The 126,204-nt window shown below is 39.7% G+C and overlaps 1 protein-coding gene and 1 long non-coding RNA gene across 9 annotated transcripts; both read right to left on the bottom strand.

The window, feature by feature from the left end:
- Positions 1–5,940: 5,940 nt before the first annotated feature.
- On the bottom strand, positions 5,941–124,755 carry Znf197 (zinc finger protein 197). 8 transcript variants are annotated; one of them, XM_071600381.1, is made up of 9 exons: positions 123,411–124,755; positions 89,185–90,274; positions 73,311–74,110; positions 57,348–57,637; positions 55,893–57,263; positions 43,639–43,804; positions 42,949–43,497; positions 18,996–20,071; positions 5,941–7,043 (listed from the first exon to the last, which is right to left on the bottom strand). In XM_071600381.1, exons 1-9 carry the CDS (start codon positions 124,668–124,670, stop codon positions 6,500–6,502), a joined length of 7,146 nt encoding a protein of 2,381 aa, XP_071456482.1. In that variant the 5' UTR covers positions 124,671–124,755; the 3' UTR covers positions 5,941–6,499. The 8 variants fall into 8 exon arrangements, with proteins under 8 accessions (XP_071456482.1, XP_071456478.1, XP_034492191.1 ...); XM_071600377.1 differs by lacking the exons at positions 5,941–7,043; positions 18,996–20,071; positions 42,949–43,497; ... (2 more) ...; positions 89,185–90,274; positions 123,411–124,755 and adding exons at positions 60,499–60,625; positions 60,913–61,004; positions 61,563–61,722; ... (1 more) ...; positions 65,479–65,500; positions 67,784–67,905 and having other exon boundaries at positions 55,081–58,083; XM_034636300.2 differs by lacking the exons at positions 5,941–7,043; positions 18,996–20,071; positions 42,949–43,497; ... (2 more) ...; positions 89,185–90,274; positions 123,411–124,755 and adding exons at positions 60,499–60,625; positions 60,913–61,004; positions 61,563–61,722; positions 62,937–63,415; positions 67,784–67,905 and having other exon boundaries at positions 55,081–58,083.
- On the bottom strand, positions 86,460–87,659 carry LOC114090252 (uncharacterized). The gene is made up of 2 exons (XR_003582313.2): positions 87,438–87,659; positions 86,460–86,900 (listed from the first exon to the last, which is right to left on the bottom strand). It is a non-coding gene; the product is annotated as an uncharacterized lncRNA (long non-coding RNA).
- Positions 124,756–126,204: the final 1,449 nt, after the last annotated feature.

The following is a 126,204-nucleotide window of genomic DNA, read 5'->3' as shown; positions in this document are numbered from 1 at the left end:
TGAACTCAGGGGCACTCAACCACTAAGCCACATCCCCAGCCCTATTTTGTATTTTATTTAGAGAAAAGTCTCACTGAATTGCTTAGCCCCTTACCATGGCTGAGGCTGGCTTTGAACTCACAATCCTCCTATCTCAGCCTCCCAGGTCGCTGGGATTACAGGTGTGTGCCACCATGCCTGGCCCCCAATCAAATTATTACACAATGGGTTGGATGCTGGAACAGAGGTTCTTGCACCCAACATTTGTTCCACCTCTTTTTTTAAAAATTCTTTTTAGATATTGTGCCACATCTTCTGATTTTAGTTGGGAACTTTTGTGAAAAACAAACAAAAACCACCAATATCTGTGAACTTCTCCTGTTAAGGTTGAGTGCAATATTATGAGGGGGGAGGGTTTGTTACATTGGTTGTTTGATTTTGTTTTTATTTATTTATTTATTTATTTATTTATTTAAAAGAGAGAGGTGAGAGAGAGAGAGAGAGAGAATTTTTACTATTTATTTTTTTTTTTAGTTTTCGGCGGACACAACATCTTTGTTTGTATGTGGTGCTGAGGATCGAACCCGGGCCGCACGCATGCCAGGCGAGCGCGCTACCGCTTGAGCCACATCCCCAGCCCTGATTTTGTTTTTAAACTATCAGTACTCATATTTCATCCAAACCTGGCAAGGAACCAGATATAGATAGACAGATAGATAGATAGATACATAGAGATAGAGATATATGTTTTTTTAAAAAATATTTTGTTTATAAATATGGCAGGTATATCTTTAACAATATCTATTTTTATAAAATAATCAATATAGCTGTGCATGGTGGTGCACATTTGTAATCCCAGCAACTCAGGAAGCTAAGGCAGTAGGATCAGAAGTTCAACCTGGGCACCTTAGCAAGACCCTGTCTCAAAACAAAACCAAACACTGTGGTATAGTGCTCCCGAGTTCAATCCCTAACACCACAAAAATAATAATTATTTTTAAAAATAATCATCACTCAATACATAATTCATTCTTTATTAACTATTACCATCTTCCACTAGACCATATTCAAATTTCCCTAATTGTCTCAAAATGTCTACAGTGGATTTGTTCAAATAAGAAACCAAACAAACTCCATTATATTTGGTTAGTTTGTTTCTTAAAATATTTTCAAATATATAATATTTTTAAATGTATAATTACTCCTCTCCTCTTCCTTCCCCCACCCCCATTTTCATTTTGTTGAAGAAACTGGGTTATTTGTTCCATACCGTCTTCCACATTCTCTGGATTTGGTTTATTAAATCTCTTGGCATTAATAATGGTGTTTCTCAAGCTTTAACATGCATAAGAATCACCTAGCAATTTTGTTATACCCTAGGTCCTATTCAGTAAGTCTGTGATGAAGCCTGAGAAACAGCATATCATCTCTAACAAGCTTTCAGATATTGCTGATAACTGCTGGTCCAGGGACTATTCTTCAAGCACTTCTCTATCTTCCAAGTATCCTAAAAACTGGCATTAGATTCTAAGCTTGTTCAGACTCAAGTTTTGGTAGTTCTCATTCAGGGCTACTTGACAAAGAGAGCTATGTACTCCCTACTATATCAGATCAGAAGGCACATGACACCTCATGATGATACTTTGGTGATGGTAAGACGGATCAGTTTGTTATGTTATCAGCTTGATCCATTCATTTTAAAGTTTCCTTTTATCCTTTAACCTAACAGTTGGACATTTAATTTTTAAAAAGCTATGTGATTCTAATATATAACCAGGGGTTGAGAACTAGAATAGCCCATACTCAAGCCACATCCACATGAATTAAATCAGAATCTAATAAAAAGCAGGGTGGGGATGTAGCTCAATGGTGGAGTGTCCCAGGATTCAATCTCCAGTACCTCAAAAGTAAATATAACAAAGCACTTCAGGTGTTGCATTGTGTGATCAAGGCTGTAAGCCACTGCCCTAAAACCTAGAGCACTCTAAATTTTAGGAGAAAAAAGCTCCAAGCAAGAGGCAAGCCAAAGTCTTGGCAGGGAAGCAACTATGCAGTACATTCCATGAGAACTGGGCCATATTAGTGTATAGTATTTCCTTTAATTTTTTAGCCCTGAAACTAGTAAAACCTTGTTAAATGTGACAGTTAAGATTTAGCTGGTCCACAGTAATTAAGGGTCCAAAGTCCTAGCTTGAAGTTGGAATTGGATAGAGGAGAAAAGAGCCTCCTAAAGTTAATAACACTAATGGTGGCTCAGTACTGAAGAAGCTAGAATCCTAGGAGGTGGCAACAGAAATATGAATGCCAACAGGCTGCAAGGCTTGTCTGTGGGCAAAAGTGTCAGTGAAAGATGACAGCTATTCCCCCTCTCCTCAATGAGTCCTTATTACTCTGAGCTTTGCTTATTTGGAGCTAAAATATACTTTAAGAATTTATTAATATAACAGATGGTAGTTTAATTCAATATGTTCACTTGCCAAAAGAAAAGGTTGAAAAATCTCTACTGTCCTCCAAAAATAATAACAGTACTAGGGATCAAACCCAGGGCCTCACACAGGCCAGGCAAATGCTCTATCAATTAGCCTCATCCCCAGCCTTCCAAAAAATAGTTTCAGATTTACTGCCTGGGAAATCCCAACATATTGTTGGTGGGATGATTAAATGATTTATTCTCTAAAGAATGCCATAAAAACACCAAGGATGCATTTCTTTAACCATAAATTTCACTTCTAGGAATTATCCTACAAATATCATGCACATGTGTCTAAAGACAAGTATGTTATATATGCAGCATTGCTTATGACAGAAAAATAAAAGGAAGCTATAAACTGTTCATCAGTAGGGAACTAATTAAACAATAATAGTCTATTCATACCATGACATTGGGCAGAGGTAGGGGAAGGTCTCTATTGATAAAAAACAATCTCTTAAGATGTAAGTGAAAAAGCAAAACAATGGCCATTGTATATCATGCAATAGGTTTTTTGTTTTGTTTTGTTTTTTAAGAAGGAAATCAAGAGAATACAACAAGCTACCAACTGGAAGAAAATATTTGCAAAAGTCCTCTCTGATACTGGATAATTATACAAAATATACAAAGAAGTCTTAAACTCATGATGATAAAACAAACAACCCAATTAACAAATGGGTAAAAAGGTGGGTACAGTGGCACATACCTGTAATCTCAGCTGCTGGGAGGCTGAGGCTAGAGGATTGAAATTTCAAGGCAAGCCTGGGCAATTTAGTGAGATCCTGTCTCAAAATAAAATTTAAAAATATTGGGGATGGGGTTATGGCTCAGCAGTAGAGCACCTGCCTAGCATGTGTGGGGCCCTGGGTTCAAATCTCAGCACCACATAAAAATAAATGAATAAAGGTATTGTGTCCAGCTACAACTAAGAAAATATTTTTTAAAAATTTTAAAGGTTTGGGGATGTAGTTGAGTGGTACAGTGTTTGCCTGGTTCTAACCCCAGTACTGCCAAAAAGACAAGACAAGACAGGGGGAATAGACCTGAATAAACATTTAATCAAAAATAATGTACAGAGGCTAAGATTGTAGATCAGTGGTAAAGCGGTTGCCTAGCACGCATGACACACTAGGTTCAATCCTCAGCACCACCTACAAAAAATAAATAAAGTTATTATGTCTATCTACAACTAAAAATATATTTTTTAAAAAGATGTTCAATGTGTCTCTAGGGAACTGCAAATTAAAACAAGGAATACCAAAACACTGACACCACAATATGCTGACAAGATGTGAAGCAAGAGAAACACTGATTCATTATCAATGCAAATACACAATGTACACTTTGGAAGACAATTTAGCAGTTTGTTTTTATTCTTGTTTTAAACAAAACTAAACACTTAGCTGGATGTGGTGGCGCACACCTGAAATCCCAGCAGCTTGGGAGGCTGAGGCAGGAGGATGGCAGCCTCAGCAACTTACTGAACCCTAAGCAATTTAGTGAGACCCTGTCTCAAAATAAAGTAAAAATAAAATAAAAAGGGCTAGAATGTAGTTCAGGAGAAAAACACCCCTAGATTCAATCCCCAATACCCAAAATTAATTAACTAGAAGTTTTTTAAGTGAAGAAAATTCTTACATGCAAAAATGTTTCATGTTTAAATTTATATTAATGGCCAACAAGAGCACATGCTATGTGATGGACATTGCAATAAATGGATTAACTAGATTATAAGAAAAAATGGTTGAATGTAAATATCAGAGCAGAAAAATAGGTCACCATATTATAAACAAATCAGTGAATTAGAGGGGAGTTATTAAAATGCAATTGATAAAGTCTGTGGTAATACTGTTAAATCCACATGTTAAACCAAATAACAAGATATTTAGTACAATTATCATTGTTATTTTTAAAAGGGAAGAAAAATGGCTAAACAGAGAAGACTGGAATCAGTACTCTAGATTAGACTATATTTCAAGAGTAAAAGCATATAATTTTAATTTTTCCACACTTCTAATTTTATAAATGTATTTCAATGAGTACACATTAAATTGAAAAAAATATTTTTTTAAAAAATGGTTTTCATAATTTGGCTTCCTCACATATTGTTGGAAAGGTTAAACAATGGAAAATTATCTGTATGTCAGTTTGGTACTATAAAAAGCAAGACTGGGGCTGGGGTTGTGGCTCGATGGCAGAGCACTTGCCTGGCATGTGGGAGGCACTGAGTTTAATCCTCAGCACAGCATATAAATAAATAAAAAATAAAGGTACATCAACAACTAAAACATATTTTTAAAAAATCAGGACTGTATGTGGAATACTAAGATCTAGATTTCAGATACAACTCTGATACTACCTGCTTGACTCTAAACAAGTTAAATACTTTGTTTTTTTACCTTGACTCTGGAGAATGGATAATAACTTCATTAGAGCTGCTTATTTATATTAATGAGCTTAGTGTTGTATAAAACACCATCAAAAGTATCCCTCGGGTTGGGATTGTGGCTCAGTGGTAGAGCACTTGCCTAGCACATGTGAAGCATGGGTTCAATCCTCAACATCAGATAAAAATAAACAAAATAAAGGTATTGTGTCCATCTACAACTTAAAAATTTTTTTTAAAGTATCCTTGATCTCTCTACATGTATGCCTATGGGAGGGGATGAACTGGAGATGGAACCCTGGGGCCACCTGCATGCCAAGCAAATGCTCTACCACAGAGCTATACAACAAGCCTGGGTTCTTTGTGATTTTCCAAAATCATTCTTTGTTGTAAGTGAGGCACTCCTGACCCATTTACATCACCAAGACATTGTTCTCCCTTTTCCTTTGACAAGGTCTCCTGCCCTCCTCTTCCCTTAAAAGACCACTTTCAGTCTTGTGCTCCTAGAATTCACTATTACAGCTACATCCTCACCAACAGATTCTCTATATTCCAACCCTCTCTGCGTTCTCCTCATGACTTCCCTACCTCTCCCAAACACAAAAGTCCCATAATGTGAGATTTTATTCAGATACTGTTAGCGAGACTTCCTTCTGCATGAGCAAGAAAAACCTAAGATCTGACATCAAATTAAATTTTATAAGGAGATATCTTTTACAAGGTCCACTAAAATCCCAATTATTTCTTTTATCACTAATTAAATTTGAAGTTTCAGCCACCATACTGTAATCCCAGCAACTGGGGAGGCTGAGGCAAGAGGATACCAAATTTGAGGCCAGCCTAAACAATTTAGCAATGCCCTAAGCAACATAATGAGACTGTGTCTCAAAATAAAAAATAAAAAGGGCAGGGAATGTGGTACAGTGATTAAGTAACCCTAAATTCAATCCTGGTCCCCCCCGCCAAAAAAATCTGAAATTTCTCAAGGACAATTAAATTGTAAATGCATACTTATATCCAGACATTATGGTTTAAATAAACTTCTGTAAAATAAAAGGAAATCACAGACCATTACAAAAATGATCTTAATACACAAGCCAGGTGCTATGGTACATGCTTGTAATTACAGTGACTCAGAGGCAGAGGCAGGATGATCACTAGGTTCATGGCCAACCTCAGGAATTTAGCATGACCCTATCTCATAAATAAAATTAAAAGGGTTACAGATGTAGCTCAGTGGGTACAGTGCCCCTGGGTTCAATTCTCACTACTACAAAAAGAAAAAAATTAAAATACCTTATGAGAACCAAAAAAAAACTAATGCTGATTTGCTAGTTCTTAATAGGCATATTTTTTTTATAGACTTTTAGAACATCTGTAAAACAACTAATGGACATTAATTCTCATCTGCAATTTATTTTATTCTTAAGACAACCCTATGAATTATCTGCATTTTTCTTTTCGGGGTAAGAATGGGGAAGCTAAGGCTTGGAGAGGATCAGATCACAATCCATTAAGTGGCAGAGATGGCATCAAATTCAAGACTTGTTCTGAGGTCTATTTTATTAATTTTTAGGACACAACATCTCTAGTTCAAAATATAAAATATTTATGACAATTACTAAGTCTTAAACTCCCAGGAATTCGTAAAGAAAAAAGGCATTTCATATAAATCTTTTCACATTCATTTCATTCCAAGTTTTAATCTCCAGCATGAAGCCTCTGATGTCGAACAAGCGCTGAACTGTGCCTAAAGGGTTTCCTACATTCAGTGCATTCATAAGGTTTTTCTCCAGTATGAATTCTGTAATGCTCACTGAGGTGTGCTTGTTTGCGAAAAGTTTTATCACACTCACTACACTTATAAAGTTTTTCTCCAGTGTGAGTTCTTTCATGTACATCAAGGAAGGAGTTCTGAGTGAAGGCTTTTCCACACATGGTACATGTGTAGGGCTTCTCCCCTGAATGAACCGTCTGATGCTGCATGAGGCATGTGCTCTGATTGAAAGCTTTCCCACATTCATTACACTTGTAAGGCTTATCTCCAGAATGGCTTCTCTGATGACGAGTGAGGCATATGCTCTGACTGAAAGCTTTGCCACATTCCATGCATTTATATGGTTTCTCTCCAGTATGAATTCGTTGGTGTTTAATAAGGGATGGGCTCTGACAAAAGGTTTTCCCACATTCATTGCATTTATAGGGTCTCTCTCCAGTATGAATTCTCAGATGCTGGACAAGGACTGCTTTTGTTTGAAAAGCTTTCTCACATTCATTACATTTATAAGGTTTCTCTCCCATATGAATTCTCAAATGTTGAGTGAGATTTGACTGTTTAAGGAAACATATTCCACATTCACTACACACATAGGGCTTCTCTCCTGTGTGAATCTTATGATGCTGGAGAAGAGATGATCTCTGAGTAAAGAATTTTCCACACTCACTACATTTTGAAGATTTCTTCTGCATGTTAACACTTCATTGTTTCACTTGGAGTGAAATCTGGCTAGAACTTGTGCTGTCTGTAACACATTGAAAGAGCTTCTGTCTAAATAGGTTTAGAGTTAGATGAAACCTCTTAAAATTCATACTTAGGAGGTATCTTCTTAAAGATGGTTGTCACTAGAGGAATATTGTTCCCAGTGAAAGTGGTGTGATTGTGTGTGTGCACACAAACATGTGCACATGTTGTCCTCTCTGTAGTTCCTATAGGATTTCCCGCTTTCCTGGAGCATGTATTTTCAACTTTTCCAAAGTCAGTCCCTGACAACCAGCTTGTCTGAAGAAAGAAAAGAAGTAGTGACAACATTAGGAATCAAATTTTCTATCATAATTGATAGAGCATAACTGATGGAACATAAATTCTGAAGCAATCGAATGCTAGCAACTAATCCAGGTAATCTGGGATCATCTAGGTTTGCATCTATAATGATAAATAGTACAAAATGTGAAAGAAATAAGTATCTTGGACTTGGGAAAATTAAATGTGGAGGAAATTTGTTGTCCACCTACTTCTCAAAATAGGTGAATAGTTATTATATTTCCTATAAAGAATATTTTGGCAGAATAGTAATAACTAAAGTTTCCTTTCCAAGATTTCAAAGGGCATCCATGCTGTAACTTTCACTAGAACCATCTTACAAATTTTTTCTTATTCACTTGCCTTGTCAGGTATGTCGTTGAACCCCTTTCTGTGCAAAATGTTCAGGTAGTTTTTCCCCTATCTCCAATTGAGAAATCTATAGGTTTGAAAATTAGAGTCCTGCTTACTGAAAGAATATAACATTGTTTTCATTCAGGAAAGTGAGACAAAGGTCATTAGGAAGAAGTCAGGACAGTAACCTGAATATAGCAACGGGGCACAGGGTCTGGCTCTCACCGTTGTAGCCAAAGAAATGCTCTAGAATTTGAGATACACTAATTATATTTACAAGAGGAAATATGTAGAAAACAAAGTCCCTTTGTTAATTTAAACTGAAAACTTTTTATGCTCAATGTCCTACTGGTTAACACAGTCACTTCACTCTAGAAAAAAATCATATGGGAACCAAATCATTGTCATTAGAATGCTCCCAGAGAAGCACCGAATTGGAGGAAAAAAGGAGTACTCAGATGAGTGTAATGGCATCAAATGCCAAAACCATGATGTTGGAATAAGGGCACAGAGAACAAGAGAGTGGATACTCGGCGGGTATACATCACAGCAACTGCTTCTCTGGATGCACTGTAGACACTGGCATATTCTTGTTTTCTGAGGCTCCTTGCTATCTTGGTTTTCTATTCACATGTTATGCATGAATATATCCTTATTTTAATATTTAGGAAGAAATCAAATTATCAATATTTTAAGATGATATAATCCTATACTTATCAAGATCCCAGAACTTCTACCAAAGGACCTCTAGAACTGATAGACAAATTTAGCAAAGTAGCAGGATACAAAAGCAACATACAAAAATCAATGAATCTGCTGACAAAGAAATCAGGAAAGTAATTCCATTTATACTATAGCTTCAAAACAAACATCATATGAATATATTTAATTAAGAAGGTAAAAGACCTTTAACAACAAAAATTAGAGAACACTGAAAAAAGAACTGTAAAACATTAGAAGATGCAAAGTCCACCCAGGTTCCTGGATAGGCAGAATTAATATAGTTCAAATGGTCATTAGCAAAAGTGTTCTACAAATTCAATGCAATTCCCATCAAAATATCAACAACATTCTTCATAAATCTTATAAGAAAACAGTTCTAAAATTCATATGGAAGAACAAAAGAGCCAGTATAGTCAAAGCAATTCTGAGCAAAAAGATCAATGCTGGAGGCATCACAATACCCAATTTCAAATTATAATACACAGCTATTGTAACTTAAATAGCATGGCACCAACATAAAATAGACTCAGAGAAAATTAAAAAAATAGAAGACACAAAGACAAACACACATAGCTACATTCATATGATCCTTGACAAAGTCACCAAAAATATGCTGGAGAAAAGAGAGCTTTTTATCAAATGGTACTGGGACAACTGGATAGCCACATGTACAAGAATGAAACTAGATCCCTGTCTCACACCCTACATAAAAGTCAACTCAAAATGGATTTAAAAACCTAGGAAATATATTAAAAACTTTGCAATTGCTAGAACAAAACATAAGGAAACACTCCAACATATAGGTTCAGAGAACAACAACTTCCTCATTAGGACTTCTAAAGCTAAGGAAATAATGCCAAAAATTAGAAATGGGTCAGCATTATGTTAAAATGTTTCTGTACAGCCAAGGAGACAATTAATAGCATAAAGATAACCAGGTGTGGTAGCACACATATGTAATCCCACTGATTGAAAGTTCAAGGCCAGACTCAGCAATTTATCAAGGCTCTAAGTCACTTAGTGAGACCATTTCAAAATAAAAAATAAAATTTGGCGGGGGGGTTGTGGCTCAATAGTAACGTGCCCCTGGGTTTTTTTGATACAAAAAAAAACATGAAGAAAGCCTACAGATGGAAGAAAATCTTTTCCAGCTTCTCCTCTGACAGATGGTTAATATCCAGATTATATAAATAATTTTTAAAGCTTACCCCAAAAAGAAAAATAATAAACAGGCAAATGAACTAAACATACATTTCTCAAAAGAAGTAGTAAAAATGGCCAACAAATATATGAAAAAATGTTTAGAATCTCTAGCAACAAGGCAAATGCAAATCAAAACTGCAACTGAGGCCTGGAATAGTAACACATGTCTGTAACCCTAGACTCAGGAGGCTAAGGTAGGAAGATTGAAAGTTCGAGGGCATCCTCAACTTTTAGGGAGACCCTGTCTCAACATAAAAATCTACAAAATGGGATGAGGATATAGCTCAGTGGAAAGGTTCCCGGGATCCACTCTCCAGTACCACAAAATAGAAACAAACAAACAAACAAACAAAAAACATATTACATGAGATTTCTTCTCACTCCAATTAGAATGGCAATTATCAAGAATACAAATAATAACAAATACTAGGAAGGATGCAGGGGAAAAAGAAACTCTTACACACTGTTGGAGGGACTTTAAATTAGTATAACCACTATGGATATTGTGCAGAAGTTCTTCAAAAGACTAGGAATGGAACCACCATATAACCCAGCTATACCATTATCCAGTATTTATTGAAGAGTTAAAGTCAGCATACTATACTGATACAAGTATGCCCAAGTTTATAGCAGTTATAGAATCAGCCCAAGTATCTAGTAACAGATGAATGAACACAGAAAATGTAGACTAGGACTGGAACCACCAGATAACCGAGCTATACCATTACCGAATATTTATTGAAGAGTTAAGTCAGCATACTATACTGATACAAGTATGCCCAAGTTTATAGCAGTTATAGAATCAGCCCAGGTATCTAGTAACAGATGAATGAACACAGAAAATGTATGTGTGTGTACACACACACACACACACACACACACACAGAGTTTTAGTCAGCTATCAAGAAGAAAAAAATTGTCATTTTCAGGAAAATGAAACCAAAAAGCATCTTGTTGAACGAAATAAGGCATATTCAGAAAGTCAAGGGTTATACGTATGTTCTCATATGTAAAAACTATGGAATAAAAAGGGGGGAAAGGGGATCCCATAAAATTATAAGGGAGGGCAAAGAAAGGGTATCAGGGAGAGAAAGGAGGTAAGGAAAAGGGAGTAATAATAGGGAATGAAACTGACTAAATTAAGTACATGTATGAATGTCACAATAAATCCCAATATTATGTGTCAATTTAAAAATACATGTGTACCAGATAAAAGAGTCATTTTATAGCTATTACCCCCACCCCACCCTACCCAAACAAACTCATTCCCTTTCTCTGATATTATAAAGTTTTGGAGTATATTCTTCCATTGCTTTTTCTACATATTTTTCTACACACAAATAGCAATTGATGCTTTTTACATAAAAAAAAATTGTTCCCTAAGTCTTTCTCTACAATTTGCTTCATTACTATCTGAGGAGAGTAGCACAATGATAAAAGTTGGGCTAATGAGTAGATTTTTTTTGGGTTTTTTTTTTTTTTTTTTTTGGTGCTGAGGATTGAACTTAGGAGCATTCTACTGAGCCACATACACAGCCCTATTTCACATTTTATTTAGAGACAGGGTCTCACTGAGTTGCTTAGCACCTCACTGTTGCTGAGACTGGTTTTGAACTCGTGGTCCTCCTGCCTCAGATTCCTGAGCCACTGGGAATATAGGCGTGCACCCAACTTAAGTGAACTTTTGAAAGGCAGCAAGAGGAATGCACGAAGGCAGCAGGTGCTACTTAAGGACTTAAGCATCCTTGAATAAAAATTCCTCCACAGAAGAAAAGGCTAGAAAACAAAGGCTAACCAAGCATAATGGAAAAGCAGCTGACTTCAGGTCATACTGTAGGGCTAAAGTAGAGAGCAGTGGGACATGCAACAGACTCAAGAGGTCTGGATTTTAGTCTTAGTTCTGCCCTTGATTTGTTCAATGACTTGCTGCAAGTCACTTAGCCTCATTTGTGATTTTTTTTCTTATCTGTGAAATTAAAAATTGATAATAGCTATAGTAGCTTATAATACCAAAATTCTTTGACTCTAAAACAGAAGGCAAAAATGAAAAAAACCTAAAACCAAGCCCTTCCAATCCATCTTTGATTGAAGTTGCTTGTTCCTTTATTTGAAAACCACTAATCGAGCAAGCAATGATGAGGAAAGTTCTTAGGAGTGGCTGGAATCAGCTGAGTGCTGTGGCACATTCCTATAACCCTAGGAACTTGAGTCCCTAAGGCAAGGGGATCACAAATTGGAGACCAATCTCAGCAACTTTGTGGGGAGCCTCTCTGAATGACCACATGCCACCCAGTCCTGAAGTAGGGGGCTCTGACCAATCACTACATATCATGATGATTTGGGCATTGTCCCAGCTCTGATAGAGAGGCAGGCCTTCAGGTGGAGGTGTTACCCACAAGGGCTGAGTTACACTCACCTGTCCCTTGTAACCCTGCCCCTTCTGGCCTTCTTTGGATACAACTTTCTAAGAACAAGAGACCCCCCAGTAAAAGCTCACTTCCAAACATGCTCACTTTCTCTCACCAGCCTCTGGTGACTTCCTCTTGCTCTTCCTCTTGGGGAGCCTAAGGCTGAGAGTGGAGAAGCTGTCCTGAAGCTTGTGTAAAGGTAAATTGTGTCTGTGTTTTATCTTAAGTTCTACTGCCTGCACAGGTCAGGGGCAGCCCAACTTAGCAAAATAAAAAGCGCTAAGGATGAGGATGTAGTTCGGTGGTAATGTGCCCTGGGGTTCAATCCCTAATACCACTGCCCCAACACACACACACACACACACATACAAGTGGCCCGAGTCAACAGCAGGGAAACTTCCTTTTCCATTATTCTCCCATAATTGCAGGATGCAAAAATTTCTGGAAACAGAAATGTCTCTCTTCCTACACACAAGAGAGTCTGTTGGAACTCCTCCTAAGGGAAAGGATTTTAAAGCCCTACTAGAACACCTATTAAAAGACAGGGACCTCATGGGGGTAGGAAAGAAGATGGAATGACATGAACATCACAAGCCCACTTCAACTTCTCTCGTCCCTATTTAAGAAGCTGGAGACACAAATGGTGTGAATATACCTTGTACAACCAGAGATATGAAAATTTGTACTCTATGTGTAGTGTGAGTTGTAATGCATTCTGCTGCCATATATAACAAATTAGAATAAAAAATTTATTTTAAAAATTTTAAAAAGGTCACAGAAAAAAAACCACCTATGATCACCTTGATCTTGGGTTTCCAGCTTCAATAAAAGTGAAAAAAAAATAATAAAAAAGACAGGGACCTGATTTTCAGTGTAAAATTCGCCCAAATCCACTAGCACCTCTTATCTGACACTGAAAAAAAATTAAGTTTCAAATTTCTGGTCACACTCTAATATCCAGCTTAAATAACCACAATTCTTTCTCGTGGAAAATTTGACTCTTTGAAGGCCCTCCCTTCTCTACATTCTTAAATAATTTAATATGTCTCTACTATAATACTTCCTAATCTAATACGGATCACCTCTTTTCAACTAACCTTGAAGAGAAGAACAATATGTGATCTAGTTTTTTTCAACTATTAAATGAACAATACTTTATAGAATTCTGGTGATGAATAAATGAGTTAATACATGGGAAAGAGAATAATGCCGGTTCGTAAGCATTCAGAAAGCGGTAACTGCTCTTCAGTTACTACTGAATCTGTCTTCGTGGAGTACCTATTCCGCTGCTCCAAATATTCGACACGCACATCGCTGTGAACTGGCAGAGCAAATCATGTTTTTACTTAGGGAATTAAGTGTATACTTAGGGAATTTTTTTTTTTTTTTAATATAAGAGCTCGGAAGTTGCCTCTAGGCAGCCTTAAGTACGTACAGATGAAAGCCAGGATCCGACTTCCGGCCAGGAGCTCTGAAGGCCTCCTCCCGCCTTCCTCACCGCGAGCGGACTTGGTCATGGTGGGGGAAGCTTACGGTTAGCGGCCCGGGACTGACCCCGCTGCAGCGGACAGCCGAAACTGCTCGCCGCCACGCTGGTCACCCGAACTCCCCAGCTGCCGGAAGTCATCCCACGACCCTCCCCCGGAGCGACGTCACCATCCCGCGCCATTTCCGCTCTGGAAGAACGCGGCGAGTTCCGGCCTATGGTTCTTCCCGACCGAGCCTCGGGTGCCGTGCTCTGCCCTTGAGTCACGGCTCCGAGAACAGCCCAGAAGCCCACTTCAACTTCTCGCGTCCCTGTTTAAGAAGCTGAACGGAGGAGAACACGGAGATGGACCACAAGAGGCTCTTACTGCATCATTTCACCCTGCAGTCCTGTCACATGTCTGCCTACATCACCGTCGTCTAGGGATTCTCATGGCTTTCTCCTAGCTGTCTTCAGTTTTCCTCACATGTAGTCTCACCTGCCAGAAAGTAGGAACCCCAAGCATCTTACTGCTTAGTTTATTTAATAAGGGCTCTGCTTTGCTTTGGGCTTAAATCCCAGGTTTTCGGTGTGTAAACAGGAGGCAAGTTAGTTTGTATTTCTTTGCCTGCTTTCTCATTTATAAAACAACAATGGCAGCAAATTCAGAGTTGTCGCGAGAAATAACCGATTAATACATGTAAATTACAAGAACATCTGGCACTTAACTACCACCTTTCTCAAGTCCCTTCTCCATTCCGTTGTACTGCCTTGGCGTCAGTGACCTTTCCAACCCCCCAAAATAGCATTCCCATTTTCTTCAGCAAACCTTCAGATCTTGATGGTGCTCATTCAGAAAATATTTGCACACATGGGCTCATCCTCACATGTATCCCAGTGATGGAATTTATGGGTCGCAGAACAACTGATTCACTTCCATGCAAATGCACAGAACAGTGTTGTATCATATCCATAGTGTGCAGAATATGGTATTGAACTTAATAAACACCAAAATAAATGAATGTGATGCAGCAAAGAAGATATGTTGAAATTCCAGACGCCCAAACAGAGCCCTTTTAGAAGACTGAAATTAAGAGTGGAGGCCGGGCCGGGCGCATGCCTGTAATCCCAGCAGCTCGGGACACTGAGACAGAAGGATTGTGTCTTAGCAATGGCAAGGCACTTAACAACTCAGTGAGACCCTGTCTCTAAATAAAATAAAAAATAGGGCTGGGGATGTGGCTCAGTGGTTGAGTGCCCCTGAGTTCAATCCCCAGCACCAAAAAGAAAAAAATCGTGGAGGTGCTACAGACTGAGGCCACCACTAATTCTCTCAGGTAAAAGGAGACCCTCTGTAGAACTGTCAAGCACTCCTAGTATTTTATCAAGTGTCAACATTCTCAGCACTTTGGTATGGCAGAGCAAGTTCTTCCCCACAGTCCTAATATGCCATAGGCAAGAAAGCCCGGGTCTGGTCACTTTTCACTTATCTTTTGGGCTTCAAAGAATCTAAATCAGCAGGCTCCTCTGTATGGAAATTAAGCCTGTAGTGGGGCACACTCAATTGAGCAGTACATTAGAATCAGTATTCTAGGGCTTAAAAGCATTTGGGGCTGAACTTCTTTTAATGAGGTGAGAAAAGGATGGTAAAGATGGATGCCAAAAATATTCCACCCAATTAAAAAAATCCCTGGCCCTGATGTGGCCATAGGATGCAGGGAAATGAAACTGTGTCATCTAGTCAAGGCTAGGAGTTTTGCCTTATGTGGCAAGTAGGGAGGGGTTAAATGCAAAATCAAATTTGGAGGGCAAAAACTGCTGATCTTATAGAGTGAGTTTCTCCTATCCTCCAGATGAGGGGATAGGATGGAGCCCTCAGTGGCCAGTTACCTAATGGATAAAATAAAGAGGTATATGGAACAGAGGTAAGACAAAGAGAAATGTGAATGAAAAAAGGACACTGCAATTTTACATTTACATGACACTGCTTATGTAGCTTTGGGAAAGGCCAATTGCATATTTTATCTTCTGTTGTTCAAAGGATTTGATGTAGCCCCATCCTTCTGAAGTCATTAAATTTTAAAGAACTAAGAATAAGCAAGAAAATCTATCTATCATCCTAAAGACCTAGACAAGCCATGAGCTCCAGAAACACTTCTACTCTGGGATTTCTCAATTACAAGTGTTATCATACCAGACCAGCATTACTCTTCAGTTCCTGTTTACCTTTTTAGTTCATGGATATTACAGATGATGTACGTGTCTCTCCATCTACATACATTCTTTTTTCTTGTGATAGAACTTTATTTAATTTGTAATAAACTTCCTTGGCTGCAAACTATTCTTATTATGGAGTCCTCTACATAATTCAAAATTCAAATTATATATATATTATATTATAATATTATATATATATATATGAGAGAGGTCAGAATTCTTGCTCATGGCAAACACTTAAAAGACACATACACTCACATTATCTCCTTTCTGCTGATATATAGGGACTTAAGTTACAATGGGCAGACTGGCTGGAGAAATGTCTAACTCAGTATTTTGGTTGAGCTCAACAAGTATTTACTGAGTAATTTTCAAGTGCCAGATACTGTGGATACAAAGATGAATATCACATTGCCTGAGCCCTGGTGGACTGTACAGTTCAGTGGGAAAAGAAAGGTTTGTAAACAACCCATTATCATGTAAGATGACAAAACGATAAAAAGTATAGAATACAGAATAAAAATTGTGAGGTTAGAGGCAGTTTTATGCTGTCACTTGAGCACATTGATGAATAATGCATACAAACTCTCCAGGAAAGCCAAAGCAAGAAAGGGAGGCAACAGAAATATTATATGCAAGAATGTACCAGATTACAGTGGCAATGCTGCAGAACTAAAGAAATCTGCACCATCAAGCAGAATGTACTGGACAACAAATGGCAGCTGAGGATGGAGACGTAGTCATGAGATGAATGAGCAGCCTCAGATGTTTCTTTAGAGGGCTAGGACTTTATTCTAAGAGAAATTAATAAGGCATACAATTAGGATTAGAAAAATCATCTAGAAGAAAAATGAAAGATGGCTTTGTGGTGGTAGAAATTGAAAGACTATTTAGAAAAACTGAAAATAGTCTCAAAAATAACCTGGAGAACTAGACTAAAGGGAGATGGCTTCTAGATTTAGGACATAATGTCAACAGGAGTTGGACTAATATGAAAACTGAATAAAAGAAAAGGTTGAAGGGGATGGCAATTTTTAGGTTTAGGGACACACTGAAAAGACAAGGCACATTTAAGGGCCAACAACTGAAAATAAAATTAGGAGCAGTTATGTGTAAATGTGAGAATATGGGCTGAGGGCAGTGGAAAGATGATGAAATCTTTTTCTATTTCCCCATGAAATAAAAATGTGCAGACTATAATTGTCCAAAGACTAAATATTCAAGGTCATATCCATTCCATTTTAGAAAATCTTTTTCACCAGAATTTAAAATATAAGAATATATATAATTAATGTAATAATTTACCAAATATTTAATAAACTATGTACCAGCATTACTTCTATACTGTTATTTTTCATTTAGGAAGTATAAACACATTGATATTTACTTTCAGTAAAATATATATTTTCATGAGCATAAAATATTCAGAAATATTTCATAGGGTTATTTTTTTGTAAACAAGGTATTAATTTCCTCAATTATGATTTCATCTGTTGTAGGTCTTCAGAACATAAACTTCACAGCTAGAGAGGAAAAAGCAAATATGTTACTTGTATCACATTCCTATTAACAGTTATGAATGGTTACACTGATGCTTGCAAGACAGAAGTTCTGGATATATCTGCAGTTACAAATAACTAAGCATTCCAGAATCAACTTACTTTAGGTGATTTTTATATTCATATTTTAAAAATTATATAAGCTTCAGAACTTAGGAAATTATTTCAAATACTGCTCAAAGTCCTTAATCTTATGGAGCTCAATTTCTGGGTGGCAGTTAAGTACATGAAAGGGACTGAGGAAATAATGGGTAAACTGTAATTTCAGCAATAAACTGTTATTTTGATTTACAGGGATTTAGAATTCTTTCCAAATTCATTGACAAATTCCAACACTCTATTAAGGACTAGCCCAGGAGTCTGAAACTCCAGCCAGCATAAAAGGCTGTCTTCTTTCATCACTAAAGCTTTCTCCTAAAGGCCAATACCCAAGTCCCTTTTGTTAGTCATAGTGGGTCCCTCTACACTAGTTCCTGTGAACCAGTGGCCTAGCCAAACTTTTAACACAGAGATGTACTCCTTAGGACAAGCAAGGTTATATATATATGGCTTCCTCAGACACATTCAGGCTTTCTATTCTGAAGCCTCTTATCACTATTAGTCCACAACAGACCACTTCTCTCATAAACTAGTATTCTTCTGTGACAGAAGTTGGATTTTCCTTTCCCTTCCCCTGAGCAGACCTGTCTTTCAATAAAATGGCAAACTCTCTTTGTCTTCTATTTTCTTCTTAGCTTCATGTCACCCACAGGCTTAAAAGCATCAGAAAGATCTTTCTCACCCCAATGAATGTCATCTTCAACAGAACATCTGTACAGATCAGCCCAGTTTTGGCCACATCCTGTTATTTGGTTGAATGAATGAATATAGGTTCTTTTTTTTCCCCCACTTGTTTCTGTATCCCACTCACAGGACTACTTCTACAGATCAGGGAGCCTCCCTATCATGGAATGGTCACAGCTGCCTCAAACATCTGGAAGTTAAACCTCAGAACGATATCAGATTGCTGTCACTTCCACATCAGCCACTGTACTTGGGTGACAAAGTCAGAAGGCTGGGTGGAGTATGGTAAAGGAAACACAAGTGCTAACTTAACAAATGTCTGCCCTTTTGGTGTAGTCATATGGAGAGAGGAGTGGTAATCTGCCAGCTTTATCTGAAAAACTGTTTTTTCTTTTTTACCCAGTATTCCAAGATGTCCACCTGGAGTAAGTTCTGCATCCTCCAGGTTCCCACTTCCACGTGAGAAGAGCAGCCAAGTCTCATCTTCCCTATGTGCCCCTCTCCTCCCAGCCAGATTCTTAGGTACTCTTTCTAGAGAAACCATCATAAGCTAAATGCCAGGATTAATCACCACTGTGAAGTTTCTGATGTCTGAAAAGGACTGAACTATGTCTGAAGAATTTTCCACATTTGATGCATTCATACGGCTTCTCACCAGTGTGAATTCTGTAGTGTTCACTAAGGTGTGCATATTTGCGAAAGGTTTTTTCACATTCGCTACATTTATAGAGCTTCTCACCAGTGTGAGTCCTATGATGTTCCGTAAGAGATGAGCTATGAGCAAAGGCCTTCCCACATTCTTTACATTTATAGGGCTTCTCCCCAGTATGAATTCTCATATGCTGAGTGAGGCAGGTATTCTGATTAAAGCCCTTGCCACATTCCTTACATTTATAGGGTTTTTCTCCAGTGTGACTTCTCTGATGCCGAATAAGGCAAATGCTCTGGATGAAGGCTTTGCCACATTCGCTGCATTTGTAGGGTCTTTCCCCTGTATGAATTCTCTGATGCTTAGTGAGAGGGGTGCTCTGAGTAAAAGCTTTGCCACATTCCTTACATTTATAGGGTTTTTCTCCTGTATGAATTCGCTGGTGTTTAATAAGAGATGGACTCTGGCAAAAGGTTTTACCACACTCCTTACATTTATAGGGTTTTTCTCCAGTATGAATTCTCTGGTGCTGAGAGAGGTTTGCCTTTGTTTGAAAGGTTTTCCCACATTCATCACACTTATGTGGCTTTTCCCCAGTGTGAATTCGCTGATGTTGCATAAGATTTGAGTGTTTACGAAAAGAAGAGCCACATTCATTACATAAATAAGGTTTCTCACCTGTGTGAATTCTCTGATGATGTATAAGGTGTGTATTCTGACTGAATGCCTTTCCACATCTATTACACTTATAGGGTTTTTCTCCGGTGTGAATTCTCTGATGTTCAGTAAGATGTGAATGATTGCGGAAAGAATTCCCACATTGATTACATTTGTAAGGTTTCTCTCCAGTGTGGATTCTCTGATGCTGAGTAAGAAATGATCGACATCGAAAGGCCTTCCCACATTGCTCACATCCATATGGTTTCACTCCAGTGTGAATTCTTTGATGTTGAACAAGGAATGAGCTACGACTAAAAGCTTTCCCACACTCTTTGCATGCATAGGGTCTCTCTCCAGTATGAGTTCTCTGATGTTGGGTAAGGGATGAGCTCTGAGTGAAGTTTTTTCCACATTCCTGACATAGCCAAGATTTTTTCTGTGTGGAGAGAGTTGAACACTTACTATGGTCTGAAATCTCACTTGTATGTATATTACATGTTTCCCACTGCTGCAGACTGTCTTCTGTAGAAACCCTGAGATGTGTAACAAGGCTTGAGGTCAAAAGCAAGCTTTTCTCAAAATTATATTCTTGACTAAACATTTCAGGGGATGCTTCTCCGTGGATAAAGTTTATTCCCCCAAAACCTCCTGGCCCAGGAGCCTCTTCCCAAGAATTTTCCTTTATGTCCTCACTGGCATATTTTTCTTCCAACATAGAACCCTGCTGTTCATCCTCTTGGAATCTCTTTGCTATTCTCCCTGGTGGATCAATTTGAACAACACCCTGCTTTGCAACAGGTTTGTTCTTCCAACCTAAAAGAAATCACCACAGTAAATATCTCTTGTGTCTGACAGAGCTGGTCGCTGAAACTGTGGGACCCCAACTTTCACAGGTCTCAGTAATGGCCTATGAGTATAGAATAATAAAAGCAAGCATGGCAAATAAGTCAGAGTTGGTAGAGATCGACATTAGGGTAATGTGATCACCACTGATGAGGAACCTCATGGAATGGGCAGCAAGGCACCTGTGGAGTGAGTCAATCACAGGCAAGAGTAAAAATGGAAAATAACAGACACTGCAGAGGCTGAGATTAAACCAAAATGGGTAATGTAGATGGGTTTTATTCAAAAAGTGGATAATGGGAGAATTTTAAAAGGCAAATGCTGGAAATGATAAAGATTTATTGAGTACCAGGAAAAAGGTGGCCCTGGAGATGCTCATCCATACCTGTTCCCAACATTCCTGTGAGAGAGAGTAATTTTATCTCCTGAGCATTAATCTGTTTCTCTTCTAAAATTTTCAAACCCTTCCTACTGGGTGGCTATGTCTCATACATTGTCCTATACTCACTCACCTGAACAAGTGTCTCTTTCAGTAGCTTTCTCTTCAGCTCCTTGCATATTCAACAACCACAAATCTTCTCCTTGCTTTGATTAGAAAAGACTTCAGGCTTGGAAAACCACCAACCCTGCTCATGGGGGGAAAATGGTTCAGTTGGCAGATATCATTTTCCCAGCAAACAGAAAAATGAATAACAATTGTTGTTTGGGGAAACTAATAACACACACAATACCTCTCAGGATAGTAGTGTGACTATTTCAGAAAAATTGGGGTTGGCATGCAGCCATCTAGGTTCACAAACACCATTTTTCAGCTGTTCAGGAAGTGGTAGACTCAGACAGACTGTCCAATGCTCAAGCACTTGATGAATAAATCCAAATGTTATTTTTTACCTTAAATTATAAAGACAAAGATTAGACAGATATGAATATTCATGTCACTTAGTGCTCTCTGTTCATTATACAATAATCTTTACTAAAAGTCAGTTAATATAATCATAAGCTGCACAGGAAAATGGCTTCATGCAAAGCCTAATGCATTAGATCTGTTTCATTAATTTCCACCATATGTCAATTAACCTGGATCATGCCTAGGGAACTCTAATGCAAACTAAAAATATACTGATTGTCCTTTCTTCTAGATGTTATATCAATGAAACAATTTTTTATTCAAGCAGGCAGCTCAATATGAGCACATAACGATCTTTATTTTATTTTTATGTGGTGCTGTGGATCGAAAACCAGTGCCCCGCGCATGCCAGGCGACAGCCTTACCACTTGAGCCACATCCCCAGCCCCCTCAATATGAGCACATAAGTTGCTCTTTAAAAGAAAAAAAAAAAACTTTAATTGTGAAATTCCTGTTTTGAGTTTTGAATGTTTTTTTTTTTAAAGAGAGAGAGAGAGGGAGAGGGAGAGAGAGAATTTTAATATTTTTTTTTTTTTTTTTTAGTTATTGGCAGACACAACATCTTTGTTTTGTATGTGGTGCTGAGGATAGAACCCGGGCCGCACGCATGCCAAGCGAGTGCACAACCACTTGAGCCACATCCCTAGCCCGAGTTTTGAATGTTCTTAAGAAGATCATGTGTAGGCTTTCCTGGGTCTCTTTCAGAGGAGGAACATAACAGGGCACACAATCCTAAAGAGGTATCACACAATCCTAAAGAAACTCAAACAGCAGAGTAGAATTTGAGAGTAATCAGTGCTAGACACTGAGGGGTTTGGGGGAATAGTCAAATAATGCCCTTGCCAGTCTTGAACTTGTTATCATATCTAAACAAAGAAAATTAAATCAATAATTTCAAAAAAGGGAATTAACAAAAGTGAAAGTATAGGGTACTATGGAATATAGAAAATATAGGAATATAGGAAACCAAGCCTCTGTTAAGGAGACAAATAGGAACTAGACAGGAGTATACTATATTTACTAATATAGTAAATAAACTATATCTGAAACTAAACATAAGATTCCTAAGGAATCAAGCACAAAACTTTGAAAGAATGAAAAATACTCAGTACAGCTAAACTGTTATGCACTAGAAATCAGATAGAAAGCCTTAGGGCAAGGAAAGCCCAGATCAAACAGAATCCTGCAAACCATTTAAGGATTTAACCCTAAAGTGAACAGAAAGTCACAAAAGATTTGATAAAATATATGATTCAATCTACTATTGTATAAAAACATTCCTCTGCCCACAGCATGGAAAGAGTGCATGCAAAGGGTAGAGGGTGGGAGTGCATGGCTGCGAGTCTCTGTGAGGCTGTTTGAATATGCAGAAAGGGCACTGGACAAACTATAAGACAGAATCATCAGGACTGGATGAGTATTGTGGGAAGGAGGTGAGAAAGATAAGTCAAGAATAATTGGCAAGTTTATGGCTTCAATGATGATAGTGACATACAGTGAAGTGGGAACACTGAACTGGGGAAGAAAAAGATACATTTAGTTTTGAAATTTCTGAAGGAAAAGTAAAACATATCTGGAATAGAGGAGAGAGGTATGAGCTAAACACTTAACACTGAGAGTGTTCTTTGTTTTGTTTGGTGGTGCTGGGGATCAAACTCAGGGCCTTACACACACTAGGCATATACTTCAACACTGAACACCCCCAGCCCCCTAGAGTTTTTGACATAGAGTAATTGAAATCATGAAAGTAAAGCACAAAATGCCTGCATTCTCTCACCTAGTAATTCTATTACTAGAACTTTCTCATAGAGAAGTTCTCAGAGGGAAACAAAAACTGGAATTTTGTTTCATGTAAAAAAATATCCCCTGCAATGTTGTTGGAGATAATTTTTCTGTTGGTAGACATTGAAGCTTAGCAAATTATGGTACTTCCACTTAGTGGAAATTATAGAAACATAGCAGTAATTAAAACGAAAATATGGACAATTTGGAAAACTACTTATGCAAATATATAAATTAAAATGCAGAATATTAAAATTTCTTCTTGATCTTATTCACACTGATCTTTTTAACAAACATATATGAAGCAAACATATGAAATATGTTTGTTTGGTGAATGTGAATAAGATCAAGAAGGAAAAATAATTACTGTAGTGATACTGAATTATAAATAATTTTCCCTAAATTCCTCTACTGTCTATATTTTACTTTACTCTTTTAAAAAAAATTCTAACTTAAATATGAGAATTGATATCAAATTGCTATCTGTGATCATCCTTGAGGTATAAAATTGCAATACACTTTTGCTTTAGAGCTGATCTTTTTGTAATATTTGAACATTTTCCCATAGAAATAAATAACATCTATAATCAGATGAAAAAAAAAAGCAAAAAAAATACAATCAGATGGTTCCCAAGATTTTTGTGCATAGATCACATTGTTACTATAATTTTAAAAAACAGGCAAAATACATTGATAGAATATATATATAAGTTACTAAACTGTAAAGATCATAGTTTTAAAGAATATTCATGAGAAAATACTTTTATGTTGAAGCAAATGGATATAAGACACCAATCCAAAAAAAATATATATGCATATACTAAGTAAGCTCTGAGTAAACAAATTATTTTTTTTAATATTTATTTTTTAGTTTTCGGCAGACACAACATCTTTGTATGTGGTGCTGAGGATCGAACCTGGGCCGCACGCATGCCAGGCGAGTGCGCTACCGCTTGAGCCACATCCCCAGCCCAAGAAGTTATTAATACACCAACTTAGCAGAATACACACATTTAAAATAGAAAAGAAAATTCACCAAAATTAATATAGTTATCTCCAGATCAGTAAACAAGTCACTTTACTTTGTAACTTTATACTCTTGTATATACTCAATTTTTGCTTTAGTAAACATAAATTTGTTACTTTTATATTAGTCAGAAAAGTTATTTTTTAAAATTTTTTAGTTGTTGTTGGACCTTTATTTTATTCACTTATTTATATGTAGTGCTAAAAATCAAACCCAGTGCCTCACACATGCTAGTCAAGCTCTCTACCACTGAGCCACTGCCCCAGCCCCAGAAAAGTTATTTTTAAAACATGGGTTTCAGCACCAAAGGAAAAAAAAAAAAAGAAAAACCCTGAAACAAAATTAAAAAAAATCAGATTCAATGGATATGGTAGTGGTCTTCCATTCAGAATGAGATGGAAGTGGACTGGACAGGGAGTCAGAACTTTATCCTGCCATATGAGTGGGTCTACCTGACAGACAGGCTTCTTAAATGAAAAGATAATTGGATAATTTCCATTAAGACATTCCAACTCCAAAATTCTCTGAATCATGGACTAAATGAATTAGTTCTTGTAAAGAATTCATAGAAATATCTGTGACATGGTATGCACACAAGATGTGTTGGATGTTATTTTGATCAAAAAACCTATATAGAAGGAAAGATGACTTGGTGATGACCCCTCTTCTCTAACCATGGATCATCTGAGCTGTTACTATATTGTCTAATTGAGGGGGCAGGGAACTTTTTCTGTAAAGGGCCAGAAAGCATATTAGGCTTCATCAACTAAACTCTCTTTCTGTTGCAATTTCAAAGTTGCCTTTGTTCGAGCTGGGGATGTGGCTCAAGAGGTAGCGCACTCACTTGGCATGGGTGCGGCCCAGGTTCGATCCTCAGCACCACATACAAAGATGTTGTGTCCGCCAAAAACTAAAATAAATAAATATATATATATATATATATATATATATTCTCTCTCTCTTTAAAAAAAAGAGTGAGAAGAACATTATTTTTTTAAAAAGTTGCCTTTGTAATTTTAAGACAGCAATAGACTATATGTAAATAAATGAGCTTGGCGGTATTTCAATAAAATTTTACCAAAAAATATGTAGGCCAAATTTGGCCCATGTCCCTCGGTTGGCTGACCCACAGTCTTATATACTACCTATAAAGGAAAGTACATATGCTTCCCTAAGTGTCTATTGTGGAGTAATCGGATTGTTAGTGAAATTTTTAAAATATTTTTATTTTTTAGTTATAGTTGGACACAATACCTTTATTTTATTTATTTTTATGGGGTGCTGAAGATTGAATCCAATGCCTTGCATGTGCTAGGCGAGTGCTCTACCGCTGAGCCACAACCTCACCCCCAGATTGTTAGTGATTTTAAGATGCTAAAATGATCTATCTGCAGATCTAGGGGAAGACGGATATTATAATAAAGGGCAAAAGGAAAAAGGATCTTTTGGGGAGGGGTAGCAGGGAATGAACTCAGGGGCATTCATTGACTAAGCCACATCCCCAGCCCTATTTTGTATTTTATTTAGAGACAGGGTCTCACTGAGTTGCTTAGCATCTCGCTTTTGCTGAGGCTGGTTTGAACTCGTGGTCCTCCTGCCTCAACCTTGGAGCTGCTGGGGTTACAGGCATGCGCCACCACTCCCATCATGAGAAAGGATCTTTAATACATCATCTTGCTAATCTAATAGGGAGCTGGCTTCCTTCTCATCTCTTAAACTACTTCTTCACTGCTACTTCCTTACCCTTCAATAATTACCTAAAGTGGTCTAAGTCAGGTGCAGGGTTTTTTTTTAATACACTTATTTATTTATTTTTATGTGGTGCTGAGGATCGAACCCAGGGCTTCGCACATGCAAGGCGAGCGCTCTACCGCTGAGACACAACCCCAGCCCCCAGGTGCAGTTTTTCAAGAATTTAAAACTGCAATTTCTTCAGTAAGACTATAGTGAAATGTACTAGTCTCTGAAACCCTCCTTAGTTTGCCTGTTGGCACTAAATAACACACAGCTGTAGCAGCAATTTGCATGTACCTTTTCTACAACCTTGGGTCACTTAGTAGCAATATGTTCTTGGGCAAATAACCTATTGTCTCTGTTTCTGTTTTCTTTGCTTAAAAAATTACAGATAATATGCAGTTGCGAAGATCAAATAAATTAGAACTGGCTTTTATACAGTGCTAAATAAATGTGGTTTAAAAATATTATCCAAGTGTAATTATAATGCTTCAATTTTAAAAAGAACCAAAAAATAAAATATCACTCAAACCCACTCATATACATATCTTCCGGCACTAGATTAGAAGCATTTTTCCTTTGGGGAAGCTACAATTCCACTTACGGAGTAATCTGATTGATTATTCCTTGTTCCTGAATTCCATGAATGTTTGGTGATAATGGATTGTAACATTTTGTTGGAAAACAAACGTTGCACACAAGCTGTCACATAACTCCCTGTCAACTCTGAGCCTGGTGAAGAAAACAGAGCACCGACTGACTACTTGACAGTGCAACGTTAGAGATCACGAGGCAGCCTCTGTACTCTCCAGGATTAGAACTTAGGTCCTGACACTTCCCACTTAAGTGCGGTTTACACTACGAAGACGGTCCCTAAACAAGATTCTTGGTTGTAGAATAGGCTGGGGTTAGAGACTGGTATTGGGACCGAGAATTCTGAGCCCCAGGCCTTCGTTTTCCGACATGGTTATGAGCTCTCCATCATTCACATCCCATTCATTCATCATTTATTCATACAATCACTGTCATCTTCTTAGGTTTATCATCTGTATTGGACACTTAGCTGGGCTCTGGGCTTTGTGGTGCTAGTGGTCAGACTGTAGGCTGGACCCGGCCAAGAAGCCCGGGGTGCCCCGGGTTCCAGGCTGCACGCGCAGACAGCAATCCCGGGAGGAAGCTCCGGCCGGCCGCCCCCAGCCACTGCGCGCCGAGACCTCTCCGTTCCCCTCTCCGGACCCGTGCCGCTCACCGTGAGATCCCGGGGCTCCCGCTGGGCGGTGTCTACGGTCTCAGGGGCTTGTGCAGACCCGGGAAACTGGGTTCCAGTCTCGGACCAGAAAAATGGTGGCGCGGTCGGTAGTGCGTTAGCGAGTTCTTGCACATCTTCGACTGCCTTTCTAGGAATTGGGAGGATCATCTCTATGGTATCCTGGAGAAGGCGCGCTCTCAGAGCCTAGCCTGCAAGCTCAGCTTGTTTCCCTTCAAGCCCAGCCACGTTCCTGATGTCTCCCTAAAGATTAAGTCCGGCTGGAACATATACTGCAAAAAAATTATAAAGGGCGGTGTTAGGGGGCTGGGGATGTAGCTCAGTGGTAAAGTGCTTGCTTTGCATGCAGAGGTCCTGGGTTTGATCCTCAGCACCACCAAGTAAATAAATAAATATATATATATATTTTTAAATCAAAGGGCGGTGGGAAGGATGAAAAGGTTCCTGGATAGAAGTTGGAAGGGGCACTCTCAGCATTGAGCTATTTTAAGGAGCATATTATTTTATCTGCTTAAAATAGCGCCTCCAGAGGGCTGGCCTAGCATGCACAAGGCGCTAGGTTCAATCACCAGCATCACAGTACATACACACACACACACACACACACACACACACACACACACACACCAATTAAGAACTGCGAATGCTCCTGGTATGTTAGAATAAAGGACAAACTCCGAAATTGGGACTACAAAAAAAAGACCTCAGATCAACATCTCTTATACATGTATTCGGCTCTAACATTGAATTCCCCTTGGCACCCTGAAATCCCTATCCTGTTCCTGATCCTCAATTGTTTTTTCCAGGGGTTGCCTTCTGGAATATTCTCCCTCTCTTCTATCTAATCTCCTCCACCTCAGCCATCTAACTCATATTGCTTCTTTAAAACCCAATGCTAATCTTGACATGACCACCTTGGCTGTTGCCTTCACTGGTATTCACAGTCCAGTCTAGTTTGTATGGAATTAGTGGGTGATAACTGTAGGCAGGTGGGGTGTAACTGAAGGAGATTGGTCACAAGGCATGTGCTCTGAAAGGATGAATTTAAAAATATAAAAATTTTCATATTCTTTATAGTATAAAATGTATTGTACTTCCTATGAGAGGGATTTCTAATGGTAATTTAGTTTTCCTTCTTATATAAAGAAGCAACATACAGCTTTATATACAGCATATTTAGATGTTGTTACCAAACTGAGCATACACTTCCTCCCCTTTTACTTCCTGTTGAAACCTCATTTGGTTTAGGTATTTGCATCTCTTCCATTCAGCCATGAACACCATAGAAATCTCAACTTCGTTGGTCTCTTGATTTATGTAAGAACAGTAGAATTCCTCTTGCCTATGACTGTCTCAAGAATGGGCAAATGACAATTAGATTTTGCATTTTGATAAAACGCCCCAAGATTTAGTGGACTAAACAATGAACACTTTTGCTTCTACTAATTCAGTGAGTCAACTAAGGGGTGGGTTTTTCTAGTCTGGAGTGTTTTAGGATGGGTTGTTTAGGATGAAATGGCCTGGATTACATGTCTTGTCACTGACAATCTGGTTGGTTGGGGGGGTTCATCAGTTGGGAACGCTTGTCAGTGCTCCATTCTGGGCTTTGTAATATGGTAGGTAGCCTCAAGAGTTCCTAGAGTGGCAGAAGAGAGCAAGCCCCACTGGCACTTTGTCAGCCTCTACTTGCAACAGTTTTCCCTGGACAAAACAGTTCACATGCTGAGCCTATGTTCAGGGGATAGAGAGGAGAGTCTGGTATTATGCTAGCTTTTTGTTACTCTGACCAAAAAACCAACTGGGCCAAAAGCAACTTAGAGGAGTTTTATTTTGGCTCATAGTTTCAGAGATTTATTCCTTAGTCAGTTGAGTCCATTACTCTAGGCCCAAGGTGAGGCAGAAGAGCAGGGTGGAAGGACATGGGGGAGAAGTGCTGTTCACCTCATGGTGGCCAGGAAGCAAAGAGACAGGAAGGGGTGCAGGAAAGATGCATCATTCCGGGTGCATGTCCCCAGTGATCCACTTCCTTCAGCTACATACCACCTGCCTACAGTTATCATCCAGTGAGTTCATTCAAACAAGGATGGTCCTTGGGACAATTCTGCATTAACACAGAAGCTTTTGGAGGACACCTTGTATCCAAATCCAACTACTTATTGTGAAGAACTACAAGTCTGTGAACATTAGTACACAGAGGTGTGAAGAATGTGTAGCCATTTTTAAAATCTTTCCAGGACATAACATATATTGCATTTTGTACTTAGGAAAGGGAAAGGAGATAAGGAGATTTCTTCCTTTTTTTCTTTTTCTTTTTTTTGGGGGGTAGCAGGCATTGAACTCAGGGGCACTCAATCACTGACCCACATCCCCAGCCCTATTTTGTACTTATTTAAAGATAGGGTCTCACTGAGTTGCTTAGTGCCTCACCGTTGCTGAGGCTGGCTTTAAACCTGTGATCCACCTATATAGGCCTCCAAAGCCTTTGAGATTACAGGCATGCACTACCAAGCATAGCTGAGAAAGGAGACTTCTGGCAACGATGTTCAGCATTCTGAAATAACATTCCAAAAGCAATTGTCTCTTGCAGCAAAGTTATTATTGGCTGTAAGAACCAGAACACTGTCACCATGTGAAAAAGTGTATACACTGAAAAAGTACATACAAACAAGGATTTTGAGACCATCATGCATCTCTCCCTCTTGAGGACACCCACAGTCTATTTTTGAGTTTGTACCCTTTTGCTGTCCTTAAAATCTTTGTTTGTTCCTTGATTACTGACAACTCCTGAAATTATTTTCTGTGGCAAACATGGAGAACTTTCCTTGGGCCAGACACAGTACCTCATATCTATAATTCGAGAAGCTCAGGAGGCTGAGGCAGGAGGATCTCAGCAACTTATCAAGGCCCTAAGCAACTCAGCAAAACCATTCAAAATAAAAAATATAACAAGGGCTGGGAATGTGGCTCAATGGTTGAGTGCCTCAGTTCAATCCCTGGTGCCAAAAAAAGAAAGAAAAAAAAAGAACTGCCTGGGGGCTGAGGACATAACTCATCATTGATAGAGTGCTTGCCTACCAAGTACAAGGCCCTGGGTTCAAAACAAAACAAACCTGCCTGGGGCCCAGTTGAGATCCCCTTCTCTTTGGAGGAATCTCAGAGCCCTGTCTGGTGACAAATTGGTAATTTTGGTGATCTTCAGGAACTCAGAAATCTAGCCCACTTTCTTAGTTAACCTGGGATGTCACAAAAAAATAGACTGGGATGCTTACTGCTCAACCCCAGGACTGCAAAGGCCCCAAAGTGTTTTCCAATCCCAAAGAAAGGACATGGAGCACTCAATGGAGAGGTTTTAGACATTTTATTACTCACTCCTCGGTGGTGGCAGGCCACAATGCCATGGAGGGCCATTCTGTGCCTACAAGCTGAGGGAATACATATATGATAGGTGGCATGCCCATCTTGAGGGTAGACTTCCTTCAGACGTTTTATGAGTTCATTCCTAGGTCACTCTCTTTCCTAATGATTGGAAGTAAGGGAAGTGGCCCCCTCCCGACTTCCCTTGTTACCACATTCTTTTAGAGACTTAACTCGTTGCAAGCTTTCCAGACACTGATTAGTGTTTAACCCAACACTTAGGATATTGGAAATGTCTTTTCTCATAATTCTGGATGCTGGAAAGTCCAAGATTAAGGTGCTGGCCGATTTTGTTTCCTGGGTTGTAAATGGCCACCTGTGTCTGGCAGGGAAAGAGAAGCAGAAAAGAAAGGAGGAAATACAAGCTCTCTGGTATCTCTTCTCATGAGAACACTATTTCCATCATCAGCCCCCTGCCCTGATAACCTCAACTAACCTAAATTTCATTCCAAAGGACTTGTCTCCAAGTAACCTCACACTGGGGGTTTGGGCTTCAACTCATGAATTGAGGGAAGAGACACAATTCAGTCCCCAGCACCATCTAAAATGATGTGAAGTGTCATATCTAAGGTTTGGCAGGGTGGTGAGCTTGAATAAGCCTGTTTCCTTGAGGAATCTGTGGAGCAGAGCTACTGTGCCAACCCTGGGTTGCCTTTACATTTTTCAGAATGAAGAGACATAAATTTCCACCTTCATGTGCCATGGTTATTTCTTATTCTCAAACTAACTTAATCTTAAACTGATACCACTACATGAGAAAACAAATTGCCTGGTGAGCCTGGAACTGTAGAGCACAGGTAGCTCATGTTCATGATGAAGGTCTCCAAGCCATGAACGTTGATGCACTATTTCCTACTACACCAGCCAGGAGGACCAGTTATTTATATCATTTGGTTAGGGGACAAGATGCTCTGGCCTGGATGAAAGACCTTCTGACAAATGTTGGCTATTTAAGCTACATTGTTCCAGGACTCTCTCCAAACCAGGGACACCCAAAGGTTTTTACTGTTGCCCCACCTGATACTTACCCACTGAGGGCTGACCCCCTCCTCAGTAACCCTCTTGAAAGTACTGCCAAGTCCATCCGTGTTGTGGACTGTGATACCCAGAGGCCAGACTCTGCAGTCCCTCATTTTGCCTGTGTTCCAACCCCTTTTCCACCATTTAATGCCCACCTGTGGGCCATCTTCCTAACCTCTGCCTTATTGACCCTGTCTGTAAAACTGAAAATCTTCCTTAGGGGCATTGTGTGGGTTAAGTGAGTAAAATATATAAAACAGTCACATAGAGTAAGTGTGCCCTGTAACTGCCATGTGACATAAACAGCTATAGCTTGGTGTGGTAGCATGTACCCGTAGTCCCAGCTTGCTGGGAAGCTGAAGTAAGAATGCTTGAACCCAGGAATCTGAGACCAGCCTGGGCAACCTAAAACCCTTTCTTAAAATAAATAAATAAAATCGCTTTAATTATTAATTTGCTTTCCTGCTGAGACATGGCCCAATAGCATTTCTGCCAGAAACTCCAGGGATAACCTATAAGGCCAGAGAAACTACTGCTTTCCTTTATAGAAGGCTGTGGGAACTGTGCCATTTCAAGCCATAACAGCCTCCAGTTTCAGGCCTGTCAGGGGAGGCTCAGTAAGCACTACAGCCCCTCTCAGCTCTGGAAGGCTGGTGCAGGGCAGGGCTGGGCCAAGTGGAGAAGCCACACAACATCCAACCTGCTCTTTAGAAAGGTCATGGCAGTGTTATCAAGAGGGGTCCACCTTCTCCTAGAATTACATTTCCTGAGACATCCTCTCATGGCCCTGGACCAAGAGGTCACAGATTCATTTGTCTCCTTCCTCAGCACCATGACCCTTTAGACCATACTCTAAAACAGATCCTACCCCTTGGGACCCGAACTATGCCTTCACCTTCCCCTCCATGACCTCTTTCTTATCCCCTCATCAGCCAAGGCCTCTGCTTAGGCTCTAGAAGGAGCAGCAGCTCAGTAGCCCTCTCAAGGACATGGAGGCCCAAATGTAAGGCAATTGGCAGGAACTGCACTCACATTACACTTTGGAAGTAAAAAATGTTCTCCCCGTCAGGTAAGGCTTGGGTTTCTTTTACCCATGCTTACCCTGACTCCAGCAGGCAAATGGCAGGCCAGTGCAACAGGGAGCCTTATAAGGGCTGTGAAAGTTTGCAGCCCTTATTGCATCCCAGTCAGACAGGTTAGGGATTTTTCCTGATTGGAGGTAAGGAGCAGGGCTATCCCACACTGCCCTAGTTCCTACCACGAGGTTTGAAAGAACAATCTTGCCCTCAGCAGGATGGCCTGGTTCATGCCCTGCTGACCCAAGGCCAGAGAAAGCAGCTGGACAGGACCCAGGTCCCAGAGGAAGCTGCCCTTTTCCCTTCTTCCTCTTCCCATCACCTAGCCACTCCTCCAAGCTGTTACATCTTATCCCAAGTCTCTATTCTTCCCCTACATGGCCCCATCCCCAACACTCCTCCCCACTCTATCCCCAACCTCTGCAAGGTGCAGCCTCCTCCCTCCCCTTCCCTCCCCTCCGCACCTCAGGCTCACCTGTGCTGCACATGGCCTGCAAGTGTATCCATGGCTCCATGAGCCCGTGTGGGAGGGCAACTGTAAGCTTCTGGCTGGCAGCTCTAGGGAGCCAGCTTCATCTTTGTGGTCCTACTCTTTCTCCTGCTGCATCCCTGAGAGGTGGGAGGAGGCTGAGAATACCCTAGTTCTTACTCCACTGATTTCCTGGTGGACTTATTGAAGGATCAGACAAAGTCACGGTGGAATGTATCACTCTGAGAAGGTAACTCTTTGATTTGACATTAAACCTTTTTTGTGTGCAGTGCTGGGATGCAACCCAGGGCTTTGATGTGTGAGGCAAGTCCCCTAACATTGAGCTACACCATCTGCCCAATAAACCAGAGAAAAATATCAGTGACACATACACCAGGTAAGAGTAATTTCTTTACTATATAGAGAACTTGTACAAAGCAGTCTTTAAAAGGACAAACAACAAGAAAAACTGCTAAAGAGCAGAAGTAAGCAATTCATAGAAAAAGAAATACACATATGGGTTTCAAACATGGGATATGATAACTAACTTCACTTGTAACTAAATGCAAATTAAAACACAAGAGCATCTTTCATTTATGAGATAAGACAATTCTCTCATAGAGGACTCAGAAACTGGGGATTTTCATATACTTAATTAGGAACTGCATTCCCAATTTCTATTGAAATACCAAATGCACCTGCCCTTCTATCAATTTATCCTGCAGATAAATCCCACACATACCAATGACAGTATGCAGGGATATTCAGCACAGTATTGTTTGTAAGAGCAAAAGTCAGAAAAGAACCTACCAACAACAGAGCACTCTATATGAATAATGGGATATCCAAACCATAATTGGAGATCACATAACAATGAAAATAAGAATGAGGTAGATTATATAGGCCAATAACAAACCATCTCCAAGACATGTTAAATGTAAAAAGCAAATTATAGACATTATGCAACCTAAGCTCCCGTTTGCGATCTTTAAAGAAGGGAATACTAAACACAGTAAACACATGGTCATGGCCAATCTCTGGAGGGATGCTCAAGAAATTTAACAATGGTTATCTCTGGGATAGGAGACCAATTGTCTGGACTGGGAAGGAATCTTACTTTTCTTTTATTCTTTTGTACCATTGATCTTTTTACCATAGGCAAACATTACACTTTCACTTGTTTTAATTTTTTTGGTGCTGGGGATTGAAGCCAGAACACTTTACCACCAAGTTATGTCCCCAGAACTTTTCATTTTTTTAAAATATTTATTTTTAGTTTTAGGTAGACACAATATCTTTATTTTTATGGGTGCTGAGGATTGAACCCAGTGCCTCATGCATGCTAGGTGAGCGCTCTACCACTGAGCTACAACTCTACACTCCACTTTTCACTTTTAAGTCAGGGTTTCACTAGGACACTGACCTTGAACTTGTGATCCTCCTGCCTCAGTCACTGGAGTTGCTGGGATTACAGGTGAGTGCCACCATGCCCAGCTGTACTTATGACAGAGGACTACTAGTTGAGGACTGGAGACCTTGGCGAACTTCTAAGTCAGTGTGGGAAAGGGGCACAGGCTTCGGTGTCAGAGTCGTTCTAATTCTGACTCTGACTAATGGCTCTGAAATGAGGATGGTAAGACAACTTCCCTCCTCAGGTGAGGATTAGATGAAATAAAGCACATTTAACATTGAGAATGGTGTCTGGCACACAGGAACCTCCCTCACCTAATTGATGCTTACAAACTTCTTTTGGCTCAGCAGGCTGACTTACCTCAAGGGTGCCCAAGTTCCTGGAGGGAAAATACCAATGAGATCAAAGGCAATCAAGAAGACAGGACATTTGAGGTGGGTTGGGGTAGCCAGGTGGCTGCCAGGACTTGGGTTACCTCTTCCTTTACTCCTAGTCCTTCTCTGTATACACAGGGCAGCTCCAGAGAGACCAACCATGGCTTCTCAGACCTGGGCATGGCCCCATTTTTGTTATGTACTAGGTCTGCACCCAGATTCTAATTTGGAAATTGGATGCTGGATCTTCTATGCCTCCTAAGTTCTGCTCATTCTATCTTTAAAACATCAATCTGTCCCTTTCCCTTTTGTCTCCTAGGACAAAAGTAGCTAGGTCAGAATTCTATGGTTTTTCTTGAAATGTGAGGGCCCGGGGAGAAATAAAAAATCCTGCCAATACAATTTAGAGGAATCCCTTCCCCTTTCCCAGACCAGTCTCCATGCCCAAGCCAGAATGTCACAAACATATTCCTTGCTAAGCTTCCCCAGGCATTAGGTACTTGGTAATTGGGGACCTTATGAATCCAGACTCTTTATTATTCTGTTGTTCTTCACACTCCAGCCCATGCTCAAGAAAATCTCACCACTCTGAAGAAGCCATGTTCTTTACCTTTTATTAAACCTTTTCCTTCCCAATAATGAAAGTCATTCAGGCTCACTATAGGAAAGACCATGCAGGAAAAAAATCTAACCATCTAACCAATCTATCCTTTCAGTCTTTTCTATGCATGTACATTTTAGAAAACAGCTCTGTAGAATTTTTATAACTTGTATTATTCTTTTACTGTTACTGTGACCATCTTCTTGTTATCATTATTCTTGCTGAGGGTGATAAAATGAAGGAGATAGGAGATCAAGCCTGCCAAACCCCAGAGAAGGAAGGCCACAAGGAAGAAGTGGGATTACCTGGAAGTTTGTTATAATAACACAACTCCCTTTTCTCCCATTTCAAGAGGAGCACTTAGTAAATAACATTTGAATCGCACACAAAAAATATCAGAGGATTTTTTGCCAAGGAAATGTAAGTACTCCAAGCAAAAGATTCTGCATTCTGGTATTTAGAGGTCTCCAGGGAAATAGTTTGCTCTTTATCAGTCACTCTAAAAGAAAGCCTTTATTTAGTGGGTAAATCCTACTACAGAGGTCTCAATTGGCCTTTTTTTTTTTTTTTTTTTTAATGTTTAGATGGGGTCTTGCACAGGCTGGCTTTGAATTTCTGGACTCAAGCAATTTTCTTGTCTCAGCCTTCTGGGTAGCTGATTACAGATGTGTGTCACCATGCCTAGCTTTCAACTTTTTTTTTTTTTTTTGGTTATAGATAGACACAATATCTTTATATCATGCTTAAGATCATGCCTCACAGGTGCAAGGCAGGCACTCTACCACTGAGCCCCAGCCCCAACTCTTCAATTGAACTTCTGACATGTGCACGTGAAAGAATATGGGTATATCAGTAAGTTTCAGAACATACATAATGAAAATCCCCAATGAGAGTAAACTAAACAAAAAAAGGACTCAGGGGAAGATACATAAAGTGGGTACAAGTGACAGAAAAGACTTTTAAAAAAACCCTTCTAATTAGAATACTCAAAGGGGGACTAGGGGGTATATCTTAGTGGTAGGGCACTTGCCTGGCATGACCAAGACATGGGTTTAATCCCTAATGCTGCCAAAGAAAACAAAAAAAACTTAAGAGAAATTTGAAAGGTTCTCTAGAATGAGATCAGTATGTTACCAAAAAACAAAGGAAAGAAAGAGAAAAGGCTCTTAGGAATTTAACTTATTGACATAAACATTTTTAAAAAAATCTTAAATGCTGGGGCTGGGGTTGTGGCTCAGCAGTAGAGCACTCGTCTAGCACGTACGAGGCACTGGGTTCAATCCCAGCACCACATAAAAATAAATACAATAAAGGCATTGTGTCCAACTACAACTAAAAAAAAAAAAATCTTAAATGCTGAAAAATACTCAAGATATGCCCCCAGAAAGTGGCACAAGACAAGGATGTGGAAACAAAGAAGCAGTGAGGATCAATCCAAAAGGTCCAACATTTTATTGACAGGAATCCACAAGGAGTAAAAATAGGAAAAAAAAAATGTGAAGAGGGAATTATCATGTAAATAACAAGAAGTCTTCTAAGAGAAGTACCCAAGTTACTATATTAAAAATTCTCAATGCATTAGGGAACTGAATACACCAAGGAAAAGACTAAAATTTTGAGGCATGGGAGTGTTGGAACAGATCACTATACTATAAATACCATTGATTCTCCAGGGAATGAGAATCAGGCTGGACTCAGACCTCTCATTAGCAATAGTGGATGCTCTAAGTCAGTGATGTTATGACCACTGCTGAGGAATTTTTGTACCTAAAATCCAAGATTCAAACTACCAATCAAGCATGAGGTCTTAGAAGTCTGATATGGACAAGGACTCAACAGCTTTGCCTTCCATATACTCTTTGCCAAATTACTTGAAGATGTGCTGCAATGAAATGAGGGAGTAAAGACAGGATGATAAGGAATTCAAGAAACAATGGAGCCTAGTAGAAGATGGTAAGCAAAGAGGGCATCCATGCTAAACTACAGCAGGAGGCATGAGGTACCTAGAAGGGAAATAAACAGGAGGAAAGTCGGGGGGGGTGGGTACTTAAGAGATATATCTAATTGATTGGAAAATTTGTAAATGACTGAAGATGTGCTAAAAGCAAACAGTACAAAGTAAAAAGAAAGTCAACTAGAAATTTCAGTGAAAACAAAAAGTTGCCCCAAAAGGAAATACAAAGGTCTAGATTGAATAATATTCACATGATCATTCATACTGCTTATTTTTAACTTTTAGACAAATCAAAGCATAAAAGAATATGGTTACAGAACAGTACTTTAGAATTATCAGACTTGACAATGTCAGAGGCGAGGAAAGAAGGGAAGAGTACATCCAACATTGAATGCAATGGGGAACTGAGATAGTTCATAATTAATGCAATAAAATTAAATATGTAAATATAATAATTTATTTTTCTTGACTATAAAGTTGTTTCTTATAGAAAATATGGAAATTGCTTTTTTAAACTGTTTAATTACTCATACTTCTGTTATCCAGGGACCTATGTTTGAGTCTACCCTCTAAAATTTACCATCTGTATGGCTGTGAAAAAAGTCATTGAACCACTTATGTTTTCTTGTATTTCATTCAGGTAATGTGTCTCAATACTTTTAATAGTATTTAGTCAGTATAAGTAATAACAGAAGTTGAGAAGTGTACTATACATACAATTTTAAATCCAAAAAAAAAATTTTTTTTTTTAAACCAGGGATTGAACCCAGGGACACTTAACCCTTAACCACTGAGCCACATCCCCAGCCCTTTTTAATTTTTATTTTGAGACAGGGTCTTGCCAAAATGCTTAGGGCCTTTCTAAATTTTTGAAACTGACTGAGATTGCAATCCTACTGCCTCACACTCTTTTTAAAATATTTTTTGGTTGTTGATAGATCTTTTATTTTATTTATTTGTATGTGGTGCTGAGGATCGAACCCAGTGCCTCCCACATGCTAGGCAAGCGGGCTACCACTGAGCCACAGCCCCAGCCCCTGCCTCAGACTCTTGATCAGCTGAGCAGAGGTTTTTTTCTCTTTAAAACTTAAAATCTGGGCTAGGGTTGTGGCTCAGTGGTGGAGCGCTCAACTCACACGTTTGGGACCCTGGGTTTGATCCTCAGCACCACATAAAACAATAAATAAGTGAAATAAAGGTATGAAAAAAAACCGTAAAATCTGGATACATACCATGTTTTTTTTGTACTTCTAAATATATTTCACATGCCCTTGTCCACAGACAGTCAAAGGTTTCCCAGTGATGGGGAACTGAACCAAATCTTAGGGAAGCAGGAGGAATTGGATAAGAAGAAGAGGTGGTAGGGTGTTAGAGGCACTGTGGAAGGTGTGAGCAAAGGCACAGAGAAGAGCAAGCAAATGACTCTAGGCTTTAATAAAAGGTATGAGGGACATACAGAGATAAGGTTGGAAAGAGATTATGAGGGGCTCAATAAATGATGTCACAGTAACCTGACATTTTTCACATGAGACACACCAGGGTTAGTAGACCTTATTTGCTTTGGCACTCCAGGATCTTCTGAAGGTATGTCAAAGGACACACACTATTTTCTTAATGAACAAGTGATACATAGGAAACCAGAATGTCTCCTGAGAATTTCATCTGGGTGCTCCAAGTAGCGGATGTAATGCCACAGGGAGGAAACTGGGAGAAGCAAGATTTAAAGGCTGTATTTGGCAACAGTCTTAAGAGATAACCATAATCTGACCTCCGTTTTAAAAAGCCGCACAGATGATTATGCAGTGCAACTTCAGGTGATATGTTAAGCCCTACAGATCCATGGATTTCCTTCAGGGAGCCTGCATGACACTACAAAAGAACATGAAGTTCAACGAGCATTTCTTAAGGGAAAGTATTCACAACCTTCATGAGATTCTCAAAGGAGCTGCAACTGCAGGAAGGTTAGGCACACTGGATGAGGGAGCAAGTGAACTGTCAGATGTACGAGAGGGATAACTGTCTAGGCAGGGAAGGAGACTCAGAACAAAGACCTCTTCTGGAGCCTGGAAGAATCCATGGTTAACGATCCTGAGAGTAAATGTACGTGCATATGCATATGCATGTTAGGGGCTGTCAAAGTCTTTCTCCTGGGCTCTCAAACTACCTTTAGTGATTTCATTATCAGTCTTTCATCACTGTCTATTGGTCTCCTTTGTGACAGATTTCCTGGTTTTTTGTTTGTTTTTGCAGTACTGGGATTGAACCCAGGAGTGCTCCAGCACTAACTTACAGCCCCAGCTCTTTTTATTTCTTATTTTGAGACAAGGTCTCATTAAATTGCCTGGGCTAGCTATGAACTTGCAATCCTCTTGCCTCTAGGTTTCCAAGTAGTGGGATTACATGTGTGTGCCTCCATGAAAAGCCTCTTGCTCAATCTTCATGCCAATCACCAGACAAGGCACAGAGTTTTTAACAATTATGATAACTAATATGATAACTCTTAGCAACTTTGGGAAATGGAACTTTGGAATTCTCAACCACTTCTAACAAGACCAGATAATGGAGAAGGGAACAGAAAAACCTAAGCCAACTTCAACAACAAAGGGTGATCATTCTTCCCCTATTAGAAACTGTAAGGAAAATTGCAGGTTATAATTTATTTTGAAAGTTATAAGTAAATTGGGAAGAGTTGTTGTTAGTAATCTACTTGGCTCACGCCATTTGGGTAGGATTGAAGGTCTTGAATCTGGATGTGGGATTGTGGAAAGCCAGATGCAAACATGAAATTTAAGCAGAAGCATAAGAAGTCATAATATATACATAAAAATGTATTATGCAACGCTTGGTTTTCACATATAAATAAAAAAGTTTGGTATATTCTCTTAAATACAAATAAGGTCACATAATCCAAGCAACTGAAGTTTGGCAGGGGCACTGAAGGACACCTAATCGAGCTAATGCAGAGTAAGTGTTCTGTTTTGCTATCACTGTACATGCAGATCCTTACACTGGAGCCTCTTGCCCACCTTTGATCATACATTATATGCCTGTAGTAGCTCCTAACTTTGGCAGCCCACTACATTCCCCTCCAGGGTTTTAAAAAATAATGAGGCATGGACATGGCAAGTTTTTAAAGTATGCTGGGTGATTCTAACATGCGACCAAGGTTGAAAACCATTGCTTTATTTCAAGCTGAGTCAGTGATTCCCAAACCTTCCTTTGCATCAGAATCACTTGGGTGACTTTCCATCTAAGAATGGAAATCTTTAGCCAGGATATTACAATCATCCATGAATAGAGGATTTGAACTTGTCTTAATGGTCATAAAGTACCCTTTGGTCTCTTGGGTCAAGTTCACAAAGCCATCTCAAACCCACAGACTGGCTTTCTTGACATTCTGAGCTTCCTGATCAGGCAGGGGGAAAAAAACTAACTTGTTCCTAATCTCAGCAGAGAAACTTGGTTTATCCTTGAGGGTCTGCTCCTAGACAGAGAGCAGGAACAGTCACCGTTAGGGTCAGTGAGGACATGAGTATTTTTTATTCCTACTTTTGAATTCTTTTGATTTCTTGTATTTGTATCTCTAGAGTGAAAGTGAGAAACAATGGTGCATGTACTTTCAAAAAAGATTTCTTGAAGGAGGAAAACAATAAGCTTTCTTCTGTATATGAAAATGCTCTGTAAATTAGAAAACACTATGTGATTTATATTATTTAGTCTTGTAGAAAAAAGACAATAAAAGCATGGAACTTCTTCAAAGAGTTGCACCAGACTGCTTATCACCAGGCTCAGTGTTTATAATAATACACGCTACTGGAATGTCACTGGAATGGGGTCAGGAGATAGACCCAGAAATCAAGAGACCAAAATTCTAGTACTATATTTGCTACTCCTGGTCACATTACCAAAAACATACCCCAAAATCTATCACTTCAGTTTCTTCACCCAAAAATGAGACTACATACCCTTTCTCAGGCTCCCTCACAGGTCTGGATGAAGGTTACAGATGGTTAGGAGAGCAGCAGGTCCCAAGATTGGTTACAGGTGGTCACTTCTTACTTGGCCTCATGTTATATGACCACTTTCAAGTAAATGAGAAAACACTTCTGCAGTGTTCTAAGGATGATAATGGTCTATGGAAAAACATGAAATCACTGACAGGTATCATCACTATACATGAAGGCAAACAACAATGAAGTTTTATATAAATACAAGGCAATGATATTACAAAACTCTATTGCATAGTTTTATAAATCATTTTTCCAGGAATCAAGGCTGAACAGCAACAAAGATATCTTACCTGAGCCAGTTTCTTCAACCTTCTAGAAGTTTTCACATTCTAACACTTCTGAACTTCTTAAGAACCAAATTAACATTTTAGGAATCCCATTCTGCCTCCTCCCTCTCCCTTCACTCCCCTCTTTGGTCTTGTCAGAATTAGAAGAGTTTACCATTTCTTCTAAATACCATCCAGAATGTGAGAATGAAACCCATACTCAGATCATGGCTGGGCTTGAGCAGAATAAAAGCAGAAGCAACTGGGACATAACTCTAGGCAAGCTTTATTCTTTGACTCCTCTATCAGAGAAAGGGCATGCTAGTTGCATCTCACCTAAAAGGAATACAATGGGAATTAGGGGGCTGGTGGAGCTGTTTGAAAGGAGTTGTCATCCTTAGCAAATGAATGTAGCTGTGTGTTGTCTCCATCATTCCTTGAGCACCTGGCCTTGCAGACTGGGGAATGGTCAGAACAGACTCATAGGAAGTCCCCAGAGCTTTACTATACCAAGGTTCAGGAGGAGGAGGCATAGACAACAAATGTTTTATATTTCTGTTCATTTTAGGAGCTGTAGATTGTTTTTTTTTAAATTACCTAGGGAGCGTAAAGCTTATATTCATAGATGAGTTGTTGTTGAATGCCTACCCCAAATGGTTTCCTTAACTAGTTATCACTTAACCCAGAATACTATAATACAAAGATCAAAGCTCCAGAATTCAAAAAAGGAAAACCACCTTCCTGTTGCTCAAGCAAATACCAGAGTTTTAAAAAACAAAATTAAGCAAAAAAGACCTTTCCCCAAATAGGCTTGTTATCAACTAGCTTTGTACGACCCATTCCTAAAAAAGCCACATTCCATTTCAGAAAACATGACTGCTTAGGATAGAGCCCTTGCCTTTAGGTGCTTAGTTTTCTTTTGCTTAGTTTCTGTAAAGTAACCTCCGAAATGCTTATTTGTGCTGCCTTCCTGAAAACTGTGATTTGTTTTTACAAAGGAGAAAGAAAATCGCAGAGGTGTCTAATTTGGCAGGTAGCATGTTATGACCAGCCGCTAAATGTCTTCCTCACCCTTTCTTATTCAACAAGATGGGTTCTGTGGTGTCGCATGAGGTGTGAGTTCGAAATGAAAGCCGCACCGCACTTCTCACATTCGTAGGGCTTCTCCCCAGTGTGGGTTCTCTGATGCACAGTAAGGCTCGACCTCTGCCTGAAGGCCTTGCCACACTCGTTACATGTGTAAGGTTTTTCCCCATTATGGATTCTCTGATGAATAAGTAGATAGGAACTACACGTGAAGGCCTTCCCACACTCATTACACACATAAGGAAGATCTCCACTGTGAATTCTCTGGTGGACAATAAGGCAAGAGAGCTGACTGAAGGCTTTCCCACATTCACTGCAGTCATAAGGTTTCTCTGCAGTGTGAATTCTCTGGTGCACAATAAGGTGTGAAAAACAACTGAAGGCTTTCCCACACTCTTTACACTCATATGGCTTCTCACCAGTATGGCTTCGCTGATGGACGATAAGATTTGCACTCTGGGTGAAGGCTTTGCCACAGTCATTACAAGCAAAGGGCTTCTCCCCAGTGTGGATCCTCTGGTGAACAATGAGGTTTGAGCTCCGAGTAAATGTCTTTCCACATTCATTGCATTCATAGCATTTTTCCGTAATGTGGACTTTCTGGTGCCGGGCAAGCTGCGAGCTGTAACTGAAGGCTTTCTCACATTCACTACACTTAAAGGTTTTTTCTAAAGAGTGAATTTTTTGGTGGACAGTCAGATTTGAACTCTGAGTGAAAGCTTTCCCACATTTTGCACAAACGTAAGGTTTCTGTCCAGTGTGGATTCTCTGATGTACAACAAGGTTTGCACTCTGGATGAAGGCCTTCCCACACTCATGGCACTCAAAGGGCTTCTCCCCAGTGTGGATTCGCTGATGCACGACAAGGTTTGCACTTTGACTAAAGCCTTTCCCACATACGCTACATGTAAAAGGCTTCTGCCCAGGCTGGATTTTCTGATTTTTCATACAGCCAGAACTAAGGCTGTATTTACCCCCAGATTTCTTACATTTTTGGTCTTTCTCTTCTTTGAAGTTTTCAGGTAAGTGACAATCCTCCACTGTCACTTGTCTGAAATCTTTCTTTTCCTTCTTTATTTTCTGCCTCTTTTCCATGTTTCCTGTTTCACATGATTCTCTTAATTCAGGTCCTTGAGTGTCAACTTTCTGGATTCTTCCTGACATTACAAGGGGTTTTTCAGTTTCATCACATATCTCAGATTTTGGAACAAATAACTGTAGATTCTTGGTTTCAGCATCTGAAATGAAAAAAGAAAAATACAAATGTTAGCTTAGTCTGGCCTAGATAAAAAAAATATCAAGTCAAAAAGGCCAGGAAGCATATGACTTCAGAACCTTTACAAATTTGCTTCATTAAAGGAAGGAATCCCTTCATGTTACTCCTCCGCTGTAGATTCTTCTGCAGGGACCATGTCTTGCCCCATACCTGAATGTGCTCACTCATGCTCTTTTTGGCTTTTCCACTTACCTCCATGAGATATTAACCCACTGCCTCATAACAGAGAAGCCCATGCACTCCAGACTCCTTTATACACCAGCATGAAGGTAATTTTGTATGGATCTCACACTAAGACTAGTTATGAAGGACACCAGCCTCTCCCTAAGCTTGCCTTTTACCTGAGCTACTGGTGTGGATTTGCTCCCAATTCACCATTTGATTAGACACAATCTCCCTCTGTGAACAAAGACCTACCAAGTTGAACCTTACCGTGTGAGGATGGTGAATATCATAGACAGAGTAAACATGGACAGAAAGGTCACGCTGGATGTCAAGAAGTCCAAAGAAGTCAATAGCATCTGAAACATGAAGAGGCTGTATAGCTCAGAGGTTAAAAACATGGACTCTGGAGCCAGACTGCCTGGTTTCAAATCCCTACTCTACTATTAACTAGCTATGACTTTGGGCTAGTTAACTTCTTTATGCCTCAGTGTCCTAATATCTAAAACAGGGATAATAATACTATCTACCTCAAAAGGCTATGAATGGATTAATGCAATTACTCTGTCAACTGCTCAGAACAGTGCATGGGACACATCAAGTATTCTGATGTCTGCAGTGACTTTCAGTCTGATGGATGGTGCTGTTAGGGACCAGGAGGAAAGATGAACCCTTAAGAGATGGGAGTTGCTATGATGACAAGCAGCTACAGTAGGAGGGATTAAAGAAGAATAGTAAACCTTTACTATGTTCCTTGTGTCAAGGAACAGCTTAGTATTTCATCAAGGAAAGCTGACATTCAGGTGGAGTTAACTGTTTAAAAATATATAATCTATAAAACTTGAAGCTTAACTGAACATGAATTAAGGAAAATGTATAAGTGTTCTCACTTTTATAAAAGTAATTTAAATGTGCAGATGAAAGTACAGTAAGTTATGTTTAAAGATGTGAAAAAAGGTTTTTAAGTGAATAAACTTTAATTCAACATTAATTAAAACTGAGACATTTAAAACCCAGTGATCACTTCCAAAATATTTTCATGTATATCATAGGTTGAACATTCCTTATCCAAAATGCTTATGACCCAAAGTGATTTGGTTTTTCAGATTTTAGATTAGAGACATGCACGTGTGTGCGCGCACACACACACACACACACACACACACACAAAATGAGATCTTAGATGGGACCAACGTATAAACTTGGAATTCACTTATGGCTCATATACACCTTATACACATGGTATGAAGGTAATTTTGTACATTTTTTACCATACCTGTGTTCTGACTAGAACCAGTCATAGGAGGAAAATGTAAATTTTCTGCTTGTGGTGTCATGCTAGTACTCAAAAAGTTTTGGATTTTGGAGCATTTTGGAATTTTGGATCAGGGAAGCTCAACTTTATCATTGAGATGAAAATGTTCTTCTTCAATTGTGTGGGAACTAAAAAGGGATAAGATTGTGTCTTATTTAATTCTGTTTCCCCAGCCCTTATTTTACTGCCCATCACCCAGGAAGTAGGCCTTTAACAAACCCTGTACCTTATTCAGTCAATGTACCCTAGTTTGTAGAATAGGAAACACAGGTCCCAAGGGGACTTAATCAAGATCAGAATTACTAGAGGCAGGGCAACAACTACATTCAGGTCTCTTTCACAATTCCTAGAGCTTGGTGTTCCTGCTATTACCTGCAGCTCTGGAAATGGTCTGTAGCACAAAACGGTAAGTCTTGGGTGGGAATAGTCTTGGGGTAAAGAGGCAGAGAAGGAAAACTGGCTGTTCCTGATGAATGAGTGCAGCTCTTGGAGCCCACTATGAACAGATAATAAAGCAAGAAGACAGAAGAGACATATGGGGGAATACACCAGAAAGAATGGAACAGAAAGCAGGAAGTATGGATAATGCTGAGAGTGTAGGGAATAATTGAAGACAAGAAAAAGAAAGGTGGAAATTTTAACTGTTTCCACAGCCTTGGTTTAAGAAAACAACTTGGTCTGCAAATGCCTGAGGAATTGTCTAGGGAGGAGAATGGGTTTGAAATGTTCAGATATTGGTCTCTATCAGGCAGACACATAAAACATGAATACCTAGGGACCTGAAAGCCATCCAGGTGATTGCTTATGCAACTCAGGGCTCATGGCTACCACAGTTTTGACCCATAGTTACACATCACTCCTCCACAGGCTAGCTTCTGTCACAATCATGACATTTATTTGATAAATGAAGGCAATGTCTCATTGTTTTAATTAGTCTTTTCTTTTTACAATCAGCAAAGTTAAATGTTTTCATCTACTTCTTAGATATTTTTGGTTTTTTTTTTTATTTTGGAAGAATAATATCCATATGCATTATAACTATTTTTAATTAATTATTTTTCCTTTTGGGGAGGACAGGGTACTGGTACTGAACCCAGAGGCACTTTACCACTGACCTATAGCCTCAGGCCTTTTCCAATTTTTATTTTGAGATCGGTTTGCAATAAATTACCCAGAATGGCCTCAAACTTGCCATCTTCCTGAATCAGCTTACCAAATTGCTGGGATTAGAAGCATGTGCCATTGTGCCCAGCACAGCTATTTTTAAATAGGGCAGTTTTTTTCATTTATTTTTGGGGACGGAGGGGAGGGCACCAGGGATTGAACTCAGGGGCACTTAACCACTGAGCCACATCTACAGCCCTATTTTGTATTTTATTTAGAGACAGGGTCTCACTGAGTTGCTTAGTGCCTTGCTTTTGCTGAGAGTGGCTTTGAATTCGCAATCCTCCTGCTTCAGCCTCCCTAGATGCTGGGATTACAGGTGTGTACCACTGTGCCCAGCAGTTTTTTTTTTTTTTTTCCATACTAATGGTTTATAATAGCTCTTCATATGTTAAAGGTATTTGTTTTTAGCGTGCGCGCACACACACACATACACACACACAAAGACATATAGAAAATACTACCCTTTGCTGAGTCCAGCTTGGAGAGAACCAGGTGATAAGCCATCAGTATCCTCCACAAAGACCTAGTTTTGACCATAATTATGGTTGACACAGCTGTTCAAAATCCTCCAGAATTTGCACAAAGATCTATGAAAACAGAACATCTCCAGGACATTTTCTCAAAATCAGCACAAAAGTTGACCTTTTCTACCTTTGCTAGCTTCTTCTGCAGGCTCACCAACCTATAATAACCATAAAAAATATGAAGAAAACAAGTGTCTATGCATATGCATAGATATGAAACTCACTGAGCAATAAATATAATTAAAAGGAGAATTCAAAATTTATGTCTGTCTGGTATCTTCAGATTGTGTGCAAATAAGACATTTCCTAAGATAACTGCACAGTCATCTCTCAGCTATCCTCTCCAGCTCTCCTTAGCACTTTCAACACCTCAATACTCTTGTTGTTCACACGAAGAAACCAGATACCCACCCACACTCTTGAAAAGATTCTAAACCCCAATGGTCAGAATCTGAATAAGGGAGTTAAACCTTACCCAGAGAGTTCAGGTTCTCATGAGTCTCCAGTATCTCCCTCTTGGCCAGAGTCCTTGGTAATGAGTAGCTGCCAAGTGGTGCAGCAGCAGGGGCCTCTTGTGTTGCTTTTAGGACTACTGCCATGTCCCAGAACATATTCGGATCCTATAGACAAGCAGGCATTTATGAAGGGATTGATGGTAGGAATACTGTGATTGTAGCTTTGAGGATGCATACACAATCATCTATTTCTGGAGGTCAAAAAACACTTTAAAAAAAAAAAAAACGGAAAAGGAAGCCAGAATCTTCCTCTTCCCCAAGGTGAGAGATAAAGAAACAAATCTGCTACTTTGATTTCATCCCATCACTCACTCCAGCAGCCAAACCTAACTTACCAATGAGTATGTGACAAGAGAGCACATGAGGCTGTTTTTCAAAGGAGACTTTTCTGGGTCCTAAAGATCAAAGAAGCAAGGTTCTAATCACAATCTTTTTTTTTTTCTTTTCTTTTTTTTGCAGTACTGGGGATGGAATCCAGGGCCTCATACATGCTAGGAAAGTGCTCCATCACTGAGCTATTTCCTCAGCCGGCCCCCTTTTTTTTGAAACAAGGTCTCACTGACTTACTCTAGCTGGCCTCAAACTTGCAATCCTACTGCATCAACCTCCTAAGAAACCAGAATTACAGGTGTATGCCACTGTGTCCAGCCTGATTGTGTTCTCATATAACTTTTCTGGGACCAGCCCTGCCCTGCTTTGCCTAGTGCTGGTAAGGGGTGTGTTTAAAAACATTAAGAACATAGTGTCATTTATAGCCTCATTACTGAAAATGTGGTCTATGGGAGCTTGTGAGAAATACAGAATCTCAGATCATACCCCAGACCTCCTGAATCAGAATTAGCATTTTAGAAAGACCCCAAGTGATTCCTATGCTTACTAAAGTTTAAGAAGCACTGAGAGCTTTCAAAATACAACTGGAATTACCTGAGGAGTGTTCTTAAATACACAGAAACTCAGATCTTATCCCCAGATTCTGATTTCCTTAGAATAGTCTACAACATGGCCAGAAAGATTTTATAAAAGTTCCCCATGTTCTTTATAGGAAAGTTTGAGAACTACATGGTTATAAAAAATACTGAATAATGCATCAATCAGAAGGGAACATCTCAATTATATTCCAAAGGACTTAAGGTCAGAGACCTAGCTAGGAAATAAGATGCTGGGTTTTAAAGCAGAGAAGCAGTTTTTCTGAAACTACTTGAGGTTTTCAGGTCTCTCCTTCTTTCCTCCCAGGTCATCATTTACCTTCTCCTCCTCTTCGGATATATCAAGGCCTGTCTGAGGCCCCTCATGTGGGGCCCAGACTTTGAAGTTCTCAGAATGTGCTTGTTGGCTGGATTCCTGATTTAGGAAATTGTCCTCCTCTTCCTCCTCCTTTTTCACCTTCACTGGGCCCCAAGGGTCTGGAATCATGGCCTCTCTCAGTTCCGTAGTCATCTTCTCTGCACAGCAGAACAACTCCTATAACTAGGGTTGCCCAGCAGAGGTCAAGCCCCATCTAATCTCTTAAGTTTCAAAAGCTTCTTCTTGATTTTATTCTCAGGGCCAAGATGAGTACTGTCAACTGAGAAATGAAAAACATTGTTAGCAATGAGCACAGATTTGTCAGGATGCCACTCAGTCTCCAAGCCAATTTCACCAATGACTGGCCAGTGATCACTATAGTGCAAAGAATATTCTACTTCTATAGATGGAAAGAGTTAAAATATAAATATGTTGGGGCTCGGGATGTGGCTCAAGTGGTGGCACATTGGCCTGGCATGCATGAGGCACTGGGTTCGATCCTCAGCACCACATAAAAATAAAATAAAGATATTGTGTCCACCTAAAACTAAAAAATAAACATTTTTTAAAAAAATATATATATGTAAATGCAAATTGCTGAATACATCAATCATTGATTTTTTTTAAACTAAAGGTTAACTTTTTAATTATAAAAACTTTTAAACTATAGAATGATTAGGAAAACTCACCCGACTACCTCCAAAGGAATAATCACCATGTGTTGTAAACTGAAATTTTTTTTAAGGGAAAATCTTCAAACATACTAACAATAATTATGACTTTATAAACATTTTGTTTTTGACAGGTATGTTCACAATTATTATCAGTGGTCTTAAAAATAGGAATATTATAACACAAATGTTTCTATATTGTCAAGGATAAAAAAATTAGCATGAGAAAGAAGTGCCAAGCAAAAGACTGGAAGTGTATAGACATCATGTTAGGAATAAGTGGGTGGATAGCTCCAGGTGGTGGAATTACAAATTGTTTCAAGGTTCTTTTTGTTTTTTTACATTTTCCAAATGTCAGTAAGACCAAGTATTAGTCTTAAGATTTAAAAAAAGAAATCATTTTCCATTGTCATTGTTCATGCTTATTTTGATTTGCTACACAATATCCTACAGTATTAAGATTGGGGACTTAGTTCAGTGGCCAGAGCACTTGCCTAGCACACACAAGGGGTGGGGTTGAATCCCCTGCACTTCGGGACAAAAAGTGAGCAACAACTCCCCCCCCCCAAAAAAAAAAGACAAGGCAAAAATAATCTATGGTATTGACAAATTTTCACTCTCATTGAAAAGGACCTATTCACAAACATAAAACATTAAATGTATTTCTTTTTTTTTTTTTTTATACTGGGGATTAAACCCACAGGGGCTTAATCACTGAACTCCCTATCCTCCAGCCCTTTTTTATATTTTATTTAGAGACAGGGTCTCCCTGAGTTCTTAGGGCCCCCATCTTTTTTTTTTAATTCTTTTAGTTGTAGATAGACACAATATCTTTATTTATTTATTTTTCTGTGGTGCTGAGGATCAAATCCAGTACCTCACCCATATGACGCAAGTGCTCCATCACTGAGCCACAACCCCAGCCCTAAATATATTCCTTATACATACATACACACAGAAATTAGTCATTAGTTGAATGGACATCCTAGTCCTTTTTCTGTTATTTACATTCATATGTGCATTCATTGCTTATTTTTCTAAATCATACTTTAAAACTCACTGTACACTGTTCAGCAAGTTGCACTATTTGTCTTTTGAACTAATCTCCTTATTTCACAAGTATTGGTGATCCTTCAATACATAGTACATACATGCCTCATTCTGGAAGAATATTCTGAATCAGTGCTATACTATAATTTATCCCATTAATGAACCATTCCTTTAGTAAAAGGAGTCTTAACTGTTTTCAGTGTATTCTCTTACTAAAACGTTCGAAATGTTTACGGCAAAGTTTTTTCTTCTGCTCCATTATTCCTTTAGAATAAAGAGAGGGATCACTATCTTGAGGACTGTGTAGTTGGAACATTTTTTCAATGCTTTCCAGAAGCACCACATCAACTCAAGTCACACCGAGACTAATTAGCAGGACCCCTTGACCACAGATGAGCCAGCAGGGTTTTTGTTTCTGCGAGTCAAATAACGAACTATTTTAGATAAATATGAGAATGATATTTTTCTATTTCTCTTTGGAAGTTTTACTAAAAAAAAAAATTGCTGAATTTTACTAAATCCCCTTTTGCAGCTGAAATGATCACATTCGTTTTTCTGTTAATTACTGGCAATTTTTTGCACAATTGAATTCCTAGAGTAATGAAATATACTTACATTCCTACGACAATTCTTAATTGTGAAGCTTAAGGTATCCATGACTAGTAGATTTGGAGGTTTCCATGACTAGCTTAATTCTACCTCATAATTTTCCCCAAAACATTCAAGGACAGCTTTGAAAACCCGTTCCATCTTTTGTAGACAGAATTGTCTACTTCGCTTACTGTCATCAGACTTCTGGTAAGATTCAAATGGATCCCCCAACCCCAGGCGACAGAGAGCCCTCTATCAAAGGCTTCCTTTTTAATGTCCTTTTTCCAATTCCAAACGTGGCAATCCGTTCCCTTCACCTGTATGCCCTGGCTCCGGGTCTCCGGGATCCTCCTGGCCCCTGGGCGGTGCGCCTCGGTCCTCTGCCTGCCCAGGCGCCCGTCAGATGGCCACCCGGACGGCGAAGCAAAGGGGCGCGGAGCCGCTCTGGGACTGCCGGGGCTAAGTCCCGAGGCAAAGACTCCTGGGCCGCTTCGGGACCGCCGTTCCGGGCACCGCCCTGCTCCCCGTGGTCCCTGGCCACCCCGTAAATCCGCTCACCGTACGCAGTGAAGAGGCCTGGTCCGGCGAACCGACTCAGAGTAAGAAGCTGGCACTGCAGGACCCCTGCCCTTACTGGCGCTAGAACAATGACCGGACAGGAAGTGCCTCGGAATGGGCTTCCGGCTCCCAGATCGCCAGGCCGGCCTCTCTAGGAATCTCGGAGGAGCCTTCTTCTCGATGGGCGTCCAACTCAGTCCTGGACCAGGGAAAGGGCGCTCTAAAGCCCTTTGTTTTGGGACGAAACGATGGGACCTTCCCAGGATGGGCAAGTGGCTCGTGCAAGGATGGCACCCGGGAGTCTGATGCTTAAAGATTAATCTAGAAATACCGGATAATTTTCCCCAAAACATTTTATTTTGAAAATATCAAACGGTACAGAAAAGTTGAGAATGATATAAAGAATACCCGTATCCTCCATCTGGGCTCAACAATTAACATTATGCTATGTTTGCCTTATCTCTATTTAAGGTTATCTTTTCAGAAAGCTGTAAACATCAAAGCGCTTCATTCCAAATAGCATGCATCCCTTAAGAATATTCCCCAAACTAACACCACCATCATCACACGTAAGAAAACAGTAATATTCTAAAACCACTTAATATACAGTCAGGATTCAAATTTCTCCTAATGTACTGAAACATATTTCAAAGTTTTTTTTTTTTTTTCCAATTCAGTTTCACAACACTGTATTTTAGTTATGGCTCTTTTGTGTATTCATATTTTATGTTAAAATGACAATTCCACAGGAAGTTGCAAAGAGTTCCCCCCAATGGTTACATCTTATGTAACTAGAATGTCAAAATCGGCAAGCATATATTGGTAGTGTGTGCCTATGTGTTTGTCATTGTATTGCATGAGATTTGTGTAATTGCCACTATTACACAACTATTCCATCACCAACCTCCCTGGTGCTACCCTTTTTATAGTTACATCCCAATCCTCTCCCTCACACCATCCCTAATATATGGGATTCCCTAGAAATCCATTCTAGTTGTGACAAGCTGTAGGTAATCTGTCTTATTGCCAAGTACTAAGTACTCCATGGTATAGACATACCATAGTTTATTTTAACCACCTGATACCTAAAGGTTTTGAATATTAATACAGATTGTATGAACATTATGTACAAGTCTTTGTGAACATAAGCTTTTATTTCCTGGGACAAATGCTAGGGAATGGAATTACTGAGGCATATAGTTAAGTGCATGTTTGGTTTTATAAGAAACTGCCAAACTGTTTTCCAAAGTGATTGTGCCATTTTGCATTTCCAGCAATGCATGAAATCCAGTTTCTCAGCATCCTTGTCAGAACTGGTGTAATCACTTTATTTTAAAAAGTTAGCTAATTCTGATAGGTGCATAGAAGTATCTCAAGATTTTAATTTACATTTCCCTAATGGATAATGTCGAATATCTTTTCATTTACTTATCTGCCATCTACAGTGAAATGTCTGTTGGTATCTTGTGCATTTCTAATTTTTTTTTTATCAATAAGTTTTCAGAGTTCTTTATGTAGTCTAGATACAAATCCTTTGATGGATATGTGATTTGCAAATGGTTCTCTCCAAGTCTGTAGTGTCTTTTCATCCTCTTAAAAGTATCTTTGTAGAGAAAAGTTATCTTAATTTTGATGAGGTCCGATTGATCATTTTCCCCTTTAACAAAACATGCTTTTGATGACATCTGCAAGTTCTTTCCTTAATCCTAGTCCTCAAAGTTGTGAGGGGTTTTCCCTTTATGGACAGCTTCATTAATGATCACTCTTCTTTCCTTTATATCATGACTTTTTGAAGAATCCAGGGCAATTTTCTAATATCCCATGTTCTGAAATTTTCTGTTTCTTATGGCATCTTTTATATCATCCCTATGCTTTCTGTATTTCCTACAAACTGCCAATTAGGTTTAAGAAACTTGAGTAAAATCAGGCTAAAGATCTTTTGGCTTATTACACTACAAGAGGAGGCACATCATATGGGCTCAGTTTGCTATATTGTATTTTTACTTGGTTACAAGGTAAATGCTAGCTCTCTCCTTTGTTAAAATATGTCCTTTTGCAATTATTATATAAGCTATGGTGATTCTTCTATAGCATTAATAGGAAGAATTTTCATACTCATTACCTCATAACAACTTTGTGAGGTAGACATTTTTCCTCCTGTTTGACAGATGAGGAAATCATGTCTCCAAGAAGTGATTTGTCCAAGGCAAGTGGCAGAACCTGACTCATCCAGATCTTAAAGAGTTCAAATTATGGGTGCCCTTCCAGTTTTCAGTATACATTTCAGTATAATGAGGAACCAGCCCTCAAAGGAGCTTTGGGGTTGAATTAATAACATGTCATAATCAACATACCACTTTGATATTGCTTGTATTAGAAAACACCATCCTGATATACATTTACATTCTACCTGCAAAACTGGAATTTGGAGAATTAGAAGATAAAATATAGGAATACAGAATGAATTAACCCAAATAAATGTACAATAGGGCACGAGCTGAATGAACAACTGGTTCACAGGGAGTAAAGGGCAGTGGCTGCCTAGAAGTGGATTCTGCATTGGCTTAATCAGAACTTGAAGGCTTGGCTGTGTAAAAATTTAGATAGTAAATTAAGTGCTGGGACAGAAAGTCTTTTTGTAAGTGACAATCTATCACATGACAGCAATAATTAAATATTGACTACAATGGAAAATGGCTGTGGCAGGGATCATCAGCTCAGCTAATGGGGTTATGTATTTCTCCCAATAAAAAGAAAAAGCAACATAGGACTGTCCTTCAATTTTGATGTTCTATTAAGTTCCATATTCAAAGATCAAAAAACAAATAGCTTTCCTCGGCATCACTGTTAATGGCTGGCCATAATATATTTTCCATAAAAACAAAGTAGACATTTTAAAACTGTATTTTTCAAAAGTCTTTAGAGTACTAAATCCCAAAGTTAGCTATCCGTCATACTTCCCCTCATAAAAATGACTATCTTTGAGGTTCATGGAATCCTCTTCATTCTAATATTGACTTAATGAACAAACTTAGATTATGCCATGTCCTAGACTCTGGCCATACCTCTCTCTCTCTCATCTAACTTTATTGTAAAATGGTTTCACAAACATCCTTTCACTTACTCCTCACAACAACCCTGTGAGGTAGGCATTCTGATGCTTAGAGGTGGGCTTAACATTAACATAGTAAGGGAAAGAGAATCCAAACCTAGCTCTTCTAATTTTACATCTAGTCTTAAGGATGAGCCAGATATCTCTTGCCCACTGAATTCCACATCTCAGTGTCTGGATTTTACTGTCTATACAGACATTCTGCAGCAGAGATGCTATCTTTAAACTGTATAATATACATATTTTCAGAAACAATGTGCACTTTAATAAAGACACTTTTGCTAACACTTACAACTGCACCATTATCTCTTATAAGACCCAAATCCAGTTTCTTCTGTCTTCAATTGCTCCAAGATCTATTTCCAAGGTCATAATAAATGATCTGGAATACAGTATCCTTGAACTAGAATTTGGATTATGTTTTTCTACACTTGAAGGTCTAGATTAACTTTCTTTCACTTGTCCATAAGAAATGGTCATGATTTTTTTCTTATAGAAACTATGTATCATTCATCTAAGGGTTAAATAGGATTCTATTCCATTTTACGAATGACACTAATTTTTTTTTTCTTTTTTGCAGTGCTGGGGGTTGTACATGCAAGGCAGTACTCTACCACTTAGCCACAATGCCAGATCTCCACTATATTTTTTGAATCTCTATCTTAGACTCACTGGCATTTTTTAGCCAAGAGAATTCCTCCACAGTATGGACTTTTTGTTGAAAATGAAGTTTTGAAGTCTGAGAAAATTCCTTTTCAGCCTCACCACATTCACAGGGTTTTTCCTCTGTATGAACTTTCTGATGTACAGTGAGGTTTTTTCTTTGTCTAAAAACTTTGCTACAATCATTACACCCATAGGGTTTCTCCCCTGTGTGGATTCTCTGGTGACCAACTAAATTCCTCTTGGAGGTAAAAGATTTCCTACATTTCTCACACTCATAAGGCTTCTCTCCAGTATGCATTCTCTGATGTACAACAAGGTTTTTATTCTGACTAAAGTCTTTTCCACACTCATTACATTTATAAGGTTTCTCTCCAGTGTGTATTCTTTGATGTACCATAAGATTTCTACTAGAGGTAAGAACTTTTCTACAGATATGACATTCATATGTTTTTTCCCCACTGTGAATTCTTTGATGTTCAATAAGATTTCTGTTGTAGGTGAAGCCTTTCCCACACTCATTACATGCATAGGGCTTCTCACCAGTGTGGATTCTCTGATGGGCTATCAGGTTTGAGCGGTAACTAAAGACTTTCCCACAGTCATTGCATTTATAAGACTTTTCCCTTGTGTGAATCCTCTGATGTCCAATGAGGCTTTTTTTCAAGATGAAGCACTTGCCACACTCATTACACTCATAGGGTTTTTCACCACTGTGGATTCTCTTATGTTCAATGAGGTTTCTGTTGGAACTGAAAGCTCTTCCACACTCACTACATTCAAAAGGCTTTTCTCCAGTGTGGATTCTTCGATGTACGAGCAGGCTTGAATTGTAACTGAAAGCCTTCCCACAATCCTCACATTTGTAGGCTTTCTCCTGTGTATGAAGTTTCTGGTGGACCATGAAACTCTTGCTCATAATAAAGGTTTTCCCACACTCTCGACATTCATATGGCTTCTCCCCATTGTGGAGTCTCTCATGGTCAATGAGATTCCTGTTAGAACCAAAGACCTTACCACAGTCTTTACATTCATAGAGATTCTCTCCAGTGTGGAACCTTTGATGTAATATGAGGCTCTTCTTCAGAATAAAAACTTTTCCACATTCATTACATTCATAGGGCTTCTCTCCATTGTGGAGTCTCTGATGATCAAAAAGGTAAGCACTCTGAGTGAAGGCTTTCCCACATTCAGTGCATTTGTAAGGTTTCTCTCTGCTGTGCATCCGCTTGTGGTCAATGAGGTTTGACTTAGAACTAAAAATTTTCCCACACTTTTTACAACCAAAGGTTTTCTTTTCTGTGTGGACTCGCTGATGTAAAAGGAGGCTTTTACTTCGAATGAAAACTTTCCCACATTCTTTACACTTGTAAGGGTTCTCTGCACTGTGGAGTCGCTGATGGTCGACAAGGTAGGTGGTCTGAGCAAAGGTTTTTCCACATTCATCACATTTATAGGGTTTTTCCCCAGAGTGAATTCTCTGGTGCAGAATGAGGCTCTTCTTCAGAATGAAAGCTTTCTGGCATTTATTACATTTATAAGGTTCTTCTCCTTTATGGAGCCTCTGGTGGTCAATGAGGTAAGCGTTTTGAGAGAAAACTTTCCCACACTCATTACATTTGTAAGGTCTCTCCCCTGAATGGCGTCTTAGATGTATAATGAGGCCTGAATGCCTATAGAAGCCCTTTCCACATTCCTTACATTTATAAGGTTTCTCCCCAGTGTGGATCCTCTGATGGTTTAAAAGGTAAGCACTTTGAGAGAATGCTTTCCCACATTCATTACATTTATATGGTTTCTCCCCAGAATGGTTTCGAAGGTGCATTAGAAGGCTTGAGCGCTGAATAAAGCCCTTTCCACACTCCTTACATTTATGAGGTTTCTCACCAGTATGGATTCTCCGATGGTTTATGAGATGTGAAATTTTATTTAAATGTTTACAACATATGTCACACTTATAGTACTTCTTTCCCTCAGTACCTATTAAACTTTCAGAAACAGCTGAACCTAAAGTCAAGCTTTCTCCAAATTCCTTCCACTTCTGGCCCCGTTTTTCTGGTAAAGTCCTTTTCTTCTTGTCTTGTTCACACAGGGAACCTTTTTTCATTGCATCTACCCTTTCTCCTGTTTCATTTCCCCACTGACTTTCCAAAACTTGCCATTCACATTCTTCCTCAAAACCAGGGACCTGGGAAACACTGCCTTGAAGTCTTTTTGATATTCCTTTCTGAGCATCTGCTCTTTGAGAAATATTTGGCTTTGATGTCACCTCCTCATTTTCAGTCATGGTCTCCCATTCTGGTAAAAGAAATTAAAACACAAATGTTAAGGTTCCTAAATTTGTGAGAATAGGATCTTCAAGTTTCTTAAAACCATGTTTCTAGTGATAGAGTGAGTGTCTAGAAAGTGTGAGACCCTGGCCTTGATTCCCAATACTGGAGCGAAGAAAGTATCCATCTAGGAGTTAGGGGTGTAGCTCTGTGGTAGGCATGTCACCCATGGGGTTGAGCTACACTCACCTATTCTTTTGTAATACTACCCCTTTGCCCTGTTTAGGATAGAATGTTCCATGGAAGCTCCCTTTGTGTGTCCCCTTCTCTTGCTCTGCCTTTGGGTGTGGCCTTTCTAGATGTTCAATCAGCTTGCTGACAGCAGACATCAAGATGCTAGACTCAACCCCCTGAAACCTGACCCATTGCCTCATTTGAATGGCTTCTCCCCTTGGAGCCATCATAGGACCCAAAGAAAAAGGTATCTCTGTCTCTTGTGTGATTATTTCATGCAGCCTAGTTCACTTGGAGTGACCTTGACTGTTTTAGTTGTTAGAAATGCAACACCTCTGAGTTCAATCTCCGGTACCACCACCCAAAAAAGAATGTTTTCAGGGCTGGAGTTGTAGCTCAGCGATAGCACACTTGTCTAGCATATGTGAGGTACTGGGTTTGATCCTCAGCACCACATAAAGATAAATAAATAAAGATATTGTGCCCATCTAAAACTCAAAAATATTTTTTTTAAAAAAATATGTTTTCATAAGTGTAAAAGTACACAGTATAAGTTACTATGGACAATAAAATAATAAGGCTGCTAGATACAAAATTAATATACAAAACATGAGTACTTTCTATATGCAAATGAAGTCAATTAGAAAATTAGAGAAGACTAATTCTAAAGAATAAATATCACTAGAAGTATATAATATCTAGACAAATGTGATTTTAAAATATGCCTGAAACACAGAGAAAAATGCAGTACAGAAAAAATGAAAGGGTATGTAAGGTTCCTGAATGGAAATACTCAGAATAAAACCGTCAATGTAAAGCATGATGACAGATAATGAAATATTATGCAGCCATTTAAACTAGTACTACAGATAATGTATATTCCAGTCAAAATTCAATTATGTGGCTGATTCTCAGTTCTCAATGTCTACTTCTCTGTACAGTCCTACTTTTCCAGTAACACCTCAAATGCCACCTCCTTTATGGCCTTTCCTGGTCTCCAGGAATGAGTTTGGTTGCTCTATCTTCTGTATTTCCACATATCAGATTTATGTCACTATTGCACCAATTATTTTATTCTGCCTTGTATTGTTTATTCTTTCTATAATCATCTCCCAAACCATGATAAATTATTTGTGGGCAGAATCATATCATTTTCACAGGAACACCACAAGATACATGTTTTTAAAGTTTGTTGGAAGCACAAATGGCTGAATTTTTTTTCTTTCAAGTCAGGATTTCTCTGTTACCTAGGCTGATCTCAAACAATCCTCTTGGCTCTGTCTCCCAAGTAGTTAGCACTATAGATATGTATCACTGCACCCAGCAAAAAAGTTTTTAAATATTTTTATTTTATTACTAATTAAAGAAATCTACTTTATATTTTTTAACCTTAAAAAAATAGCAACAGTTTAAAACAATTGGATTACTAAGTACAAATGAGAGCAGAATAAAAGGAGTATTTGTAAGAACTGTGGAGAAGAGTAGAGAGGGTATGGGTCACTATGGAAAGCAATTTGGTAGTATGAAGCAAAAGCCTTAAAGCAAACCAATCACATAGGCCCAACAGTTGTACTTATAAAAAAAATAAGGAGGAATAAAGAAAGGTTTTAGCCACAGAGAAGAGGATTATGACAGCAATTATCCAAAATATGAAAAAAAATAAGAAAATGGCTAAATTTAAATTATGGTACAAATTATGTAGCCAATATAGTGACTGCAAAGAAAGAAAGCTATAAATGTATGTACGTGTGTGTGTGTGTATGTGTGTGTATTTTTTTTCAATATACACTGAACAACATATTTAAAAACCCTCTAAACACATAGGAAAAAACACATGGGATATATCAAAATGTTGACAGCAGTTGTCTGCAAATAATGAGGTTGAAGTGAATATTCTTTCTAATAGTCTGTTTTCTTTTTGTTTTTTTTTACAGGGGTACCAGAGATTGAACTTAGGGCACTTGGCCACTGAGTCACATCCCCAGCCCTATTTTATATTTTATTGAGAGACAAGGTCTCACTGAGTAGTTTAGTGTCTCGCTTTTGCTGATCCTGCTGTCTCAGCTTCCCCAGCTGCTGAACTTGTGATCCTGCTGTCTCAGCTTCCCCAGCTGCTGGACTAATAGTCTGTTTTCTTAAATAAGCATTAACTACTTTTATAATCAAAACAGATAAGATAAAGGTAAGAATTACGGGAAGATGTCCTTACCTAGAGAGGTCACATTTCCATAATTCTCCAGCATAACATCCCAGTACAAGGCTCTCTGAATTGGGCCCAGACATGCCCATTCCTCTGAAGTGAAGCATACAGACACCTCCTCAAACATTACCAACTCCTGAAATAACAGGTTTGTGTTATGGGTATGAGTAGATTCCAATGTTTAGGAGCTCCCCTATCAAAAGGTTCCTTTCACTTCTGGGGAAGAAATACATTGTCAGGTCATGAGGAGAGCCATGGATATCAGGGAGACATAAAGCGACCCCTCAAGGTCGGTTTTCCAAAAGCATGGACCTTGATTTGGATATGGGAAATGATGGGACACTCCAGCACCAGGATGAGAGAGGACCCTTCAGCAACAATTAACGCAGTTCAGACAAGAAGGAAAGAGGATGCAAACCTTACCTGGGGCTGGGCAGTTAGGAGCATAAGTGCCATTAATTGATTTCTTGGGTTCTCTTCCTGGGATAGGGCAGAAGCCTCAGGGGCAGGAGAATCTGAGAAAGAACAAACTGCATGTAAGAATATTGCTGTTTTGGCTTACTACCCCGTCTACTATCTTCTACAAATTAGGAATTCAGAATGATCCAGAGGGGTGGGGATACAGCCCCAGTGGTAAAGTGCTTGCCTGGCATGCATGAGGCCCTGGGTTCAATCCCCAGCACCACAAAAGAAACAAACAAAAAAAATAAAATAAATAAATAAAAACCAGAATGATCTAGAACTCCAAGTCTAAGCAATGATGTCTACAAAATGACCTACAACCCTTTTCTGAGTGACTCTCATGTCCAGGGCTGGAAAAACAGAATTATAGCAATAAGAATGGATACAAGTCAGAAGAACCTAGGAAGGGACAAGAGAGAGAACCATCAGAACAGCAGAAAGAGACTGTCACTATAAGGAATTCCCTTACAGGGTAGGAATTCTGTTTAGGAAACACTTAAAAATATTCTCCTCTTTACAGTGTTCAACCAAACTCAGCATTAGCATCATCCAGAGAGACATTCTGGAAGTAGGGAGATGAGCCACACAAAAGGTTCTAGAAAAATGAGTACCATGTGGAGGATCCTGGAGGTTGAACACCACTCTGTCAGAAAGAGGATTCAGATGAATTTCAGCTGATAAGTGGCTGCTGGGAGATGCAGGAACAAATGCTGTTCCTGGAGCACTCAAACCCTCCTGGAGAATGTCCTGGTCCTGGACAAGGAATGGACCCTGAAAAAAGCAAAATAAAATAAGCCGGCTCTTCTTGTATCTCTAGAAAAGGGACTCACCTAACCATTATGGACCTCTTTCTGCCCTCAATCTAGAACTGTGAGATCACAAAGACCCACCTCAAATATGGAGCATCAAACCAGCAGTAAAGCTTTGCATTGAGAACAATGGAGCTGCCCTCTAGCCCCCTCACGGCACTGGTGACCTCTCCCACAGGAGACTGTACAGAACGGTGGCAACAGAAGCCAGACCTGGGTGTGGGTTAAGGAGGGAATGGAAGTAACAAGCAGTAATTAAGAGCATGGATTTAGCTTCAGACCTAATTTTTTATCAGAATTGGATTCAATCACATCTCTTCTATTTATTTACCCCTTTACTTATCCCTTCCTGCTCCAACACAAGTAACATTGGAGTAGGCAGCTAGATACTTAGCTTTGCTGCTAGCTCAATGTCTGACCTAAGGCAATCCACAGAATCTTTTTCTGTTTCACTTTTCTTGTCTCTCAAATGAAAAAGGATGGGTTAATAATTTGTAAAGATATAAGCTCTAAACTTCTTCATTTTTATGATTAAAACAAATAAGCCTATCCTTGTGGCCAATGCCAAGTTTGAGTTATGGTTCAGACTTCTTCACAAAAATATTTTTAGTGGGCTACAGATTTATAGAAAAAAAAAACTTATACACACGAGAGGCTATCTTAAAAGTCCCAATCTAAAGGTCAAGAATGTAAAATCTTATCAGAAACAAATATCTCAACCCAACCCCTTGTCTTGCAGAATTCCCAGTAAGGGGGACACAAGGGGAGGTTTGGTTAGATCTGGAAAGCTTCGTTCTGCCTATGCCTTTTATGCTCCAAGCTTTTACACCATTTCAATCAGAATTACAGAAATAGCACACATGCTCATATACTTCTGTTTAGGGGAATACTTATAACTATCATCTTCTTCAAGGTGTTCAACTAGACTCAGCATGAGCAGGTTTCATCTAGGGTGGCAAAGTGGAAACAATGCTTTTGTTTTGATTGAATTGGGCCCAAAAACCTCAATCATAAATCCACTTCTCTGCAAATATGTTCTGTAATCTGAATAGCATATGAACCTGCTTTTATTTGCATTAAGTTGCTAATTATTAATGAAAATTACAGGGTCACCCACCAGCCCCACCTCAATTCTTTTCTTCCCTCCATTCACTCCCTACTCCCAGCCTTTCTCACTTTTAGTGCTGGTCCATCAAGGTCTTTCTGCAGCTCCTCTACCAGGGCCACAGCCTCCTCGCCACTGCCAGGACGATGGAGCTGCACCCAGGTCCGAATCTCCCCAGGCAGGATGCTCAGAAACTGCTCCAGCACCAGCAGCTCTAGGATCTGAGCCTTGGTGCGTGCTTCTGGCCTCAGCCATCGGCGACAGAGCTCTCGGAGCCGGCTCAGAGCCTCCTGGGGTCCAGATGTCTCATGGTAACGTAACTGTCTAAAGTGCATGTGAGAGGTCTCCCAAACAGAGGAGCTGCTCCCTTGGAAGCTGGTTCCCCATTTCCAGGTATCATCCTTCCCTTTCACAAGACCCTCTTGTCTCAGAGCATTGTGGGCCCAATTTTCTCTCGTCATTGTTGCCTTTTTAGAAAGGTTCCTCTCCACGTCCCCTTAATTCTTGCTTGATTTCTTCCTTAGAGCTTGGAGAACATCATCTATAAGACCTCAAAAAATCATTGTTAAAGTTAGCCCGCAGAAACAAGCAAGTTTTCCAGACCCCGTCAATTCCCAGTAATAAACAGAATCCTGTAAGCAAGTGTCTAGGCTCCAGAGAGTGCTTCTTCTAATAGAAACCCTCTGCCTAAGGCCAGAGGACACAATACTCCTGAAACCAAACACATGGAATTCCTTTGGTTTTTATTCATAAGAGCTCTTCCATTTAATTACAATAAACTATTTACCATTTTAGATTTTTAGATATTTCTGTAATATCTTTTTAGATACTTCTGTAATCTGATATGGGCTTTTTAGATATTTCTGTAATCTGAACACATTACCTTACTCCTAAACCTTAGTTTCTTTTAAAAAATTTAAAAATATTTTTTAGTAGTAGATGAACACAATACCTTTATTTGTCTTTATTCAGTGCTGAGGATGGAACCCAGTGCCTCACATGTGCTAGGCAAGTGCTCTACCACTGAGCTACAACCCCAGCCCAAGCCTTAGTTTCTTGACTTGTAACACAGGGATAATAGCCGTTCTTACTTTACAGCAGGGTTGTTGTGAGAATATGATGTCTAAATACATTTGAAGTTGTTTTTTGGTGCATAATTGGACAGAATAGTAGGTTTCACTGTGGCATACTCATACATGCAGATAACATAATTTGATCAATTTCATTCCCTAATATTACGCTCTTTCTCACGAGCTCTCTCTCTCTCTCCACTTCCTTCCCTCCCTTTCTCCCTCCCTTTCTCCCTCCCTCCCTGTCTCTCTCTCTGGTGATACTGGAGACAGAAGCCAGAGAAATACTTTATCACTGAGACATACCCAGCCCTCATTTCAAGTTTTGAATAATACCTGATACATAGATTCAAATGTTAGCTATCTTTCTATAATGAGCACTCCTTCCTATGTTATACAGTCAACAAGTAATCATGATTTTAACTCTTATAATGGAAAAAAAATTATAAAATTCAATTAACAAAAAAGGCTGAATTGATTTCTGTGTAGTTTGCTGTATGTACTAACTAATTAATTATCTGATAATCATTTATTCTGTTAAAATATTTGGATAACTTTGAATAAAGTTTCATTATATAGAACTTAGGCTTACTGCTCTCTAGAAGTCACCTGATCTTTAAAACTATTATTTATTTTTCTGATTATAAAACAGAAAGTTTGTAAAACTGGGAAACATGCAAAAAAAGAAACCCGAAAATAATAATTGCTATTGTTCTGGAGTATATCCTTTTTCAATGCACCAATTTGTATCACAAGACTGGATCTGACTATATTACTCTATAACTTGCTTTTCTTGCACAGTATGTTGTGAAAAGACATTAAGTATTGCTGGTTGCTTTGAGAGCTGTATGAGCACAATCATATTTAAGTAGTTCCCTGATCACTAGATATTTAAGATTATTTGTAATTCTCCCCTATTACAAATAAAGCTACAAAGAGTATCCTTGCTGATGAATTTTGGGTTTCATAGCTGATTATTTCTTCAGGAAAAATTTCTAGATACAAATGTTTTTAATCTTTTAAGGTGATAACAGTTCACCATCAGTGACATATGAATCATTTTCATTGATTTCATTTAACAGAGACATTTAAAAATAACTAAACAAGGGAGGCAGAAATATAAACACAATTTTAATTAAATATGTAAATACAACTAATAGAATAAAGACAGAAAGTATTTGTGAAAGGTAATTTTAGATTGGACTTTAATGAAAAAAAAAATCAGGGAAGCCATTCCAGGAAGAAAGATACTGCATTTTCAAAATCAAGGAGTAACAGCACATATCCCTCTATTAAAAATGGGTTTTCCAGAGCTGAGCATTGTACCACATGCCTGTAATCCCAGCTACTGGGGAAGCTGGTGCAGGAGGATTGCCTAGTTCAAGGCCAACCTGGCAAATGTGTCAAAATAAAAATTTTTAAAGGGCTTAGGAATAGCTTAGTGGTAGAGCACTTGCCTAGCATGTGTGAGGCCATGGATTCAATCATTAGTACCAGCAAAAAAAAAAAAAAAAAAGGAAGAAATGGACTTTGCAGTGCTTACCTAGCATATATTTGATGAAGCTCTGGATTTGATCCCCAGAACCACACACAAACACACAAAAAAGAGAGAGGTGGGAAAAAAAAAAAGAAAGAAGAGGAAAAAAGATAGAAAAAAATTTTAGAAAGAAAGAAATGGGCTTTGCAAACCAGAAGAGTAAAGTAAACTTCAGAGGCAAGATTACAGATATAGACTGGGGTTGAGCTCAGCTGTAGAGCACTCGCCTAGCATATGCGAGGCCCTGGGTTCGATCCTCAGCACCACATAAAAAAAATAAAATAAAGGTATTGTGTCCAACTACAACTAAAAAATAAACTTAAAAAAAAAGATTATAGGTATAGAGCAGGAAAAAAAGATTACAGGTATTGAGAGGCAGAGTAAGGAGAGATCATGTCCTATGAGCAATGGGCAACTATTAGAATTTATCCCGCATTTTCCCCTTTTATTCTTAAAAACATAACAAATTTACTTGGTTAAACATTTACTTGGTTTAAAATTACAAAACACATGCTGTGTTATTTCCCTCTCCCTGTTAGTTTTTTATGTAGTTTTTCTAGTTATTTGTGTATACACATATACACATAAGGTTTTGTATTTCCCTGTTTTCACAATGGTAGAATACTATGAATAATGTGCTGTTTTCCTTTTCTCAATTTTCCTGTCCATACATATCCCCTCCCCCTTGTTTTTGTAGATGCACTATAATTTATTTATCCACTTATGGGACATTTAGGCAGTTTTTAATTTTTTCCTAATACCAATAATATTATCATTAATAACCCTGGGCATACATGAATTTGCACGTGTGAAGGCACACATAGAAAAATTACTTGAAGCAGAATTACTGTGTCCAAAGTTGTGTGCATTTTAAATTCTGATCTTATCATTAGCCCTCATAAGGATTGTACCAAATCACAATTTACAATTCACAGCATGAACTGTGAGGGAATGCCTGCTTCCTCACTCTCTCACCAATGTGACTGTCAAAGATTGGGATCTCTGCCAAATTTTTAACTGGCACCTTGAGTGAAGAGTCATTTTGTTAATTTGTGTACTCTTTGTATCATAGGAAAATCATTTATTTGCTTACTATGGGAATTGCAAATTGTGTCTTTGCAACTTTGTCACAGATCATGTGACTTTACTTATCATGTTTTTGCCATGCAACTAATCTTTTCTTTTTATTGCTTCTGGGTTTTATGCCATGGTTACACAGACTTTTCCCACTCTGGGCCCTGAAGGGAGTCTTGAATTGATAAGGGAGGAATGATGGGGGAGGGAGGTTCATATATCAGGAAGGCCAATTAGGTTTTTGCAACAGTCTAAACAAATGATTAAATTCTAAAAGCAACAGCAGCAGGGATAAAACAATTGAGAAAACTTAGCAGTGTTTGGTGATCAATCTAAGAGTGATGGAATGGAGTCTTTTAAAAGAATGTTAAATAATTTCCTACAGTAAGTTATCAGTACTCTATCCACATGTACTTTACCAATAAAAATAATATATTTTAAACACAGATTTCCATTGCTTCTCACAAAAGGTTTATGAAGCAGAAATTACAAATAAAAGATACAGAGGATTCACACAAGTCCTCTCAGTTAAGTTTGGGAGCAAATTGTGAATCCAGGAACCTAACTCCAAAGTCCAAAATAATTCCATCTACTTATGAAACCCAAACAACAGCTGTTCTAAAACAATGGTTTCCAAACATGAATCCATGATAAAACTTTAATCTGGCAAGCTGCAAAAAGAGAAAAGCAATGGCCATATATAGTCACTGACAGGTTGGCAGTGACTTTTTGTTTTTCTCTGCAGTCAGCATGTATTCTGAGTTTACAGTCTTAGTATGTGTGTTCTCTGAAAGAACAGCAGTATACATGGTTCCGCTCTTCCAATACCGATATATTAAAAAAGTAAAAGATGGCAACTGGTACAGCCTTAAAATCAAAACAAAAGCGTCTCCAGCAGTGGCCGGCCACTGCTCTAGGGAAGTTTCAAATTGTTAATGAGCAGCAGCCTCAGAGAAGACTGAGCAAGAGCAGAAAGGCCTGAGCTGGGGAACCTGGCTATTGAGGCAGCTGTCCTGTTTGACTCCACCACGTACAGACCCAGGTCCGGTCGTCAACACCTCTCCCGCGCCGGCCGTGTGCCCAAGCCAGGCCACGGCGCTGACTCCGGCGCTGACCCGGCATCCAGCTGAGGAGCGTCAGCGATGAGGGTCAGCGCCCCGGAGGGCCGGCAAGGGCGCGAACCTCCCTCCGCGCATGCCCACCCGCCCCGACCCCACCCCGACCCCACCCCGCTCACCAGGGTTCCTCTCGCAGTCTAGCCCTGGGTACTGTCGCCTCGGTGGCCGGCCGCTAGGAGATGACACTAGAAAACAACGCGGCACCGAACCAGTCCCAAAATAATGGCCGAGCCCGGGACATCCCGACTTCCGGTTGCTCACCACCCCAATCGCCGACTCTCTATGAAGCCACGTCTCTATGGTCCCTGGTTTTCCCCAGAGGAGGCGAGGAGGGGCGGAGCTCCTAGGCCTATGGGTCTTCAGATTGTTGGTCTGTGGGCCAATTTTCTGTTACGAGGCTGGGGATACCTCAAGGAATCACAAGATGTTTGACCCTTGAAAGATGTCTATTGCTGGTCCCAAAAATTAGCCTACTGCACGTCCTGCATCTCCACCCTGAGACAGACACACACACACACACACACACACACACACACACACACACACTTTTCAGTTGTATATGGCCAGCAAATGCAGAACATTTAAATTGAATGAAGCTAAAGTTCAAACCAGAACTGGGATATCACTAAAAGAATATAAACATAACTTGTGGGTCACCCTCTTTCACATTTCATTTACTTCCTACATGAGTCCTTTGAAATAGATAATATTGTCACAGCTTTAATGACACTGAAAGTGTTTCATAATTTTCTGCCTAATAACTAGCAAGTTATTGAAATTCAAGGAAAGTGCTCTTTCCACCAACATATGTAGGCTTTTGTCCACACTGAGGCAAGCAAACCACTCAGGATTGGAAGGCAAGACGCAGATGGGGAGAAAAGTCAGGAAAACCAGTGTGAAGAGTGTCCTCAACCTCCTGAATGTTTTAGCCATGGTTGGGTTTTAGAGAACTCATGTCAATGTGAATGGAAACCTTCATTAATATGCCCTGTTCACAAGGAATCCATCTAAATGTTTGACAATCTGATGTGGGGTAGAAAGCAGGGAGGTTGCTACTGGAGTTCACACCAACTGGATTTTTCATATAAGTTATAACTATTGAATACACTCTGCTCTGGAGAGGCCCAAAAGTGGTGGGTTAAAAAATTTTTTTTCTTAAAAGGTATAGTAAAGAAAATGTTAACTGAGGCCCTTTCTTGCTTTAGGGTTTTGGAAAAACAATGGATCAAGTTACAACACAGAAAGGGAATATTTTCAAACACTAGAATTCTTTGACAGATATTAAAAGTAGATTTTGCTTGCTATTTAAAGAATATGCCCTTTTTGCTCTATTACATGGACAGCTCTTCTACCCTTTAATTTTTTGTACAGCTGTGAATAAATGTCTGATACCCATCTTGGGTCAGGAATGGATCCTTGTTCCCCAGTGTTGAAGATGAAAAACCTGAGAAATGCTGAAGCAAGCATAGAAAGCAAGTTGTATTTAAGAAAGTGATAGCGACTGACTTCTCTGAAGAGAAGGGGGCTTCAGAGCTGGAAAACCCACGTGTGTGTGTGTGTGTAGGGATCAGCACAGTGGGCTCATTTTATAGGATTGTTCTCTTAGCCTCGTGTTCCCTCCATCCTCATCTATCTGTCCCTTCACCACTCTACCCATCAAATGGCTATAGAGCTCTGATTTATATGAATATGAAAATAACAAGCTTCATATAGAAGGAAGTCAGAATCACTTTATTCTAAAAAGTCAGCTCCTTGAAGAAAAGCAGATTGAATTGTTTTCTTCCTACTCTGAAAGAAGATAGAAAAGAAAAGGCCAGTAATATAAGAATAGCAGAAGTTTATTGGAAGAATTATCATTATTTCCTGCAAAAACAGTTTTATGACTCCAGTTTAATGATATTAGAAGTGACTAAAACCAGTCTGGTAACTAAAAACTATTTAATAATATGAGCATCCTTTTATTTACACTGGATGGAAAAATTAAAAAAGGAAGTCTGTCACTGAAGCTATAGACCTGCAATAAAATTCAGTCTTATGGAATTTACATACAATACAATTACTCAACTAAATCAAGTTTTGGTTTCAATTTTCTACCAAGTAAGACATAACATAGTATACACCATCTATGAAAGAAACCTCTAAATCCAGGGAAATAACATTTTTCTAAGCAGGTTTCTTTATGTGTTTCCCTATAATTGTATTAAATGAGATTTCACATCTTCCTCTCATCTAAGAAAGCACACATTTTTATTCCACAGAGAGCAGTTCTACATAATCAGGATATAGTGGCTAAAAATAGTACCTCTTCATATGCCTCAGGAAAATTCAGGGAACTAAAACCATGAGATAAGGTGACAACACAGGAAGCCAGCAGATGACAAAAACAAGGACCGATAATACACAGTACTGTCATGATGTACATTTCAAGAGGGCAGTGTTTCTGATGGAGAATGGGAAAGAAATGGCAGTACAGAGAGGTACACGGCTTGAGGGAGACAAAAACTAGTAATTGAGGGACTTCAGAGGAAGCATTGCCCTAGGGAATAGCCAGGTTCCACTGGAACAATGTGAAGAAAACACACTCAGAAATAGCCCCTGAATTCAGAGGATATTATGAGAGGAGTTTAAGAATGGTCCTAGCTGCAGGTTTAAACTCCAAGGCAAGAGCTGACAGTAAGGGTTTCAAGGGACTATGTTCCTAACATTCCTGGGCCAAGAAAGTGATCTTTTGTATTCAGATCCTGGATATTGGATAACATGATATCCATCCTAGAAGGATACTCTATTTAATCTTAAAGATCACAGAGTCTTTCTTGATGTAAAAGAAAGCTTATCTGAATTCTAGATAATACGACATAGCAATGGGAAAATGATGACATCATGATCAAAGAATAGCTGCTCAGCAATGAATGCTCCTGAATGCAGCAAATCTGTTCCATGCTGCACAAACCTGCTTTGACTATGCAAAGAGGACTATTATGTCACAAAATTGTGTAAAAACCACTATCCAAAAATCAGGACAAAGCCAAACAATCCTGTTTTACACAAATATACACCTTTCACACTCTTCACTTCTTTCTTTCCAGTAACTGCAAGGAAGATATATATATGAGTGTGTATACATATATATATCCCTTTAAAACTAAATTATGAGGTAGAGATGGGCCATACATCTCAGAAAAAAATAGCATCTTCCTTATGAAATCAATGTCAAATAATTGTCCAGATACAACCACCTTTCATAGAGGTGGATGCCCCGGAGAACCCCACTCATACACAGAATCACCATGGCAGAGGCACTTTGGTATAATGAAGAAATTATGGACTTCAAAGTCAGATCTCGGCTTAAATCCTGGCTCCAAGCACTAATTAGCTTGTCACCTAACCTCACAAATTTTCTTGTACAAAATGTTGGATTGAATAAGATAACAAATCATTAATAATTCCTAAAACAATGAATCACTATGTATAAGACAAATGACAATGGGCTTCGGAACTTACTATATACAAAGAAAAGGAATGTGGAGATTCAGGGCATGATGGTGGTGCATGCCAGAATCTCAGTGACTCAGAAAGCGGAGGCAGGAGGATCACAAGTTTAATGTCAGTCTCAGCAATTTAACAAGACTCTCAGCAACTTTGCAATACCTGCCTCCAAATAAAAAGGAGTAGGGATGGAGCTCAGTGGGAAAGCATCCCTGGGTTCAATCCCCAGGGCTGCTCCCCCACTATGGCAGGAAAAAAAAAAAAAAGAATGGAGAGATCTAACTGTTGCCGGATGCATTTTGAATAGGACTTAAAAACATTTTGAATACTGGTTGAAAATGGGTATAGGCCTTCTTAAAGCGTTGGCCATAAAGAAGGCAGAGAAAGCTGGTGAGCATGCGTCTGTAGTACTGACTACTCAGCATTCTTCCCTCCCTGCTTCTGAGGAAGATTTTTCTCAATGATAAAAGAAAGAAACCCCAATTCCTAGCTTTATAAGAGTTGTATGAAGAAAAGAAACTTGCAGCAACCAAGATTATGAAAAATGAGCCAATATGGCTAAAAATCATGGTGTTAAATTGAAAGTTTGTTGAGTTGCCAAACCAAACTCAGAACTGCTTACTACTAGACTTCCTCTTAAGTTTTTACACTTGGTATTCTGTTCATTACCTGAAAACCTACTGTTACCTTTGGCAAAAGTTCTGTCAAGTGTTTCAAAACATTGCTATAATACTTGTATACCACTACAATAGCCTACTCTTGGGCTATTATTATTTACCATGTATCAGGCTTGTCATCCATCACATGCACCATTTTATTTAATCTTCACAGCAATCCTGTGAGGCAGAGAATTATTCCCTTTTTACAGAAAAGTCTGAGCGTTTAAATTTACTTGTCTAAAATTGACAAGTGAATACTTGGCAGACTTGATATTAGAACACAGATCACCTACTAAGCTCTATATAAGATGTGAATGCAGTCTTTCACTACTTTTATTATGTAATGATTCCTGGAACTCTTTATAGTTTTTGAGCCTAGGATTGATTCAATTTCATAAAGGAACATGTTTTTCTATTTGCCCAGACACATATTGGAAAGATGGAACCTATATAGTTCTTCATCATCTGCAGATCCTTCCACTACTGAGGGAAAGTAAGACGCCCTAAATATTTTCCTGTTCTTTTCACCTAACAGCGATCACACACTTTGCCGACAACTCTATAGTCAATTTATCTTAAAACTGCAAAAGACAAAGTATAATTTTACTACCAGGAAATCACCTGTAGAAGGAATTGACTCACTTATGGTTCCACTACAGCTAAATGCCAGTATTAAGACGTAATTCTGAGACTTTAGACTGTATACTATGCGCCTTTCCCAGAACAGTTGAGTGAAAATGAGCATGGATTTACTGCATTTAAAAAATACTATACTTTTTTCCCTAAATATAAAAGTAGAGCATTTTCATTGTAGAAAATCTAGAAAACATAGAAAAGTATACAAAAGAAAATAGAAATAATCTACAATTCTATCACATAGAGATAACATTTTAGTTTGCTTTAAGGTTTTAAAATTTTTGATATTTCATTGAAATTTTTCTTTTTCCTTACTAGAGGTTAAACCCAGGGGTGCTTAACTACTGAGCAACATCCTTAGCCCTTTTTATTTTGAGACAGTCTCTTTAAGTTGCTTAGGCTTTGCCTCATTGCTAAGGCTGGCCTCAAACTTGTGATCCTCCTGCCTCAGCCCCTGAGTCACTGGGATTACAGGCATGTGCCACCATGTCCAGCTTTATCTTCTATTTTATCCAAATCATTTCCCCATGACATCACATATTCTAGGGCTATTATGTTTACAGTGGCTGCAGAACCATCATATAGATAGAGCAGCATTCATTTAACCCCATCCTATTGAAAACTGAGGTCTCTCTCCCTCTCATACATTTATGTATGATGCTAGCATGAATATCCCTTTTGTTAACCTTTGTCTATTATTATTTTCCCTATATGGATTCTTAGAAATAGAGTTAAAATTAACACTGAAAATTGTTTTTTAGAAGCATTTAGCTATATTACTGCCAATGTTTGTTATTTACAAGGTTTCTTTCTCTTCATTATGTTTTCTCTGATGTTGAATAAGTTGTGAGCTGTAACGATAGGCTTTCCCACACTCACTACACTTATAGGGTTTCTCTTTAGTGTGGGTTCTCAAATGTAGAATAACTTGAGAAGTCTGCCTGAAGGTTTTCCCACACTCATTACATTTATAGGGTTTCTCTCCAGTGTGGACTCTCTGATGATCAATAAGGTTTCGATTAGAAGTAAATGCTTTCCCACACTCATTACATTTGTAAGGCTTCTCTCTTCGATGAAGTCTCTGATGTTCATTAAGGGTCTTCCTTAAGATGAAAGCTTTTCCACATTCATCACATTCATAGGGTTTCTCCCCCGTGTGAATTCTCTGATGGTCCATAATCTTTGTATTAGAACCACAAGTTTTCCCGCACTCCTTGCACTTGTAAATTTTTTTTCCTTTGTGCATTCTCTGATGTTGTGTAAGGTTTGAACTGCGGCTAAAGGCTTTCCCACACTCAATACAAGTGTAGGGCTTCTCCCCAGTGTGAACTCTGTGGTGTGAAATAAGCCCTGAACTCCGACTAAAAGCTTTCCCACACTCCTTACATTCAAACGTCTTTTCCCCACTGTGGATTCCCTGGTGCCGAATGAGGTGTGACTTACCACTGAAAGATTTCCCACATTCACTACAAGTATAAGGCTTTAGTCCAGTGTGGATTCTCCGATGAACCACAAGGTTGGAGCTATGACTGAAGGCTTTCCCACACTCCTTACACTTATAGGGTTTCTCCCCTGTATGGATCCGCTCATGCACTGTAAGGTTGGCACTCTGACTAAAGGCTTTCCCACACTCAGTACATACATATTGTCTCTTTTCAGCCTGAACTCTGTCATGTGTTGCCGAGTCATAGCATTGACTAACATCTTTTTCAGATTCTTGATCACTCACTTCTATGAATGTTTTACTGTCTTTAACTGCCTTATGTTTGAAGTTTCTTGTCTTTCTCTTCATTTTCTATTGCTTGGAACATTCCAACAGCCTTGCTAGTCTTCTCTTTTCCTTCAGAGGAGCTTTTGAAATTTTGAATTTATTGGCAACACCTATGTGAAATTCTCTTGAGAGTACAATTCAGTTCTAATTTTCCTGGATTGATGCTTTGGAATCAACACCTCCTCAGTCCCAATTTCAGCATCTGATGGGAAAAACAGAAATCGTACATGTCACCTGTTCTCTGTGCTAAGGACAGTAAGATGTGGTAGATCGCAGATCACAGGGTCTTACCTGGAAGGGTAAGTATTCAAAGGCAGAGGAACTAATCAAAAAGATGAGAAAACTTAGACATAAAGACCAAGTTAAAGGGTTCTGGAAAATCATGAGCTCCTCTTGGCAATAACTAGTACAAAATGAATCCTGTTTTCCTCTTGCTTCACTTTCAGAACTGTAGCCATTTAACTCCTAATGACAGGCTCAAATATAATCTGGTACCCAGAAAAAGTAAAATGAAAGATCCTTAGTTCAGTAACTGAAATGATTAATTGTCAGATCACTTTGATTTTTAGTCCTTGCTGACATATTTCCTAAGTACTAGTGATATACTGGTGGGCATATAATAGGCACTCAAAATTTATTTTATAGGATAGTGACTGGGACTCTTTTGTGTGTGTGAGTGTGTGTGTGTGGCACTGGGGATCAAACCCAAGGCCTTGTATATGTTAGGCAAGTGTTCCAACACTGAGCCACATCCCCAGCTCTTAGCAACTGAAATTCTGTCTTAGGATATAACTAAGATTTCATCTTTTGCTCTAGGTCCAGGTACTAGGCTCCAGTCTAGGTCTCTGGATTTAATTTAATAAATGTTAATACATTCTTTCAATACTGAATCCTAGTCACATCACAGCCTACTTTATAGGGGCTGATCTGTAGCTAGAGCCAGAAAAATATGCTAGTTTTATGTGTCTGCTTTTCACCATTTACCACACTGGCAGATTGGTCTACTGGATGAATCTGAGAGGCTAAACTGGGAAAGAAGATTAGTTACAATATGACAGAGGAACTCTAATAGGACCTTGCATGTTAAGAATGTAAGTATGGCAAAAGGGAGAGAGTAAGAGACACGACAACCAAGAGGGCCCAAGACAAGGGTTTTTTTTGTTTGTTTTTTGTTTTTTAATTCCCTTGCAGTACTGGGGATGGAACCCAGGGGCATTCTTACTACTGAACTAAAAGCCCAGCACACCCCGCTTTTTTTGAGATAGGGTCTTGCTAAGTGGCTGACGCTAGCCTCGAATCTGCCATCCCCCACCTCAGCCTCTCGAGTTCCTGAATTACAGGCATACGCCATCATACCCAGCTTCTTTTCCATTTCTAAGCTTCTCTGAAATTTACCTTTTCTTCATACATTTCTTAAATTAATAATTATTTAGCACCCTATTCTGTACCCATCACTGTTCTGAGTCTAATCCAAAGAAAATGTAAAGAAACATTGTTATGAACTGAATGTTTGTGTTTTTAAAATTCCTAAGTTGGAGCCCTGATCCCTGCAATGTTACCATATTTGGAGATTGGGCCTCTAAGGAGATAATTATGGTTAAATGAGGTCATAAGGATGGTCACTTATCCAAAAGAATCAGTGTCATAAATTATAAGAAGAAACACCAAAGTGAGCTCTCGCTCTCCTGTATTCGGATGAGCAAAGGCCATGTGAACAACACAGAAAGTGACCATTCACAAACCAGGATGTGACCCCTCAACAGAAACCAAATTGACTGATTTCAGACTTCTAGCCTCCAGAATTTTAACAAAATAATGGTGGTGGCTGGAGTAAGGTAATATAAGCATAAAATATATTTACCTCTAAGAAGCTCTCAATGGAGTAGTATAATAAAACAATAAGAAAGTAAATTACAAATTTACAGATTACCCAAGTGGGAGATGAAGGGGAAGGGAGGAGCAATTACTGGGACTTAGAATGCTAGGAGAAAGGTCTTCAAAAGGCAGAACTTTAGTTGAGCTTCAGAAGAGAAACAGGAATTATTTTTTCTCAAAAGGAAGGTGGCACAGGGTTGGTGTACTCACAAATAAGTGGGAAATTACACTATAGCATACACTTCATGCTGGCAGGGATTTTGTTTTGGAAGCTTTTTAAAAATATATATATACTGGAATTGAATTCAGGGGCATTCAACCACTGAGGCACATCCCCAGCCTTTTTTTGTGTTTTATTTAGAGGCAGGGTCTCACTGAGTTGTTTAGGGCCTTGCTAAATTGCTGAGGCTGGCTTTGAACACAGGATCCTTCTGTCTCAGCCTTCTGAGTTGCTAGGATTACAGGTGTGTGCCACCAAATCTGGCAGGGATTTTGTTTTGTTTACAAGTATATTTCCTAGGGTCTAGAACAAATATAAGAACTTAGTCTGCACTCAAAATTCTTTTGTTGCTCAATCAACAAAATGAATATATGAAAGAATCAAGTTGCCTGAAGTGAATCCAGTCACAACACTAAAACTGCAAGACAAAAAAAAAAAAAAAAAAAAAAATATATATATATATCCATATATATAGATATAGATATAATTTGATGGTCAATGAGAAACAAGTTCTAAAACAAAGAATGAAATCTACTCTTAATTTTCTTCCCCCATTTTATATTCTGTTTTTCTATCTTGTTTTTCTCCTCTCCTGTTACTCTCGTCTTTCTTACTTATAATTCAGTTTTTTAAGTTTTACCATTCATTTCCCCTAAGGCTCATATTTCCTTCCTCTCTGCCACCTCTGAAAACATTCATGTTTCTCTCAGCTTTATTAAGCAGAAAGCAGAGGAGACAGGCAGCTGAGGTATTCCACAGGAAGTAAACTGAGAGAAATAAAAAGGAAAGAGTCCAAGACATGTAGCCTAAGAGTAGAGTGATCATATATTTTGGTTTTCCCAGAACGGTGCTGGTTTATAACTGCTATCCCAATATCATATTTAATAGTGCCTCTCTTTAACTCACTAAAGCATCCCAGTTTGGATAATAAACTTTGTATCACTCTCTAGAAAAGTGAAAATAGGAAAAGAATATTCTAGGAAGATTAGCCTAGATGGCTTAAAGGGGGGAAAGAAGAATGGAGGAAGAGAAATGAATTAGGAAAAATGTTTAGAAATGTGATATGGATGACCACTGTATCATCTAGCAGGATCTAGCACTTTGTAGGTGCTCAATAAATGTTTGTTGAATGAATGAACTATGAATGAGACAACAAGGAAGACTGTGACAGGGCAGAGGACAATGAAATCCAGCTATTCCAAGAAAGCATCCACATACATCAGATTGGATACAGAGGATGACTGATGGAAACAATCTAAGGTCATCTGATGCGTATCTGATGTATCAAGAATGGTAGTACTGGGGGCTGGGGTTGTGGCTCAGTGGTAGAGCACTTGCGTTGCATGTGTGAGACATTGGGTTCGATTCTCAGCACTGCATAAAAATAAATGAATAAAAATAAAGGTCCATCAACATCTAAAAAAAGAATGGTAGTGTTGCCAAGCAAGATTGGGAAACGGGAAAACACTTTAGACAAAAGGAGAAGAAATGGAAAAATGTCAAGGATGCAAATTTGAGAATAAGACAGAAAACAGAGAAAGTCATGGAAATGTATAATCTTACAAGCTAGGGATTGGGTTAGAAGGGGCAGGTAGGGGAAAAACAATACACAGGGATACACTATGAGAAGGTCCAGGGTGTTTCTGCAGGACCCCAGTAAGAAGCAGGACTAGACAGGAGATCAAGGAGGGTCACTCTAAAGAGAGTTTGATCAAAAGGAAACCTAACTACAAGCTGCCCTTTGCCCAGCTGAATGGAAAACTCCTTCAGAAGTCCTGGAAGAACCTCCAGGCATGAGAGAGGTGCGGGCTTTACTGGAGAAGCAGTAAGAGGAGAAGATGAGGCCATTGGGCTAGTAGGACACTATGGGTATTTAGGTAACTGTGCACATAAACTCAGTTTGGGGCAGCCAGCAAACGAATAAAGCCCAAGAAGACAGAACAGATTTTCTACTTATTAATCTCTGAGACTGGTAGGTAAGTTTTCTGATCCCAAGAAAACCATCCATTTCAGGCTGTGAGGAACTTGCAAAGGGCAGAGTCCTTTTCCCACAAAGAGCAAGGGCAAAAGTGTCTTTACCCAGAGAAGCTGTATTCCTTTAATTCACTCGTGTCATCTGTCCCTCTGAGTACTGGTCACATGGTCCTTGGTCATTAACTGCAATGTAGGGAAGGAATGAGAGGAAATACATGAAAATATATTCAAAAGACAGATGGGTAAAATATGAAAATTGGAAGGAAAAAAAACACAAAATAACAACAATAACAAGAAAATATCAAGGGAGTACTTGACCTTAGGTAAAGACAAGCCTTTAGGATTCAAGCATAAAATAAAGGCTGTATCCACAATGCAAAAGCTGATATATTTGACTATATAAAAATTTCTACACTTAAAAAAACCCTGACCATAACAGATATACAATATAAACTGGGCTTTATGCTAGAATTGCTCATGTGTATGTCTGTGCCCCTCATATTCACATGTACACATTAAACACTAAGTCACAAGAGAGCAGGGCTCATGATATTTGTCTGTGGATACCATACATCACCTGACATGAAGAAAGCTCAGTAAACATTGCTTAATTTGCAATGTTCAACAATTTCAAAATTCTATCCAATATTTGGAGTACATACCAGGAGGGTGAGAAGTGAGTCCACTGAACATTACCTCCTGTGCCTGTTCATCCTTTTGTGCTTCAGATTGTCTAATAAACACCATGATAGTATATTTGTATCCTGTCAATTCTATCTCAATATGGCCATCCAAGGGCCTAAATTCCCTAAGAAACTGACCAGTCCCACTAGTCACAGCTTCTCAGAATGTAAGAGCTAGGAGGGACCTCCCAGGCTACTTGGCCTCATAACCAAATATGCCAATGGGGAAACTGGAACTTAGAGGAGAGCTGGAACTGAAATCTAAATTTCATGACAACCAAATTTGAGTCCCACTTCATCACTCTTTGATATCATCCCAAAATTCTGCTCCTCAGGGTCCAGAGCTCCTCCTTGCATTTCTGTATTTTTATCCCCATTTGAAAAATAACCCATCCAGTAATACTCCGTTTCATCCCATGTCCCCACATCCTTTAGCAGGCCGGATTCCTGTCCCCAGACTAATTTCACAGTCTTGCTCTCACCTGCTTAGCAGAGAAGGGAAGGGCTCCCCTTACTCCTTGTGCACAGCAGCTTCACTCCAAAGGGCCTACCCAGCATAGATCTGGACAGATCATCTCCTGGGGTTCAGTGAGGAAGTTCCCAATGGGTTCCTGAATCACCGTAAACAGATATAAATGATGGAGTTCTCTGAGACTTCAACTTTCTAAGGCTACTCAGGGCAGTATCCTATCCTTGGGTAATTTCCTTTCCTATAGAACTATGAGCAAGATGATCACTCCCATTTTAAAGAGGAAATGAGGTTCTCAGGGATTAAATGACTTGCCCAAGATTGTATGACTAGTGACAAGCCTTGTGTGTCTGAAGGATGTTCTAATTCTAACCTATCAAAGCCCTGCTTCTCACCCGTACATCACCCTTTGCTATCTAAAAACCTCTATATAGTCTAACTACAAAATGCATTCCAATTGGGAATTTCTTTGCAGTGTAATGATGGGGCAGTGGATGAAAGGGGACCTTAGCTGAATTAAATGTTTTTAATGAGACAGAAAAAAAAATGAAGGCCAAAGGGACACTAGAAGACATCCTCCCCCATTACCCATTTTTTAAATTATTAGGCCTCAAAATGTTTTGTGTCTCCCCCTCCAGATGCTCAGGTTCCGCTTCTAACCCTTCGTTTCATTTCTTCCCTCCCAGAACACAAATCTGCCTTATACACAAATGTATCCCCAGGATCTACCTAGCACGCTCATGGGCAGGTGGTCAATAAATATTTGTTGAGAGAATAAATGAATGAATGACCTTGTGCAAAACCCTGACCTCCTCCCCAGGTCCCAGTGAACTCATTGGTAATTGCCGAGATTCCACTGGTGATCGAGGTCAAAGACTCAGAGGCTGTGGAGTCTTCAGAGAGCCCCAGCAGCCAACAGGATGGGAGGATATGGGATGACACAGTTCTGTCACCAGCCCCCTGCTCCGAGGGAGCAGCTGTGCGGAATTAGAGACTAGACCCAAGACAAAGGGGCATCGCGGAACAAGAGAAGAAGACGGCCCACCACGAGCCCTCCGTTGCGGCGCACAGCCGAGCGGCAGCCGCGAACTATGCCTTGTTCCCGGTCTGTGCGCCCCACACACTCCCAGAACCCGGTTCGCCCCTAGTCAGGCGCGCCGCACCCCTCACCGAAAGCGCCAGAAGCACACCTCGGAACACCGTAGCGAAGGAACTGCGTCAAGGACTCTCCACTAACTACCCTCCGACCCTCTGGCCCTTCTAGGCTCTGGGAGGCTTCCGCGTCTCAGTGCCCCCAGGCCGGAGTCCTCCCGGGCCGCGAAGCCCAGCGGAGCCCACCCGCACTACGACTCCGCCTCCAGGCTAGGCTTTGCGCCACTATTGGTTGCGAGGACGGGAGGACAGCCAATGAGAGGAGAGCCTGGAAAGGGTGGAACCCTGGGAGCAGCTCCGCTAGCGCGGGAAGAATAACCTGTCAATTGCTCCGCTGGCTAGTTCCTGGGACTGCCCCCTCCCTGAAGTCGCACCGACCGTGGGCTCTGGCTGCTGAGCTGAGTTTAAATTTTCGTCCACAGAGTACGTCTTTCAACCTCAAATCCAGGGTTAGCTATCGTTTGTCAACAGTATATAAAATATGTACTGGGAGCCTACCATGCCCCATTGGAGAGCCATTCATGACATGGTGCTGAAAAATTCACCTAAGACATTTCCTATTAGGTGAAAGTTTCAATTGAGAGTAAAATATATAGACTTAATATGTTGGCTAGCCATTTGGAATACAACTCAGTAGCCAGAGGCCACAGTGTTCCACCTGAAAGAGAGTTATGGATAGTTTGTATTTGGGACAGAGGCAAAAGGTGCTCTACCTAACATTCCCCCAAGAAGTTGTCTGAATTTGATAGCAAGGGCAAAGCCATGCTCCGACATGCCACTTTCTCTGCATCTCCAAGTTCTGGACCAACTTTTATCCTCTCATTGGGAGAATCATAAAGTAGTCACCACCAAATATAGTTCCTCAATGGAAATCAGGCGTTATTTGCTAGGGTTGCCATAACAAAGCACCACCAACTTTTGTGGTTTGCACAGAAATTCATTTTTAAGTCTTTCAAAAGAGAGTCGCTTGAGAAACACCAATTTATATTACTGCTAGATACGGAGAAATTTTTTTTCTGATTACCCATTTCTTATAATTATTAGGCCTCAAAATATATTTTGTTTCCCCCTCCAGATGCCCAAGCTCTGCTTCTAACCCTTCAAGCATGTTTCATCTCTTCCCTCCCAGAACACAGTTCTGCCTTGTACATAACTGAACTCCAGGCTCTGGCACACTCCTGGGTAGGTGTTCAATAAATATTTGTTGAGTGAGCAAATGAACAAATGACCTTGTGCCTCTAACCTCTTCTTTAGGTCCCAGTGAAGTCATTGATAATAGCTGGGATCCCACTGGTGATTAGAGCCAAACACTCAGAGGCTGTGGAGTCCTCGAAGAGACTCTGTGACCCACAGTTCTGTCAAGAGAGACAAGACCCAATGTGGCTGTCTTTGGAAAGACTTTCTAAAAGTAACTTTAACGACCTCATTGTTCTGAGTCACTTTGTAAGGATAGATGCTGACAATGGATAGCCATTATTAAATGCAGAGCTTAAACTGGAATGAATACAATTACTGGTGGTTTTAAGCTTACTTAGCACGGTAGCAACTGCCATGAATACCTTCTCCAAAAGTGGCCCCTATAATAGGATACTTACATCTCAAACTTAAGGACACTAGTGGTTCCCTTTTGACAGCTTAAGCAATGTCAGTTTCTCCTCATTATCAAGGCAGCCTGAATGCTGACTGGAGAGGTTTCAGTGATGGTCTCTTCCTGACATCAGGACTTACCAGGGCTGCTATGGGTGTAGTATCCTTGCAATTGTTCTGACCTCTCCTCCTTTGGTGAGCTTTATATAGTCTTAGAGGAGGGATATAGCATTTTTCAATCTCTCAAAATGGGAATTAAAGCATATATTGAATGTATTCCACGTAGTGTTTAGATATGTTCAAATGGCCTAAAACATGAAGTCGTAGCTGTCATTCCTTATTCAGTCTAAGGGAAGTATATATTGTCCTGGGATTACTCTTCAGTGATTTCATTTAATCCAAACCACGAGAAATGATTGGCCTCTTTGCAATTTTATCTACAATCCACATAGTGTTATGCTCGAATTCGGGACCCCCAAAAGACCACCAGAGACCAAGATCGATGTAAACAGCAAAGAGGTGTTTATTGAGAGCTAGCTTGGTCCTCCGCGTGCACACACAGCAACTGGTGACGCTGAGAGGCCCCGAGCCCAGGGTTTGCAGCAGTTTTATACATTCTTTGGAGAAGGCAGGGAACCCCACATACATCATAGCATCTCTTAGCAAATCATCACACACCGTGGGAAAATCAAATAACAACTCTAAAACATGATTAGCACATTCACTGGCGGGAACATGTTGGGTAGGGGTGATTGGTTACTACAAAAGGGGGATTCATTTGAACTGATTGGTTAAGCCAACAGGGGTGTTCATGCTGAATTACATGGTTTCCCAACACGTTATCAACCACCATAAACTACTGGGAGGGTCATTTGGCATCCCAGGTATTTCCCTGTCTCATGCTGATTGGTGGCTGCTAGGGGGTTACTATGGGTCTCCACCTAGCCTGAGTCAGGGACACCTGGCGCTGCAGATCTCTCCTGTTATTCGTAGATAAACAACTTAACAGGGTGGGAATGTGCCTAGGAGTGCTCTGTGGGTCTTTCCAAGGACAAAGGTCATGTCCCTTCCTTGGACAGGCTTTGCTCTGAGGTAGAGGCTGATTTTTCAATAGTACCATTTGGGAAACCAAATATTCTGCCTCTGTAACTGTAAGTCAAAATAAACCTTTCTTCCTTGAAGCTGTGTCAAATATTTTTGCCACAGTGGCAAAGAGCTGACTAACACAGGAAATTAGTACCAGGAAATGGGGTTGTTGCTGTGATTATACCTGACAATGTGGTTCAGAAGCATATGGAACTAGTGTGTGGGAGGAGTTTGGAAAAGATTTGAGGTGCAGGATAGGGAAGACTTAACATGTTGTAAACAGAGCTTACTGGACAATTCTGATGTAATTTCAGAAGACCATAGTGCCAAAAGGAATAAAGACAGTAAAGACCATGCTTATAAGGTTTTAGATGGGAATGAGCATTCTATTGGGAATTGCTATAGAGGCCATATATGCCACTTTCTGGCAAAGAACTTTTTTACATTTTATCCATGCCCTGAGACTTTGTGTGAGACTGAATTGAAAGGTGACAGAATAATTATTCTAGTGGAGAAAATTTCAAGGCACCACAGCATTTGGGCAGTGGCATGATTATTGCTGGCAGCTTTTAGTCAGGATTTCTATGATAACCACAAGCAAAAAGCAGAGCAGAAAAAAAAGCAAATGTGAAACAGGCCAATAAAGATGTGGCCCTGAGAAGATTAGCACCATTAAAGTACTCTGCAAAGAAGAAATGCCTTGAGGGCATCTCAGGAATCAGCAAGACTCCACCCATCACAATCTTAAAGAAGTAAAAGTGAAAGTTCACTTTAAAGACATCCCTTTGAGAAGAGAGCACTAGGAAACCCTGCTCACACAGGACAGACTAGAAAGCTGCTTCTGCAGAATTTGTTTCACAATGCTAAGCCCTGCAGGTATTCAGAGGCTGCTGGGGCCTGGCTACTTCATGAGTTGGTGGGATACCTTGGCATTGTTCACATGGTGCTGGGTTTTTTTATTTCTTTTTTAAAATTTTTAATTAGTTACACATGACAGTACAATGATCTTGATATATCATACATTTGAATCAGATGGGATATAATTTCTCATTTTTCTGAGTGTACAGTCTGCAGAATTACATTGGTCATGCAGTCACGTATATACCCACAGCAATAATAATGTCTATTTTATTCCGGTGCTGGTTTTGTAGGAATGCAAATTATTGAGATTTGGGAGTCATGGTGTCTTCCACCAAGATTTCAAAGGAGGGTCTGAGAGGCCAAGCAATGTGTTTCAGGGTCAGAAATCCCTGCAGCCCTTGAGAGAGCAATGTGTGAAGCTTTGAAAGTGCTGACAATAAAAATAAAATAAAATAAAATTAAAAAAAAGAAAGTGCTGACAATGATGCAATGAAGACTCCAAGAAGTTAGGGATGCCAGGAATATGGAATGCCTGCAGAGGAAAGTTACAGGCAGAAAGTGGAGCTAGCCCAAGAGAGAAGTCATGTGGGATAGCCAACATGGCCATAGGGGTGGGCTGCTATAGTCCTTTGGAGCCACCTCATGCCATCTTGTGGCATGGATCTAAACATGGATCTACGGATTTGCTGGATTACATTTGTGTTGGAAAAAAATCCCTTCTTTTCATACCCCTATTCCTCACTTTTAGAATGGGAATGTTTAGTCTGTGCCATTGTATATTAGAAGATGGAATTTTATTTAAAAAAAATTTTATTTTAGTTGTAGATGGACACAATACCTTTATTTTATTTTTATGTAGTGCAGAGGATTGAACCCAGGATCTCGCAGGTGCTAGGTGAGTGCTTTACCGCTGAGCCACAACCCTAGCCCCGTGATGAGTGGTTTCTTAAAATCAAAAAGGCCCATAGATATTCCCATGTCAAGTAAGAAATGACCTACAACCAAAGGCTTTGCTAGACACAAATGAGAAGACTTTCTTGTAGGTGTAGTCTTTGGTGGATGATATCTGCTATAATCAAATGCCCCCCCCCCACACACACACTAAGAATAGGTTATTTTCCCAATGTACAGCCACAAAAGCAAAATAAAGTCTAACTGAAGGCTTTTGCATATTGAGCTCTTTCACAATAAAGCTATTTATTCCCACTGAGGCAGAGAACTTGGAAACAGGCTCCACTGGATAGCCAGTGTAGAGGCTGAGCCAAAAACATGCTAGATATAAAAGCTGGTCCTAGACGGTTTTTAGCCAACTCACTAAATGGGAAACCATTTCATTGCTGAAGCATATAATTATGCAAATTCACCACTAAATCTTCTAGCTTCAAATCTAAACATCCAATTAGACTATGAAGGGATTCAAAGAAAATCTATTTTCCCTGTTTTATGGCCAATCTCAGGATGGGAAAGCTCTCATCTTTCACTAATGAGGAAACAACAAATGTAATGCAAGGCCAATAAAAATGTTCTTCAACTTGAGGCAAAAAGAGAACATATTAAAAAATACATTCAAGAAAAAATACAATTTAATATAAGAAAGGAGTGGCACTTGGAAATCCCGACAGAGAAGAAACCAAAAGGAAACAAAGATGAAAAACACCATATACGAAAAAGGAATTTTAACCACATATATGGAAATAAAGGATTTTACAGTTTACTAGGTGCAAATTTATGCCTATGTTTCACATGACAGTAAACATGATGATTCCTTGCTATATATTAGCAAAATTTAGATAGAGCACCACTAGAAAAAATCCAAAGTATAATAATTGCTATATTGTATACTGTGTGCTGAGTACTGTTTTAAGTATCTTACACGTATTAACTAATTTAAACTTTACAATCCTATGAAGTAGCTCCATTTTATAGATGGAGGAACTGAGAAACATGAAAGCAAAGTGATCTGTCCAGGATCACACACCTAAAAAAGCAATGAAGCCAGGATTTGAATGCATGATGCCAGGAACCAAACCTATGCTCTTAACCACTACACTGCTTCTTCTAAAAATAGAAACAGAAGGAAACTTACTAAATTCAATTAAAAGAAAAAAATCAACCCAAAATGAACGCTTTGATACTGCAAAGTGCTAAAAACATTACCTCTAACAGGAAGACATGGAATACCTGTTATGCACTATTCAACATTTTGAAGTTCTTACTGATGCAAAAGCAATGGGTTGGAAAACGAGATAAATGAATATTTAACAAATTGTATACCTACAAAACTAAGAAATAAAACTATGAGAAAAGATAATATAGTCAAATAACTGGATCCAAACAATTTATAACAGTAATTTTATTTAATTAGCAATAACTAATAGGGAGAGGAATGACTTTCAAATGTAGCCACTTTTCATCCCCTCCCCTCCCAAAAGCCTGAGGCTTTCCCAGGAAGTTAGGACATTCATTTCTATTTAACACTGACACCAGGATGGTGGTAGTGGGCAAATAACATTATGACTAGAACTGTTCCTCACCCCCAAGAGACTTAGTGTGATAGAGGATGAATAGATAAGAACCAGATGATAAAATTGCAGTATTCAATAAGCAGGGAAGTTCTACAGATGATAGAACCAATAAGGCCAACTCGAGGTGGAAGGTTGCCCATGTGCAGCCCACGTGGCTATGTAGTGGTACAGGGTCAGCTCTTCTTTGGATCTGGAAGCTCCCAAAGTAACTCTCTTGACACACACATTCCTATGTGCAGAACTCTTTCATAACTTTCAAAGGAAAATGGAAACAAATACCAAAAATTTAGTTGAGGCACTCTTGCCCCTCCCCGGCACTGCACTGGGAGCTGTGATTGTTTCGTTCACTTTGCTTTTTAATAAAATTACTGCTTGCAAAAAAAAAAGTTGAAAACAAATATAATTCACAATGGGCTGGGGATGTGGCTCAAGCGGTAACGCGCTCGCCTGGTATGCGCAGGGCGCTGGGTTCGATCCTCAGCACCACATAAAAAAAATAAAATAAAGATGTTGTGTCCACCGAAAACTAAAAAATAAATATTAAAAAAACAAATATAATTCACAAATGATATATTTCAAGTTGTATCCTGAATTCAGTAATCTTTTTAAGTCCCCCCCCTAAAAAAATTTATACTTCCAAGAATCTTTTTTAAGTTTGTCTGAGATGTCTCCCCTAGAATCACATCTGATTATTTTCTTAAACATCAACTCTTCCCTTTTTTTTCCAGTATTAGACATAAACCACAGTTCACAAAATCTCCCCTTCAGGCTATATATCTGACACTGTACCTGTAGCCTCTTCAGCCATTTCTGCTATATTGCCAGTACTCTCTTTCTGTTAAGAAGAAATTTGGAAGATGGAAATTGAAAGAGGTAGACACTGGAGGTGAAGTCTTCTGGCACTAGGGCCCCATGGTAACAGTGGAAAGGAAAAGACAATAAAGTTTATGATTGGTGAATGACTACAGAAAAAAGTTCTGAGACTTTCTGTTTCTTACGTCTTTGAGGAATGAAAGATGGACCTAAAATTGTCTGAATGTATAGCTTTCATCTTGTAATTAGGATGGCAATTGAATTTAAACAGGTTGATAAGGAAAAAATTTATCCATTTGACTCTACTATATAATCTTACCACAAAACTCATCACTGTGAATTCCAATCATCTAGGAATGCATCTCACTGAATTCTCAAATCTCCGTATTGTTCTTAACCTGTTTATTGAGGAAGTAGGATGCATCAACAAGTTTGGAACTGCAGTCAGTATGCAGAGCAATATATATCTCACTGGGACATGACTGCCCTAGACAACACCTAGACACTCTGTCATACACACACACACACACACACACACACACACACACACACAATTTTGAGTCAGAAATACCAGTAATAATAAGATTTCTAGGAACATATACAGAGATATCAGTGAGACTTTTGTATATGATAGTCCATGATAGGATGCACTTTCACCTTTAGAAGCTTGAAGGAGAGAAGAAACTGCATAACTCAATTCAGAGTTGAGGTTTAAAACTTATTTATTTAACAGCTAGTATAAACAAACTATTATCTATATGCTGAAAGATATAGATATATACTTGACCTCAATGAGCCAAAAGTAAGGGGGTATGAAAGTAAACACTGTGCATTGAAAACATTTACAAAGCAATTTAACACAGTTACACCTGATAGCACCAGTCATTTAAAGCACTGAGGTCAAATCAATAGATGTTTAAGAGGAATAAAGAAGCAGGTGAAGAAAATCCTTAAGACATGAGATAGATTTTTGAAGGTTATGAAAGAATTTTAGATTATCAAAAAGGAAGAAAAAAGCTTTCTAGGCAGAAAACACAGATGATAAGCTACAGGTGGCAGAAAGCTTAAACAGTACATGGAGACCACAGCCAAGAGGAAGAGAAGGAATCATAGCTTGAAGAATGCCTTTGGGAAATGATGAAATGGGGGACCTAAAATACACAGATATTACCTTTGTCCTTGAGAAGCACACAGTCTGATTGTGGGATAGATAAATAAAAAATGAGATAGACATTAAAACAGCTTAAAAAAATAAAGGAATAGGGAAACCAACAAGTAAATGAAATGCATAGTCCTTACTTTCCCAATAATGGAGAAGGACTGCAGTAAGTTATTCCCAATTTGGTGACTCAATGAAAATTGACAATGGTCCACGTAGATGAAAGGTTCCAGGGGAGATCAGGATGAACATGATTCTTATAAAGAAAGCTTCAAGTTGGGCACAGTGGTACATACCTGTAATTCCAGCTAATCCGAAGGCTGAGGAAGGAGGATTGAAAGTTCAAAGCCAGCGGGAGAAACTTAATGAGACTCTGTCTCAAAAATAAAAATTTTGAAAAAGGGCTAGGACACAGCACAGTAGCAGAATGCTTGACTAGCATGTGAAAGGCCTATTACCATTATCAATACCCAGTATCACCAAGGGAAAAAAAAAAAACTTCACTGAAGTTCCTTATTCTCTTTTTCAAGAAAACCATGCCTTACGATGCTGAGTGAGGCAGACCTGAGGGTTTCTCTCCAGTGTGAGTTCGCTGGTGGTGATTAAAAGTGGAACGCTGACTAAAAGCTTTCCCACATTCAATACATTCATAAGGTTTCTCTCCAGTGTGAACTCTCTGGTGCACAATAAGCTGTGAACTGTCACTAAAGGCTTTCCCACAATCATTGCATTTGTAGGGCTTTTCCCCAGTATGGGTTCTCTGATGTACCATAAGGCTAGAGCTGTAACTGAATACCTTCCCACACTCATAACATTCATAGGGCTTCTCACCAGTGTGGATTCTCTGGTGTATAATGAGGTGAGAGTTTTGATTGAAGGATTTTCCACACTCATTGCATTTATAGGGTTTTTCACCTGTGTGAAGCCTCTGGTGCCGAATAAGGCACTTACTTAGACTGAAAGCCTTACCACACTCACTACATTCAAAGGGCTTTTCTCCAGTATGAATTCGCTCATGGTCAACGAGTTGAGAATTCTGACTGAAGGCTTTCCCACATTCACTGCATTTGTGTGGTTTCTCCCCAGTGTGGAGGCTCTGATGTCGAATAAGACATTTACTCCGACTAAAGGCCTTGCCACATTCATTACATTCATAAGGCTTCTCTCCAGTGTGGATCCTCTGATGATCAATAAGATTTCTGTTAGAACAGAAGACTTTCCCACACTCAGTACACTTGTAAGGTTTCTTACCAGTGTGAAGGACCTGATGTTGGACAAGATTTTTACTCCGACTAAAAGCTGACCCACATTCCTTGCATTCATAAGGTTTCTCCCCAGTATGGGTTCTTTGGTGATCAATGAGTTGAGAACTCTGAGTGAAAGCTTTTGCACATTCATTACATTTATAGGGTTTCTCCCCATTATGAAGTCTCTGGTGTTGAAGGAGATGGGAGCTGTGCCGATAGGTCTTCCCACACTCACTGCATTCATAGGGTTTTTCCCCAGTGTGAGTTCTGAGGTGAACAATTAGCTGGGAGGTCTGCCTGAAGGTCTTACCACACTCATTACACTCATAGGGTTTCTCTCCAGTGTGGATTCTCTGGTGGCCAATGAGGTGTGAACTCCGATAGAACACTTTGCCACATTCATCACACTGAAAGAATTTCTGTCCCTTTGGGACTCCTTGATATTCCTCAGGACTGGGGGATAGATTTGGATGTTTCCCTACTTCCTTATAATCCTCACATCTGTCTTTTGTGGAGTTCTTCTTATCCTCATCTGTTATTTCAAAAAAATTGATTTCCAAACTGTTCCCCTCTTCATCTGAGGGCTGCCCTTCCACCTTCCTCAAAGTATCTTCACAGACATCTTCAACTTCTGGTCCCAGAGAAGTGACCCCAAAGAGTCCCCCTGGTGACCTATCAGATGACTCTGATCCTTTAGAAATGGTCTGCTTTGGAGTGAATTCAGAACTCTCCATCGTATTCTCACCTGCTGCCAAAAGAAAGAAGAAAATAACCTTTACTCTCTTTATGCCCTGTTCTGGAAACAGAACCAAGAGCTTAGTGTCAAAAAAAAAAAAAAAAGTCACCTTTATGGTTAAGGAATAAAAGAACATCTTGAGAAGGGAAGAGGAAATAGGAAATATCTCAATTTGTTAATTTTTTTTAAATTCAGGATAGAAAAACAAAAATGGAAGAGGGTAGAAAAAGAGATACCAGGACAGACAAGATGTTGAGCCAGAACAGATAGATAGACAATCAAAAAGCAAGGGCTGAGGTGGCAAAGCATAGTACACTCTTCCAGAAGTTACTATGATGCTGTCTCCTGGGTAAAATGACAAACTCTACATTCCTTTCCAACCATGGCTACCAGAAAAGATGTTGGGAGAGAGAAAGCTAACAAACACTTCAAGTTAAATACAAGAGAGAGGGCAAAGATAAGAGTGAGTTGGTGAGAGATTATGTTGTGAGAATATGACTAGGAAAGTTTATAAAAAGGAGAGATTCTGTATGACAGGACAGTGACAAGATGTGGGTATGGGTTCAGAAATACTGTGGAACAGTGTTGAAGGAGATGGCAGAACTCAAAAGTGGATAGGCTGGGTCCCCAAGCAGTGAATGCTAGGAGAAAGTTCTGTACTCCCATGAAACCAAAAATTATCAATAATTTCAAATATGAATTAAATGCCTTAAAGATCTTGATTTTTTAGAATAAGGAAACTGAAGAGTTGAGCATTTGCCTTGAAATCTTGGGAAAGGCACAGTAGTATAGGTTATCATTAAAAACTAGGTGAGTTCCCTTCAATCCTCTTTTAGCTATGGTTAGGCTATAACACCATTTAGCATATAGAAAATCACAAGATGATTCTCATGTTCACCCTCGGACAAGTTGGCTAGTGTCATAAGTTTGTAAATCACAGGATCTAACCTTCCCTGGTTTTTGCAGAGAGAGAAATTCATGCAACCATACTTGGCAGCAAGTGACCCTGGGCATTCCACCCCAGATGACTGGACCAAGGCCAGGCACAAGGCCCAAGTACAATTTGTCTGTAGGTTAGTCATTAGATTCTGCTGCGGCTGGGCCAGACACTACCAAAGTACAGATGATATTTAGTGGCTGTAGCAATTAGAACCCTCTCTAAGTAAATTTTGTCCTGGAAACTGAGCAAAATTATAGCAACTAGAAGTAAGACCTAAGGCTGAAATGATGCATGGGCCAAGTCAAATCATTAGAAGCCACAATAAGAATGTATGAGGAAATCAAAAACAGAATTGAGGAACTATGATGGGGATAAAAGTTTTAGAGTAAATAAATGGGTCATAGTGGGAGAAGCAGAGAGGAACCAGACACAGGGAGTAGCTATGTTACATTCATATTGGACCACTCATGTAAAATTTATTTGCCTGTGATGCTGAGGCTTCTGGGCTGTCCTGGGATGTAGCTCATTCTTCTTGAGGCTGTTTCCTACATTCTAGTCTAGCTGATCAATTTGTTCTAGGTTCCCATTACTGTAAGCCTTAAAACACATAGCTCTTTACTGACCATAGACTGAGTGACTCTCTATTCCTTACAACTTAGAAAATCCAAACTAGCCACCATTTAGACATCAAACATGATATAACGGAAATATTGATCATTGTTAAAGCTAGGTGGTAAGTGCAGCAAGGTTCACTATACTTTGTTTGGAAATGTAAATGTTTGTAATAAAAGTCAAAATAAAAGAAAAAGAACATAGCCAAGAAAATGTATAAAATGCAGACTCTTAAGTTAATAGGAAAGAAAATCATTACCCAGTGAGTTCATGATGCTGTAGTTTTCCAGTATTGTGTTCCGGTACAGGGCTCTCTGCCTGACAGCAGGGCCTTTCCACTTCTTCTGTGTACAGTCCACTGACAGGTCCTCATTTGTGGCAGTCTCCTGGAATAACAAGCTTCTACTGCTCAGGTAGAGTCCCAGGCTGAAGGGCAGAATCATCAGGGTGTAGATGTCACAGGGTACTGGTTCTTGGTGGGGAAAGGGGCAGGGGAAAGGAGTTTGGATGACTCATTGGAAAGGCCAAGTCCAGGGCAAGACAAAAATTCCTTAACTACAAGTAGGAACCCAGCTCCAATGTAACAAGTTAGGCAAGAGTTATAGTAGCTGGCTCTTATGTGGCAGTCTCACAGATAAGCTCTAGACATTCTTGGGCCAAAGGCACAGGAACTTGGAAAAAAGAGAAAGAGCCACACTCACCTGGGCCTTGACCATCTGAAGCACAGTGGCCATTACTTGGTCTCCTGAGTTCCCCATCTGGGAATGAGCCGGAACTATAGATGCAAGTTGAGCTGAGGGAGGAAAGAAAGCACTGAGTGGGCTGATTCCAGCCCCCAGCTCCCATAAGAACTATATTCCCAAGGAGAGGATTCAAGAGAACCCAAGCAGCTCCATGCACACTGACTCTTTTTTTTTTTAAATTTTAATATTTATTTTTTAGTTTTCGGCAGACACAACATCTTTATTTTTTGTATGTGGTGCTGAGGATCGAACCCGGGCCGCATGCATGCCAGGCAAGCGCGCTACCGCTTGAGCCACATCCCCAGCCCCGACACTGACTCTTGGCTCTCCTCCTAAAGGCTTTATCCCAAGTGTGCTGTGGCTGTTCCCTGGAGGGCACAGTGAGAACTCCCTAGTCAAACTAAGAACTGGGTTTGCTCCTAGACTGCACTCTCCTCAATTTCTCTGAAGGAAGCCGTGTCTGACCATGTTCTCTCTGCAATGGCTTCCCTATCACTGGCCAAACCTGATTTCCCCTCAGGTCTCTGGTTCCTCACGTCCAGCTGTCTCTTCCTGTTCCTGCCATGTCATTATGGACACCCTTGGAAGCCCAGCCCAGTGTTCTTTTTTTGTCCACAAGCTCACTGGCTCTCATACTTCTCACTTCTCCTTTCAGACCCCTATCACAGCTATGTATTGGGCATTTCACTTTGATCTCTGAAGATACCTTAAATTGATTTTCTAAAATGCAGTTTCTTACCACCTTCCTTTCCTGATTTCCCACATTTTGTCCATAAGTCCTTCATTGAGAAAAAGCCTACTATTCCCCCATCTATGAATTTGTCCATTCCTGTATTTCTCAGACCTATCCTTTTCCATGTTACCCACCATGTTCAGGTAGTTATTTGCATATTTTACTGCACTAGTCCTCTATTGAGGCTCCATATAATTCAATACACAATATTCCCCTGCAGCTGTGTAATCCTCCTGAGAAACTATTTCTTCAACCACCCCTCAATTTTGGTAGCCTCGATGTCAAAATTCCAATACAAGCAGGGCTTTGAATTCCAAATACAGCTCTCCTTGACTCCACCTCAATGACTGCTGAAGGGTCTTTGCCTAAATCCTCTACTAATAGTCTACCACTTTCCTCTTGCCTTCACTGTTCATTTGTGAGAGGATCAAATGCCAGAGATATCACTCATATATATCACTCATATATGTCTTATAAGGTTGACTTTTTTTACACATTCGATTAACTCCTTGCTACATACATAATAACTTAATTTTGAGGGGAGGGGTAGTGGGGATTGAACTCATAGGCACTCGGCCACTGAGCCACATCCCCAGCCCTATTTTGTATTTTATTTAGAGACAGGGTCTCAATGAGTTGCTTAGCACCTTGTTTTCTGCTGAGGCTGGCTTTGAACTCTCGATCCTCTGTCTCAGCCTCCTAAACTGCTGGGATTACAGGCGTGCACCACCACGCCCGGCTACATAATAACTCTTTTTTTAAAAATTTGTTTTAATTAGTTACACATGACAGTATACATAATAATTCTTTAAAGATAGAGTACTATATCTCTTTGGTCCCCAGCAGTGTGTTTCCTATGTGCTTGAAAAAACTTGCTAAATGCACACATGATTGGAGAATAAGTACAAGGAACAGATGAGGTCATTAAAGGAAGGAGGCCAGATAGCAGGGCAATGCAGGATTCCAGTAGGTGTGAGACGTAAAGATGAAGGAAAGGAGACCCCAGCGGACAGATGAGAAGTGCAGCTTGAGGTATGAGTTGGGGATATGAGTACCGAAATGCCCATTGGGGAGGTGGTGTGCCCCTGGGTCATGAGGAGGTTCCAGGTGGGCTCCAGGGGCTGAACCCCCACTGAGAGGTGAGGTAGGAGATTCCTCTGTTGTACCCAGAACTGTTGTCTCCTCCATATGTACTTCCTGTTCCTGTGCTGAGGCTGAAACCTAGAGATAAGGAAATATAATTTGGGTTCAAAAAGAGCATCCTTGAAGGTACAGAACCCAAAACCTCTATGAAGCCCCCTCTAGGAAGAAACCCAGGGAAAGAAAAGCCACAGTGTTCTTCTGACAAAATCTGAAGCTTGCACTCCTACTTGCTTGCCATCCCTCTGTTGAGCCTCTTGGTAAGAGCTTGAGGAACAGATTCTATAACCATTTCCACTCGGTATTAGGTCTTCAGACACAAATTTGCTTACAAAAAACCATCTAGAAATGTGAGCAAGAATAGCAATTCAGTACATTCTCTAGGGCCTTAGACTACATAAGAGAACAATAAGAAGTACAGAAGAAGTAAGAAATAACAGGCATGTGACACCTGATTACACAAAATAGCTACTGAAGCTGACAGATGAAACAATTCCCCAGAACACTGGACAACAAACCTTAAGAAAGCTTTTCCAACTTCTTTCAAAGTGTCTCCTCTTCAGAGAAGTCTTCCCTGAACACATTAACAAAGCAGGGATAGTCATTCTCTTAAATTACCTAGTTATAATTTCCAGATATATGTAATACTCTTTATCTTATTTACATTCCTACTGTCATTTTTACCCACTGGAATATTAAGTTTTGTGAGTATAAGAACTTTGTCTTGATCACTAGCTCCTAAAGAAATGCTTGGCCCAACACTAGTGTTCAATTAATATTTGTTGACTGACTTCCCCTTGAAATGTTGCTAAGGGTCTTTATGGTTACCTGCAAATTCAGTTTTCAATATATTCTACCTCTCACCAAAAATTGATATTAAAAAGTCAAATAAGGTCAGATAACATCCATCTTTAGAGATCTTGAAGACACCTTAGAACATAGCCATTTTATTTCTAACCTGCGCTAGTCACCAAACCAGCTCCCCACAATCTCATGGTTACTATTTTTAGCAGTACTTGGAGCAGAAAACACAAATCATTATCTATAAAAAAAAAGTACATTTATGCTGAGTGTGGTTGTGTATGCCTATAATCCTACTGACTTGGGAGTAGACACAGGAGGATCACACATTCAAGGCCTGCCTCTGCAACTTAGTGAAGCCCTGTCTCAAAATAAAAAGTAAAAAGGAATGGAGAGGTAGCTTAGTGGTTAACTGCCCTGGTTTGATACCCAGTAATGAAAAGTGAAATTTTTAAAAAGTGAAATTCCCTTGATCTGGATGTATGAGACAGCATGAAATGAAAATAACTTTTTTAATAAACCATGCCAGATTAGCTTCTTGGCAACATCTGCTGAGATGTCAAGGGACTCGTCCTTTAATACATCTCAACAGTGTGGTTCCCAAGTTCTTCACTGGAAGGTTCTTACAAATAGGATTCACAGCTTTTCAGTACAGTAGCTATGGGTCTGGGCAGATGATAGAACTTAACTGCACTGTGTTAACACAACCTTGTGATTTGCTGACAATTAAATTCTAGTACACGTCCAATTCCTTATCAGGGATGTATTGGTTTTCTTTCCTTGAAAGCATGAAAATCTCATTTCAATTTCCATTCTAAATTGGTATTCTACAGCAAGAGACTAGAGAAAGATGTAGTGGCTTAGAATGTAGGGAGGCAGAAAATCTTGGTCCTGACACTTGGTGGTAATCAGCAATAACAATACTTTGGCTAAAATCAATGCTTACTAGATGCTTAATCTGGATAAGCCAATCAACCTCCCTGGGCTTACTTCACTTTTCAAATGGAGATAATGACTGCTACAACACCAATTTTGTAAGCCTCGTAGGAGCTGAAATAAGATACAAGACACAAAAACATTTTGTTAATTGTATGATTCTGCTGCTCCACAGGAATTACTCTATAACTCTCTCCAGCTCCCAAGGACATTCATGTCCATGCTCTTCCTCCAGCAATAAAGTGACTTGCTCCTGATGGGAAGAATGGCTCTGATTTGCCCTAAACTTCCCTAATCTCCTCCTGGCAAACTACCCTAGAAAAGTGTATTTATTCCTTTAGTCATTCTACAAACATTTTATGAAAGCCTGCTAGGAAAGACAGTCTTGCCCTCATGTGTTCACGTCAGAAAATATAACACTGACCAGGGACCCCAGGCTTAGGCTGGAGCCATGAGTGTTTTGCTCCTTACCTGTTAACCTGAGCTGTGATGATTGATTTATTCACGTATGCTTACTTGTTTACACAAAGGAAATGACAGCTGACAACAAATTCAAACAATTATGCATTGACTGGACAACATTAGTCCCAGGACTCCAATCACCTGGGATGATTAGGTAGACATATTTATAGATATGCAATTATTTTTTAAAAAGCACTGAATAAAATGGCCTGCTGGGTATTTGGGAAATTTTTTGTACTAGTTTTCCCTGGTAAAGTACAAAGAGGTAATGTTGAAGGGATGAAGGGGAGCAGCTAGAAGCTCAATAGGAGGAACTAACTTAATGGTGTCATGTGTCATCTTGGCATTCACCAAACACTAATCCAGGTGTTGCTGCAAAGTACTTTGTAGATCTGATTAAAGTCCACACTCAGTTTACTTTAAATAAGGGAGATTACCCTAGATGATGGATGAATGGGCTTGACTTTATCAGTTCCAATGCCTTAAAAGCAGAGCTGAAGGTTTCATGAAGAAAATCTCTGCCTGTGCACTGCAGCTTTATTCAGCCTATACCGGAGAGTTCCAGCTTGCCCTTGTTGATGGTTTCCCTGTGAATTTCAGACTTATCTAGCCAGCCACAATCACATTAGCGACTTTTCCGCAATAAATCTCTTCACAGACACACAAACATCTTCTACTTGTTCTGCTGTTCTGGCTGAACACTAACTAATACACACGGTTACAGATGTTTTTAGCTCTGTGGTCCTACAAGTCAGATTTTCTAATGTACCATACTTCTGACTCTTTCCAACTATTGCTCTGGTTCAAGCTACCTTGGCCTTAAATTTGAGAGAACCCCAGGAAATAAAGAAAACTGAAATTAGAATTAAAGAGGTAAAAAGATGCCAGTTAGGCCAGGTACACTGGTACACACTTATAATTCCAGTTAATGCAGAAGAATAATAAGTTTGAGGCCAGCCTAGACAACTTAGTGAGACCCTGTTTCAAATATTTTTAAAAGGGCTGGTGATGTAGCTTAGTGGTAGAGTGCTTGCCTAACATGCATGAGGCTCTGGATTTAATCCCTAGTACTGAAGAAAAAAGTCCCCAGTTGGGCTTGGAAAAGCTAGCAAAAGGAAGAACTAATCAAGAGGCCCTGAAACATCATTTCTCATAAAGGACCTAAGAGGCAGGAAGAGAAAGAACTGACTTTGAGAAGTTTACAAAACTAATGAGAACTTCTCAAATGAAGGCCCCTTCTCATCTATCCCCATATTCTAACCACTGTGCAGATCCCCTGCCTGCCAGGAGTCCTGTGTGATCTCCAGGCTATAGCCCGGCTCACAGCATAGTATTTCACAAAGTCATTCAGGGCTTAGCTGGGATTTGCATTTTTGTTTATGGACTGGAGCACAAAATTATTTATCCTTTCTCCATGGAATAGGTTTGGAAATCCTAAAGGCAAATCAGCCTAGAACCTAAGGAACAGAGGATGCCTATTCCCCAAGCTAACTCAAGCACTAGAGAATGTTTTCCAGATGCTATTCTAGACTCCACTGTTTACCTCTTCCTGTACACTGAGGTGTCTCTGGAAATCCTCCACCACAGCCACAGCCTCCTCACCACTCTCAGGGTGATGAAGCTGCACCCAGGTTCGGAGCTCCATAGGAAGGATGCTCAAGAACTGTTCCAGCACCAGTAGCTCCAGGATCTGCTCCTTGGTGTGAACTTCTGGCATTAGCCACCAGCGACAAAGCTCCCTGAGCCGGCTTAGTGCCTCCTGAGGCCCAGACATCTCATGGTAACATAACTGCCTAAAGTGCAGCCTGAAGATTTCACAGACAGGAGGGTGGTTCTTCGGGAGACTGCAGCCCGGTCCCCTGGTCTGGTTCCCTGGCTGCTGCTTCACAATCAGACACCCAGCCTGCTTCTGGAAAACAGAGCTCCTGGGGATGAGGCCTAAAGTTCCCCTGCCTTCTGTGGTCATTATGATTCCAAAGAGAGGCTTGTTCCAGTTGCAGGTAGTCCAATTAAAATGACAGACTACAGTTCAGATCTCAGGAGATATTTCTTCAGGGTTGGGGAAGAAAGTGGAGTGTCACCTACAGAAACATCAAGAAAGAAATCAGAGTCTCAGAGTATTTAATTCCAGGATGATGACAGATCCTCCACATAGTTAAAAAACAAAGTTCCAGGAAAAAGAGCACAATGAGAACCATCTCTCTATGCATCTCTTGGGACCTACTTACCTTATTAAACTTTTAATCCCATCATCTACAGGATAAAACCTCAATGTCTATGCCTGGCATTCACAACTCTTGGCATCCCAGCCAACCCCCTGCCTTTTCCCCATGTATGCAGACTAGAAAAACTGCAATGGTCTCCAATGTGGGATATGCAAGATATCCCAAAGGATGGGAGGGGGAGCTAAGATGTAATTTAAGTCCTCTATTTATTTATGCTTTATAGTATGTATTGAAATTTGTATAGTAGTACATATCTTTAAATTATGAATAAGCCTGCTGGGAGTGCATGTTAAAACTTACTGATAGAGGTGCACACTAAAATTTGGGGCTAACACTGTGGAGAAACAAGTTGAAGCCACATACACTTTCCCTGTTTTCCTTTTCTCAATTTCTAACAAACTGTTACTAATGCTTCCAGACCCAAAACAAATACCATTTTCTCATTAAGGCTTTCCTGATTGCCCCCTTAGGAAAAGAGCTTTTCTTGCTGTACCTCTCATTATGATACTGTATTTTAACTGTTCTATGCGCAATTCACCACTCATGCTCTCCAAAACTGCTGAATGGCCACCAAAATAAAGGAACCAGAAAATTCCAGTCCTTTTCTAGTCTTCCCTACAAAGCTTTCCTCTCCAGCTTCAGACTGGTTATTGCCTCAGTGAACCCACAGGGTGTTTTTCACTCAAACCTCTGACAGATCGCTTCTTTACACTATAATCATAGTTTACACGGGTCTCCCTCAACCACCACAACCACTCCTGGGAAGATTCACTGGGAGGACTCAAGGGCAGGGCTGGCTTCCAGGCATCTTGGTACGTGTGTGTACATGGCACATAGGAGCGCATATCTGGTAAACCAAAGAATGAGGTTCATTTAGCTGATATTGAAGTTTGGGGAAAACGTTTGTCCAGTTCATACACTGTAAAATGGCTATTTGAAAACCAGCACCCAGGTGATATCTAGGGTGTAAATGTTATGCTGCCCAATCACCATGCTCCCGAATCCCTGGGTAAGCTATTTTTCTCTGGACTTCAATTTCCTCAAAAAGACAAAGATGGACTTATCTGTGAAGTCTACTGAGATTCCACACAGGTAGAAAGTGCAGGCCATTTTCCTGCTTCCCTGACTGTTCGAATGTTCAGCAGCGCATCTCAAATTGGGCTTTTAGCGTTTCCAAGTCACAATTCACGTTTGAAATGCCAAGGCTGGGTCGGACCCATTTCTGACGCTCCTTATCGTCTCGCGGTGCAGGGCTGGGCACACAGTACCTACATCTCCTGTTAGACCAGGCTTCTGCAGCGCCGCTCACCTGGCCACGTCTGCCCTGCTCATCGTTCCGCCGGCTCCAAGCCAGACGCGGCTGGTCAGATGACCGCGACAAAGAGGCAAAGAAGCGCCTCCGGAGCGCCGCAGGGATCGCGCCGCCCCAGGCTCTGGCCACAGCAGCGCGGGTCCGGCGACCCCGGCGGCCGACCCTCCGTCTCCGCACCGGTCCACATACGCGACCACTAAGCGCGGACACGGTACACTTTCCCCGGCCCAAACAAGTGAAAATAATGGCCGAGTCGGAAGTGAGAGAGCCCCGCTTCCGGCCTCTACGGGATCCCGGAAGTCTAGTTGGGAGGTGTGCGCGCCCTCCCAGGCGAGAGTTGGGGGAGTCCTGGGCGGGGTGGTGTGGGGCGGGGCCGCCAGCGACTGGAGCCAGAACCTGGCGCTCCTGAGGCCTCCGGCTGCCCACATCCGGTTCTCAGGCAATTCAGTGTAGGGGAGAGCTTTGCTCACCCCAGTTGTGGCCCTTCCCCTCCTGGTGACCTTGGTGAAAGAGTCGCTGGGTCTGTTCACCCTATCTGAAAAGTGCAAAACATAACTCATGCCTTACGGGGCAGGTAGTAGTGCACGAGTACACTCGCGACAAAACAGAAAGGCTGGCATAGTCTCAGCATGACCAGTTAGACTGTGTGTTATAAGTAAAGACATAGGCCCAGAAATGTGGTTAATGTTTTCCTGAGGCAGTGCCAGAGAAGGACAAAGAGCAGATAAAAAGTAGGAAGGTATGAGGACAATTTATAATCTGAGATGCAATTGTCTTGTTTTGGGGGACAAATGTTAACCCAGATGTATTCTTCACCTTGAAGAATAGTTGACATGTAAAACTAGGAATGTAAACACATCCCTAGTTTAACATGATGGAGCAGGCCTTGGAGGCACAATCGCTGGGTGCAATGGCATAGAGAGAAGGACAGAAGATAAGATGGACCACTTCCAGATGGAATTGACTATATATTTTTATGTATCTCCTCATAGCCCAGTAAGTAGGTTCTTTATGGGATCCAAAGTAAATAGTCTCCTGGGCTGTCCAGGGATCAGCAACATCAGGAGGAGTCCTGGGCCTACCTCAGGCTCTGACATCTGTCCCTCATATATATGTGAAGGCAATAATAGAGACAAAGGCAGGGGAAGTCCTACCTCAGAGTTTTCACAGGAAGAGACCTTTGAGAACAGTCTTTGTCCTCTGAGCCTAACTGTGATCTTCTGACATCAAAGTCACCCCTATATTTGGAAATTTCACAGGCAGTGTCTTGGAAGAAGAGATATCTTTGAAGAAGTGTCTGAGAAATTCCTGGAGAAAAGGGGGAACTCAACTCAGGACCAGAGGATTCTTGGCATTAGATAGAAAAAAATTTTCATTACTCACTAAAGGCGTAGATAGACAGATGTTTATTTAGGAAAATAGATACATATTCAAGGGAGAATGGGGACAATCTCAAAAAAGACAGCAACCCATTGATGTGGGATGTTAACATTTATTAAGGACATAGGTCAAAGGCCTGAGCCAAGGGCATGTCCCTCAGGAGTTGCAATTATTTGTTTGTGTGCTTTCTGCATTTCCATGGTTTATGGGAATTTCCTTTGAAATTCAGTATCTTTCTCTTTATTCCCCCAATTCCTATCTAAGGAGGTCAAGGCAGTCTGGGTCTATATGCATGGCATTGCGGCTGGATATAGCCTATTGGTCCATCAAAGCCTTAGAGGTCCATGGATTTGCTTTTTTTTTTTTTTTTTTTTCTTTTTTTGCCAGTTTTGTGTTTTATTGCAGCATGGCACTCAGGCATTTATTGCCTAGTTTTGTAGAGGATACAGCTGTTCTTTCTGCTGCTGCTTCTTGGTCCTCAAATCTTCCTTGTGCTTGTTGATTCAGTGGCATGTAGCTCACATCTTCTTGGGCCACAGGTCCAGCGGCTTGTACTGCATGCCCTTGTAGAATTTTCTGAGGTTTTTCTTTCTGAGTCTGGCTAATAATGGGAAGAACACCAGGGATGGATTTGCAGACAACTTGAGTCTTGGAGAGCTTGGATGCTCGTTGAAAAAGAACAAGGCCCAGGGTTCTTGAGCAGGAATTATTTTTGGTACTGGAGATTGAACCCAGTGGTGCTTAACCACTGAGCCACATACCCAGCCCTTTTTATTATTTTATTTAGAGACTGGGTCTTGCTGAATTACTCAGGGTCTCACTAAGTTGCTGAGGTTGGCTTTGAACTTTTGATCTTTTAGCCTGCAAGCTGCCAGGATTACAGCATGTGCCACCATGCCTGGCAGGAATTCTCTTAAGGACAGGTCAAAAGCTGTCAGTTCTTTTTTTTTTAATTTTTTTTTTAGTTATAGATGAACACAATGACTTTATTTATTTTTATGTGAGGCTAAGGATCCAACCCAGTGCCTCACCCATGCTAAGTGAGTGCCCTACCACTAAGCCACAACCCCAGCCCCAAAAGCTATCAGTTCTTATCTCCAAGTTTCTTTGACCAAGTGCTGTCCTGCAGTTCTGGCTGCCTAATGTAGGAGATTCCTACATTAGGCAATGCACAGGCAATAATAGAGGGTTGTTTTTTTGTTTGTTTGTTTTGTTTTGTTTTTAATTCCTCAGAGGTATTTCATGCTCAGCTAGTTGGCTTTCATTGTCTGTGATGGCTGGAGTCATCTAAGCAGCGTTTCTGGACTTCAGAAAAAGCTCATCTACGTTTGGCATTGTGGGCCTTATCTACCACAGATGAGGTGGGTCAAAATAGGCAAGACATGCCTCACTATGCTTCCCATATAACACTTTGGGAGACCTACATTTTGGCCAAAAATGACCTTGAGAAGGCTTGTAGTAATTCTGTAACCTATCCTGATTTTTATTGGAAACCATCACAAAAAGTTTGGAATGAGAGCTACCACACAAGGAACCCAAGTTCTACTTTTCTAATGCAAAATACACTATCTAACCCAAACCTTGAAGCTCTACCCATGATGCCGTCTATTTTGGAAAAACACAGTCTTGGTGTATTCTTTTGAGATACCTATACCACTCACTATGCTGCTCTACATCACTATTATCTCCTCTTCTGTGTTAAGTCCTACCTGGGTAGGGGAAGCTTTGAAAAGTGTCCCCTTAGGGACCATTTAGATTTAAGAAGACCACAAAGAAAGGAGCACAGTCAGGTCAGTGGATTTGCTGCCTGCAAACTACTCAGACCTCTGACATCATCTTGGTGGACATCCCTTTTCAACAGTCAGAACATTCATGTACACCCTAAAAAAAGTTGGGGTCTTAGACACCCCAAAGGAGGTTTGCTGATATAGGAAGAAAATCTCAGCTACCTTGCTTCAATGGGAGTGGATGGGGCCCAAGCTCAGCAAGGAGAGCACAAAGACTCTCCTTTCATCTCAAAAACTCTTACTCATCCTTTAAGACTTAACTGAGAAGCCCCTTCTCTGGGAAAATCTTCTTTGTACACCTTCCCAACCTAAATTAGGTACCTCTTCTTTTGTGCCTCTGCAGTAATCTCCCATATTCTTGTCATGGACCTTTCTTGCCATACTGTATTTACACCGACTTATTACTACAACTCCCTTACTGTAAGCCCCATGTGAGCAAGTCTCTTTAATTCACAATCAAGTCCCTAGGTGAAAGGACACTCGCAGAGTCCACGCAAAGTCCAAAGATCACACCACACACCAGAATTCCACTCGAGAGATTTATTGTCAGAGCAAACTGACAAGGCTTTCCCTCCAAGAAGAACAGCAGCAGGTGGGCACTCACAGGGCAGCTTTATAGCCCGCAAGAGGAATTTCACAAGCATACTTTGGGGGTCATGGGCTGGGATGGCATTGACCCTTTAGCAGGCGCAGGCTAAGCAACATTGCCTTAAGATCTCTAGATAAAATGGCTCCTAAATTGAAACTTAGGAGTCACTAGATAAAAATGGCTCCTGAACTAAAATGGCAGGTCTGATGCCAATACCAGCTGCTAACTCCACGCTTTGTTGGATGTCTTGCTTTGTTTTGTTTAGGAGGAGAACTCCTTAGGAGGAGAACTCTATACAGCCAGGCCACCTTTGTTTCCCTGATATCCAGCAAAGAGCCTAATTTGGCCACCAAGAAATGTGTCCTTGATTAAAGCTTCAAGGCTGAGAAGGAAACTGATAAGTCTCAGTCATGGCAAGTTGCCTGTGATATCCAGCTACCTTGAGGGATTTGGAGAGAAAGAGACAGGAACAACTCTCATATCTGTATGTCTGCTGTGCACTCCCAGAGCCTGTGTAAGACAGCATCATTAGTTTGCAGGCGAGGATCTGGAGGCTTGGCAATATTTTGCTGGCTGAAAATGTTAAGGAAGCCCTTGAATTGAGGTCTTTAGACCTGCCCTCTTCTCCCATTGCTCTGACTTTTTCATTCCTGTTTTTTAATTCCTTCCAGATTTCTTCCGCAGGGAGGATTAACGATGTCACAAAACGGGGGTGGGGGGGGTGGGGGTGGGAGTGTGTTTTCTTTATCCACTGGCCTCTAGGAACCCCGCAGAGACCCAAGCCCAGGTCTAAAGACCAACGAGATGCGCAGACCTCCGACTTCCTAGACGAAATCGGAAGTTTCTCAAAGCAAGCGAAAACCGCGGAAGGATTCACTTCCGGTGATCTTATGTTCAGGACTTCCCTGGCCACTGCGGTTGGGGGCCTGGGGATCAGGGTGGGGAGTTTGTGGATGTACTGCTAGAGTCCCCGGCCTGGGGATACCTCCTCCTCCCCGTATCCACTGCTGGTGCTGGTATCGACTCCCTCTTGATACAGATGGGGCGATGCAGCGAGAGGTGGAGACCAGCGAGGGCGTTTGGCGCGGGAACTTAGGCTTCTTCCTTCCAAATGAGTACCGCAAGCATTCTGTGTTTCCCTGTGGGTTCAGTCCCAGTGATCTTCTGGGGTTGGGGACAGATCTGAAGCATCCTACATCCAGTACCCTGTTCTGGCCAAATCACCCTCTGGGGCCTGTCGTCCAGTCCCCCACGCTCTCCACCGGTCTTGGAGATGCAAATCTGTGAGGGGGAAGGAACATTTTCTGGCCGCCCTAACCATAGCTCTCCACCAGCTGAGTTGTTACCCCTTCCTTTCTTGCCAGTGGAGAAACAGACCCACAGAGAAAAAGGAACCAGGTCTCCTGCCTCCCACTATTAGCAACCTTGTCTCTTTGTGAGCCTGTTTTCAGTGAGCTTGATTTTCCTAAAGCATAGCTTTGGTGTTGGAAATAATAAACTTGACGTAATTAGTTGTAATCTATCAGTTTCTGGGTACTCTTGGACCTCATATTTGAAAACCAAATTCTTCCTGAAGTGTCTCAAAACGGGCTGGAAATACTTTCCAGCATATAGATCTGGCAAAACCCAGCTATGCCCATCACCCCCTAAAATTTAAATTCCTTAATTGAGGAATGGAACAACAAATAGCGATCCATGCTTGCTTTCCCACTCATAGTCTGGAGGATTAAGTAAGGTAAAAGGTGAACTTTGACATATCCTATCAAGCTCTATACATCATAATTTACAGACAACATCTATAGAAGAAAATAGGTGGGAAACAAGGAAGATTTGCACCTCAGAAATAGTAAGAACCAGGAGTGGATGGATACTGATGACTTTAACAAAAGGCAACATAAGAGAAGAGAGCCAAAGGAAGTATTGATCCTGAAAGGGATTAGATGAGATTCAAAAGGAATAGCATTGAGTTGGATCTTGGATAGGGATCTGGAGAGAGGGAGGAGCATTCTTGATAAGAGGGAACAACTTGATCAAATGTCAAGAGATAGTCATTGCTTGGGAAGGTTCATTATTTCAGTTCAGGTTATTTCCTATTGTAGTCTATAGGGAATTTTAAACAACAGCAAAGGTGTTTGGATGTATAAAAATTGTGCCTTTAAGCAACCATAATGTCACCTGATGATTCTTTCTACCAGTCTAGAGATAGAAGATGATAGTTTTCTTTTTTCCCCTCTCATTTCTTTCCCCCATCTCTTTTACCCTCTTCCTCTCTTCCCTCTTTTTTTTTTTTAAACAGGGTCTTTCTATGTTGCCCAGGCTGGACTTGGGACTACAGGCGTGTGCTACCATGCCAGGTTACAATCCTTATTTCTTAATTGAAAAACAGGCAGAGATCCAATGAGAATAAGACTTGACACTCCAGGGAATTTCTAAATTTCCTTTACATACAAGACCTCCAGTATACTTCCATCTGCTATTGGAACTCTGCCAGAAAAAGCTCATATCTTCTATGAGTATCTGGAAGAGTATTCTGTGCCCTGATAACACCAATGTCCTACACACTAATATTTCTTCAGATTAAATGTGCCTAACTCCCAAAGTCAACCTAACTCTCCTCTCTCAATGTGTTCTGGAGGGTCAAGCTGGTTCTCAGTTTGCAGATTGTCAGGAGTATTATTTCCTCTCTCCCTCTTTCCTAAGTAATGTCTGAGAAAAGTGTCTCCAGGAATTACACACTTGGAAAAAAATGAGCCTGTTCCCTTTTCTATCCAAGTTCCCTGTTGTTTCTGCTTTCCACTGCTCAGAAGTTGATGAAACCTGGGAAGAGAATGATCATGTGATACCTCCTGAAGTAGTTCATAGGATTAGAAGAAACATACTTTTCAATCATGCATAAATTTGGAGAGTAAAGCTATAGTAGGAGTTACTATATGTGAAAGGGCCAATTGTTTAGCAATTTGGTTTATTTCCTCTTTATTTTTTGGACTAGGATAAATGCTACAACTCTTCTCTAAAAGAAACACTCTTGATCATTTCATGTATCTTTTTTCATGAAACTTTTCTAGGCCTCTTGCTAGAATTTTGTTTCATCTTATTAATCCTAATCACTTACCCCTGTTCTGAACAATTCTCTGCTCCTACAGTTTCAAAATCCATAGCAAAAGCCAACCTCTAAAAATTTCTGGAAATATCACTTGGGAAAACTTGTTATAGCTAGCTTCCATTTATGTGTTTAGACTTCTTCCTCTAATTTACATTATACCAAGCAATTTCTGAACTGTCACCTTCATTTGGTTTAGCCTATCATTGTGTACAAACACACACACACACACACACACACACACACAGTCACACACACGTATTAGTGTTCTCCAGATATCATGGATATATCCTGCAACTCCTATTTGTAAGCTAGAGCCAAATTGAAATACACAATTGACCATTTAAATTTTTTTTAGTTTTAGATACATTTATTTTATTTTTGTGTGGTGCTGAGGATCAAACTCAGTGCCTCACAATGCTAGCAAGTGCTCTGCCACTGAGCTGTAACAACACCCCCACAACTGATCTTGTCACATACAGTCATTTATATTAAATTTCATATGGTTTCTAAATATATTTTATTTATAACATGTTTATATATAATTTATCTATATAGTGAATTTATTATAGTAAATTGGGTTCCTATAATGGCTGAGAAGTCCCACAATCTACTCTCTGTGAGCTAGATACCCAATACCCCAATCCTGTGGGGAGGAAATCAGAATTATTCAAGCACTGTTTCTGAAAAGGTGGAGTGGGCTATCATCCTCAAAATACCAACTTAGGGAACTCAGGTACAGAAAAGGACTTTAATGGAGAAGAAAGAAGGTGCAGGGACAATGGGCAGAAAGGCTAGGTGCTGAGCAGGGTCTTCATCATTCAGGGCCTCTGTTTTCTTTCCTATTCTATTGGGATATCCTTGAGATAACAATCTGCTTTAATTTCTTAGGCCAGTCCCTGTAATTCTTTAGAATTATTGGTGTGTTACCCCATGATGGTGAGGGCATGCATACCTTCAACACAGAACAACACAGTTCTGATGATTCTAGGTGAAAGAAGGGGGCTGGCAGTTTGTCTCTGCTGCAGAAGGGGTTGTTAGTTATATATTAAACTTTTCAAAAAAAAAAAAAAACTCAAGCAGTAATATATCTTGAAATAACCCTAAATCCTAAAGGTGCTAAGCTATGCACCTTCCTGTCACCTTCCATCTTGGTATGAACTTTGCACCCTTGAGTGGGTTTGTTCACCTCTTTAGGTGTGTGTGTGTTAAAAAGTGACATTTGATCCCATTTATAAAACTAATGCATGGCAATTCCGAAAAAATAATCCAGAAAGGTATAATAACAGTACTTATTTATCTACCTTTGATTACATAGTATCTTTGTTTTTATTGTTTGCTTAGGATGTTTCTAAGGGAAATAGATTGGTATCCCACTTTGATTGTTTATTTTTGTATCTTAATTAATATTTACCTTATATAATTTAAAGGTCTACTGATAAATGCAGAAGTACATGTGAGTTCACTACAACTCTTCAATACATAGCTACGGAGCATTTACTTTGTAACAGGCACTGTCCACGGTCCTGAGAACACAGTCACAGATAGGATAGAGGCGCCTCCTAGTGGAGAAAAACAAACAAATCATAGAAAATAAATGCTGTGCCGAGAAATAATAGAACTATTTGAAGGAGAATCCTCAAGTATCTGTTTTCATCATAGTTCAATATTTAACAGACTAATAGTAGCCCACACATTTGTAAGTTTGTTTATAAAGGTAATAAATTGAAAGAAAATTACAGTATTCTTATGCTTTTATATCTACAGATATCATTTTTTAAAAATTCATCCTCTTGCTGGTCATGATGGCACACATCCATAATCCCAGCAGCTTGGGAGGCTGACACAGGAGGATTGCAAATTTGAGGCCAGCCTCAGAAACTTAGAACTTGTCTCAATAAAATATGTGTGTATGTATGTATATATGAATATATGTATACATATATAGGTATATATGTGTGTGGTGTGTGTGTGTGTGTACACACACACCACACACATAGACACGCATTCTAGGGGATGTTGCTCATATATTCAATTCCCAGTCAATCCCCAGTACTGAAAAAAAATCATATTCTTGTCTTAGGAGGTGCCATTTAAATTGAACATGGAATGAAAACATGTTTCTGTGCCCTTGAAAACGTGGGAGAGAAGCACATCAGGCAGAGTGACCAACTGGAGGTATTGCTCAGGGTAGAGTGTTTGCATAGCATGCATGAGGCTCTGGGTTTAATCTCCAGAACCACAAAACAAAGCAACCACACAAAAATGTCAGGAGAGGGAACGGTTGTTGCAAACACCTTGGGGAATGACCTGTTAGCTGACAGGTAATGGAAGAGAGACGACTGTGCCTGGGTGGGAGTGACAGCATCAGAGATGCTATTGAGTAGGTAGGGGCCTGCTTTCCCAGGCCATGTGGACCAGGTTAATGAATTTGAGGTTGCATGGAGGAAACTGATTATGGGTCCAACTAGGTCAGTATTACAAGATTGCCTTTGAGAGAGGATGGTGGCCAGATTTGGACACTGTGGAGAATGGAAAGACATGAGTGGATTTACAAGGTATATTGGAAAAAGAGTGAACTGGGATTGCTGATGTTTTAGAAGTGGGAGGATGGAGAATAAGGGCGACTTATAGGTTTCCTGATGACTTGGAGATTGTTCATTTTTAAAATCAATACAAAATGTTCTGTTTTTAAGCATTTTAAATGCTTATTCCTGGAGTCTGTGTCATCTCACTTTACTATTTCTACCCAGTTTTGTTGTTCTTAGAATTTGTTTGGCATATTTTTCTCCCTCCCTTTTCAACCTTTTCTATTGTTTAGTTTTAGGTGAGTTACTTGCAAAACATCTCTCTCTTTCTGTGCCTCTTAATAAGGAAACATAATGTATTTACATACATTGTGATTAACTAGTGAACATGGATTTTGTGGCATTATATTAGTGTCTCTTATACCCCTTTCATTCCCTCCTGTGTGCCTCCTTTCCTGCTTGTTGATGCAGTGAAAAATCAAATGGGCAAAGCAGAAACAGGGAGGTGTGTGGGCTAGATATACTGGGCCTTTCTAGCATTTCCTTTCCCTGTCCTGTGTCAACCCTATTCTACTGAGGGCCCTGGTTTAGGATTCAGTGAGATAGCACCCTCTTCATGGCCTTTACCACCCATTCCTTGGGTGATTGTTTCTCATCCTCTGCAAGACTCTTGTTTTTTTGTGAGCATCCCTTATTTGCCAAATCTTTTGGCTAGAATTTCAGATCTTAGGCAACATCAGCAACCACATACTGTAAAAGGAAAGTTCTACATATGTAACATTTTACCTCGAGCCCAGCCATCGTTGCCCACCAGAATCCACAACATGAAGAAGTTCTCCAAGGTAATTGTGGAAAAGCAGGGCCACTTTGGAGAAGAACCTTGAGTGTGGTAAGAGTGAAAAACTGCAGTGAGGGCCAAAGGCTGTGCCTGCACAAGCGAGCTGCGGTGGGGAGAAGTACTGAGGACAAAAGGTATATGGGAAGGCCTCAGCCAGAGCAGAAACCTGACAAAGCACCAGAGAACCCATGCTGGGAGAAGACCTAAGAAATCAGTGAGTCACTGCTTGGCCATCATCCCTGTGTGCTCCTTCCTGTTGTGGCTTCTGTGACATGATATGTGAAACATGACCCAGAGGAAGTCTTTCCCATGCCCACTGCTTTGGTGGCTTCTGTCTAAGAGGATATTCTGGTAGGCAACAAGAGCAGAACTCAGGGTGAATACTCCCTCATCTTCAGTACTGTTTTAGTCAGCTTTTTTTTTCTATTGTGACAAAAAGAACTAACAAGAACAATTTTAGAGGAAGAAAAGTTTCTTTGGGGGCTCAGTTTCAGAGGTCTTAGTCCATAAATGGCTGACTCCATTGCTCTGGGCCCAAGGTGTGGCAGAACATCACAGTGGAAGGAGGAAAGTGGTTCAGACATAGCCACCAGGAATCAGAAAGTGAGTTCTCAAACACCAGGGACAACTTATAAACCCCAAAGACACTTCCCCAATGACCCACCTCCTCCAGCCACACCCTAACTGTCTATAATTACCACCCAGTTAATCTATAAGAGGGGATTAATTTTCATAACCCAACCATTTCCCCTCTAAACTTCCTTCCATTGTCTCACACATGAGCTTGGGCACACCTAATATCTAAACCATAACAAGTACACACATAGAATTTCACTCCTGTGCATAGTTTCTAGTGTTTCCCAAGGCCTGAAATCTGCCCACAGGATTTCCTATTGATGGAACCAACACATCCCTTCTCCCCTGAGTGACAGGTTGGTGGGTTGTAAGCATGGAACTGAGAGAAGCTTTCTCACACTTCTCAGATATATGGGGCTTCTGTGTGGTATGGATTTCCCTATGCCTCAGGAGAGATAAGCCATGGCCAAAGTTCATGAAGTATCAGCAAGCACCAGAACTTCTCTGCTGCAAGAGAAATTTCTAGGAGGGTCTGCCTGAAATCTGACCAGAAAGGCCTTCACAGGAACTTGCCAAAACTGTGCTTTTAAGGGTTTTCCTTCTTTTTTGCTGAAAGGGTATGTGGTATCTTCCCTTTAAAAATTGGTAGTTATTTTTTTTCAAAGAGAGAGAGAGAATTTTTAATATTTATTTTTTAGCTTTCGGCGGACACAACATCTTTGTTTGTATGTGGTGCTGAGGATCGAACCTGGGCCGCACGCATGCCAGGCGAGCACACTACTGCTTGAGCCACATCCCCAGCCCCGAAAAATTGGTAGTTATTTTAGTTGGAGGAAAATCACATAAAGATCACATAAAGATTGAGTAGCTTGTTATGGTTTAGATGTGGTGCCCCCCAAAAGCTCACATGTGAGGCAATTCAAGAAGGTTCTGTAGAGAATCAGATGTGACTGCGTTACTATTACTGTCCTTGATGGAGTCTGCCTGCAAAAGGGATATTCTGTCAAGGTATAGATAGGTAACAGCAGACATGCTTGAAAACGAGGTGTCTGCTGTCCTTGGGAGGGTCTGCTCGCAAACGAGGGGCTACTTCAAGGTTTAGATAAGGTAACAGCAGACATGCTTGAAAACGAGATGTCTGCTGTCCTTGGGAGGACTTGCCTGCAAACGGGATGTTCTGCCAAGTGGGCTAGGAGGGCGCTAAGAAAAAATTTTATTATCTGTTCTTAACAAGAGCAGAGCTTGGCATGCTCCAGGCCGAGACTAGATTAGCTATGAAAAGTGGGTCACTTCTGATTAGAAAGTAAAACTTCTATGTGCTATGTTTAATTAGCTGAAGGACTTGATTTATTGATGTTGGAAGGCTGCCTTCTTTGTTCACAATACTATAAAAAGATTGCTTGTATACAATAAAGCACTTTTTTCTGCTGCTGCTTTGCTTGCTCTGCTTCTTCTTTCTTTCTCATGATGACCTGCAAGTGAATTACTGCAACATTTGGCGTAGTCTGCAGGATCCAGCACCGAAAGGGTAAGCATCCCAGGTTAAGAAAACGAAAGGGGGACTTTCGGAACTAACAAAATATTGAAAGGGTATCGCCCCGGGTTGAAAGAGACTTTAGGGGGACTTTCAGAACTAACAAAATATCGAAAGGTATCGCCCCAGGTTAAAAGAGACTTTAGGGGGACTTTCAGAACTAACATGGGAAACTCCCAGTCCTTAAAGGAACAATATGTGGAGTTACTACAAGGATTATTGTATTCCATAGGTGTGAAAACATCTCATAAGAGACTCAAGGAGTTATTTAAAATTATAGAATGTCATTGTCACTGGTTCCAGCATCAAACTAAGGTCCAGTTAAATTTAGGGGAATGGAAATTGGTTCAAAAAGAGCTCCGTAAGCAGCATCAGGCTGGGAATGTTATTTCTTTGAAGATTTGGACATTGTGTAGCGCTATTACTCAAGCATTACAATTATTAGAAAGCAATAATTAAAAGGGTTCTCTTTGTGAAAGCCAGGTTGATACATCAAATCTGATAATAAGGTTAACAAAATGGAGCCCAAGGAAGTTATCTGTGATACTATAGATGATTCTCCTAAATCAGATCTGGGTGATGAGGAAGATTCAGAAAGTTCAGATAGTGACTCCAGTATGAAAGAAATTATGGAGGCCTTTGTGGATAAAATGAAATTAAAAAAGCAAAGGTCCTCTCTTAAACCTACTACTCTGTCCAATGCTTCTATCTTTCTAATGACAGAGTATAGAGCTGATGTGGGTAGAGAACAACAACGTTTTTAATTTCCTCTTACTATGATACATGATGATGATGATCTTGCAGCTCCTCCTGGTTGTTTTGTTGATCCACCACATTTGTTTCCTATAACTAGACAACAAAACCTTCAAAATCCCCCAATGATTGATGTTCACTATACTGCAGTGGAATACAAGTTTATAAGGGATTTAAAAGCTGCAGTCTCTCAATATGGCCCTCAGTCTCCTTTTGTGTTAGGTATGTTAGAAAATTTGGGAACTTCTAAATTACTTATTCCTTTGGATTGGGAGGCATTAGCCAAAACAGTTTTGGAGGGATCTCAGTGGTTACTATTGAGAAGTTGGTGGGAAGATGAGGCATGAAAACAAGCTCGAGAGAATGAGGCTCAAAATCCCCCCCCCACCTATGGAAGATAAGTTAATGGGGGAGGGTAATTACCGTGCCTTTAGAGAGCAGGCTCAATATACAGATCCAGATCTTCAACAAGTTCGACAGGTTTTCTTAAGAGCTTGGAGACCTGTGATACCCACTGGTCAAGCACAACCTTCCTTTACTAAAACTGTATAAGGGGCTACTGAACCTTATACTGATTTTCTTGCAAGACTGCGTACTGTTGTAATGAGAGCAGTGGGTCAAGATCAAATAGCAAAGGTATTATTGGAAACATTAGCATTTGAAAATGCAAATCCTGAATGTAAGCATATTTTGGGGCCATTAAAAGGGCAAAATGCCTCATTGAGTGAATATGTGAGAGCTTGTGCTGGAGTGGGAGGAATTGAACATCAAGCTTCTGTTTTTGCTGCAGCCATGGCTGGAGCCCTTAAACCCAATAAATCAGGAACTTGTTTCAATTGTGGAAAAGCAGGTCATTTTAAAAGGGATTGTAAAAAAAAAAAAAAAAAGGGTAAATTTTATGGTACTTTCTAATTATCGGCCGGTCATTTTTTCTAGGACTCTTGCTTTTTCTTAGATTCTGTATTTTTTGAGCTCATAATTTTGATCCTACAGACCTAAGTTAATGTTTTTCTGATCAGTTCTATTTTTTATCAACTGTGGAGTATTTAAACATTACAATGGAAATTTCACCTAAAATAGCTACAAGTCCTTTATTGTGTTATGTGTGCACACTTGTATTATGTGTTGTATGTCTGTTTGTGCGTATGTCCATATATCATGTACATGATATAAAGATTAATATATATGTAAAGAGGGCTTGTAAAAATTAAAAAAAAATAGATCCAAATATTTTTAATTCACTGATTTAAAAGGTTCAATTTAAATTGGGTAGACAGATAAAAAATAAGATGTCTTTAACATGTTAATGTCTGATGTGCTTTGGTTCTAGGACTTTTCTTCAACAACAACAACAAAAAATGGCTAACACTGTTCATTATACTTGTCTAATGTTTTGATAAAATAAGTAAATTAATTAGACATAAGATTACTCGTTTATGAGTACTTTTGTTGAATATCTGATTGATTTACAAGGTTAATCTGCTAAATGTTAAATATACCATTAAATGTTTTTAACTCCTTAAATTACATTAGATAACATATTGATAATTTTTAAGTTGGTAAATAATAAAAATAAATAAATAAATAGTTGCTTTGTCATCCCTAATATTTAGACACTATATTTTCATAATATGGTAATCAGATGTGTACTATAAATAACAAAATATCTCTTATTAAAATGGGATAATTTGCCTAAATTCAAAAATTTACAAGAATTATTTCAAAGTGTAAATAAAGAAGGGGTTAACAACAACAACAAAAAAATTAGAAGGCTCTAGGTATGGATTTAATAGAAAAAAATGTGTTTCTGAAAGTGAGTAAATAAAAGGATTTAAGCAAGTGATAAAGAAGGTCTATGTATGTTGGCTATATAGGTTTAAGTAAGTGATAAAAAAGGTCTGTGTACATTGGCTATAATGTAAGTTTTTTGAGCAAACAATCTTGAAAAAATTAAGGATTATACAACAATGGTTAAACAACAACTGTTATTTTGAAATATTCTAATATGTTAATTCTTTAAGAGCTAAATTTAATTAATATAAAAACATCAATAGTAATTATGGTACTATTACTCTTCTTTGTATATTAAATGTGTTCATATTTTCCAGGTATATAAGTCATTAAGATAAAAGCTTTAAAAAAATTATATCAGGCTGGTGTTCTCCAAAATGTTGCATGGTAATTTTAGGCTTATAAAAATAACATATTGGAGATTTATTTATATCATTTAATGTTCTATAACTGGGCCTATTATCAATAAGATATATAAAGTTTTATGTTACTTTTTACACTGAGGTACAATTTAAATGTATTTTTTAAGTTAATGAGAGCCTAATCTACATAAAGGTTAATATTATAAAACACAAAAACATTTTTCTATTTTTCTACAAAAAGCTAAAAGCTTTCAGCCTTTCTTTATTTCATGTTTTAGATGTGTTATCATATTGTGTTAGTTAATACTTGAATAAACTTAAACAATTATTTATATAAAATTTATAATATAATATTTAAAAAACAATAATAAACTTTAAAACTATAGCACTTTACTTAAGATTTATAAAGAGCCCTGCTTATCTAAGATAAGACTCTATGTCCTCACTACATGTAAAAATAACTACAAAAATAGTAGGCCAAATTTCAATATATTTTACTTATATTAGAGCACATTCTACACTACCAGGACCATTAACTAAAAAAAAAATCAAAATATTGATCAACTATTATTTCCCTTACAAAAGACTCATCTAAAACATGCTTTACATCATACAAACACTAAAGGACTTTATGAAAAATACAAAATAACCAAAACAAACACATGAAATTATTGCTAACTGTTCATCATGTTCTCCTTTTAATATTCCTTACTATCCTCCTAGTGTTAATCCAAGGGGACTCCATCCTAATGCCCTTTAACAAATGGATGTTATTATAATTCAGTCATTTGGACGACTAAGATATGTACATCATAGTATTGACACTCATACTCATTTTCAATGGGCCACAACATTATCTTCAGAAAAAGCTGATGCAGTCATTTCTTTTATTATCTTGTTTTGCTATCATGGGAATTCCTAGAGAACTTAAAACTGACAATGCACCTGCATATACCTCACAAAAATTACATTCATTTTTACAAAAATATGACATTACACATACATTTGGCATACCTTATAATAGTCAGGGTCAAGCTATTATAAAAAGGAAAAATTGTACGTTAAGAAAATATATACTAAAAATAAAAAGGGGGATATGGCTATGGCTTATACACCTCAAAATATACTTCATAACACTTTACTAACTTTAAATTTTTTAAATGTCTGGTCAGCTTCCAAGGTTCCTGCAGCCCAGCAACATTTCTCTACATTTAAATCTCAGCCATTATTTCTAAAATCGGAAATACCTATATGGTACAGAGATGAAAATAAAGAATGGATTTCTGGGTTGTTGCACCACATGGGAAGGGGGTTTACTCTTATTTCTACATGTAAAACACCTTTCTGGGTACCTTCAAGACTTATCAAATTGCAGAATGAGCGACCCATTTGTCAGGCAATTTCAGGAGCTGGTAATGCAGAGAACTTCTACAATGGCAACGAGAACAACAGACCCCCCAACAGGGGGACAGATGAAAAAGTTGACTCAAGAAGCTGAAAAAAAACCTTTCAAAAGGCAAATCAGCCTTTAAATCCTGTTAATCTTTTATTAGCCATGTTTGCAGTTATTAATTGCCAGGTAAGTATAGTTTCTCCCCATTCTTTTGCTTATTGGGCCTATGTTCCTAACCCTCCTTTGGTGCACAGTGCTTCCTGGGGAGAACATGAAGTTCGTGTATGTACTAATAATACTAATTTTTCCCCCTCCTGTGTTTGGGGGAATTGAAGATATTCCATTCCATAAAAATCTGTATAATATTTCTAATATAACTGTAGCTGTTGAAGGAGTCCCATTGTGTATAGGGGCTCGTTCTTTCTGTTTGCCTCTTATAGCACATAAGGACTCTCATTCCTATAATACTTGGGGAATTAATTATTGTAGTTATTCTACTGCTGTTTTTACTGTCATGATATCTTCCCAAGGATTTAATACCTCTAGTATGTATGTTAATCAATCATCGCTATCATCTGAAGAATGTTTTGTCAGAACTCATCTTCCTTTATGTTCAGCTAAATATTTTGAAACCTTTTTAACTCATTTAGAGTGGGAAAAATGTCATAATCATCACCCTAAATCAGTAGTCAAATATCAAAATATCACTACAGTTGATTGGAGTCCTGATCATTCTAAATTCATAGAAAGTTGGTCAAATCATACTTTAAGATGGCATCAACATAATGGGACAATAAATGCTTGGGGTAATGAGACAATTAAAATGCAACATTATGCTTTGGTCCCTCCAATGTTACAGCATATAAAGTGCCGCGTCCGGCTAACGGAGCCTAGTCCGGCGAGGGACGGCGGGGTTAAAAATACACAGGACACCAAGGTTCTTCATCCAGGAGGGAGCATGTGCGCGCTTTATTGCCAAATTTGTTCCCCTTATATATCTTTTTAACAGCTGCGGGAAATCACTCAAAAGTGAGGAGGGAGGAGTAATAACTGCGTCCTTGGGTTACCGTCACGTCACCGTCCCCTATCAGGAGGCTCGAACAGGTCAAGATGTTCCCGAGAGACACATATGCTCTAGGCAGATAAACAGGGAACCGCAAGCCCGCGTCACGGCCTTGTGAGCTGGCCACATTGACATGCATAACAAAGAACTGGGGGTTGAGTCCCCAGGGTCCAGGGCGGGCCTGCTACCAGCAATAAAGTTTTCCTATATTCAAGGGGATATATGGAAATTATGGGCAGTATCTGGGAAACTCACTGTATGGAATGGAAATTTCACGTTAGATGTATCCCATTCCTCTCCTTTTGAAGTACATCTACATAATAATCTGACTTATTTTGCTTCTGTGTGTGTTAAATTCCCTTATTCTCTTATGATTGGAAACTGGGAATGGAATGAAACTTGGGGAACAATATCATGTATAGACTGTTATCTTACTCAATGTGTAAATAGAACTAATTGGGAATTAATAGAAATTAATAATTATTCTTTAGTTATTGTTAAAGCTCACACAGAATTGTGGGTGCCTGTTAATTTGACTCGTCCTTGGTCTGATTCATTGTCTGTTACTCATTTGTACAATGCTGTTCAAGTTTTGTTACATCGCTCTCGATGATTAATAGGAATAGTTATAGCTTCATTCCTTACAGTTGCTTCTGTAACTGCCACTGCTGCAGTAGCTGGTGTTACTTTACATCACGGCATTCAAACTGCGGATTTCGTGAGAACATGGCATCAAGATGCTCATTTATTATGGCAACAATAAAAGGATTTAGACTCTCAATTGGCTACAGGTGTGATCAATGTACAACATACTGTTTCCTGGCTTGGCAATCAAGTGACTATCTTGGCTACCAGAAGTGTTCTGAAGTGTGACTGGAATTCTTCTCATATTTGTGTGACTCCTGTGCCATATAATACCAGTGATTCCTGGGAAACTGTTAAAAGACGGTTAAATGAACATCAAAATTTAACTTTAGAAATTATGAATTTGAAAAAAACTATTATGGACACCTTTAGTAAGACATTACCTGAACTAACAGGATCTGACATTTTACAAAAATTGTCTTCAAGTATTGCTAATTTAAATCCTTTAAGTCATTTCTCTACCTTGTTGTCAACTTCTTTAGGTAACACTGTAATAATTTTTGTTTTGTGTTTTGTTTTGTATATAGTCTTCCAACGCTGAAGAAAGCGAAGGCAACTGAAACATGAAACCTCTCTTATCGCTTCTGCTATGGCTCATTTACAAAAACAAAAGGAGGGAGATGTAGAGAATCAGATGTGACTGCGTTACTATTACTGTCCTTGATGGAGTCTGCCTGCAAATGGGATATTCTGTCAAGGTTTAGATAGGTAACAGCGGACATGCTTGAAAACGAGGTGTCTGCTGTCCTTGGGAGGACTTGCCTGCAAACAGGATGTTCTGCCAAGTAGGCTAGGAGGGCGCTAAGAAAAAATTTTATTATCTGTTTTTAACAAGAGCAGAGCTCGGCATGCTCCAGGCCGAGAGTAGATTAGCCATGAGAATCGGGTCACTTCTGATTAGAAAGTAAAACTTCTATGTGCTATGTTTAATTAGCTGAAGGACTTGATTTATTGATGTTGGAAGGCTGCCTTCTTTGTTCACAATACTATAAAAAGATTGCTTGTATACAATAAAGCACTTTTTTTCTGCTGCTGCTTTGCTTGCTCTGCTTCTTCTTTCTTTCTCATGCTGACCTGCAAGTGAATTACTGCAACAAGTTCAGAGGAGAAATGATTGGGTTATAAGAGTTTTAACCCAATCAGTGAATTAATCCCCCAATAGGGACTAACTGAGTGGTAATTAAAGTGGTAGGGTGTGGCTGGAGGAGGTGGGAATTGGGGCGTGGCTTTGGGGTGTATATTTGTATCTGGTAAGTGGACTCTCTCTCTCTGCTTTCTGATCATTATGTGAGCTGCTTCCCTTGGCAACACTCTTCCACCATGATGTTCGGCCTCACCTTGAGCCCCGAGGAATGAATCTGGCCTTGTATGGACTAAAACCTTGTAAACCTCGAGCCCCTAAATAAACCTTTCCTCCTTTACAATTGTTCTGGTCGGGTTCTTTAATCACAGCAGGGAAAAAGCTGACTGAAACATAGGTTTATCCTTTGCCCAGACATTGCTTAAAAGCTACCTATTAAAAAGCTTCAAGATCCAAAGACAGCACACAGAGAGATGACCATGGATATGATAATATTATATTATATATTATATCAATATTGTATATTGGGGATCAACCCAGTGTCTCAGGTATACTAGGCAAACAGTACCACTAAGCTACCTTGAATCCTAAAATAATTAAAAAAAATAGTTTGCCCACTCCAAGCATTAAACTCATTCACATTTCTCTGTCATAGACAGGAATTTCAGAACTCTCAAATATAACACCAAAGTCTCTCTCTACTCTGCTCCACACTCTATTTTCTGCCTCCCATCCACATTCTCTCAGGGCAAACTTGTTCTCAGGGCAAGCTCATGCAAATGAAGTGAGATCTTTTCAGCGTGTTCCTATTGGAACCATTAATCATGCCTCTTGGTCATCCCTGCTCAATTAAGGCACTCACTTAGTGGAAAGCAGTGATCACTTTCTCTACCTTGGGCCCCCTTTATAGGGCCTGAACTTTTTATGGATCTCCTGGTTCCTAATAATTCTTAATGTTGGTGGGAAAAGAAGGGATTGGTCTTTGTTTCTCCAAGTATAACACTTAGACCAGCAGCTCTCCATCACCTGGGAGCTTATTAGAAATGTGGCTCTTGGCCCATCCTTGTCCTATGGAACCATAATACTCTTTTTAGTAAGGTCTCCAGGTGATCTGTGTGTGCCTTAGAGTCTGAGAAGTCTTTTATTTACAATTCCTGCTCCATCTCTAGGAGCTCTGACAGTTCCAAGGAAGATAATAATAATAATAATAATAATAATATAAAAGGGTTTCCATACTGACTTTTAGTCATGTATCACTTCCTCCCTGATGTGAGACCAGATTAGACCAACAACCAGGACATACCCAGATTGTTCCCCCTCTCATGTCCAGACAAGTGCTAAATGGTTTCATTTCTTTAACCAGATTTATAAACTAATTCAGCAGGAAATAGCCAAATCAATCATTACCCCAATCTCTCAAGTTGAGGAAAGAACAAGGGGGTAATTATAACAGGGCCCCTTTTTTAAACTGTCCTTTGCTCCCCACTCCCTTACCCCTCTCTAATACATTTTACTGAAGAGAAGCCCTTCCTTAGGTTTTGTTTAACTAGCTGTAACTAGCTGCAGAAGGTCCAAGTCCATTGCAAAGTCTGGCCAGAGACAAGAAAGGAGACACAACCCTGGAAGATGAAGATTCCACCCAGCACACAACCTTCCTATGCACTATATTTCCTTTTTTGTCCCCCATAAAAGCCTGATCCCTCTAAAAATAGAGCTCTGAGGTTAAACTCACTCCATCCTATTCAGGGCTGACTTTGAATAAACCTGATTTTTCTTTATTTCTTTCTTCCATTCATTCATTTATTTATTGTCACTGGGAATTGAACTCAGGGGCATTTATTACTGAGCTACATCTCCAGCCCTTTTAAAATTTTGAGACAGGGTTTTGCTAAGTTACTTAGGGTCTGTCTCCTTAGGTTGCTGAGGCTGGCCTTGAACTTCCAATCTTCCTGCCTCAGGTTCCTGAGTCACTGGGATTATAGGCATGTGCCACCATGCCCAGTAATAAACCTGATTTATTCCATCAGCCTCCATATCCTGAATTTAGATCACTCTGAGTGGTGGCTAGCATGAACATTAGAATCTGGAAACACTAACACCAAGACCTAAGCAAATCCCTTGACTTAACTCTTAAAAACGTAACTTGAGGTAATTGGATTTTAACCCATCTCCTTTTTCTGTTGTTCTGTTTCCTTGTTCCCACCTTACAAAACGCATTGTTTTGTCATGTCCAGTGGGAGCTGTTTATCTGTTTTATAGTACAGTACCCCGTCCTGATTCATCAATTCCAAGCAAAGCCAATTAGATTTTTTAACTACATTTGTAATAATATTAGCTTTTGACAGCTGTTGGAACATGAGAATGGTTAAAGCAGCTTGGAGTACAGGGGAGCCCTGTACTCCAAGAGTACAGTAATTTTGAGTACAGTAATTTTTTTAGATCCTGAAATGGATACTTTTTTGTTATTGTATTCTGGGGAGTGTACTCAGGGCCTCATGCATGAGCACTTCCATTTTTAAATATCTCAGTCCAGTGTATGTAAGGAAGGGAGAGACTGCACCCACATTAAGGAAGGTTAGATTTGGGAGTTGGGTTTTAAAATATTTTTAAGAACTAGTGCTCAACATAGTATGTTTTTGCAGAAAGCAATAGATACCATAACCAATCTCAAAAACCTGCAAAGTTGGTAAGGAGTATACTCATATATTTTGAGAGCAATTTGCAAGGTAACTTAACAACAGTTGTACATTGCAGCATCAGTTAATTTAAAAGAATTGTGATCTAATCATAAGTTTAAAAGAAATCCAGAAGTATTTGAAGAAAAAAGTCTTTCAGAGATGAGATGGACTTTGAACAATAAATACAAGGAAACCAGATTACCAAATAGGAAGAAAAGGATTCTACATAGAAAACACAAGAGATGAGTGAATATATATTATAATATAAAACATGGATGTGGAGGGCCATAGCAAGAACTAGGAAAGAACAAACTGATAGAATGACTTATAAATGACTATAAAAATGCTCTGTGTAACAATATTGTGGAATAACTTTATGTAGTGAAATTGAGTAGCTGCAATAACATACAGAAGATATAATCATTCCTGTTGATACAAAATTTGATTATGAGATACATATTAACAAATGAGATAAATTTTAAAATAGGAAAAAGAAAGGAAGAAAAAAGCCAATCTATAAGTAAATTAAATGCCTAGACCTTACTTTCCTAATGTAGGGAAGAATCACACTAAGTTTCTTCCACCTTAGTGACCAACTGGAAAACAATAGATGATGGTCTGCTTTGCTTAATGGTTCTAACAGGAGATCAGGGTGAACATCCTTCTTAAAGAAACCTTCATGCAAAGTCCCTTGTTCTCTTTCTCAGAAAAACATGCCTTATGATGCTGAGTGAGACAGACCTGAGGGTTTCTCACCAGTGTGAATTCGCTGGTGGTGATTAAAAGTGGAACGCTGACTAAAAGCTTTCCCACATTCAATACATTCATAAGGTTTCTCTCCAGTGTGAACTCTCTGGTGCACAATAAGCTGTGAACTGTCACTAAAGGCTTTCCCACAATCATTGCATTTGTAGGGCTTTTCCCCAGTATGGGCTCTCTGATGTACCATAAGGCTGGAGCTGTAACTGAATACCTTCCCACACTCATGACATTCATAGGGCTTTTCACCAGTGTGGATTCTCTGGTGTATAATGAGGTGAGAGTTTTGATTGAAGGATTTTCCACACTCATTGCATTTATAGGGTTTTTCACCTGTGTGAAGCCTCTGGTGCCGAATAAGGCACTTACTCAGACTGAAAGCCTTACCACACTCACTACATTCAAAGGGCTTTTCTCCAGTATGAATTCGCTCATGGTCAACAAGCTGACAAATCTGACTGAAGGCTTTCCCACATTCACTGCATTTGTATGGTTTCTCCCCAGTGTGGAGGCTCTGATGTTGAATAAGACATTTACTCCGACTAAAGGCCTTGCCACATTCATTACATTCATAAGGCTTCTCTCCAGTGTGGATCCTCTGATGGTCAATAAGACTTCTGTTGGAACAGAAAGCTTTCCCACACTCAGTACATTTGTAAGGTTTCTTACCAGTGTGAAGGACCTGATGTCGGACAAGATTTTTACTCTGACTAAAAGCTGACCCACATTCCTTGCATTCATAAGGTTTCTCCCCAGTATGGGTTCTCTGGTGATCAAATAGTTTGGAACTCTGAGTGAAAGTTTTTGCACATTCATTACATTTATAGGGTTTCTCCCCATTATGAAGTCTCTGGTGTTGAAGGAGATGGGAGCTGTGCTGATAGGTCTTCCCACACTCACTGCATTCATAGGGTTTTTCCCCAGTGTGAGTTCTGAGGTGAACAATTAGCTGGGAGGTCTGCCTGAAGGTCTTACCACACTCATTACACTCATAGGGTTTCTCTCCAGTGTGGATTCTCTGGTGACCAATGAGGTGTGAACTCCAATTGAACACTTTGCCACATTCATCACACTGAAAGAATTTCTGTCCCTTTGGGACTCCTTGATATTCCTCAGGACTGGGGGACAGATTTGGATGTTCCCCTACTTCCTTACAATCCTCACATCTGTCTTTTGTGGAGTTCTTCTTATCCTCATCTGTTATTTCAAAAAAATTGATTTCCAAACTGTTCCCCTCTTCATCTGAGGGCTGCCCTTCCAGCTTCCTCAAAGTATCTTCACAGACATCTTCAACTTCTGGTCCCATAGAAGTGACCCCAAAGAGTCCCCCTGGTGACCTATCAGATGACTCTGATCCTTTAGAAATGGTCTGCTTTGGAGTGAATTCAGAACTCTCCATCCTGTTCTCACCTGCTGCCAAAAGAAAGAAGAAAATAACCTTTACTCACTTCATGTCCTGTTCTGGAAACAGAACCAAAAGCCTAATATATCATAAGGTTAAGGAATAAAAGAACACATTGAGAAGGGGAGAGAAAATAGGAAATATATCAGGTTTTTTTCTTCAGGATAGAAAAACAAAGAGGAGGAAGATGGTCAGTGGAGGAGGTAGAAAAGGAGATACCAGGACAGAAAGATGTTGAGCCAGAACAGATAATTACACAATCAGAAAGTAGGGGCCCAGGTGGCAAAGCATGATGAAATCTTCTAGAAGTCACACCATCTCAATATTAAAATGATGAACTCTATGTTCCTTTCTAAACATGACATTGTATGGTTCCATGCTTCTCAGAAAAGATGTTGGGAGAAAGAAAGCTGGCAAACACCTCATTTTAAATACAAGAAAGAGAAAGAGCAAAGATGGGAGTGTGTTGATGAGAGATTATATTGTAAGGATATGACTAGGAAAATGTTTTAAAAGGAGAGATCTTGTATGACAGAAAAGTGACAAGATGTGAACATACTTTCAGAAATTCTGGGGAACAGTGTTGAAAAGAATAGCAGAGCTAAAAAAGTGGGAATACCATAGGTAACCAGGGCATTGCACTAGTAGGAGTCAGTTATGTACTCCTCTAAAAACCTAGGGATATAGCTCAGTGGAAGCTCACCTGCCTTGCATGTGTGAGAAGGCCCTGAGTTCAATCCCTGGCATTAGAAAAAGAAATAAAGAGAGCATCAATTATTTGAAATTTGAATTAAATATGTTTGGGGATTTTTTTTTTGTACCAGGGATTGAACACAGGAACACTGAACCACTGAGCCACATCCCCAGCCCTAATTTGTATTTTATACAGAGACAGGGTGTCACTGAGTTGCTTAATGCCTCATTGTTGCTGAGGCTGGCTTTGAACTCATGATTCTCCTATCTCAGCCTCCCGAGCTACTGGGATTAGAGGTGTGAGCCACTGCGCCTTGAATGGAATCTTGATTCTCTAGATTAAGAAAGAAACTAGACAGATAAGTATTTCCCGGAATTTTTAATTCTGGAATACAAAATCTGTACAGTAAAAAGCAGAGTAGTCAGTTATCACTAAAAACCACAACACTGGTTACTTTCAATCATGTCTTAACCAAGGCCAGGGCATCACACCATTTACCATATGGAAAGTTAAAAGCTCAATTACTCTCATGTCCACCCTTTGTCAAGATGGCCACTGTTGTAAGTTTGTCAATCTCAGAACCTGCCCTTCCCCAGTCTTTGCAGACAGGGAAGCCCAAGCAGCCACACTTTGAGTCAGATGACCCTGAGCATCACATGAGGTGATTGGACGAGAGCTAGGCACTAGACCCAGCTGTAATTTGTCTTTAGGTTAGTCATTAGCTTCTGCTGTGGCCTCAGCAGG

The sequence above is a fragment of the Marmota flaviventris genome, chromosome 1 (genome assembly GCF_047511675.1).
Source record: "Marmota flaviventris isolate mMarFla1 chromosome 1, mMarFla1.hap1, whole genome shotgun sequence".
NCBI lineage: Eukaryota > Metazoa > Chordata > Mammalia > Rodentia > Sciuridae > Marmota > Marmota flaviventris.
This window is presented reverse-complemented; position numbering and strand designations above follow the sequence as displayed.

Bases quoted from the DNA above. Each gene is read 5' to 3' on its own strand.
- Znf197 (XM_071600381.1), bottom strand. From the start codon at position 124,670: ATGGGACCAGAAGTTGAAGATGTCTGTGAAGATACTTTGAGGAAGCTG. The intron at 90,275-123,410 runs GCTTTTAGTCAG...AAATTCTTTCAG, and splicing joins AATGTATTGAATGTGGGAAA to TGTGATGAATGTGGCAAAGT. The intron at 43,498-43,638 runs GTTTGTGCAAAA...GCCCGGCACCAG, and splicing joins ACACTGGACAGAAACCTTAC to AAAGTCCACATTACGGAAAA.